The sequence below is a fragment of the Paramacrobiotus metropolitanus genome, unplaced genomic scaffold (assembly GCF_019649055.1).
Source record: "Paramacrobiotus metropolitanus isolate TYO unplaced genomic scaffold, Prichtersi_v1.0 Parri_scaffold0000151, whole genome shotgun sequence".
In the NCBI taxonomy this organism is placed as follows: Eukaryota; Metazoa; Tardigrada; class Eutardigrada; order Parachela; family Macrobiotidae; genus Paramacrobiotus; species Paramacrobiotus metropolitanus.
The window spans coordinates 83,745-210,377 of NW_026570371.1; the positions used below are offsets into that span (position 1 = coordinate 83,745).

The window sequence follows — 126,633 nt, forward strand, 5'->3', positions numbered from 1 at the left end:
ACTCTACTGGACCCCTGTGGACATCTCTGGGAACCGTCGCCCCGGATCTACAGGACCAGACCAATCCTAACGGATCAAGCGGACCGTTGACTAGGACCCGTGTGGACAAGATTGGCCCTGTGGTAACCCTAGTCGGAATGAGCTATTTTACGTCTAGTTTTTTAACCATACCTGGTTTTTCTAGACTTATTAACCAAAGAATTGATGTTTTATTTAGCCATTAACCAAAGGAATTGGCTTTGGGATCTCTAACTATGATCTTACTTTCTTAAATTCTCACCGAAATTGTGATTTTTCTATTTCGATGTTTAACCCATGAGCCTTATAAACTTTATTTTTTTTACCTGTTCGACCAACCAAGCCTTCAAACCACACTGGAACCCCCAGCAACCAGAGTGCACTCCAGATTTCGGCCGTTCGGTGCACTGCACCGCGGGTCTGGAGGAACCGACCCTACCGGGTTTAGAGACAAAGTGGCATCCGGCCCTACCGGGTATCGGATCCTGACACCCTACCGGGTTGGTCAGGGACAGAGTCGGAAGGTGCTCGCAGGAGCTCCCACTCCCGCCCAGAGGCATGTCAGAGACCGCACACTCGAGGCGGTAGACACCTCTTGTGGCTTTGCTCTGTCGCCCGCCCGCACATGGCTACTCCATTCGTGCCGCGCTATTACGCTGCTCACTCAGCGTATACTTTGTCTACGCTGACCAATCAGCGCATTTCTGCACTCTTGGGGGCGTAGCCCAGCGCCTACGAGCGATTCCATGCTTTACGGCATCAGCTGTTGCATACCTGCAGCACGCTGTATCATTACCATTTTACGGACTTGCGCGCTTGCAGCTACTTTTCCACAGTGATACCGCATTGGTTTTCTGTGTTTGTTTGTGGTTGCTTTATTGTTACCAATAAAGGCGATATTTGCCCCATTTTCCCATCTGCTTCTGTGTCATATCTGACAAGGGGGAAGTTCTCACGACACTCCGAGCTTTACCGCGTTGAATCTCCAGACTTCAGCGCTGGAAGCGCAAACAGATGGAGCGTACCAACATTTGACAGATGGGTTACTTGAGCTTAGCAGGTCAAGCTGTAGTGCCGACAGGGCACTCTTTCAATGTTTTGTAATTGCTTTAGTCGGTTTACATTGTGTTCTAGGCTGAACTTATCCCAATGTAGAACGTCAAATTTACCGTAACCCATATGGCATATCGCTTTTACGGCAGCGGAAGGGCAGCCTACAAGCTACTTGTATATCTAATTATATATATGTATACATGAATGGCGGATGACGCTGCAAACTTTAGGAAGCGCACTGCGGAAGTGAAGTACAAAAGACGCTCTTGACAGCATTCCTGCCATGTGCGTTAACGGATATCACGATTAACAGAAAATCCTGGTAGAAAATACAGCGAAGCTTCTTTTAGCAAATTGATTCTCAGTTCTCAATTTAGCTGTAAAGCGCAAATGACGGGAGCATGTTTGTCCCCTAACCGCCATCAATCCGTGGGTGCTTTCAGCACGAGTAAACATATTTACGCTGCTACAGTATGCTGCTACTGTTTACAGTTTCCAGTCAAATCGTTGTTATGAAAAATTACTTGGGCTTGTTTAAGTGGCAGTAGCCGATTCGGTAGCAAGATGTTAATTTTCATCGAACACGGATAAATTAATAATCTCAAAAACATCAGATTATCATGAATGCTTATGGAGCTTATTCCATACTTTCTGAGTGCAGTCTGGTGGATGACATTAAGTACTAAATGCGACAAAAGTACGCGCATAAAAGGGTGAGTCTATAAGCACTCCCTTTTGCACCCTGTTTTGCTCTAGGACATCGAAAAGGGGTGCCTATACATGTAGTCCAAGCGGGTGCGAAAGGTGGTGCCTAGAGATAACGGAGGTGAAACTAACGGAGGTGCCTATAGCCATTTCCTATCTAAAAAGCCATCAAATAGCCAGTATTGTGGAAAACTCTGTATCACAACTGACGGAAACGTTATTATGATATTGTCGAAATATGTACAGGGTAACCCGATCAGCTCCTGGAAGAGGTATAACTCAAACTTTAAAGTGTTATTGAACCAAAAAGCAGAAGGGGTGCTAAACGCTCCGATGTCGAGCTTCGTACTGCTGGATCAACGTTCAACAATATCGATTTCTAATGAGGCCTAGATTGCCGAATATCAACAAACGGCTGCCAAGTTTCATCGGTGCCTGGCAAGTTTCCCATGAAACGCAGTTGGCTAAGAGAGACAAGAACAGTAAATTTATTTAAAAGTCTGTAAATTACTTTATACATTAATTACACGTGTCCTTCCATTACACTTGATGCTGGTAAATGATTAATTACCCGGCACTTGCAGTACGAGCACTTTCGTTACTGGATACGCCCAGAGTCTTCAGACGCTTCTTCGTACTTCTCTGGAACTTCTTCGTACTTCTTCTCTCTCTCGTAGTTCTTTAAAACCGGGTATACGATTTGCTCCTACTCTGTTTGAGATGCCACTTGCCATTTTACGAATACGAAGTGCTACCGGTACAGTGCTGACTAAATTACAGATACTAAATCCGGAATGTTACAAATTTCCTAGATAATCACATTGTGTTTGCTTCTTACGACTGCTACAGGATTGATGTTTTTCGTTCGTAGTAATTCGTACGAACAGAAGACGTACTATCTAAAGTATCTTTCCCAACAAACGCTGCTGAAGCGGACTATTCTTGCGCATACGTACTTCTGATCAAATCCAGGAAAACTCGATTGGCAAACGTGCAGGACAGACCAAAGATAGCAGCCAAGGGATGCGATCCATCATGCAGCTCATAATACAACTTTCCAGCATAACTCATAACAAAATCTTGAATATGCTCACAACCACTTAACCATTTCTCTTTGGGCTTGTACGTTCTGACATTGCATTTTCTTAGAAATGTCCTTTGAATTTTGTCTAAAGCAAGATCCACCGCCGGCCCAACGATACGCTGATCCGTGTATGTTGTTGACTGATATGGCAACAGTGCCACCAATGAGATCTTACACGCTGAAAGGGCACTGCAGTGCACAATTCCGAAAACTATCACATACCGCCACATTCTTTTAGCTTAAGTGCTTACGATAAAACTAATGCGGAGTTGAAAAACGTACGGACTACGGAAATATGCGACGCATCGGTATTGAGAATGCATTGACTGTTCATTTACTTTTTGTTAGGTTAGGTATTGCATATGATGCACCGTACATTTACGGGCATATGCATGTGCGAATTATCAACACCAGGCAGCGGAGCATCTGCTACGAGACCTAGCTAATTTCCGTTTTGACCGATTGTCAATACAATCAACTATTTGCGCGTATAAAACCTGCCAGCTGCGGCTTGATACCTTTCTGTATTGACTTACAAAGCAAATAAGAAAATGAAGGTAAAAAATTTGTAAGTAGTCGCAATTCGAGCTTTCGAACAGGTGTTCAACCACAGGCACTTCCGTATCGTATCCAAGCGTCGGTAAACCGCTTAATGTTTACTGATTACATAGAGTAGAAGTAGTGTTTAGCAGACTGTAAAACCAGCCTGGAATTAATAACACCTAGACATGCTAGCCGGTCTCATGTACGAACATAAAGCCTAAGCGCCAAAACTCAGGCGGTAACAAAACAAAGTACAAAAATAATTTAAAGTACGCTGTCAGCCTGCTCTGTACGGTAAGAGTATAGAATACGCGTGGCTTACTGTTGATGCTCTCCATGAAGACCTTATTGGCAAATGTGCAAGCCAATCCGAACACTGCACCTAATGGATGCGGTCCATGCCGGCGTTCATAAAATATTTGAGCTGTATAACTATTAACATAGTCCTCGAGGTCTTCACAGGAATTTTGCCAGGGTTCTTTGACAAGATGCACGTTAACACTGCAGCCGGACAGAGAGGTCCTTTGAATTTTATCAAATGCGATGCTCATTGCGGGACCGACAACACGCAGATCGGTATATATTGCGGAGTTATAAGGAACAATCGCAAGTAAAGTAACTCCACATTCTTTGGCGCTCGCAGTAGTAACTGTTAAAATCAGAACGTACCCCAGCAAGCCATTGCAGTACATTCTCACTTTCGCGGGAACCACGTACTGTGACTCTCAAAAATTTACAGGACTAACGAACAAAAGCTGCATTCTGTGCCCAGAAAACAATTATTTCTGGCTTGGGCAAAGCGAGATAAAAATAACTGACAAATACAAACAGCCTTATTGATGCTCGCTCTTGCCGGTGGAAAGATGCCCTTTTGCTTCATCAAAGACAATTAAGCACCTGAATTCGCCGCAATGACACCGCAGAAAACAACGCTGTACTTGTATTTTCGAAAAGCAGTTGTGTTCACGTAGTAAACACTGCAATTAACGCTTGCCATTAACAACAACATTTACTCTGGATTTTGCCGTCCAATCGGCAATCAATACCGATATCGCCCTAAATGCGAGGTACTCTCAATGTTATATACACTGTATTATTGTATTACTGGTACTAGTCTACTAGATAATCGACATCGTTTGAAAAGGGTGTTGTGAAATAAATCATAAAGACTGTACACCGTCAAATAAAAATAAAATTACATATTTGAACTTTCACTTGAGGAACTTCTTTCCGGTCTGTTGTCTGCATTTCGTCTGATCGCGAAGGATAAACAATTACATAAAGTGTTCCAGTCGTGCGCTGTAAGCGCTAGCATACACTGTATTGCTCCTCGATCGTGCGGTGTTCTTAGAAAGATGCGTACTTGACAAACAATTTCCATCGCTGTTTTCGGAAAAGCTTTCTTCGGTTCACACGACCTTCAGTTTATGGGAAGAAACCGCTTACTGTTCAATATATCCAAGTAGACTTTATTGCCGAATGTGCAGGTTAATCCAAACACTACACCGAGTGGATGCGGACCATGCCGGCGGCGGTAGTACAGCTCGGCGGAGTATTTATTAACATTGGCTTCAATATTATCGCACGAATCCTGCCAGCGTTCTGTCGGTATCTCCACACGTACACTACATCCACGTAACGACGTCTTCTTGATTTTATCCGTAGCAATCGTAATTGCCGGACCCACAATGTGCATATCAGTATAAACCAAGGATTTATACGGAACGATTACCAATAACGTAAAGCCACAGCATCTCACGCAAATGACTTGGATAAACAAAAAAATAACACTGGCGAATGTTCGGTAGAATTCCATTGATCTGCATCTAGACCATAGTGATCAAAAATTCACGCAGGGATACGGAAAGCGTCGGGAAAACTGTCATCGGTACAGCACACTTCATATGATTTATATCCGTCTCGCACAGCTGTGTACATGTTGCATAAATCAAGAGATACAATTAAATTTGTAATAATGCTTTTATTGAATCCCATCCACCACTTAAACGGCAGCTTAATGTATTTCCCGGAAACCGCGCTGTAGTGCGGTCGGTGTTCGATCGATGATCGGTTTTTTATTTCCCATAAGAACACTTGTCGGTTGTTGTAGTGGTACTCGTATATTTAATTTCTGTCATCATGGGAGAATCATGTTTTGTTACGCTTATACGCGCGAGTAAACGGGTAAAGTATGTAATCGCCCGCTTTTGACAAGGGCGCTTTGTTGACTTTCCATTATGGTTTATTACGGTTGCTGTTCCTGGGCACATGCATCCTGTGTTCCCCGTCAAAACAAAAGGACAGTGACATGTTTTGAAGAACTAACAAAGCATGAACCGGTGTGACGTAAAGGGAAGATCCACCGATGATCACGTGTCAAGCGAGCGGAAAACGAGCGCGCATTCTTTTACGTAATAAAGCCGTAAGCGAATTATGTTTGATAATTATTTTCTCATCTAACAATTGTAAGGAAAAAGTACTTCGCTACGATGCATGTACCTGTCATACGGAAATCGTCAAAAATTACTCAACGTAATAAAGAATAATATGTAATCATAAAGTTCTTAGTTAGATAAATAAATTAAGATGAATACGGGTCTTTGTGCGCAATTTGCGGCATTGCTAAATCATCGGGCGTAAATCCAAAGGGTAGCAGTTCTTTGATGGTGGTCAAATGCAGTCCTTCGCCGTTGATATACTGCTCATCGCTAAATCCCGGTTTCATCAGGATGACCGCACTGTTAGGAGCGAATTCAATGATGACCTGCCGGCACGCTCCACACGGAGCGCAGAATCGTCCGTCGATATCGCTGAAAAATTAGTACTGTTATGTTGGGATAATGACCAATGGAAGTATGTGGCTCGTACGAGGTGACGGCAATGCAATGGAAAGTCCGATGACCTTGGGCGACGGCGTAGCAGATGGCGGTGCGCTCAGCACACACGGTCATCCCAGAAGAAGCGTTCTCGATATTGCATCCTAAAGAACAAATTAAAGCTACAGTTAGCACTTCCATATCGAGATGCAGCGTGCCCTGTACTGCTCTTTTAAGTTATACCAAAGAAATGTCTTAACAGCGTTTATACTGATACTTAGACGACATCGTAGAGTGATGGCTTTGGTAGCGCGTGTATGCCAACGTTGTGATTTACGGTAGCGAAGACAAAAAACCCGAACACATTTGTACTGATTATGATGGTACAAATTCTGTATTTTTCCCCTCTTATACGCTTAACCATATTGAGTATTAATTTGAGGTTATACAATATACACTGAGCATGGAATACAATATACACTGAGCAGGCTGCCGCGATGGTCTGCACTAAGCAAGCTGCCGCGATGTTGTGAATTTTTATGGTAGTACTAGTACTACTCGTTCAACTCGTGTACTGATTGTGAGCATGTCCGAGATGGAACTGCATCTTCTTACTAAATTAATAATTACATGAATAAGGAGAATTAATTTTCGATATAGCGTTATTTATTAAATATGTAAAAAGCAGTAACTTTCGATAAAAGAGGTTTTGTAATGGAACATTATTAATTGTGTATAGCGTGACATATATCAAGCGATAAACAATTACTCTTGCGTTCCGTGAGTTTTGTCTCAAGTGTTTATGAGTTTGTGCGATCTAATTTTAATACCTAATAACCCCGGTAATAAAATACGGATACACAATAATTATTATTGTACAGTACTTGCCTAAAGGCTGCGATTATTCTCGTATTATTTAAAGCCACAACCACACTTGTATTCTCAATGCGCTAATGATTCCGGAACAACCGATCCGTGTGTGTAATAATTTAATTCTCAAACGCCATTCAACATTGTGACGTTATTCCGTCAAATTAATGTGTACCTATGAAGTATAATACAGATGCAGGTGCACTACAAAACTGAACAAGACTCGCTTATATTATTGATAAATCTGCCAAAAATTTACCGGTTATGATAATTCCTTTGTCGTCAGGGGTCGTCAAGAGTGCTGCTCCCACACGGAAGTGACTGTATCGGCTGTATGCGTTGCATTTCACTTTTTCACAGGACTTCAGAAGCTCTATCAGCTTTGCATCTGCAATAAAATAAATTGGATCTACAACTGAAACTTTAAGTTACCAACATACAGAGTATAAATGACGCAGAACTAGAAAAATTAATTTAGAAAGGAGAATTAAGTGGAAACTTGCAGCACTTGGGTTCATATACTTATGCATAAATCTTATGGAAAAGAACATCCATGTTAAATGCGTTACGTTTACATCTATGTGACGGTAGTTTTCGTTTTGAGTATTCTTTAAAGTCATGTGTATTCCAGAATTTCCACGGCGGCAAAACATTTCTTTATACTTAGTGTTATAAGAAAGAGGTGTTAAAATTCGAATTTTGTGAATTTCACTTACCGGTTATTCCTAACGCAGCCGCGGTTTTGCCCACTCCACCACTTTTGCTCATCTTCGATAAATTATCTGTATGCTTTCCCAAAATGCGAAAACAAACCACCGAAGTCGCTAGAAATGTTCACCCGCCGATTATAACAAAGGATTATCTGTCACGGTAGAATGCTAGGAAAACCGTGTGCCTTAAAATTCTGTACCAAAATTAAAAAGCGAAAAAAAGCAGATTTCTTTCCGCAACCCAGAGCAACGAAATGTTATGCGCATTTACGTACGCCACTCCACGTGAATACGGTGGCAACTTGGCAGCATTGCTACACTAGTATAATCGGCTCAGCCGATCGGCACTTGGCGTTCATTTATCAGCCACATCTCCTGTGATTCAGTGATAATGATCTTCCTGATGAAAATAAAAATCGATTTCTGTTATCTGACCACTTATCGGTACCTGCTACTAGCAGGCACGTGTGGAAAAACTGGACGCATGATTTTAATCAATTCATAATTATACATTATCCGACAATATGTTGCAGTAAGCTGCATTCACGGTACTAACCAGTAAATCTACTGTATAGTTTTCGAATTTTAGTTTTTGAATTGATTGCTGCATCTTGCCCTTGTCAGCTTGTGTATGCTGTTGATATTCGTATATTTATCTACCTTCTCATAACTCAGCTTTTGTTTTTAACTTGAATTCTTCAGTTCCAAAGAACGAATAACCACCACGAATAACCGAACGAATAACCATACATTTTTTCTGAATTTGCATTGTCAAAATTCGGCAGAAAAGATATCACCACATTTGTCGAAAAGCACTGGGATAAGCTAAGGCATCTATGCAAAGCCACAAAGAAAATCGGCGTACAAAGACCAGTACAAAAAATTATCACGCTTAAAATGGCTGCTGCTTCGTCATGCCGGTCAACCAGCAGGTACGGAAAACCGCTTTCTCCTAAACAAACAAACGGGTGAGATTAAAATAGTTATCACAGTTGTGCGAAGACATAACAAGTAAATAAAGCTATAAAAATATTCCTAAAAGATTCTAAAAACAGTACCCGGTAACCCTTTTTAACAAATCTCTAAAATAATCGCACCACTATCCGGAATTTCGTTTACACCACCACCACCACCATCTGTAACTAAACAGCTCGCAGAAGACCTGCAGTCAGTGCCACTGCACGTTTTTTAATTTATCCAAGCGGCTGTTGGGCACTTTAGGGTTTAGACTGGTTCTTGAAGATTTCAACTATATCTCTGAAGGGATGGCCCGATAATTAACGGCGGTTTGACGGCAGGTGTTGACACTTAACAATACTGACCCCGGCCCGTGAATAAATCGCACAAAATGCAAATCGCGCAAATTTTAAATGAATCGTAGCACAGAGTACATTGGCAGTTACTTCAAACCCGCAAAACGTTACTCTGCTTCCTGTTCCAACTAGATCGATGATTACTACCGCGTACGCACTTTGGTGTACAAATTCAGTTTTATGTCTTAATTCGTGGAACTACGAGTAGTTTCTCCACTTACCAGAAAACATTATTTAATTATTTCATGCATTTGTCGTTTTGTATATCTTTTTTTCCAAAATTTCATATAAGGGTGCTCACATGTAAAGCCGTTTTCTGCCGCGGTTCGCAGAAAAACTGGCGTGTTTCCCCGAGGAGTGTAGCGGTGTGCTGACTGATGTGTATTTTTCCCGCTAAATTTAAAACAGCAACGGTTAAGTAATACCACTTTTCAGCATTGTATAAAACTGCATGATTTATTTTTAACGACAGAAAAGAGTTGCTTGTTATATAATACCTTCGCATGTGCATTGAAGTATGCGCGATATGATGGGCGTATCCCCGATGCTGCAATTATTACCGGAAGCTTTGCAAATGCGGCATATTAATCACATCACGCAATAACTAATCAATCCCTTACATGACGTAAAACGGCATCCGTTTCCCCACTAAACACGTCATGGCTGGCCCTGATAAAATTAATAAGCAATTAAGCAGAACAGAAATCTTTATATGCTCTGTATACGTATATTGATTCAATAAACAAAATTATCATACATAATACGGATTAATTCCATAATGTTTTGTATCTCTGTTTTTATCGGACGTTAGAAATTAAAATATTTTCCACAATATCCTGTCAAGGCAATTTGATAACATTTAAATCCTCGAATATTTAAATTATTATCGAGAACGAAGGTGGATCTCCTTGTTTATGCTGTGTTCTCCGTTAATTTGGATTAAAAATAAATGAAACCAGGCTTACCGGTATGGAAGCCGATTAAAGCTTTCGGTTTCTCCTCTGTCATATTGGGAACTTCTAACTGCGACACCGTCTCACGAAGATACAAGGCACACTGAGCTGTGTGGGCCACATGCCGGAAGCCGATTTTCTGGGGAAATCCACCCACGGCCTTCAAGAAAAATCAACCCTTTGACCTTGTTGTGCATTGCAGAACAATGGCAAATATAAAAATTAATATTTTGCGATATGACGAATAGATTGAATTGCTAATGGCATCCATATTAAAATATATATCAATGTAATGTATATATTAATGTAGTTGATGCGCGTAACGTTAGATGTAATAGATGATGAACCGTAATTCTGTGGCTTTATCGTTCAGTACCCAAGTTCCCTTTGCGTCGTTTAAAAGCCGCCACACGTTTATGTTCTTACGATTAATTGTTAGGGGAATATATCAGTTTAATCTTGTCCTAATCGTTTTTAAATGTTTAAATAATGCAAAACTAGTTTTTCCATTTTTCCGTCTTCATGATTTGGTGCATTAATACTATGTGCTATTTGACAAAAAGCTATTAATTGCATAAATAATTACAGGTCACTTGCATTCTTAGGATGAATAATTACAGGAAGACAGATTCCAGGGCGGTATTCCAGGGTGTATTAGGGACGTTACAATGTGCGTAACTACAATATCTGTATGGTATGTGCCACTTTTAACTGGTAAGTGGCAGAAAGTTTTACTAACCATCCACGTATCGTTGAGGGATCGCACACGCGTCAGACCGAAATGTACGGTTCCGTAAGTTAACACGCGAATCCACGCATTCAGCACGTCTATAAATTGGTCTAACTGGCATTTCTCGATGATCGCCGGGATGTTAGCTAACGATGCCACTAGAATAGTTATTGCATCGTACGTTTCCGGAACAATCTTTTCCTGTGCGATCACTCTTAAGGCTACGGCCCTGTGGAGAAGCACATGCATTAAATGCAGCAGTATGTAATTATATATCAAGCGAGTGGCGTATATATCAAAACTTGGCATAGATAAATTATTTTTAATTAATTAGTATCATACGTATAATACGTTTGCCAACGTACTGTATCTGTAACTGATTTCATTAATATGCTGGCTAATCATGCCAATTTTTTCACCGACTGATGTCCAATAAATGCGTATAATGAAAATTCCATTATGAAAGCCGACACTGACCTGGGAAGAATATTGGTGATGATTTCTTTATAATTGGCGCGCTGCTGTATGAGATCTTTGGTCATCTGGATGGTCTTCTTCTCCAGATCCTCGGCGTGCTTCGTCATGCGGTCCAGTAGATCTTGCAGCATGTGCGTCCCTTGCTCGCCGGCCAGGGTGCGCAATTCCACCAGCAGGGGCTTGATGGCCATCCGTTGCGCCGGATCTTCTTTCCAGCAGTTCTCAATTAGCTCCTTCAAAATCACCGCCTGCTGTCCGAGACCGGTCAGCCGCAGTTTGGGGCGAAACGGTGGCTGACGACCTTTCTCCAGGGAATCCAGAATTTCTGCAAAAATCCATACGATTAGCTTAATAATATTTTAACAAATTATAACAATTGGAGTACATAGTAATAATTTTATCATATTTTTCAAAGCCGGTCTTTGTTCCAAAATTATTTGAATTATTACATATATGTATATAGTCACACCGTACATACGCGATGGAGTCAAACTGGCATTTGTGTGCATAAACGGATCGCACATCATCGACACCTCCGTCATAATAATGGATAAACTGTAAAGGTCACCGAGCTGCTTCTGCTCCACAGTGGGCTCCTGTCCTTTCAGTCGAAGGATTTCCGGCGCCGTCCAGAGTTTCTTATCCGGTTCGAGGGTATCCTCCGGTAACAAATCATGCAGAGCATAGTCGCCAATTTTCGCAGTGTACCGTGCATTTAGCATGCATTTATCGCTGCGCAACCTGCCATGACACTTCATCCAGGAAGTATGAATAAATAAAAGCCCCTAAAAATATCAGTTAAATTGTCAGTTCTGAATTCGTGTACAAAACGTTTAGTTTCTTTTCGGAAACCGTTAAACATGAAAATTATGAATATTTATTAAGCAATTATAAAGCAGTTAATAGTAAATAGTAAATTATTACACCTCGCCTTGTATGTTACTCCAGCCGTTATGCCAAAATATCAGTGTCCAAAATGCGAATTAACTATCGAAAACATTTGATATAGCACAATATAATAACTGTGTAACTTCAGACAACTTTATTAGCAGATTCCATCTGGAATTATATTATTACGAATATAATAACGTGCTAAGCAGAAAAAAGGCTTATTATAAAATAATTAAGCGATAAGCAGGAGAAAGTAAAGCTGATTAGCCAGATAGTGCTTGGGGCAGGATAAACGATTATACCCCACCTCGGCGACGTCCTTCATGACGGAAAATTTGAAATTCCAGTCACACAGGAAGGGATCAGAATGTCTGGATAAATAGTGCAAATTCCCCCGTGAGCAGTATTCCATGACGATAACATGAAGATCCGCGCTGGTACACAGACCATAAAACCGCACCAGCTTGTCGTGCTTGGTCATGCGCAACTACATAGAAAAAAATTCCGGGATTATGCGCCCTAATCCGATAATACTTGATCCAGCAAATTCAAATATTAGGAGCTTTATTGACGCACGCTCGCAAAAAAGGAGAAAGTTAATGCCGACCTTTTCACGTGCTGCTGACTTGTGAAACCGTACAACCGTATATATTTTTCATTAACGCATGCCATTTAACCGGCACTTGAAATCATAAATAATCAGTGGTCTGATTATGAATGTCACTACTATTATGGTCACGTACAAATACATATAAACATTAAAATTCATTATGATTATCACAATTTTGATGCACTTATTACTACTGTATATTCATTTCAAGCTGGTTAATATTTTGTACTTGCTGTTGGTATAATATAAGCTAACAGCAATTGTTATTTACTGGCAACAAACAGTACCTTTCGTAATTCTCTCTCCGTCTTTTTGGTCATTATTGTTTGAATAAACGGAATCAAATGAACGGTTTCAAAGCGAAACATGGCGTGACTGCCAGCAGCCCCGCGTTCCGACTAGAAAAGATATTAATATTAATTAGGCAGATTCTTGATTATTAATTTAACTAGCACAGTATGTAACATGAATACCTTTGATAACTCCTCCGGAGCGATGCGCCACCAAGTCGCATTCGCTAGAGCGCGCTGCCGTTTCACCAGTCTAATCAATTCATAATAACAGCCTTGTTTGAATGAAATATTTGCTGCAGTATGCCGAAATCCGGTGGGTATTACGTGCTGTTGGATTACATCATTTATTACGTTTTTCTTTGATTAGTCACAAAAAATTCTTAGAGAAAACAGCCACCATAAAGTAACCCGATGTCCAGAGAGTTTTTAACAAAGTAGCTCATTTAATGAGACTTAGTAGTCTTGCTGTAAGAGCTGTTGCTATATAAAAAACATTTCGTTGTAACCGAAACTGAATAATTATTAAAAATTACAGCAATTTCCGCTGAAATTCTACGCGTACTGTACCTGTAAATAATCACAACAGCCAAAACGGCAATCACCACCGACACGACGCTCGCCAAAACGGCAATGAAAGCGGTTCGGTTTTCTGCAGAATTTTTACTCAGATTGTCAATTCGATAGATATGTACAGAGTCTGTAATATAAATAATGTACAACAATAATAAAAAATGTACCATAAAGGAAGCAAATGGATTTGGTCCCATCGAATCCACACACCGGTTCATTAGGTGGAGGCCAGTAGCTGACCCACTGAACTGACCCCACAACGCGCGGTATCCGGTCCGTTTCGTAAAACTCCAGTACTTTCTGTACAAATAACGTGCAAATTTGAGGTTTCGAAACTGCACTTTAATACATGATATAAGTAGTGTACATAGCAGTGTCTTGAACACCTACCCAAAATGTCCTGTTCGTTGGGACAAAGTTCAGTAATTCAAATCGTCCCCGTAGCTCATTGTCTTCGGAAAAGGTCAAATTTTTTGTGGGGAAACTAAAGGTACGGTTAACAAACCGTTGGGCCATGGCCTTTCCGTTAAAGATCTCCTGGGGCCAGTCCGTTTCGTTGATATCGCTTAATACAGCATCGTACGACCGTATCGCTTTGTCAAAAGTAGAAAAGTACTCATTTTCCTATAACGGTCAAATAACCGGTAACCATAAAAATGTTATTTATAGATATTCGAACGTCAAAGTACGAATACGACCATTATGTACCCATATTACCATTTTTATTTGTGTTTCTTTATTAAATTTTGGATTTATATAAGAAGCTAAGATACCTCTTCAACAACCAGGGTACCGTTGATGGAGTCGTCGACCTTTCCAGAGAAGTCAGTCCCAAAAATCGGATCGGTGTGCGGTTTAAGACGTATTAAAAAAAGGCTTCTAAATGCTTGCATTAGACTCTGCAAATAAAGATGATTTTATGTGCAGTAATTAGGATCCACCGTCGCATCGCCGGAATTATTATTCTGAACGCCCTAGCACTACATCGCTTTCTGCAGTCGAGTGTTACGCCGCTACATGCGCTGTAAATTTTATTACTATGTGTGCGTATGTGTGCAGGCCAATTTTACTACATAAAATAATTAAGATACTAGCACATTATCTTTTACACCAACTTTTCAATGTTTAATTTGGACTAGCTATAGGTACCTCTTCTTCAGGGTTAACGGTGTGATGCATTGTGAAATTGGCATCCGGCACTTCGAAGTACATATTGGTCACCGAGTAGGACAAGGAAATAAAGACCTAAATATAAGTATGAAGACTTAGCATGATCTCCTGCTGCGCAGGTAACAGCATTCACACAAATTTCGTCATGATCATCTAGGTCAGGGATTATTTTGTGGGAGCACGAAATTAATACAGTGACTCACATATTCCCCGGAAATGTATGCACGCTGGCCAGGGCTATGGAAGGCAAGCAGCTACCTTCGAAGACCATTGATTAGGTATGGCTCAAACTCAGAATTCCTTATCAACTCAGCATAGGTAATTACGCAGTAGGGATACTGACCATGATTTGGCGGACGTCGATCGGATCCATGAGTAATAAAATTACTAAAAAAGTCATAATTTCAGTAAGTATTGTAGTTGGATCATTGTGTGCGTGCTAAAAATACTGACTCTTAACGCCCGGCCCCATTGCTTCTTATTGCTACTTAGGTATATAACTATCGCTAAACAAAAGCTGTAATATTTTTAGAGTAACATTCAAAAGCGTTGCCATTCATCGTTGGTGTAATTGTTAGTGAGTCGATTAAACCGAGAGCCAGGTAGTCATACAAAAATGTTTGCAATATCTTTATTTATTTAAAGAGTAAAATTTGTATATTATTTTACGCAAATACTGTATTTGAAGTATTTGAATAGAGTCACTAGAGGACATTTTACGCATGCAGTTATCGTTAAGCATCAGAAGGGCTTACTTCGACAGAATTTGTAAATTTCGCTTAGCGTTTTCGTAAAAGAGTCGGGATGCTCATCTGGTTTCACCGCAAAATCTGTAATCCGGATGTCACCCTTCCGTTTCATGACTTCGGTTAGCGACTGAAAACTAGATTCCCAATGTTGGTTGTCGGCATTGTAAACCACACCGATATCCGTCCAGTTGTACAGTTTCATTATTTCGTAAACAAAATGACCAGCCCTTTCATGGGTGTGGGAAAAGCCGATCACGGTAGGGTATTTGTGTGCGTCCGCCAACGTGGGCGTTAGACTTGATCCAGCCAACACCAGGATATTCAATTCTGAAAATTCAGCTCAGATGATCATTTCAATGGGATTTTCAGCTTAACTTCGAGTACTTATAGGAACCAGATTCAAAAACTAATCAATGCAAAACAATAAATAATACGTACAGTGCATGAATTACTTGACATTTATGAACTTGGATGACGCATGCACGCCCCACACAAACCCAAAAAATTAATATACTCGTATTTGCAAATTTGGTTACAGATTTGATTTAAGACTTAAGTGCATTGGTTTTGCTTACGCTGTGATAATTGCCATTGCCGTATTATTACAAGAGGTTTTGAAGTATGCACTGTATTGAAAAGAAATTACGATGATATATTGCAAACAACAGATAATTATAACACGTTTTTGCAATTGCAGTTCTGCAGACTGTGTGATTTATACAGAGGAGCTCTATGTGAAAAAAAGCCGGCTGCGATGCCGGCAAAACCGGTTTGTCTAATTGTCTAACTACAGTACGCATATGATTTTATCACGTTCAACATCGAGAGCGTTGTTGGTTCAGTGGTAGAATGCTCGCCTGCCACGCGGGCGACCCGGGTTCGATTCCCGGACAACGCATTTTTCCATTTTTTTTTAAATGTTCCCAATTTAAGAAATATAAAATGATAAGCAACCACTGATTAAAGCGGATATCAGTAGCAACAGTTGCAGTTTTAATACAAATATTTGTAATCAAAAGATCTCAGGTACGTTGTTCTGATTTAGCATACTTTATTATTCATAGGTACGTTTTGTATAACCAGGCGCAAACTGCTAAACCATTAATTTTACTCTCCTTGTTAATGCGTTGTAAATTGTAGGCAATCAGATTTTTTGCAGCTGCCTGTAATTGCCTCCGCTGAATCCGCAGTATCCCGCGGCCATGTAATCTGTCTCGGGTCTCCCTTCTCCCTCCCGGGTGAATAATTCATACTGTTTACCAGAATGGTAATTTGTCAGAGTACCATGCACGCGGGACAAAAGCCCACAGATGTCAATGCATTATGCATCAAGTCAAGTAATCAAAATGCCTGTATCATGTCGAGCGCGATCCAGCGCAAACACCGAAAGAGATTAGAGAGGAAGGTAACATCTCCATAGTCTGTACGATAAACCTACCTCTCGCCAGTGCAAACAACTCCGCATCCGCCTGCTCACAACCGCTGCCCATAACCGCTGCCAGCTTGTCATCCGAGTCCAATCTCGTGAAATACGACTCCGCAACCATTTTCGCGATGCCATCTACCATGATATCTGCCGACCACGAGCAGGAATCTTGGAAGTGCTCCGCGTTTATTACATCAAATTTCAGATCACACGGCAAACTGGATGTATTTTGCACACGACCGGTAATGTTTAGGAGAATATTGTGTTGGGTGAAATTCGTGGAAATATGGGAAGAAGGAAGTGTCAAGGGAAGAATAACGAGAATGGTAAAGTTGCAAGGATACTGATAGGCCAGTCCAACATCGGCGACAAGCAAGACGATAAAGTGGACAAAAATGACCATGTCGCTGACTGGACCGCACGTCGTTATATCACGTCAGGCCAAATCATTTTTTATTGATCAGGCGAAAAAAACGGTGGCAACAAATGCCGCCTGTTTTAGTAAATTATTTCTTATTGGTCCGGCATAGAACAACGGTGACAAAATGCCGCCAGCTTTACGTTATCTCGGACAAAGTCATTTTGAATTAACTGTCCGATTTTTACTCACTGAGAACGTTTTCATCGATCTGCACCGGACAGACGAGAGAAAATCATGGAAAATTCTCCTCCGCATGATTTGAGTCAAAACGGTATTCATACCACTATACGCAACACTTCAGGCACATTAATAACAGTCGCGCTATGCCGTCAGCAAGGACGGCATAAGTGAATGATTTACTCGAGCAGTTGACATTCAAAGATCCCGTTATCCGGCACCGGAAATGCATTAAACACGGAGGGCATTTAAATGGTTTGAGCCAGGCAGATTTTTCATGATTCAAGCACGACAGTGTGCAATCAATCCGCTAATACGTAGAACAGCCAACCGGCGGCAGAGCCTTCATGTGTTTCTAACAACATTTACCCAAAAAGTAGCCATATCACACAACACTGGCATCGCCTCGCGCACAGAGCGGATCTCAATAACCCAATCGATAAATCCGTCAAACAAGAGGCCCGGTTTTAACTATACGGACAGGTACAAATGATTCTACTCAAGTGCGTATTGTGAGAAATATGCTGTCTCGCAGATTCGGCACCGCGTGAGTACTTTCTGTATCCGCGCTGACAAAAACCATCTCCAGCCGTTCAGCCGGAAGGAAGTACAGTGCGGGCGCCGGCAACAACGATGAACACAAATACACGACGGGTAACATTTCGTAATCAGATCATATTATGTGGTCTATTCGACGCGTAACGCGCAGCACTCATTGTTCACGCCGGGATAAGCATGCATAACATAATCCCCGGTATCCTGGTGCGGAAATAATATGATCTGGCGAGCTGTACATGAAAAGGAAAAGTCGCGCGCTAGCTGATAGTAGAATCTTATGGCCTGCAGGGATCTGCCGGCCGCACATTTTGCAGTGCGAAAGCGGATTTCATGGCCAAGGTGTGTCTTTTGTGCCGCGGAGTTTTTATGTCTGAGAACGCGGTAGCAACTACCATCAGCTAGGCACAGAACCACACCGCCGTGCTGCCGTCTCCCAGCCAATCGATATCACACGACCTACTCAGGATGAATTAGCTGCGTTACCGCGGCTGGGGGCTTTGTGTGTTGGTGTTTTGAACCGTAATCAGCTGGAAACCATTGCATGCTCGGCTTCACTGGCTGCCTTGGAATAGCTGGGTGCCGCGTCTTTAGAAATTGTTGCACGTATCGCTCTGATTTAATCTATGGATGCTGTCATGGTGTAATGGAAAATAAGACTGTGTCGGTAAACATAACACCCGAGCAACAAATACAACGTTCCAGCTATCGCGGTAAAAACTTGTAGCACTCGAAAGCTTTGAAATACACATTAATAAGCAAAAAACACAAACAATGGCTGTGAAATGTTTATTGTCAAATGTGCATCGCTAAAAAATCTGTGGCCGATCCAGGCTGTTAAAAGGTCACTGTAATCTGGAAGCTGTTCGAGTGAGTCTATATGTTGCATAATGTCAGATACCGCATATAACGTACAAATATTGTTATTACATGTAATTCTATGTCATCAGCTGCGCGTTTCAGTCGACCTGTCTTTAGAAAAGGCGGCTTGATTATTTCAGATAGGTAAATCTACTTCCGCGTGCAGTAATTTGTTGTGACGGATGAGCATGGCGTATCACGGATACGTCTGGGTGAAACTATGGACGACAAGGAGGAATTTCCGGAAAAAAGCGCGGATATTCCCGGCTAGGAAGTACTAAATTAATACTGTAGTTAAGAATTATAATTGTCACTTCTTAACTAACGTTTGATGGTACTCGTAGTCATGGTACTGATACAGTAGCGATATGATAACGCACCAATGGCACGGGTGCTGGCAAATATCAGCGGTAATATTAGATACAAGAAACGGCTTCGGCTTTGCCTCCGCGTTTCTTGTGGTCTGCTGTCGGTTTTTCGAATGATTTGATTAATTTAGTATTACTGCGTGCACTATTTGCGATGACTATAGTCTATATGCACTAAACAGTGGTCTTACTTCAGTTCTTCACCACCTATCACGATTTGCGCTCAGAAAAATAAAGGAAATTTGGTTACTCAAACTCTCAGTCGGCTCTGCATTGGACAGTAATGAAACTGGTCACTCACTATGCAGTAAACAGTAGTGGTACTTCAGTTACTCACCACCACTCGATCCGTTACGTACCGACCTAGCGAGCAATGGCTGTTTTCAGTAGGTCACCACTCTCCCTACCGGTTTCTGCACACGAGAATAGTGGTACTGCCACTGTTATGTGCGGTTCCAGTAATGGTAGCTCAGTTACTGGTTCGTTACCACTCGTTTGGTTACTCAATCACCTAGCGAGCTCTGTGCACTGGAGAGTAGCGGTGCGGTAACTGCGGTTACTCACCCAGTCACCCATCTATCGAATAGTAATTTGATCACTCAATTTGTACACTAAATAGTAGAAATAGTTCGCTAATTCGTGTATGCGAACCCCTGGGACCGTAGTTCCAAATTAATACCCGTTTTCTTAGGAATGATAGATGTTTATGAAGCAATGTATTTTTCTAAACTGTTCTTTGAGTCGATGTACTGCAGCGGTAATACTTTGTAATTTATGTAATTGATAAATTTTTTCTATGTATGGTTGTTTCAATGTGCACACTGCACAGCCCTTTTTGCACTGATTATGATAATCAATATCATAAAATTAGCCTTTATAATTCATTGCCGACGAGGATGCCGTTTATTTTATAGTGTTTGTGTAGGGAATATAAATTTTCCGATTCGAGCAGTGCAGTCGGTTGGCATTTTCTGATCTGAAGAAACTAATTTATTCCGTATTATACGGAATGATTAATTTAATGGACCGTACATGCTGATTAATCACTGTCTTAAGTTTTGCTCGACTGTAATGAAAGGTCAGCCCGTTTGACGATTACTGTTTTCAGTTTCTTTTACAGCTGCTTTGAACGAGCGTTCTTATTCCTAACAAATCCTAAGTCATATTTTTTTGCGCTTTAAATTGTTAACGACTTACTGAAATGAAGCCATCCACTAGCAGCATCTTTGTCTTACTGCTAACAGGCTAGTGAGAGGCTGTTTTGTCTGCAGGAGTAAAAGTTCAAACCCTTTTTTTAATTTGCTGATCTAAAAGGTGCCAGTTTAAATTTACTGAGTTTTTTGTTCTATGCAACCGGACTCTGAAATTATTTTCAAGGTCACCTTGATCTTTCAGTTTTACCGGCACCGGCGTCTGTGAACGGGATGATGAATACATAATTACCAAACCAAATGCATGCGACACAGTTTCAGACATGCTGAATCGAATGACGCCAGTTTTCGATTAATTTTTTGGTTTGTTCTGACCAGATCGTACGGGGTTTTCCGTTGTAATATAGATCTTTTCCTTGATTAGTACAGTACTGGTTTTGATTTTGAACTGTATCAGTTCTGGACTTTGGAAATCTACGTTGCGTTCGTTCCACTTACGCTGCTTTAAAAGTGAACCGAAGGTGATTGTTAAACTGCGCTCTGTACAACTGCAATCATAAACTGTTTTTTGTGCTTTCTACTTTGTATATCAAGTGTCTGTCCTGTACTCTCCTTTTATAGTGAATTTATTTTCTGGCTACTGTTGCCTTATTTTTTGTCTGTAATCTACTGGGGGCAGTCACCCCGCGGCGATGGACAGTAATTATTATCACGACATTTATTGCCGGACCGGTTTGCAGTTCAACCTAATTCAAGCTTGTGTCGGTTGTACAAGAAATTATTGTCTTTTGTTTGTCTAAAAACTGTCTGAAATCGCTGCTCACGAATCGGATAGTAGTTACCGACTTCGTCAACTTGCACAGGACTAGTGGTACACTGGTACTGTAAATTCTAGTGTTCTTTACAAAACTGGCGGTATACTGCTGTGCTGGTTTGCAGCTCAACCTCGTTATGTATGCGTCGGACCGTCGGTTGTCCAGGCAATTATATTGGTTACTTATTCGCCTGGTTCCTTAAAAAATGTCCAAAATCGGTTTTGGATTCAATCCAAAACTGGTATTGGATTGAATAGTCGTTATCGATCTCTTTACTTGCACTTGCAGCGTTCTAGTGTACTGCACAATACATAGCCCGTATCAACACAATTAATTTTGGTCACCAACAGTATCATTGTTGCGTCTGTCACCGTTACCGGATACGGAATTACAGTACGAGGACATTTGGGTGCTGTGAACATACCCTGCACGATTAGGCTGCGATGAACAGCCGGCTAAATTTATAGCCGTTTGCATTCAGACTGTGATATCAGTAGCGTTGCGAGCTACGGCTAACCAGCTGTTCATCGCAGCCTAATCGTGCAGGGTATGTTCACAGCACCCAAATGTCCTCGTAGCTATTGCCGCTCTATAGTAGTGCAGTCTACTGGCGGCTACGCCAGTAGACTCCACTAGTGAAGAGCGGCAGTGAATTGCCGGCATTCGTAAACCAATTAAGTAAAAGGCGGTTGTTGTCATTATTTTAGAAAAGCGGAATCATTGTCGGATTGTATACTAATGAGCAACTAAATAATAAAGACATTTTTTACCTAGCCACAGGGATAAAGACTTCTTCGAACAACTTGAAGGCACATTTCTTGCAACCACAGCCAGGCTGTAGTCTACAGCCACTAGCTATACGCGGCTGACTTGACATTTTGTAGTATTTAACGTAAGCGTTCAGTAAGCCTTCGCTTAAATGACTATGCATATCACGGTTTTGGCTCCGGACCTTGCGAAAACGATTGTCAAATTGCTGCATCAAATATAGCAATGTTTATGCTGCCGGTCATACGATGGACAATGCTACCGCAATGCTTTTTTCGACCGCATCAGTCTTTGGTGGAAACGTTTCCAACTGGTATGCAAATACGAGCGCAAACGATATCGGTCCCAGTATGCATAGCGGAGGTCAGGCAGACAGACAATCATCCAATGGGCCCTCCACCAATACGGACACTGCGTTATTCCGACAGTCAACGGCAAGATGGGTTTGTTGTCTGTCAGTCAATATACTTCTGCCTGCTGATCCTGTGTACGTCAGTGGGCAACGCCCTGAACCTGGTGGTCCTCATACGCAGTGCGCCAAAATGGAGGACATCGGCATGCCACTACCTGATTGGCACAGCCGTTGCTGATTTGGTAGCAGTGTGAGTAAAATTAATATGAGCAGTGAGTAAAGAAAACACAGCATTTTGTCAGCCCACAATAAAATTAACAATGTGTTTATATCATAATCTTTCGCGAAGCCGCAAACGAAGAAACTTTGGTCGTTTTGTAACTCTGCTTGAACCACTTCCCTTACTATTGGTATGCGGTATTGAGAGGTGAAGCACTGCTCTTTTTGTAGATGGCTAGGGTTACCCGATTTTTTATCGCAACCGGAGATGAGTTCGGATTTTCGTTTAACCAGCACAAAACTGTTGCGTCCGTGGTTTTCGGATACTGCGATGAGTGTCTCCGATTGGTTAGAATTAGATCTCTGCTGTTTAACAGATAACGATGTAACTATGTGCGTGCGCCATTATCCTTTCAGGATTCTGGTTGTGTTCTCTTGGGAACTTCTACTTATAATGTCACGTCCTTTGCGATTCGGATTCCTGCAACGACTTTTAACAGCTCGCATTATCACTGTCGTTCTCGTTGCTTTACCGCTGGCATGTTATGCTTTCGATGTCTTAAGGCCCTACTGCTTCTCCTTCTCCGGGTACATGGATCCTGTGGAGTTTTTTTTCGCACCTCCAGGATGGTTCTGGCAATGGGAAGCCTTGCACAATAAAGCAATAGTAAGTTCGTGGTTGACCAAGCGACACTGACAGAGACTCAGAGAGCGACGTCTTGAGAGACCGTCACTTTTGCTGTCGAACCGGTATATGGTTACAGTGGGCTTCATAAAGATGTCACACCCGCTGGCCGATATAAAAAGGGCTGACCGTTGCTTGGACAAGCACTCCCAGTACCTGCTGCCGTCACCCGGCTGGAGTTTTACGTTGTGACTAGGTGCCTATGTACCGCGCCTGATTTAGCCATATGTACTGCCGCAACATCACGCTCCAACCGATTGACGACAGCAAGTACAGGAAGAGCTTGACTGCGCAGTCCCTTTTATAACACTGGTCACTGTGCATAGAAGTATGGGTAGATGTGCTGTAACTCCATTTTGAAGATCATTAGATTCATCAATACATCAATACATAGCCCGCCCATCATTTGGTATGGGCGGTTACCTTCATTTCAAGATTTTCCTAATACTTTCCATGCTTCATGACAATTTGTAACCAAAAGAGGAGTTATATTTGAAATTCATTTTAAAATTTGAAAAAAACTGTGGAAATTTATTTTGGTGTAAAAAGAATCTCCATATCTGCGAGTACGTTCATTCACTCGAATTTAAGCAAGATGGGCCTGTTACGAAATTTTGGCGCTCGTCTGTTGGCCTTAGAACTTTCAGTACAGTACAGTATTCTTTTTTTACCTATAACTCCCAGCCGGATGTTGCACTGATGAAAGGTGTTCAAGAAGATGTATATAAAGTACTTGGTTACATAAAAACCATGTGAAAAGTGCTTGGGAGTGCGCGAAAGTGAAGATCCCTGTGCATGTACGTACAGGCTACCGTAGCCATATATACGACATAATATTATACTGTAGGTACGAATTACTGTATTTCTCTTATCACTGGAAACACCGTTGAACTGCTCCTCCGCCCGATCAAACCATAATATCATTGTGCACGGACACACAGAATTTCACTATCAGACGTTCCGTATACAAAACCAATGGCTTGATACCATATAACTGGGGGAAGGGAGTGTTTCTAATCATAAAGCAGTATCGGTCAAAGCCGTAAATTGCCCGTAATCATTTCAAGTTTAGTTAGGTTTGAGAATGTTGATAACAAAATAAACAAAATGAAATTTTTGTGTTGTTGGCTTGATGTTACCTGTATTATTGGCAGCCTGCGGTTCGCATCCTGACATTTTTGCTGATCCTGCTTCCCAATGTGATCCTGATTGTATTCCAGGTGTGCCAACAACGGTCCAAATTTGGAAAGATGCGCCGCTTACAGAAAGTTAACAGGGCAGCATCCGGGACCACTTCGGACAACAAATCGCAGCACGCAGTCAACATCATCCTGCTGAGCAGTGCCCTATTGTATCTTATCACGCACACCTCTGCGACGAGTTTTAACAGCGCGAATTATTATTATTATTCTCGTCACTGCATCGCTAGCATGCTATGCGTTCGATGTCGTAGAGCCCTACGGCATGTCCACGTACATGGACCATAGTGATGGTATGCCATTGTTCAAACCTCCAGAATGGTTTATACCATGGAGCAATGTGCACAAACAGACAATAGTAAGTATGTGGTTGAGAAAAACAGAGAGCAACGTCTAGAGCAGAGAGCCTAGAGTCACTTTTGCTGCACGACCCGGTACATGGTGGCATCATGATACGGAATATGTGTAACTGTACCTGCACGGATACTTTCCCTTCGAGTGCTCCCTAGCTCCTTATGACGCTTCAGCGTTTTGCGTTACTGGTGACAGTCTTTTACCAAAAGAGCTGCATTTTAAATTCGTTGCAAAATTTGAAAGAAACTGTGCAAATCAGGTTGGGGTCATATCCACAGATTTTAAGAATCTCTACAGTTACGAGTCTTACGACTGCTTACTAGCAAAACTGCATGAAGAACATCGGCCTTCAGATAATTTTTATAACGAGATTTTGGTGCACATGTTTGTGTTTAAACAATTTATCAGCGGTAACTGTTATCAACATGATGTTACACTAGTGCGATTTATTACGCACCAGTCGACGTAAGGTCATTAAAAACGTGCGTACTCAAGTCAGTTGTTGTACAAAAAACGCACACAGTTAAGAAGCCCACATACAGATACGTATGCTCGTGCATCGGCTGGGACCTCGTGCTACATGTGATACACGAATCGTGATGCATCAACGAATCCAGTTTTAAACGTTTTTGCAAATTTTGGTTTTTGTTATAGGTCAACCGAATTACAGATGTCCGTTGACGGCGGATTAATCGCTGATCTGCTTGGGTTAGTCTTAGTAATAATCGCTGATTTCCACAAAGAAGCGGTGTGGTTCCCTGAGGTAAGTGAAAAAAAGTGCAACTGGCGGCAGCGGTTATCTGTGTTTCGGGCGCGATTCCGCATCAAGAAAACATTGAGGAAGTGTTTTAATTGTAATTTAGTGTTTTTACCGCTAGTTTGAGTGAACTTACTTACCATTAGTTTCACCTCACCACCACATGACGTACCGAAACGGTTTTTTTTGAAGTACGTAAGAACGTACTTTCTTCGGTTGCCTGCACTATAAACAGACGGCGCTGTACGCGTGACCATTGTTTAATGGCCCGCTGTAATATACTAGTAGTAGTTGATTGGTGAGATTGCCCAGAAAGGAAGTAAATCTTACCGGAGAACTGGGGATTCTTCGCTTGAACACTCAGACTGGTACACACATACAGAGGGTAACTGTTAGCTTAATGATAATACTCGTATAATATTACACGCGCGTATTGCTTTCTCAACAACGGCGGCTGTATAGAATTGAGTGTGCTACCGTCACACCGTGCATGCAGCATGGTGTAAGAATTAAAGATTGGCAAACTATACCAAAACCATTACATGTAATTTCAAATACTTTAATCTGCTAAACTACATGGTACTAAAGGCCACTAAAGATTTTACTTATTAAAGGTTTTCCCAGAAAAACTTTAAAATTAAGACGGTACTCATTGCTTTCCCCTTACGTTCTAATCGATGCAAAATAAGGTCATAAAAATTTAAAAATCTTTCGAAAATTCAGCAACTGGTTTGGAAAACGACGTTCCGGGTGGTTCTGCATTCGTGAAAACGATTGCCGCTCTGACCGCTTGGATTCTGCTGGCTGGCATTATTGGGCTAGCCGCGGCTATGCCGCAGCATGGAAAGGGGGGGCGACACAAGATACCTTGTTCACCAAACAATCACAACACTGGAGGGGTTATTTCCACCGCTACATTGTCGTGCTCGCCATTGCCATGATCGCCGGCGTAGGGAATATCTGTACGTTCAACGGAGGCATCGCCTACGAAAACACCGTCAGCCTACAAAGATATCCATACGACTCACTGGCCGCTGTAATCGCAATCGGATGCGGGATTGTATTCATCTTTATAGAGGGTGGCATAGTTGTTTTACATATCCGTGTGATCACAAAAATGCCACGACGGCCTACGGATCCTGTGTTGTGGCGTCAAGTGGTCAACCACAGCGCGTGTTGGTGGACATGAAATTGCCACTTCCATACCGGCTAAAAGGGTGATAAGGATTTCCCGTCCCCACCGCATTATCCATAAGCAACAGGGCCGTCCCGTTTTTCGACTTGTGAGCAACGGAATGTGCTAGCAACTGTGGCGGAAAAAGAGAGCACGATTTACCAGCGTTTTATGCGGATATATATTCGCCCTAGTAGAAGATATTTGTAACAGCCGAAAAGTTCACCTCTCAATCTTTGATCTCTTACAGACATATTGGTGGTTGTTTGTTTGTAAAGAAGGTTAGACAACCCTCTATTCCAAAATCAATTTAGTTTCGGGTAAATTTACAACGTTAACCGGCTCTGCCAGATATGTACTCGTACAAGTACAACCTGACTCATAACTATTACCTTGGAGTCTAGGAGTGATCCTGTTTTGCATGCCATGTCTTTTAAAGCTGTACATCTTGTAATAACTGTGTAAAAAAGCATGTATTTATAGACAGCTTCTTTGCACCTTTAAGTACTCGCACAATCTTGTGCATCAGACCAAAGATATTTCCTTGACAAATTATGCGCAAATAAATCTAGATATTCAATGCTGAGGTGAGTTAAAACATTTTAATGGTCCCTAGAACACGGATGGACACAGATGCCTGAAAAACACACTTTTCTTGAAACAGTTGCGTCCCGTGACTCCTGTCCCAATGACACTCTAATAATTTTGGCAGTTAATTTCCGTTACGCCACCTGCGCACTTGAGATTTGGCAGGTGGCGGCAGAATACACACAACCGGTCCACGATTTCAATCTTTACTGTATTCTTAATCATTCCGCGTCTGTAATAAAATCGAACAACAATGACTGCCAGCAGCCGTACGAAACATTATGTTTTTATTGCATATTACATTAAAGAGCAACTAATTATATATAATGTGTATAAAACTGATTAGTCGGTCGCTTACTGATTACTCACTCGCTTGCTAGCGCATTTGTAGAAGGTATGTACTGTACTGACCATGAGCAAGCATAAATAAAATCAATGATCAGCTTATCGCGATAAGCTACGTATTTTAACAGCGCCGTGAGTTGATGTATACTGCGTCAATACAATTGCACGGTAACACTATCAAATCTTGAATATGTACTCGTATGTCACTACAAACTTGACTTCTCAAGTCAGTGCGCTAAGAGCAAACACCAAACCGTAGTGTCTGGACTCTGGAGTCTAGGCTCTTTACCTGTGACTTAAAAAATCTGTAAATACCGTGCTCCCTACAGAAAATGTGGATGGATTGTAGCTGTACCTTTTACTTTTAACACCTTCAATTTACATAATATAAGCAAGCAATATTTTTCTGTATACAGCAGCACAGTAGCAAAACACAAATCCTTACGTTGTGCGATATCCGTGCTTGTACGAGTAAGTATAGCCCTCTGTCCAGTTACTGCACGGCATGGCCAGTGGATGCGTTTGGTTCCCGGTTACGAACGAGCCAACGTACAACCGGCGATTAGCTGGATTTATTGCCCTGTCACAATTAACTCTGGGACTCGCCATTCTTGTTGTTATGGTTGCTACAGCAGGTAGCTACCACATTTTTAAGTGGTCATTTTTAAAGTGGAGATATTTGAATATTGCAGTCGCAGTAACCATAAGACTTGATTGCGATTGTCGTGTTTGTAGCGTAACAGTTTCCTGGTCAACTACAAATTAGAGGCTAGTTTTGAAAAATAATTTAAATCGTTGTCGTTTTTTAAATTTAAGACAGCGAACAAAGAATTGAGTCAAGAAATTCAAAATGGTAAAATTGTGATATTAATATTGCCTTTTCAACGCTGCAGGAATTAACGAAGATTATGGAACTCCGGAAGGAGGTGAGATTGTTGATGCGTTTGCCGTGCTGACCGTGTGGACGTTGTTGATGGGAATTGTCGGAATCGTTGGCTATGGCAAATCGTGCTATGTACAGATGGCGCATAGCCGTTTAGACGCAGGCCAGTCAGAGCGCTGGAAGAAGTACTTTCGCGGCTGGACCTGGCTGCTGATCATCACATTGTTTATCAGCATAGGCAGTGTCATTCATAGCGGCATGGCCACGGAAGGCAGCGCACCTGGATACGGTCCACTCGCTGGTCCAGCGGGCATGGGCTGCGGATTGCTGGTGGCGATTACGGAAGTCGTCGTACTGATTACAGAACTCGTTGTGGCTGGGGACGGATCTGCGGCGTTTGCCAACCAGGAGCACGAGGCGCCAGTTCAACCCGGCGTAACACCGGATGGTTATAGAGTACCCGCGGCTGCCCCGGAACACGGGACGACCGCTTTCACGCCGATCAATCGCTTGCCGCAGTTGACTTATCCTCCCGCTACTTTGCCGTATCCACGAGAAGCCGCTTCGTTCACAGCCTGCATGGTTTATGAACCGAGAAATATGCTAACCACTGTGACTGAAAAAAACAATTCAGATTTACCGCCAACTTACGAGGAAGTCATTAAAAAATAATAATTACTGATGTTTTTATGTGTAAGGCTGGATCTCTTTGTCGAAGTGTGATTTTTTCCTTTGAAGTTACGTACACGAGATTTTGCTGGAAAGGCTTCTTTTCGCGCATGCTTTGGATAATATATTGGTAGATAACGAAACCCCAATTAAGAACGCTAAACAAAAATTATATTCTTGCTGTTTTACTCAGTTACAACTTGCACTTTTCGCCATGCTCGAATCCGTGGAATGTATTGCACGTTAGTGCACTGTACAGATATCTTCCGTCAAACAATTAAGTGGCCCGGTTTAATTAAAACATAAATGTAAAAAGTTATTGCATAATCATCGTGATTCATCACCAGTAACTGTTATCACTTATCAGCATGATACTGCACAATGCACATTGCACAATTGCGGTTAACTACCGAGTACGTACTACGTATCAGCTCTGAAGTCAGAATTTAATAACGCTGCGGATGCTCAAGGCAGCTGCTGTATAAAAGAAATCTACTTGTGCACCCAGCTGCGACCTGGTACTGAAGTACAGTACAGTACACGAATCTGTTTTTTAAGCATTGTGATTTTAGTTTTTCTAGCTCAAAAGTATTGTAGATGGACGGTAAAAAAACTGTTTGTTTCCCAGATGAAAGCGAACCAAAGTCCATCCGGCGTTTAGCTGGATTTCTGGCCTGGACGCAGTCCTTTCTCGGAATATGTTTACTTGTTATAATGTGCACAGTAATAGTAAGACCGTTGACTTGATGACAATAATATACTCGTATCCGTATGACTGTATTCACCCAACGGCCGGCTGTTCAGAAATGGGCGTACCATGTTGTTCGAGAAACAATAAGCAAAATGTACGAAAAACCGCCTCCTTTTGCTTACAACATCTTACTGAAGGAGATTACTATCTGTACACCCTAGATTTTACTTATTAACGGTCTTAAATACAAAAAAACTTAAAAATCAAAGCGGTCATACTTTTTTCCTATTACGTGCGTAACGACAAAGGTCATAAAATATTCTTTTAAAACTGCAGGAGTTGGTACGCAAAACGGCGTTCCGAGTGGCTCTGAAATCGTGGAAACTTTTGCCGCTCTGACCGCTTGGGTTCTGCTGGCTGGCATTATCGGGCTAACCGGATATGTCGCAGCACGACAAGAGGCACAAGATACCCTTTCCCCCAAACAATTACAGCGCTGGAGGGCTTTTTTCCACAGTTACATTGTCTTGCTCGTAACTGCCGTTGTCGCCAGCGCAGGGAGTACGTTCCACGGAGGCATGGGCTATGAAGGCACTGTCAGTCTGCGAGGATATCCATATGGCCCACTGGCCTCTGTTTCCGCAATCGGATGCGGAATTATACTCTTTTTTGCAGAGCTTATCTTACTTGTTGTACATATCTGTGTGATCACAAAACTGCTGCCACAATGGACTGCAGATCCTGACCTTGTGGAGCCCATAGGTGGCTCTAACAAATCGCGTGTTGGAGGATATGAAATGACACCCTCTCCAACGACTAAGGACGACAAGAATTTCCCGACACAACCGAACTATCCTGAAGCTACCGATCCGCCCAAAGTTTTGGCTTTTAAGCAACAAAGTGTGCTAGCGACTGTGATGGAAAAAAGAAAGCCCGATTCGCCGCCGTTTTATGCAGATATTTGCTAGAGAATAGATTTAACAGCGGCCGAAACGTTGACCTCAGGTTTATGATCTCTTATGGAAATATAGGTTTTTCTTTGTTTGAAAAGAATAGTAGACAACCCTCTGCTCAAAGCGGGTTTGCTTTTGCTTAAATCTTATTTGTTAAGCTGCCAATCCAGAAATGTGTAATGTGGCGCATAATTAGAAACTGGATTAAATCGCATTTCTCACGTCTTTTATAGCGGAACTACTTGAAATAAACTGTGGAAAAATATTTCGAACACATCTTTTATACCCTTAAGAACTTGAATCTTGTTCATCAGAGCAAAGATCCTTCCTTGATAAATCGTATGCGCAGTGTAAACTCAGCTGTTAATACTGAAGTGGTTAAAAGATTTTAAAATTATTGTAGAACATGGATGCAGCAGTTACCGGAAATATACACTGTTCTTGGAAACAGCCGCGTCATGCCACGATTCCCATGACGATAATGATACTGACAGTTAATTAATCTCTAATGCGCCATCAGCGAACGTCAGGTTGGACAGGTGACGGTGTAATGTGCGTCACCACGGTTTTTACATTTGATCGCATGACGGTATAATGCACGTCACCACGGTTTTACACATTTCTACATTTGCTGTTAGCCGAACGTCTGTCGAGCCGTTTTATACATCCATTTCGTGGCTCGTCCAGCGTGTGGTCCATGCTTCCTCGCAATATTTGCTAGCGAAAGCAGTGACAGCCGGTGAACCGAAGAAGTGCAATGGACAGTGATTGGACACAAGACGGGCAATGGATACCAAACGGCCCTGAATGTGCCTTTGTGCATTACCTGCAACAATTTCTGAGTTTCCTTTTTATTTAAGAACCACGCAAGGACAAATACCTTTTGGGAAAAAAGGAAGCGTTTTGTGTGTATATTAGTGTATAGTATCCAATATTTGTAATCCAGATAATATTATAACGTCCAAAGTGGTTCCTCTAGAGAACGAAATTAACGTCATTCTGTCACTGTAGGTTCCGTGATTCACATTTCCTTTATTAACTCTGAGAAAATACAAACAATCATATCACCTGAGTAAACCTAAGTTACAAATTGTACAAACATACCGCGGTTTGCTAAAACTGCACGATCATTGCAATATTAGCAAAGCACGATATTAGCAGTAAGTGTTATCAGCATGATGCTGTACTAGTGTGATTATTAAACAGCGTGTCAGACCTCAGGTCATTATAACATGCGTATTCAAGTCAGTTGCATAAAAAGCATGAACAAGAAAAGGATAATACTCGTCTACATAAGCTCCTGCACTTGGTTCGGATCTTGTACATTCTGTAGTACCGATACACGAATCCAGTTTCACGCCGGCTGATTTTGGTTTTAATTATAGATAAACTAAATTCCAGATGTCCGCTAACGGCGCATTATTCGCTGATTTGCTTGGTTTAATCCTAGTAACAATCGCTGACTGCTGCAAAAATGCGGTTTGGTTCCCGGAGGAAAGTGAACCGAAGTACAACCGTCGCTTGGCTGGATTTTTGGCCTGGACACAGTCCTGTCTGGGAATCTGTTTACTTGTTCTAATGTGCTCAATAATAGGTAAGACTGCTGCAGCACATAACTTTAACTTGACGACAATATATTGTATGCGCTGACAGCTTTCTCCCAGCGGACGGCTCTGTAGAATTACGTGTATGACGTGCATGGTGAAAGAATGCTTGGCAAACTACCCCAGAGTGCATCAAAACCATGTATAATTTCAATTATTTCTATCTATTCCATGGTACTAAAGGCTACTAAAGGTTTTACTGGTTAATTACAGGCTTTCCGTAAATTTAAGAAATTTGAAAATTGAAACGGTCGTACCAAATGCTTTCCCCTTACGTCTTGACCGAAGCAGAATAGGGTTATAAAAATTAAATAATCTTTAAATATTGCAGTAACTGGGTCGCAAAACGGCGTTCCTAGTGGCTTTGAAATCGTGGAAACCTTTGCCGCTCTGACCGCTTGGATTCTGCTGGCTGGCATTATCGGGCTAACCGGTTATGTCAAACAGCACGACAAGTGGCGGCGACACAAGATATCCTGTCCCCCAAACAATCACAGCGCTGGAGGGCTTATTTCCATAACTACACTGTCGTGCTCGTAACTGCCATTATCGCCGGCGCAGGGAGTACGTTCCACGGAGGCATGGCCGACGAAGACACCGTCAGCCTGCGAGGATTTCCATACGGCCCACTGGCCGGTGTAACCGCAATCGCATGCGGTATTGCTTTGTTCTTTATAGAGGGTTGCATACTTGTTGTACATATCAGATTCTGTGCGATCACAGCACGACGGGCTGCAGATCTTGACACTGTGGGCCCAGGTGGTTCTAACAAAGCGCGTGTTGGAGGAAATGAAAGGACCATTTCTGTAACGGCTAAGGAAGACCTGAATGTCCCGCCCCAACCGAATCGTCCACAAGCTGCAGAGCCGCCCAGGGTTTTGGCTTCTGAGCAACAAAATGCGCTATCGACTGTGACGGAAAAAAGAGAACCCGATTTGTCGTCGTTTTATGCAGATATTTGCTAGAAGGTAAAAATGTAATAGCCGTTTATGTAATAACCGTTTACCGTTTATGTAATAATGTAATAGCCGTTTACCTCTCAATCTTTGATCTCCTATGGAAATATTGGCTTTTCTTAGTTCGAAAAGAAGAGTCGATAACCTTCTTTTCGTAATTACATGGTAGTTCGCTTCTGCGTAAATTTGCAATTTAAAGTTGACCTTTCGTGATCCAGATATGTATAACGTGGTTCATAGCCAAGAAAGTATGTTTTTTACGCCAATTGAAGATGTACGACTTGTCATAGATTGCGTGCTAACTCCTTTAAACCGTTAACTGTTACAATGGACTTCAAAATTTTGTTACACTCACAAAACGCGCGCAACCAGCTATTTATCTGTACTCAATCAGCCAAGTTCCGGGCTGGCCATCGGCCTTCGGCCATCGGCCATCGGCCTGTTGAGTTCAAACACTTGCACCTCACGCATTTCCCAACGAAAACCATCCACCGATATCTCAAACGAAAGAGAAAAAAATTTTATGAATTTTGATACCGAACACGTTAGCTTTTATGGGATCTGACAGAAAATCGACGCATCTAAAGTTTCTCGTAGACAAAGCATAGCATTTGAATCCACGGTTTGGTTTCAGTTTTCACACAGAAAACGTATGCTCTGTCTACGAGAAACTTTAGATGCGTCGGTTTTCTGTCAGATCCCATAAAAACTAACTTGTTTCGTATCAAAATTCATAAAATTTTTTCTTCGTTTGAGATATCGGTGGATGGTTTTGTTGAAAATGCGCAAACAGCAAGTGTTCAAATACTGCGCGTTTCCAGTTTATTGGTCATTTGGTCTTGGCCATTTATTTCTATTGGTCATTCGGTCCCGGACCGAATGTAACAAAATTTTGAAGTCCATTGTAAGTACTTCTACAATGTTGTTCATCAGACCAAAGATCCTTCCTTCAAAAATTATGTGCCGCATAACGTCAGCTATTAATTCTGACGTGAGTTTAAGCACTTTAAAGGTCGAACGTAAACTCAGTTCCCGGAAAAATAAGCTGCTTTTGGAAACAGGTGCGTCCTGCCATGATGATAATGATACTGACAGCTAATTTCCGTTACGCGCTACCCCATATCAGCGAGCTTCAAGTTGGACAGGTGATGATAAAATGCGCGCATCTACTGTTTCCATTTTTCTTGTTCTACCAAATTATTCTGCAAGTGTAACCTAGTCGAGCCATAATGGCTGCCAACAGCCGAAAAACGTTCTACAATCTGTGTGCAATCGAGCTGTCTTAACATGTATATTTTTAACGCGTAAAGAATACATATTAGAGAACTTTAGTGTTTACTTTGCTAATGTTGCAATTATTAACAAATGCGTATGGAAATGATTACTCACGTGCTTGTTAAGTAACAATGTTAACGCATTTGTACTGACCATTCTATTGGACACCAATAATCAGAAATGAATTATCAGCTTATCGCGTTAAGCCATTTTAACAGCACCATGAGCTGTATTGCGCGAATACAATTGTACGGTAAAACCATCGAATCTTGAGAAAGTCACTACAAACATGAGTCCTCAAGACAAAAGCAAAAACCAAAACGTCATTGTGCCTCTAGAGTCTACTCTAGACTCTTCATCCACGTTTTAACGATCTGTAAGCGCAAAGTATTCGTAATCGTAAAGAAGATTCCAGTTTCACCAAAATCCTTTAGTACTTGTGCAAAAGCAGTATTCCTTTTGTGAAGAAGGGGGTTAGCAGGTTGCGGTGTGCGATATCAGTGCAAGCGCTTGTCTGTACAAGAGGCTATCCAATTACTACACGACATGGGCAGTGGATAGGTACGTTTGGTTTCCAGTTACAAATGAGCCAATGTACAACCGGCACTTGGCGACAAGGAAATTTATGGAACGAGCATCGATATTCCTGGCCGGAAAAGTGTTGCATTAGTAGTTACGGATTGGTAACTTCATTTATCCGTTAACGGTACTGGTACCGGTACCGATAGGATAATGGCTTCAGTTGCATTGGTGCTGGTAACGAAATTTAACGGTAATGTTAGCGATAGCGGTACTAATTTTGAATTATAATAGTTCTGGTTGTTATTTTCATAACACCTTTGTTACATGATTGGTATAAGTACATTCTTTGTATGTTTTGGATGCGAACCGATGGTTGTTGGTAATCTCTTATCAATAATTAAGACAGCTCAATCATTTGCTCTGCTTAATCTTCCTCAGAAAATTAAAGTGCCTGTGCTTATTTCTTTCGGTTGTTGTAAATCTGTTTTCTTGCTAGCAGCTACTAGCTAGCTACCTATCTGTACGAGTAGTAGCCTCTAATTTCTACCACTCTGCCTTTTTTCTTTTCTGTGACTGTAACCTAGTAAACCTAAGTACTCGCAGAGGGCACAGCCGCCCCGCTTTAGGGGACAATAAACCATAATAAGCTAGAGTGGACCCTGCAAGATTAACGGCACATTGCAGGGCTGGTTTGTACCGCACCTAATGTTTATGTGTCGGAACAATTTGTCGCTTATTTTGCCTAGTTTAATGAAAATTTCCAAAACCAGCTTAGGAATTTGATCGTCGTTAGCGATCTCGTTACTTGCAGGTTGCTTTAAGCATTGTACATAACCGTACCACAGACCACCACCATTAATTTTACGCTCTCATACTTGCCTTTTGCCCTTAGCCGATAATCGTACTAGTACGGATACAAGTTCTGTAATGATACGAGTTCTCGTGTCATTGATGTGTCATCATTAAAAAATCTCTAGATCATTAATAAGCAGGTGGCAGTGCAAGTACAGTATTAGTACTTGGTAGCTGGTACCCAATAACAGGCATGAACAAAACTGATTAACAGGCGGTTGTTGTATTGTTTTTGACAAAGCGGAATCACAGGCGGATTGCATATTAATGAGCAATTAATTAATAAAGACATTAATTACCTAGCCACAGGGATAAAACTTCTCCGAAGCATTCAAAGGCAAATTTCTTGCAAACTGCAGCCACTAGCTATAGACACCTGGAGAAATTTCAGAGTTTTGTATGTAAAATGAAGTTGCCTGACTAATCATCTCACTTTTGGCCACGAACTTTGGGAAAATGTTTGGCTAATTGTTGCATCGAAACTTGTGATATTATACGCTGCCGGTTTTACGATGGACAATGCTACCGTACCGCAATGCAAAATTAATACGAGTATCAACGATAGCAGCCGTGGTATGTTCAGCGGAGGCCATGAAGGCAACTCTACAGCTGGCTTTCCACTACCATTCATGGAAGGTCGTTATAGTGACAGTCAAAGGCAAAATGGTTTTGTGGCTTGTCAAGCAATCTATTGTACTTCTGCCTGCTGATCCTGTGTACAGTGGGCAACGCCCTAAATCTGATGGTCCTCATGCGGAGTGTGCCAGAATGGAAGACATCGGCATGCCACTATCTGGTTGGAACTGCCATTTCTGATTTGATAGCAGTGTGAGTTATTAAAACCCAGCAGCAAATAAATCAAACTATATATCTTTAAAACAATTTATATGATTAAAAATGTGTATTATCGTCAGCAGAGCGTTTATTATTTATCTTAATTGTTCGTACGCAGAGTTGAAGCATTGTTCCTTGCAGATGGCTCAGTTTGCCAGATTTTTTGTCGAAACCAGAAATGAGTATTGATTTTCGGTTAACCAGCACAGAGCTGTTGCGTCCATGCATGGTTTACGGATACTTCGATGAGTGTTTCCGACTGGTGAGATCCTGGCTGTTTAGCAATTTAACAATGCACCTATTTCTGTCCACTAGCACCATTAAAATTTCAGGATTCTTGTTGTGTTCTCATGGGAACGCCTGCTTGTCATTTTGAGTCCTTTCCGGTTCCGATTTCTGCAACGAGTATCGGCAGCGCGCGTTACCATTGTCGTTCTGCTCGTTTTATCGCTATCATGTTATGCGTTCGATGTCGTAAAGGCATACTGCTGCTCTTTCTCCGGGTACATGGATCCTGTAGAGTTTGTTTTGAAACCTCCAGGATGGATTCTGCCATGGGACGCAGTGCATAATAAGGCAATAGTAGGTACGTGGCTAGCTAAAGCAGAAAAGAACGGCGACTAGAACAACCGCCCACTTTTGCCGCATGACCCGGTACATTATCAATCGTTTAGCAAATTCGTGTTTATCAACAAATTCAGCATGCACGGTTACTTCCATTTCCGAATGCTTCCTAATAACACTTTTGGCATTCTCTACTCTGTATTTACGAGTGCAAGCTTATGTACATAAACTTTTGACTATGTATTATCACAAGAAACTGCGAAAACGCGTTTGTAAGGTACAGGTCGCATCTACAGAATACCAAGGCCACCCTTTATACCACTGCAAACACTTCTGAACTGTTCCTCGGCTAGATCAAATTCGGTCATTATTGTTTCCGGACATGTGGAATGACACTTATTGTTAATCAGGCGTATGTACACGTACGAAACCTGTGACCGCGCCTACTGCAATCTTAGAGTCATGATCAATTTATACTAGGTTTGAGACTATTGATTACAAAACTTAAGTCAAAACGAAACTGTGTTTTTTGCTGAACAATATTACCTAATTTTTCATATTATCTGTATTATTGGCAGCCTGCGGTTCGCACCCTGACTTTTTTGCTGATCCTGGTTCCCAGTGTGATCCTGATTGTATTCCAGGTGTGCCAACAACGGTCCAAATTTGGAAAGATGCGCCGCTTACAGAAAGTTAACAGGGCAGCATCCGGGACCACTTCGGACAACAAGTCACAGCACACAATCAACATCATCCTGCTGAGCAACTACTGTATCTCGTCACGCATACCCTAAAATTTTTTGACCTGTGTGCAAAAGCCTACGCGAATAACCGTGATTACACAGTGGCCCACACTAGCTTTCCTTACATTGACGACGAAAGTGTGAATTGATTTGCGCATCCAATTATCGATGTGGTTACTTACATGGGTTATTCGTTGAATTTCTATATTTACCTGTTCACCGAACGCCAGTATCGACGCCGTCTTATCGAGGGAGTTGCTCGTCCATTGTGCGGTCCTTCCTTCTCCGCAGTGATCACTAGCATTAGTGAAAGCAGTGACAGCCGGCGAACTGAGGAAGTGCAGATGGACACAAGACGACCAATGGACATTACGTTATCCTAACATTTCTGTGCGAAACAAACATGACTGCAACAATTTTTGAGTTTGCCGTTGCATTTGAAAACCACTCAAGGACAAATTTTTCTTTTGAAAGAAAAGATGGTATAGCATCTTGTACACACAAAACGCTATACAGACTAGCTAGCATAGCGTTTTATGTGTACACTGTACAAGTACTGTACTATCAAATCATTTTGGGAGTAAACAATTCCAATAAGCCTTTATTGTAGTTAATATTTTAAATAATTATAATTTAATGAATGCTTTTTAATTTATAAAGAGTGCCAGTGATAAACAGGGTGAAAAGGGGTGCATGTACTATGTAGTACATATATGGGGTGGGAACGAGTGCCTATGAGGGTACCTCTTATAACAGCGTGGTCCTTCAAGGGACAAAATTATCGTCATTCTGTCACTGCCAGTCCCGTGATTGACATTTCTTTTATTAACTTTGAGATACAGAAATACATAATAATATCAGCTGAGTTACAAATTGTACAAACGTACCGCGCTTTGCTAATACTGCACATTGATGCTGCCCAAGTGCGGGTAACTAGGTATCAGACCTCAGGTCATTATAAGCATGCATACCTCTACTCAAGTCAATTGTTATTAAAAAGCACACAGTTAAGAAGTCTACAACATATGCTCGTGCACCGAGCTGAGACCTCGCACTTCCTGTAATACTGGTGCACGAATCGAGTTTTGCACGCGCAGATTTTAGTTTCTGTTACCGTTCAACTACGATTCCCACATGTCCGCTGACCGCGGCGCATTATTCGTTGACCTGTTTGGGCTAATCCTAGTAATAATCGCAGTTTCCTGCAAAGAAGCGGATTGGTTCCCGGTGGAAACTGAATAGAACGTAAACTTATTAACCGGAAAAAATGATTTTTCTGGAAACAGGCGAGTCCTCCTACCACGATAATAATCATACTGAAAGTTAATTTCCGTTTGCGCTATCATCGAAATTTAGGATGAAGTCTCATGAAGAGTTGATAGTATAACGCGCGCAGTCAACCACATACGGTTTCAATGGCTGCAATCAAATCGTCTTGACGTGTATGTTTTTAACGAATACACAAAACTAATATTATAGAAGTACTCGTGTATATAAAATAATTATATGCTGATACTGTAACAATTAACAATTGGGTATAGAAATGATTACTTGCTCGCTTGTTAATGCAACTGCTAACTGTATTGACCATTACATTAGCAAACAAAAACAAATTATCAGCTTATCGCGTACATAAGGGGTTTATGTATATTGTATTTTAACAGCACCTTGAACTGTACTGCGTGAATACAAAGTAGCAGTGCTACTGTAGCACCAATGTAGACGTGACTATTCAAGTCAAGCGTCGAAAGCAGGAATCAAAACGTACATAGTCGTACATTGTGGTATTGAGTCTAGACTCTTTCCACACTTTAACAAATCTGCAAATGCAGACGAGTATTTGGTAGCAATTCGGATTTACGAAAATTCCTTAGGCCCTTTGTAAAAGTAGCATTTCCTTGTAAAGTTACAACAGTACTGTAGCAAGAACCGATTGCTTACGCTCAGTTTTGAGATATCAGATCTAACTTACAAGCGGCTATCCGGTTACTACACGACATGGGCAGTGGATACGTTTGGTTTCCGGTTACGAATGAGCCAATGTACAACCGGCGCTTGGCTGGATTTATGGCATTGTCACAGTTAACCCTGGGGCTATCCATCCTTGTTGTTTTGATTATCACAGCAGGTAAGTACGTACCGCAATTCTCAAATTCCGTCGTTATAGTATTTTGTAGTACAGTAGTTGTGTACTGACCATAAAGGCACGTCCCGTTTGTCCTAATGCTGAAGTAAACATAGAGCCAGTAACAGCTAGTCAGGTACATATTGGAGGCTTTCCGGACAACTTAGAAATGACTATTATCAACTCGGTTTTTTACCTTTTTTCATTTGCTTTATTCGGCACCACTCAGTATACACCAGATAAGCCTGCGCTTATAAATTTCAAGAAAAGCGGACAAAGAATCGAGTCATAGTAAGTCGAAATTGATGAATTGACCATCTTTTTTATGTACTGCAGCAATGGGTGAAGATAATGAATCGAACGTTCTGGAAGGGTTTGCCCTGTTAACCGGTTGGACGCTGTTTCTTGCTCTCGTCGGAATCGTTGGCTACATCCGATCGTGCATTGTACAGATGGCGCATAGCCGTCTGGACACCGTCCAATCAGAGCGCTGGAAGAAGTACTTTCGCGGCTGGACATGGGCGTTGATAATCACTTTGTTTGTCAGCATCGGCAGTGTCATTCACAGCGGTATGGCTATGGAGGGCAGCGTAGACGGATACGGTTCCCTCGCTGGTCCAGCGGGTATGGGCTGTGGAATGCTGATGGCGATTATGGATGTCGTCGTGCTGATTACACAGCTCTTTGTGCATGAGAAAGGATCTGGGGCGTTTGCCAAACAAGAGCGTGAGCCGCCTGTACAACCCGGGGTGACACCGGGTGGTTACAGCGCACCCGCGTCTGCCCCGGAACACGAGATGACCGCTTTCACGCCAAGCAATCGCTTGCCACAATTGCCGTATCCTGCCGCTTCACTGCCGTATCCCCGAGAAGCCGCACCGTCCACTACCTTTATGGTTTATGAACCGAGAAATATGCTAACGACTGTGACCGAAAAAAGCGATTCTGATTTTCCGCCAACTTATGAAGAAGTCAATAAAAAATATTAATTACCGATATTTTTACGTGTAAAGCGCTGGATCTCTTTGTCAAAGTGTATTTTCTCCTCTGATGTCACTCAAACGCGATTTCCTGAAAAAGGTTTCCTTTTGCGCCTGCTTTCAGTAATATGTTAGTAGATGCATAACGGGACCCCCAAAAAACGATGCACAAAAATTTTGTTCTTATGTATTTTATGGCTGTTTTATTCAGTTGCAACTTGCAGTTGTCGCCATTTGCTCAAATCACCGTATTGCACGTTAGTGTTTGTACGGTACTGTCTGTCGGTACATATCTGAATTCTTAAACAAGTGGTGCAGTTTAACGCTGCTTATCAAACCGCTGATATTTTATTGTTAATTACAAATGTCATCGCGATAAGATAATAAGAACAAAAGGCGTACACTAAATAATTTTCCCATAACAAATAGTACTCTTACTCTGTCGGGAAACTGCGCCTGTTGAACGGTAGTTGATTGGAGTCGCTGTTGAGTGACGGGTAAGAACGCACGCGGAGCGATCACGAGTACAGAACTGCTGCCTTACTATTTTGCATAAGACACGTTTTTGGAAAATCAACTATCGTTTTTCAACCCGGAATACGAGTACAGACATTAAGTTTGAGATTACAGGCGACCCGCAGTGAAAATGCAATTGTACTGGGTGCTTCTACTTGGTGCGATCGTTCCGTGGAGTGGAAACCATGCACTGGTATGCTCTATCGTAAAATTAAACAAACCAAACAACCATATTTTTAAAAGTTTGTTTACGTTTCCTTCATTATTAGCCGGTCCGCGAACAGGAAGGCAGTGGAAGCGAATACAACGACGGTAGATATTAGCGATAATGCCTCCATGGTTGATGTAAAGTTTCTATTACCCGTTAAAGAACGAATAACAGTGCAACAACTTTTGTAGCTAATTAATAATAAATTACTATGGTCGTGCGTTTATTTTGTACTTCGGATTCTTTGACTGACGATGCGGCTAGATGTTATGAACGTCCATTTGTGATTTGTTTTCAGATTTGCTTGAAGGGGACATTAAAGGATTCGCCAACAGTTTCGATGTAGAGAATTTTTTCTGAATGGCGGAACGCTAGCCGCACTTTAACCAAAGAATTTTGCGGTGCATGCCGGGTAATAAAAAAAATTATTCGATACAGGTAGCGCGCAATGGACGAGTCGACGATAACTATTTATGGAAATACCGCACCATCCCTTATGTAATCAGTGATGATTTCGATTTAGAAGAGCGGTATAAGATTGAAGAGGTAATTAATGCATTACTAGGCCGCACACTGAATTTAAAACCCCACTGGGTAATACAGAGTACAAGCAGGAATTACCATGACCATTAGTTGATACGTTAACGAACTCCCTAATGGTAAAATTAATAATTTTGAATGGAAAACCTGTACTGTGCTTCATGTTTGCGCTGCACTGACTGCAGTATTTCTACGCTATTAATTTTAAAACGAAGGAAGGATTAATTAATATAAATAAATACTTACTTGCAGGGAATTGCCGAATATCACAGGAAGACCTGCATTCGGCTTGTTCCCTTGCCCGATTTGCCTGATCGACCTGCATGGATGGATGATTACATTTACATTACGCGGGAAAATTCCGGGCAAGTTCTGCAGAACAGTAATGTCTGTTGCAATATACGTTCTTCCATTTTGTCATTGATTATTTTATGTACATCCGCAATAGCTGCTTCTTTCTCTATCTATACTTATTTTGTGACATTTCAAATCTATTAAAATTATAATGCTGAATGAGCAAGTGACGTTTGATCGGTTGACCGGAGGTTACTCATTTGACCCTTACTCATCATCCGTAGATGCTGGTCATACGTTGGCCGCCTTGGACGAGGAGCACAGCAACTCAATCTTCAATCACCAGGGTGTATGTCACGCGGTACCATTCTTCACGAGATTTTGCATGCCGTTGGGTACGTTCGCATCTAATAGAACTATTATAGAAGTACAGCTTTACTTTCATAATGACCTTTACTCGTTACGTAAAAATTTATATATGCAGTTTTTATTACATTAGTTTTGTTATGTATGCATGACGCACGTAATTTGCATCATCACAAATTTGTTCGTTCCTAAGCCTGAAGATTTGCAGATTCTGGCACGAGCAAAGCCGACCAGATCGTGATCGCTTCGTAACAATCAACGAAGACAACGTTGAAGACGGTAAAATGAACAATTTTGTCGTTCATGGGTGGGAAGATGCAACTATTCTGGACCAACCGTATGATGTGGAATCAGTTATGCATTACAGTAAGCTTTTATTTCACTACAAGAAACTGAAAAACCAAGTACTTTGGTATCGATGAAAAGCTTGCAGTTCTTATTGAGAGAAAGGTTTTACAAGGTACGTGTACTGCTTGCTTTTTAGGTGCCTATGCATTCGCTAAGGACAAAAACGTCATGACCATTATTCCGAAAGGAGGACCGAAAGTAGTCTTGGGACAGCGCATCGATTTCTCCAAGATTGACATTACTAAGATTAATCGCCTGTACGGTTGCACTTGATAGAGGAACGTATAATTACGTTGGTACACAAAAACAAAGAGAAACCAACGATGTTTTAACAAGTGAATAAGTAAAATGTAATGGTTCCGAAAAATGTTGCAGTATTACGGTATAATTACTGTATCGAATACCGGCAAACAATGAATACAGAACGGAGATTATTAAACTGGCTGCATTGAAAACTTACAAGCATAATTATAATGAATACTCCTATTATCATCTCATACTGAACGCTTACCGGATAAGCAATCTAAGAAATCTTCAATGTAACGAGCTACACAAATTCATACCGCGACTTTATCGTATTAACAACAAAATTTCCTGAATTCTCAAAACATTTATTTCTTAAAGATCTACACTGTAGGGTAGCGGAATCGGCTCCCGGAAATCCTTCTACTAGCTGTAGTTGTACCCTTACAATTATATGAGAGTCCTGCATGCTTAAATCTTCATGTGCTTCAGTACTTATTCTTTCAAGACTCGCTCCAGCTTGTGTTCGCATTTTGCTTCACAAATAATGACCGCTTACTTTAATTTATTTGCATCGAGCGCAGCGAAATGCTGCAGTTAAGCCTTCGTTAAGAGCATAAAATGTGTCTGACCATTTTCCAGTGGTTTTGGAGCTCGCGTCCGTTCAATGATGTGTTCCCTGCTGAGCAACCAACACTTGCAAACATTTCTTGTAGGCTTCTCAATCCAAAACACCTAACGGGCGGCCACCTCGGGGGAGGCGGCCAAGTGGCAGGCGGTTTAAGAGTTAGAAGCGCCACCTGGTGTTTGTATAATTGATTGGATGTTGGTTAATGAAGAAGAATGGTTAATGAAGTTGGAAGTATGGTTGTGCGTAGGACTCTGATAGAGACGCAGCTCAGTTAGTTTATAACATACATAAACTAACTGAGCATATTTATAACGTACACCGGACTCTAAATCCCACCTCCTACGAGCTGGCAGTAAGTGTTGGTTGGGCGCAGTTGGGCGCATACTTATAACACACACCTGACTCTAACTGCTACCTCCTACGAGCTGGCAGTAACTGTTGGTTGGGCGCAATTGGGCGCATATTTATAACACACACCTGACTCTAAATACTACGTCCTACCAGCTGGCAGTAAATGCTGGTTGGCCGCAGTTGGACGCATATTTTAAATTTACACATCTTAATTTTTAATTTTATTTTCACTTATTGTTACCACACATCAGCTGACTTTCGGTTTGTGTAATCGGTATGATTCCCGATCAGGATAGCATAATACAACTGTTCTTTTCGTTAAGGCCGTTTTGTTCTGATGCATATTTTGTACTCGTACCATGATAATTATTAAAGGTTCTCAGCTACCAGTAAGTTGTTACTTGGACTCAGTAGGTCGCATATTTATAAAATATTATGATCTACTCAAACTTGAAAACAAAGAAATTGCCTTATTTATTTCGTCCTTTATTTATTGGTGACTTTAAAAGTTAATTACTACAAAACCAATACAAAATAACAAAATACTAAGATACAAACTTTTCAAGTATTAAACGAGTAATTCAACATAACTACATCACATAGATAATAATACCGCACCACCACTGTCAGATAATAATACCACAGATAACTATAATGCACTTAGAAAAAATGGTATAATAGCGGTAATAAATTGATGAATCGCTCAAATAACAACAATAAAAATGGAAACGATTGGTCCATCTCAAAGTAAAAGCAACGGTTCATGCTATTCCATTCATTTATTTCGTTTCTTCGGAGTTCCTGTATAAGCAAATAAATGGTAAATAAATAAATTTAGAAAAATAAATTTTAAATTAATAATTATATTTAGATTCTTACCAAAAGATCGTTTGCTGGATTCAAGCTGCAGTACGGTTGTATTGTCGTCAGTGACAACAATATCCATAGCACTTCCTGGAATTTCGTCTATCAAAATAAAAATTCATTATTAATTTGGAATATTAATAATTAATTTATTCTCGTAAAAAAGGTTATACCTGGCTTTTTTTCTTCCATATACGTTATGCTGATTGTTTCTTTGCTCCGACCCTATATGAATATTTTATAAAAATTAAAAATTATAACTTTTGTTATTCATAGCTGAGAAATCGTGAATCCCAATCAATCCGCTTTGATGCGCAGCAGCTGAATGTCCAAATAATTGCTGTTGAATTTGATTATATCCCACAACATCCACAACACCACTGTCGTCAACGATTTGCAACTATAATAACAAAAGAACTTATAATATAAATTATGACCTTATGCTTCATGACTATCGTAATTACAGTTATTGGCTTGTAGACAAATGTAACTTCCGATGGTTTCGGCTCAGTCAAGAATAATAATTAACCATAATTTTATTAAGATATTAACTGTCACATATTTGTTCTTTTATCTGTTTCTAAGGTTTCTTAGGTTTCTTACTCTTTTCACACTTTCGCTTAACACCTCTTTTTTCCATCATTGTATAACTTACCCAAATTCTTGTCCCCCACTTTCCTTTCAATACCATAAAAAACCAGCAAATAAAAATTTTTGCACAATCAAATTAAAATAAAACTCTTACCAATAATGACCATACACCTGAAATGGCATGTATACAAAAACAACTCCAACATACAACCAAACAACCTGAACAAAAATCGGAATGAAAATCATGTTCTCCAAATTTTTCCGATTTTAATCTACAATAAAAAACATTTGTAAACCTCTAAACGGAACATTGCACCCACCTGTCTCTCATAACTCCAGCTTCACTTGCCAATCTCAAAACGGATCAAAATACCCTAAAATACTGAATGATACGGAACATTACACCCACCTGATTCTTCAAAATATTTACCAGCTTTAGTAAAATAAAAATCCCTAAATACAACAGACTTCACATCATACGGATCGTTACACCCACCTGTTTCTTCAAAATATCTTATTCCCACACAAATAATCATTCATCCGTAACTATATTTACTCCATAATATACCCAGATTCAAACCATAAAACCAGTCAACTTTACAGCACATTATACGCACCATATACTATACAATAAACCATACGGAACACTACATCCACCTGTTTCTTCAATTTGATTTTATCAACTACAATATCTGCACAACATAGCTCCATAATGCCAAATAAATTTCCAATAATGCCACTTATTCTTTCTATATTTAACCACAATATCCTTTTCCATATTTTCCGTAATATATTTTATATTTTCCTTCATATATTCCTTATTTTCCTTTTCTTACATAATATCTTTCATCATTTATTAACATAAATATTATTTCTACCACCCTATTAATCAACTCACTATACCTTAAGATAATTTCATTTTAACTTCCGCCTATCCAAATCACTCATTTCCAACTTTTTTTGACAGTCTGAAACTGAATGATGATATAACATTTAAAAAAATCTTTCGTAAAATCAAATCAATTTCCTTTCTGAAATCGTACCGAAAGTCTTCTAAGTTCAGCGCCAATGCAAAAATGTATCTGTGTTCGTTACGAAAGGTTGTTACCAAAGGTCATTACGAAAATGTTCCTAGCTCGTTATATTTGTAGGTTAAATTATTGATAATGTTAAGTACTAAAAGTGCTACTGGTAGCACGTTAAAAATTATTTATCTTTCACACAAGCGAAAAGCTGCTGCGCTCCGGTCTGCCAATGCACACCTAGTTTTCCTACTTTATAAACGTACTCTCAACAGCATCTAGTGCCATCTACACACCAAACATCTGAATATACAGATATACTGAATAAAATTGCAAGAAAATATTGACTAACCTCCTTAAAACTTTCCTTTTAAACCACACTGCCATAAAGTCAAAAGCCAACCAATACTCTATTTATTCCTTAATATCTCTTAATCTATTTAACTTAAGAAACAAAATACATTAAAAAATTAACAATAATTAAAAAAAATTTCACTATAAACAAATATTCCTTACTTGTCACAGATCTGCCAAATTCCCTTCAAACACCTCTTCCCAGGCACTCCAAATCACTCTCCACCTTACTACAACAACCTTTACTATCAAACTATCAAATAAGATCTTACAACACAATCCAGACAACAAACTTCTCACAACTTCCCTTAACCAACTAAATTTCCACCGCACTCCGATTTCCTTTTATATACCCACATTACACTATACTTCACAAAACCACCGATCACCAGCAAATACCTACCTCCCCATCCGATAACTTCCAATCCAAAATCATTTCGTCAGAGAACTTTAAAAGCGGCCTCATTTATATCGAAACACCCAACCCGAAAATCGTCCTTGACAGGACACATATGGCTAAACTACTGCTTCTACAAAAAAGACTACCCTTACAAATTCTACACAACAGAGCCATATGGTCTCGGGTGCTAAACACTCTCTGTCGCAGTGGCAACCCCACCGCCTGCCGGAAAATTCTTAAACGAATGATCCGAAAAGGAAGTCTGAAAGAAGATTTTTAAACGTAGCGGTACAGCAATGCGGCACACGAGGCCAAGCATTAGCCTCGTAGGACACCATCGCCTCGCGCTGTGCGTTACTTGGCTTTTCCCTGGCCACATTGTCAATGTCAACTGCCAGGCAACCCTAGATTTCAGCCAGCGTAAGCTGTAAAGTGTAAACAGTGCAACGTGCAACGAGCAAGCTTTTGCAGCTGCTTTCCAAAATACTTTTTCCACTTCTTGTCAGCTGTTTTTCCATGACTTATTACACTTATCTTATGCATTTTTTCTATGTTATAAATTAATAATTTAAACCATAAATTATGCTACTATTAGCTTGATGGGCGCGAGGGCCGTGAAGCGCTGGTGCGCGATCGACGTGTTCGACGACGAAGAGCACGGCCGCATCCGTCGCGGTATCGTGCGCGATCTGCTACCCTACCAGGGCTTCATCGTCGATTTCCACTACCCCGGCCACGATGCGGAATTCATCCCCTTCACCGCCCATATCATCTTCTCGCATACCATCTTCGCCGCCTTCCTGGGGCAGGTGCAGCGCACGGGATCCTACCACACGGGACTCCCCGTGGAATCTTTGATGCGCCTGTCCCCGACGGATCCCTGGTGCTGGTACCCCTCCACCCTGCTGGCCGGGGGGTCCCTGGCGACGTACGCCGTCGTGGACATTGAGTGTGAAGGGAAGAGCATTCGCCGCGTGCTGGAAGTGGGACGGGTGCGACGGCGCTCGCAGAAGCCTAGTCCCCCGCGGGTGACCAACAAGGGCTGTGTGGCGGAAATCCAGAAATATCGGGTGAGGCTGCCCATTAAGAGTCCCCGTGACGTGGGGGTGGCGGGGGTGGAGGAGTTTGTGGAGCTGTGGGAAGAGATGACGGATACGCGGGTGGTGACGTTGGATACGGAGAAGTGGACGCTGGAGTATCTGTCGGAAAGCTGGGATGAACTGCGGACCTCACAGATTGTAAGTGTGGCGAACTGGTGGCTGTGTTTATGTAATGCTGTTGCATGAATGTTGTAATCTGCTGTATTGTGCCTGTATAAATATTATCGGTTGTTCATATGTGTACGTATGGCTTGTATTCAGGCTGTTAATTTTATCCATTACGTAAACCGTTAAACGCACGCCTTTGTCAATTTATCGGTTTCCGAATTTTGCGGAATAATTTTATGGAATTATTTCAAAACATTATTCCGTAAAATGCGTCGTAAAACCTAAGCGGATTCGTTTATTGGAATATCCAGTGAATATTTTGAATCATTACGATAAATAGTTTGAAACATACACATTCTAATATTACTAAGTATTTTAGAGATAGATTTGTCCTTAACTATAGGAGTCAAGACAACTAAATTCAGTTAAATATCATTTTTTTTAAAACAGTGTCTGTAAATTCCGCTGTGTCGTTCCGCACAAAGCACATGCACAGTGTTTTTAATATGCGCAACCATTTACTAAAATACGTGATGTTCTCTCTGATGTAATACGTAATCTCTTTAATCATTTGTTGATTCGAATAACCCAATAAGTAGCCTTACTAAAATAACAGCAAAACTTCATAGTGTAGGAACAGTTTTGTTCTGCTGTTACTATTTTCCCGTTACATGCTTCTAAAGTTTTCACAATCGGTCTCAACTTCATTTGTGATTTCATTTTTGTGAACCTCTGTATTAATCAGTTAATCCTTGCAACTTTTATCAGAACATACAGTAAGCGCACTGTGTAGACGAAAGAGGGTAACCGAAGATGTTACTTTAAAAATTTTAGTATTGTACTGCTGAAGTCCTGGTTATTAGAGGTCTCTGTTTTACAGTTTACGCCGTAATCCGTATATTCATTCGACTCTGTATTTGTGCTTCTATTTTCTATTCTGTTTAGACGGATACTCTCCGTCGTATGAAGGCGAAATGTGCAGCCGCGGAGAATCGTTCTTCTCCACATGGATATCAGCAATCTCCCGAAGATCAACAAATGATAAGCCGGCCTCCGTCTTCTTTATCTCTCATCAGCGAAGACGACGATATCGATCCGCCCATCACGATGCTTGACATGATGAGCATGAGCGAGATCTTCTCCCATCTCAACGTCGACGAGCAGATGACCTGCCGTCGCGTCTGCCACGCCTGGAACGACCTCCTCACCTCCCCCCATCTCTACGTCCACATCGATTTGGGAGACCCTCGGCTACACAGCCGCGCTCGGCTACCGTCCCTTAGCCACGGCCATCTTCCGGATGGTGTCGGCTTTTACGAAGTGCCTGGTGATCACCGGAGGGCGGGCGGTGCAGCGGCCCGCGTTGGATCGCGTCCTAACCGATTCCCTGTCGACCATCATTGATCTGCTGACAATGCAGGGACTGCGTGTGCCGCTCGTGGTCCTGTCCGGGGGGCTGATGTGCGGGGCGGATCTGTTCGGGAACTGGGGGAATATCTCGTGGGATGAGACGGCGGAGGTGGAGTTGACGAGTCGGTGGGCGGAGGTGTGTCAGAAGGTGGTGCTGAATGACATGGAGATGTGGTATTCCGAGTCGACAGCGCTGCAGGTGCCCCGGGTAATTCTGCAGCCGAAAAATAAGGTGGCCATGTTGTTGGGTTTGGATCAATGGTGTCCCGCGATGGAGGAGGCGATTGTGGGACAGTTGGAGCTGCGCCTGCAGATGGACTGGAACTCGGAAATGTATCGGGAAGCGGTTCTGCAGGTAAAAAATTATTTTTTCCTATTATTTTTTATGGGTTGTTTGTCCGCTTATCGCAATTCAGCTTTTTATTAGGTGTAAGTACTATTAATCAGTATCATACTTACTTTTTTGCTTTTTATTTCTGGACGTTTTTAAATTCAGTGTGCTTGGGTTTTTTATTTTATCTTATTGTTTATAATTTGAATACGTAATGAGCATTTGTGTAACGCTTGACTTTCTGATATTACTTTTTTGATGCGGTTGCTAATGCATTTGTTTGTTTTCTCTCTTACAACGTAATGCAGTTATGTTATTAGAAATTGTGATGTTTTCAGTTTGTGCATAAAAACTTGTGCCACAGGTCAATAAAATACACTTACCTAATTATATTATGAGTAATGATTTTAAAATATTTACCTTTCCATGTTGGGCTGTGTGTTGCAGATAATGAGGAAAGTTCAGTTTGGAGAAACGCGATTCAGTGACGAAAACATTGCGCAACTGAGGGAGCTATCCAGCATACCTAAATTGGGATCGTTGAGGAAGATCACGATGTGGGCACTATTATCGCGCTTCTTTTCGGCACAGTTTTTTCGAGCTGGTTTCGGATGGCTTTAGTTGCGTGATGGGCGCTTCGGAATGAGTGTATTACCGTAAGTAATTGCTGTTTTTATTAGCCGATCCGTTTTGAATTCGTAATTCAGGAATTTTTTATTAATAGTTTAATGGTGTGATTTGTTTGTACGTATTTTTTTATTTCAGGGTCGATGCTTAGCCCCATTTGCTCTTGTGTTTCCTCGTTGATACACAGACAGTTCAGAGTGGATAATTTAGTGATAGTATTACTAACTGTATTTATGGGTTTCACATTTCAGTGCTGACTACAGCTTATTGTTTTGAAGAGATTTACGTATAAGAATGATTTGTCAATTTCAGTGTCTGGTCGTTTATTCCGAGTGTTGTGATGCGAGTCTTTTGTTAGCTACTTGTAATTGTAGTCCTGGATTTTCATGTTTGTTTAATTTATGTGCAAATATAACTAACACAATACAGACTGGAATTTCTTCTGTTTATTATTGGAATATTAGAACTGTGATGATTTTTTATGCACGTTCTTGTCTAACCCTGAATACCTTTATGTTGTACGAGTATACGGTCACTGTCCATTCTCGATGAAACGACACGACACGAGGAAACATAACTGCTACTCTATCGTTTCTGTTAGACTTCAGTCTCAAAAATTAAATTATCCTTATGAATGTTTCTGATATTATTATGCAGTATAAACCTGAAAGTGAAAGCTGAAAGTAAAACAAGCGGCTGTTTAATATGATGAATCGGATTTGAGATACTGAAATGGCTACGCGACAGGTCGTCGCGGGACATTTGGTTTTTGTTTTTGTGGCAAATAGTCATATGACAGTTCGTTGCCATATACCAGTCGATAATTTTTCGACACCCCAAGAGTCGCGCGATCAAATGTGCCACAACAAAACGGCCACAAAACGAGTTGTCTCAAAACACATTGGCCGCTGCGACGAAAAACGTGTGGCGAAATGTCCCACGACGAAATGTCCCGCGACCACTTGGGCTGTCACGACTGAAATCTAGCGGTTTACACGCACGACAACCGGTGCAAATGCAGCTTTTCAAATGCAGCTCCCGCTTTTCAAATGCAGAAACGGTTCGCCGGCGGTTGTAGTTAATTAATAGTGTACTTGAGACCTCCTAAGAAGTATCGATGACGATAAGGGATCATTCTTGAATGTTATTATTTTACCGAGTTTTCTGCTTAGTTTATATTGCTCGTTATTCAGGCCATTATTCCTGTCGGTACGACACGTCGAAAGCAGATAGGTAAGTATTAACTATCACAAAATGTATCGCGTTTTTTACAGACATGTTATGCGTGTTATTTTTTGTCGCCAAACGATCATCGTACGTGACCTGGATTTACAAATTCTCCATGTTTAGAGCGGTAAACGTGTCGGTCAGGTAATTAACAAACTACAATTACTGCCCGAAAGTTAATAATAAAAAGAAATCGGTTGCCGAAATTGCACTTTTTCCTCCGTGCTCGACGTGTCTCCAGGAAATACGTTCCTATTTCCTTGTCTAATAATATTATCAACACACTGGAGAAATTCTTATGCGATGTCATATTTACCAGCTCAAGATCGTATTTCTGATTTGCGTTATTATTACCGGTAACCCGTGCACTTTTTAACCCCACTTCCTCGTACAGGCTAATCATGCGCATTTTAATTGCAGCACCTGTGACCCCAGGTACGCATCGTCAAGGTAGATTATTCCCACTTTTCCTGCTAAACATTTCATTCGCTTTTGGTAAACGTGTGCTTGTGTTGATTTTGCGTTACATGATTACTTATATACGGGCGCATAATAAATTTTGCTTTGAAAGGTCAACTCGTCCAAGTAGTCGATGTGGCTGATTATGTACATAAAACGCGGAAGCAGAATTGTTTATATGATTAGGAGGTATTTACTTGTGGCTGCAGACAAGTGATCAGTATTTTAGCAACTGGATGGAGGTGTACATTGCCAGCAATCGCGTTGTCGCTCTGTGCTTTCCTTATAAGTACCGGATGTTTTCCCGGGAGAAATTAGAGTACGCCACGATTGCGGTGCTATGGACGGGTGCGCTCGGTCTTGGGTCCTTCGGTTACTTCGATTTAGGTAAACGCGTTAACGCTGCTGTGCGCGTCAGTAAACAGCTGACCTTTTATGCATTATCTGGTCGTGGTCATATCAATCATGGTGCCGCTTCTATGTTTTATTTTTGAGATGCGCGCTTTAGTTTGCTCACTGAGAAATACGTTCATAATTGTACACCAACTTCGTATAGCACACACCGCATAGAAATAATTACATAATTTTTAAAAATAGGGAAAAAAAACTGTAAAAGCCAATATTTTGTTAATTTAAGTATTTATCCGACAAAAACTGAGCAATGTTTACCATCTATTCAGTTAAGGAAGAACACAAAATTTGTTTGCAACTGCTAACGTGAAATGTCGTGCAGGATAAAACAGATACACCAACCGGCAACCACACTTTACTCTTCCTGTTTCTGTTTACGACGAAGCGTCCTTTTGGCGCACTCTCTTTCTCGGAAGCAACTTAATGACCACTGTTAGCTATAGTTTGTCCTAGCAGCCGCAAGGAGAAATATAAATATTTTAAATTACAGTATTCTTTCTCCACATTAACTTTTCGACGGCGATAACGATTTTGGCTGTTTTTTTAACGTTTGAATTTGTATCATTTTGAGTAGTGTTACGCGAATGCACTTTTTGTTATATTGATGGCCTTTGCCCAATAAATAGATACTTTACGAATTGCAGCATGTCTTTATATAGCTAGGCAATGTACATTGTAACTATTTATTAATTTAGGTGTGCAGCATTTCGTGCTACCGATCGGAGCCTGTAGCATTAGACAAAAGGACATCATTGGTCTCTTGGCGTTCGTTGCGGGATACTGCATGCCTCTAGCTACAGCCGGTGCTTGCTACGCCGCCATTTATGTGCGGATGTTGATGATGCAACGTATGCGCATGCGACCACGGACCATTAGCGATGTCAGTAATATTGTTCAGACAGTTGCTGAAATTTCGGAAGAGTACAACCGACGCCGATCGAGAATCTTCGAGGTCCGACGCGTAAGCAAAGCCAACATGATGTTTGCTTCGTTCTCCTGGAATCTGATTTGCTACTCGATTCTGCCGGTGACCTTAACCGTGGCACCGTACCTCGTCAGAACGCCCGTCATATTGCTGCTGGGAATTGTACAACTATTGGGATACGTTGTAAATCCGGTACGTTCGCTCATTTTATTTGTACTTGTTCGGCAGTTTGTGGCAAATTGATATATGCCGTCAACTGAAATTTTTCCCAAAAATGGATCAGTATTGCAGGTGGTTCTCTTTGCTATGAGCAAGGAATACCGGTCAGAATTTTGTCGATTCTGCAGTGCGATCTGGCACTGGGTTGTGCCAGGTTCAATGCCACACGGATCGAAAACTCCAAACAAAACGTTGGGTACCAACCGTACGATGTAATGGGACATTTCTTAATCTATGCTTAAGGACTGAACGAGACTACGAGTACTATTATCATAGGGAATGGTGCGATTGTACATGTCTCAAGATCTACTCGTACATTGCAGCCCAGACAACGACTAAAGGCCCCCACAGACTTCGGTTTGTCGCACGTTTGAAGCGAGTGTCAAGCAATGTTTGACGCAAGTATGTGTAGAAACCGTAATTCAATGAGTGTAACTCATGTCAAACAATGTATGTGGGGAATCGAAAACTGTGTGACAAACAGGCGTTTGTCACACAAAAAATCGGTGTTTGAAGGGGGAGGGGAAATCGTTCCTCTTCAAGCATGTTTGAAGGCCACTAGCCAATGCGGGCGTGCTGACCACAGTGACGCAATCCTTGTCTTTGGTGCCGGACTGATGACACATATAAAAAGCTACCGATGAAGCGGAACGCGTGGAAAGCGATTGGCCTTGAAATCAACTTTCCGGCGGAAACGTGCAAAAAGAAATGGAATACCTTATATACATCATTCCGCCGTGCATCTAAGCCCAAACCAACTGGTTCTGGTGCTCCAGTTAACCCGAAATGGAAATACTTCGACGCAATGCAGTTTGTGGCTCCCTTTTTAGCATCACGCAAAGGTTTTCCAACAGCTTTTTAGTACGCAGGTAATTGTGAAGTACAATACAGGCGAGAGTTATTGTAGTCATCATAACAGGGCCGTAATGAGATGTCCGATGAAAAATTTGCCAGCGGTTAGCCATAATGCCGAAAGTGTTTTCAACAACCCGCCTAGCGCGGCACTGACGATAGTCGTAAATTCTTCGTTCGAGTGGAACGTTTTCTCCGCCGAATGGTTTGACGATATGCTCGCCAAGGGGAAATGCATCGTCGGCCACAAAAACATACGGTGCCACAAGCGAACTTCCGGGAAGTTTCTCCGGACCCGGAAGCGCAACAGTGCCGTCGATGATATACTGTCCTAACTTCCGTTTTGCAAACGTACCGCCATCGCTTTGTCGCCCAAAGCCACCAACATCCACCGCTATGAATCGATAGTCTGCATCCGCAACAGCCATCAGCACAATAGAGAAAGTGGATTTATAATTGCGATATTCACTTCCAGAATTTGGTGGCGCTGTGATAACTACGTGCTTCCCGTCAATAGCTCCGCAACAGTGAGGGAAGTTCCATTTAAAGGCAAAATTTTTGGCGTGTTCTTTCCACATGGCTTCCGTCGGGACAGGTAAATATATGCGATGTAACTCTTCCCAGATTACCGTGCAAACTTCCTTCACGATATCTGCGACAGTACTGGAGCCCATATAAAACCTGGTGGCCAAATCAATTTGTGAAGCGCCAGTAGCCAGCAGTTTTAGCGTTATCGCAAGCCGCTCTTCCGGTGGAATTGGGAAACGATGCCGGCGAAGATAATACAATTTCGGCCCAACCATCTTCAGCAGCTTGTCAAACTGAGCAGGTGACATGCGAAAGTATGAAAAAAATCGCTCCAGATCTTTTTCCCGCAAATCACTAACGGTGCGATAAAACTCGCTGGAACGTGGCCTGTCCAAATTCATTGGGCGCATATACAGTGCACGATTTATAAAAACGCGATTCAAATATGCTGAGCACTGCACCAATGCCAAACCACACAGGCAATGCGCTTTTTACTGTTTTTTTTACGCACACCTTCCATATTTTATGCACAATTAAGTTTATTAAAAAGGAATGTAAATTTTAGTGTTGTGCGGACTTTTGTGAAATGCGAACACACACACAATATAATACAATAATAATAGAATTATACGTCCAGCGCCCTTTGTGCCGGTCTTGGACTGCAGTACCAGCCCATGGACCGCCTACTTTTAGGGCTTGCTTCATGTTTGCCATGAAGTATATGGGATTGAGTAGTTTCAAACAAATCGTCTCACATTCATTTGTCTCACAATCATTTGCTTGAAACGCTTCACCTTGCAGCAAGCAGTTTTGTTCTACACTCACGGCAATCATTTCAAACGTGTGACAAACCGAAGTCTGTGGGGGCCTTAAGTTACGACTTCACCACTTTTCACTTACGATTCGCATTCAAACACGCATTCATTTTTCGCAATCGCAGTTATCGTATTGCTGCACACACAAATGTTGTAAATTCAATTTTCTGGACACGGTTTTTTAAGTAAAGGACAGTAGAGCCCGGCAAACAGTCCGGAAAACGGAAAGACAAATGCCTCGTATTTGATTGATAGAATTCTCTGACACTGCTGCACTCTGTAGCTACCACAAGTACTGTACCTAGAAAATTTTTTGTACACTGTTAACTGCAAAACGGACGGTTGTAGCTTTACTATCGAAATGGGACAAATAAAAATAACTTGTTATTAATTTTAGTATCCAGTTTCACGCCCATCTAGTAAGTGCCTGACCGCTGAATAAGCAGTACATTTGAAAGTTGTAGGTACCAGATACCAAGGAGCCGAAAAAGCGCTTCAGGCAGCTAGACTCCGTAGCGTCGAACTAAAATCCACCGATGCTGTATCCCAGTAGACACCGCGAAAGGTAATGGATTTACTAGGGTTCTCACGTTGATCGTTACGTAGTCTAACAATGATTCTTACGTACTCCGCTCGCCGATATCGCATTCTCTTGGTTTCGGCATCAACACGGCGTTCAGTTAAGTATTCAAAGCAAACCGCGCTGCCGGTTTATACTGAGGAGAAACCGCGCGGGATCCGCGTGATACTGTCCAAACTATGATGTCCTTTTTTTTATACTGCGCGAAATATTTGTGCACAAGCACTGTATTTGCCTATTTCATAAGACTAGTCAGTTTTGTACATGTAATCGGACGACCTTACGAACTCATGATCACCATCAGGCGTTGTACAAGTATAACACGCTGCTAACTTTAAAATGCAATTTTTTTATTTAACTCCATTCTTATAAAATGTCACGGCGTTAGCAAACGAGGAGTGACCTTCCAGAACGAGATTATGTGTTACATCTCTCAAGTACATAAACTAACACGTGTATAAATAATCAGAAAGCACACGTATACTATTGTATTGTATATCATTATCCTCCACAGCAGTGCAGATATTCGCTATTATGGTCCGCGTGGATTTCTTCCGCGACCGCCAGCGCGATTCGACGTGCGGCTGGCACTAGGCGGCAGCGGTGGATACAGCAACCGCCCGTTCTTCGGACACGACGCCGTTTCTCGTCGCATAATATCTTGCGGGCAGTCCATCAGCGTCAGATCCTTCGTCAAACAAAGCCGGATTTCTGCCAAATAATGCTGCTGGGTATCCTTGCGGTACGCGCAATGCACGCCCACTTGCTTATTAAATCCTTTGCGCAGCGCCGCCATCACGGCGTCCTGGGTGTAGGTCTTGCTGACGCTGGGCACAATGTTGGCCGCCTGCAGGGCGTTGTACAGGTTGTACTGTTTGTAGAACTGCAGCAGTTTGTTGAAGTAGTTGAACTCGCCGGCCAGGGCGGGTACGCTAGCGGCACAAGTGCCGTGCTTGGTCCATTCGTGGGCCCAGAAGCTGTCATCTGGTTTGCTGGTGATCAGGTTGGGCCACACGGTCTGCAGGTCCTGCATGAGCGGTTTCAGGATGTCCGCTTTGAATGCCGTTCGGCTGCATGTGTCCGGACCCATCGATTTGATTTTGGACGGCCATAAACCGTGAACGGTCCAACCCTGAATTATTATATTACAATTATTAAAAAGTATTATCACAATATTTTAGTAATATTAATAACCGCAGCAATGTTTACTGTTTATCTCCACATTGCATAACAAAAAATCAAAATGACAGTGTTAGAATAAACTGGGTGTGCAAAACTTAATAAAAGGTGAATAATATAATATTATTAGTATGAAATAAATCAAATAATTGTCTCATGGCAGACCACACAAAGAGCGAAAGGTCAACTATACTGCGTACAGCGTACTGATTGAAACTGCGCATTACCGGCGATTCTTTATGCACTGCAAAGGTGTTTTCAAGAGCATGTTTATAATAAAAATAAAAATATTCCCGTAAATTTCCAAACTTAATCTGTATAAGTCACGGAATGCTAAATTTTCTTGCTATCCTCGTCACATTGAGACCTTACCGTCTGCGATAATCCAGGCGGGAAACCACATGTCGCACTCGCGGTAAAATGTCCATCCACACAAGCTGACGCCGGCCATTGTTGCGCAAACAACAGGAAATCAAAGTCATCGTTCTGCGCGTTTTTCGCGCGATCATTGGATGCGATTTTTCTGGACTGGAATCCATCCATGGAACACATTGCAATAAACGTCAAAAAGTAAACCGCAATGGTCCGCATGGTGAATGGTATCTCTAGTCACGACTCACTAGGAGCAAAATTTCACATGCAAACACTATTCTAGAACACGTGCCCAACTGACAAAATAAAATCTGCTAATTATTAGTTCAATGTGCAGAGAGTCAGAGACTACGCGCAAATAAGGTACGTATGGACCACATGTACCAATTACAAACCGTGGACCGCTACTTTATGCATTGTCTTCACAATCATCGGCTCCGGTCAAGAGCAACGTCTGAAGGATTTCATAAAGGATGCGACTGACCTTTTCCACGTATAGAATAACCCTCCAAACAAATGCTATCGGATCTGTCACTAACAAAGTTCCGTGCAGTTTCTACTTAATTTTAGTCATTGCTTACAAATTTTATTTCACCCGTTCAGTTTTAAAGCGAGAGATTAGACAATTTTACGGCTGCAGTGAGCCATGTTTCACAATCCTCACGTTCTGGCAGCTTATGGCACACTGATTTGCCTGAGGTTACACGCAGTGCCACAGTGGCTGCCAACTTATGTTTGTGTGCTTAGCTTCCATAATGTTTTCGTCGGTTTGTGTAATATTCATTTATAGAGTTTGATTCTACTGCAAAATATGAAACTCGTAGGATCTAAGTAATGAAACCATAAAATTACCAACCGGCTTTACAATTAATTTATGTTTTATTCTAAAGCGAATTGGACACTGGACAGACACTGTTTCGAAAGAATCACTCGGATTCCCGGCTTAATTCACTTTAAACCGCAATATCAATTACTCTCGAATCCGGATTACTTATTATTCAACGCAGTCAGTAAAAAAAGTAAAAGTACGCTAATTCTGGAAATAATATGACAGGCGATCCTCAGCTAATTTTTTGCTTTAACGACTGACCGACATCACACGATTCCTTTGTTTTAGTTTTGACCCACTTGTGCTCTCTCGTCGCACACTACCAAAATATTAAATTTCCGTTGACTATTTCGCATTGATTTGCTCTGATACTGCTTTCCAGAGATTTACAAGACGAATGTAACGCGAAATCCGCTTTTCAGAATTTCATTCAAATTAAAAACAGGCAGCAGAGGTACGTATAAAAGAAGTCAGGAACAAAAACCTCCGATGAGTGAAAAAGACAATTAAAAATACGTAATTAACAGAATCAGAGTAGGTTGCAAATTTGCATTGCTGAGGAAACACAAATGACACAGAAAACTGTTACATTCGAGGCGAGATAGACCAAGGTTGCAGATCCAAGTTTTAAAAAATACAATCTCTTTCAAAAAGAAAAGCTGCCGAAAATTCCAGGTTACATTTTGTCACAAGCGTGAAAAATTCCACATGCAATAAAAAAAATTTTTAAAAAAAATGAAAACATTTTCCGCTCCGCATATCCTCTCGAACACGCATAAAAATGTTAAAAACCTTTCCGATGATAAAAAATCCGGGTTGAACAGGGCATCCTGAGTGAGTGTGCTGTCATCCTGAACTATGAGTTTCCGGCATCCGGTGTGAAAAATTACAAATCATCAAAACGGCGACTCAGCTGATTTTTATGCAGCATCTCAATGCGCTCGCGAATGGTCGACGCGGAGCGCTCCAATCCATACGCATCCTTCCCGCAGTACGCTGTGCGCCACAAGTGGAACGATAAATAAATAATCGGTGATGCCAGTGAGTATCCTAAACCTGCCGAGAAATAACGCCCGGAGTTAATAAATGTGGGAGTATTAAGCGGTGTAGTATATACACTCAAATCATCATGAAAATCGATCTTGAAATACCGATTCCCATTTCCCGACTCGTATCCGTGACGCAATAAAATTACCAATACTTTCAGTTTTCATTATTTACTCTGAAATCTCCAACAGGTCTTCTGTATTTCTCTTACCAATCATATACAAGATGGATGTGATAGCCAAGCTCACATCAATCCAGCCAACAACTTTGATGATCAGGACCGTGTAATATGAACCTAGAAACATGCAGGTTTATAACCACCTCGCCGCAGTCAAAAACAGTCTTGACCGGTAAAACAAATATAAAATTAATAATTAAATTTCTTTCTTACCCCAAAATACGATAAACGCCAGAGCCAGTGCCACGGTCAACCGCACAATGTGCCTATTGTCCAGAACGGCTTCATCATCGAAGCTACTGTGGAAACGTCGCACACCCAATTTCGTACGCGGACGCTCTAAAAGAGAAATTTTTTTCTTTATGAGTTTTGAAAGATAAAATATCAAAAATTCTCAACAATCCTTTATTTCAATCACTTGTCCTATTTTAAAACTGCCGAAAGAATGAAATCTTGCTATGTCACTGATAGCCGTCGTTCTACGAATTCATACTTCGAATCTTATATTAAAGCCCGTCAGCTGTCAGCATAACACGGTAATTATCAAAATTAATGTAACAGTGCTGTATGCAGACAAATTAGGTGGAGAAACAATGCTTCAAAATGATTTTAACCAGGGAGAAATTCATGATTCAAAAACTAATCCCTCTACGAAAACTAAACAGAACACCCGTGTTGAGCGTTAATTAAGCATACTTTTTAACTACTAAACTGTAATCGGGAAGGAAAATGTTAATCCTTAAAGACAATTTATTACGTTACGACTGTGTAGGACGCCTCACCTGTCTTATTTCGCTTCAACCGAATGTAATGAACCAACAATGCAACAAGACAGCAAACAATAAAAAAGACTGGAATCAAAAACGTGGTGGAAATGGACACCATATCAACAACAATCTGCTTCCATGGAGGATAGTAATGCCCTCGCGAAACACAGTCCATTGTAGCCGGGACACGCACGGGTACCGTGTGATTCACATCCACCTGGCTAACTTCACTCGGCACTACCACCAACTGCAAGGAAATCATAATACTGTTTATTGACTTAATAAATACCACTGTTTATGAACTGATTTTTAAATCCTACACATGCTTCTTAATCCTACTCATGCAGACATGCTAATCATCTTACGTCAGATTTAGTAAATGTGCAAACAGCGTTCTTAATATTTACTGGCACTTAACAGAATCACTTGCGTAGTTATTTAATTAATTTAAGTTTGCCGTTGATGCGTTTTATTCGCGCGTTTTCATGTATTCTCTATGTGCGGTTTATAAATTTACTTGATGTAATTACATAGCTACGTAAATGGTTCTAGTAAATGCCATGTCGTAACTGTAAGCGAAAGTGTCAAATTTCTTGACCTGACGAGCAATTCTGTCTCATCAATCACGAGAAATCTGCATGGCGCATGCCATCACAAGCTGTGCATAATTATGACAAAAATATTGTCTATTTCTTAACAAATTAATTATCATTACATTTTTACGATGAACTCTTTAATTACTATTTGCATTACTGCTTTTCCGTACATAACAGAGCAACGGGGGAACTCGTATTACAGTAATTTTAAGGCTTAACCTCAATATTCTCAGGGTATTATTAGTCCCGCGGCAGATGTTTATTGTTCTCCACAGAATCCCCAAATTCCCACTTGTTTTCTGTTTTCTGACGATATAATTATACTCCAGATGCTGAAAGCAGCAACATATATAGATCCTAAACCTGCAATTTTTCCCACCCATATTTACTTGGAAGATCCTTTTATTTTCAAAACAGCCAGCCCCAAGTCGATCCCCATACGAACGATTACCGAAAAATCAATAGCAGGAATTTTAAGCTGACATGACGTAACGCATAATTACAGGGAGATGGAGAACTGCAGGTACAGCCTGATCACTGATCACGACCATGATGCCCTGTTATTAATAATCACTTGTAAACTCACCGTCAGAAATATGAGTACCACTCGGTACAGTAGGAAGACTGTGACTACCGCTTGACGAATGCAATGCTGAATGTATCGGCCGGATCAGCAATTTTGAAGCAGTTAATTAATGACAACAACTCGCCAAATTTATATTCTCATAAATTACAAGACATGGTTTATTTCAACAAGTTCACTCGCTTCAAGCTAAAATTACGGGAAATTCTTGACAACATTACAATACAGGGGGAAAGGCCTTTTGCGGCAGTCACATTTTCAAGTTGTTAAAAAATTAACAAAAGCTTTCCAGAAAACGAACAGTAGTAAGAAGCCTGTCGAATATAAGTACAGTAACATCATAAAAAAACAAGAAGTACAGATTCAATACAATGGTATGTAAAGGTTATTGCGTGAAAACAATTTTTATTGCAAATTTATCCATTTTATGTAAACGGTTCGATCATAACACTGAAACAATTTACTTAAAAATTTACTTTAACCACCACAATTATTAATTTTTAGATTCGATGCTTTCGATCAATCCACAAGCTTTCAGATAAGCGGCACTGCGCAACAGGACTGCACTTTAGCTCCAAGGTTATGAACTGAACTTAAAGTGTATACTGTCCAGACAAGCCTCGGATTAGTGAGAACTGCCGATGGCACCTTTTTAAAGTTGTATAAAAAGCTGAATCATCAGTCTTAAAGGTAAGTTTAACCAAACTGCAAGAAAAAGCGACTTCGGGTGTCAGGCTTTCCAAACAATATTTAAATTCCAAATAAAACACACTAATGCTGAAATTAAGGCGACTACTGCATTCGAAGTACTTGTAAATAAGAAAAACTTCAAAGTCAATACCGCACAGATTTTGTTGCCATCTGTATCAGCATTCCAAAATTCATTTTCGCGTTTGCTTTGTGACTTTTTGCCGATCACTTTATTCGCTCCAGACAGCATTCTATTATTAGTATATTTAATACTAATGAAATGGAGGACTAGCGAAAGACAAAATATTCACAAAACCCAGCGACCGGAAAAGAAACTTTAAAAACCAAGAAAATTTTGAACAAATCAATTAAACCAATGTGAGGAATTTCGGTTCCATAGTTTATTTAGAAAACCTATCGGCTGGCAATATTTCAATTCGAAAATGGCAGCAAAATTGCTAAATTTGTAGCCACAATTCCACAATCTATCCCGTTAGGATATTTTGAAATCTAGTAAATGGAATTTTCCCAACGTACGTGCTGCAGCGCCAAGAGGACCGCCAGCGCCCAAGCGGCAATCACCAGCTTCGTCAGATGTCGGGGCTTCTTGACAGGTGTGCCCAGCGCGTTCTTCTCCGGTTTCTGCACCACACACGACCGACACCGATCCACCGCCCACGCCACGGCAATATAGGCCCCCGCATTGATGCTGAAGGCCTCCACGGTGCGGTAGAAACGGCAGTCCCCATCGAACCACCCCCCGATACTGTGCCAGGCCGCGTTGATGAACATACAGAAGAAGATGACGTACAGATTGGCGCTGCCCAGACTGATCACCAACGACCGCACAGGCACCTGCGTGAAGGCGGGCCGTCGACTGGCCAGCGAGATGATGGTGATGTTAAGGATGAAGCCGACGGAACCCAGCGCCAGGAGCGCCAGGATTTCGGGGTCGGCATAGCTGACACCCGTGCCCGGGATGAGGGAGTGATTGGAGGGGTCGGTGGTGTCCCAGTCAGTGGTTGTGTTGCTGCTGGTGTAGTATAGAGCGTCCATTGGATGGATGCACGTCGGCTATCGATCGCCAAAGAATGATAGATGGATGAATAAATATTGATAAATACATAGATCAGTCGTGGAGAAACATTTGTGGTGGCGGTAAGAAACCCGAGTGAAAAGTGAGATCAAGAGAGAGTTCGCCTGCAGCGTGATGTGGGGTGCGAACTGTTAAGTAAAGTGCTCGTTAAAACATCACGACTGACGGTGAAGAGCGATATAAAGACGCGAGCATAGCGCACGTCGTCAAAACAGATCACGGCTGTCATTCATAAAAAAGGCTAAAGGGTACAGGGAAGTTGCTGTTCCATTAGAGATTTTGCTCGCAGTACTTAGCCAACGTGCCGCAGCTAACGGACCGCAGGAAACGTAATCCCTGTAATCTAGCTTGCCTTGTGTCGTTTGTTTTGGCCTTTTTTGGAGTCATCACAGTTCGCAAATGCCGCAGTATTGTTGTTTTTAGAATCTTGTTTTTTCGTATGTTCTTGTTTTTCCTTTCTTCGAGATTAATTTTTATAGTAGGCGCCAGGGAGTTAAAATGCATGTGTAACTTTTACTGCAGCCGGAACACTTGTCTTTCATTGCACCGTAATTTTTTGAAGAGCAGTCATTACTCTGATTGCGCTTACAGCTTGCGTCTGCTTTTATCACGGATCGGGTTGTTGATGCTAAACTGCAATGGAATAGCCGAAAACTTATCCAGAGTACTTATCCAGCTTTATTTTTGCAATCACCACTGATACAATGTCTGCTGGCCCGTATAGCACAGGAGCCCTGATCTTGCGAAACCATCCGCTGGCATATGTCGTGGAGAATAACAGAAGAGCGGAAGTCTGCGAGTACTGCTTCCGATCGTAAGTACCCCAGCTTGCATTTCTGTGGGCAATTCCAGCGACGATTGCATATTATTGTGTTTTGGCTTATTTTGCAGGGACCTTAAGGTTCTTCGCTGCTCCAAATGCAAACTATCTTCGTATTGCAGTCCGGATTGCCAGGTTTAAGAATTTAACAAGAATTAAAAATTTTTGAATTAATCATAAAAAATATACTGTAAACAGTAAATACTATAGAAGTATACTGTATTAACGTATACTTATCTGTATCACAGTATCACTAAAAAATCAAACATTAAAAGAGTAAATCTCGTATAAATTTCTTTTTTATCATAAATTAATTTTAATTTTTGTTATTTAATTTGAGTTAATTTGGTCAAAGTAATCGATTATATTTCAAACGGTTTGCTGAATTACTGGGCCAAAATTAATTGCTGATTTTCGCTGAGTAGAAAAAATCATGGAAGGAAAGCCACAAGCACGAATGCGATGGATTAAAGCGTACCGAGGGAAAATTATCCAGCTTTATGCAGCTGCTTGCTCAAACCGTGCTGAAATTGAAGGTGAGAATAGATTGGGGACATTACGAAGCGAACACTATAAGAACGCGATTTGTCTTTACTGTTAGCTGGGAATCGATGGCGAAGATCCGAAGCGAAATATCACACCTTTCCAGCGTCGATTTCATGATTTGGCATCGCGTAAGAGGTGTTATCGTGTTACGTATAATTTTATGCCGTCTGAAAACTATAATTAAATTTGCCGGTTCACTGCTCAGAAACAAAAATTTGGTTTTATCATTTTGTTTTCCTTATTTCCGGAGCATTTTATAGATGTCTGATTTTGTAAGTGAGTTGTTACTGTTGTTGCTGTAGCTACACCGCTCTACGCCACTGCCACAATTTTAATGACAGTTGAAATTTCCATAAGGCTAAAATGCTCTAATTGTTACGGTATGTATAGCAGTGTGCGGCTTCAACATTTTACAATTTTGAAATGTCTTTTACTCTACAGTTGACGTTTTTGCTCATTATCATTTAGTGGGTGAGTGATTACTGTGTTGGTGCTTGAATGTTACCCAAAATCTCCGGAAATCATTTTAATAGAGTCGAAATTTTGGGATATTGTACTCGTGCTTCTCGTTGACTGAGATTCATGTCTTCCTGCAGATTGGACGGAAGCAAAATGTGATAAAGAAATCGCCGATTACATTACACAAGCAGGGAAAACCCTTGCGGACTACTTTGCAGATCCGGCATTTGAAGAATTTCTTCGGTTTGATTCTCTTGGCGAGATTTACAGTCGCATTAAGAGCAACGCCTACGCCATACAGGGGCCCATGAATGAGCCTGTCGGACATGGGGTGTTTTTGTCCGCGGCGAAATTCGATCACTCTTGCAAACCCAACTCTAGCCAGTCGTACGATGGACCGGATATGATCGTGCGAGCCATTACAGAAATACCAGCTGTTGAAGACGTAGGTGTTATGGAGACAAATTCATCCAGAAGGATGAAGTGGATTTAAAATGTCGTTGTTACGATTTCTCGGGGTTGTTGCGAGAACAGTGCAAGGGTTGTTGAAAATTTTGTTACGACGCTTTTTATTTCAAAATTTTGATACGGAATTGTCAATTTCCACCACGCCATCAAATTACAATGTTACCTATACGCACTGCTTGCGTAATGTTATTTTTGCAGTGGTTGTACCGCACTGAAAAATTTTCACTGTTCGGTGAGTTTTTTTTAATCATGTACAAAAGTTTCTGCGAACTTTTTGTTAAGAAAAACTTTCAACAGATTTATCGTATTTTCCGACATCTCATTTACTGCAAGATAGGCCGATCGTATTCCTCTACAAAAAGTGAAGAGAAGGTAGTGCAGTGGGATAGTTAATTCAACACCTCTGATAATCGTGACCGATCTTTATGCAGAAAATTTGCAGATTCTGTATGAAGATGATATAAACTCTCTAAAGGTGTACGTTTACTAACTTTTTATTAACTTTTTATCACAATTTTGGTGTTCTTGTTGGATTTAGGTGCGCGTAACGTACACGGCTCTTCATCAACCTGCACGATTGCGGAGGAAATTCCTCAAGGAGCATTACTTTTTCGACTGTGAATGTGAACGTTGTAACGATGTTTTACACGTAAGGATAGAATCATACTGCTCGCTTCATCAGTAACTATCGGAGTACTCTAGATACTTCTACTGTACTGTAAGGCCTCGTCCCGAATTTGAAGCGAATCTGGCTTTGGTATGGTTGCTCAACCGCACGAGGTGGCTGTATGCAGTGGCCACGCCTACAGATACGGTACGCGAAGCCACTTCGCGAGGTGGAGTTGCTGTATCGCAACAAGATTCGCTTCGAATTCGGGACAAGGCCTAAGTTACGTTAGCACATCCGTGCACTCACGTAGTTACGTGTTGTACGATTGAAATCGTAGTTTGCTGTCACAGAATTTGGATCTCTTGGAACATTTAGTTGAGCCTGCCGTGAAAATAAAATCATTGATTTATGACGTTTAAATGTCAAGGGTGTGTTTATAGTTTGCGTTCGCGGAAAAGAAGGGCAAATTATGTACTATTATATAAAGAGTTGGTGTTGTTGAGTTTGCTGTAATAATGAATGCGTGTTTTGCTCCCTGTCAGCCAGATGTATTTCTCTGCAAATAGTGTGACCATTTCCTAATTCCATGTTATTTTCAGGATGCAATGCTGCAGAGTATCATGTGCCAAAAGAAAACATGCGGCGAGGCCGTGCCCTACCGCAGTCAACCCAGTGGAGCGGTCAAATGTCCCCACTGTAAATCCAAAGTCGCTGCCAAACCGTTGGCTGATGCGGATCAGTTGATGACCGACGGAGAACTGGTGATCAGTAGAATGGAAGCCCAGATGAGCCGTGGAGAATTCGCATCCGTTGTCCAGCTGGCGGATCCCATTTTGCGGCGCGCAGCCGGTCTGCTGCATCCAAAACATTTTGTGATCTGCACGATGTCGTTGCTCTGCTCGTCGGCCTACACTTCACTGGGTATGTACTGTTACTACGTAGCATCTTTTGGATGCAACTGAAACCGACAAATTATTCAGTTAGCGGAGATCATACAAAGATCTGATTAAAAATGATAATGCGATTGTTGTGTAAGTAATTTTTATAGGGTGACTTTTCTTATCGGTGTATGAGCGTTGTAGTGAAATGGCTTCAGTGGTTGTCTGTTCTGCCTATTAGTGGCTCGTGCTTGATATTATACTTCTGTAGATATTTCGGATAAATTGGTGATTTTTCTTCGATAGTCAGTGACTCAGTATTTTTGCTTTTTTTGATAAATAAGATTGACGACTATGATATTAGACTTTGCACATGTAGCCTGCATTTATTGGCGTTATTCGATTTACACCGCGACGTCAATTTAGTTGTTTTTGTAGGTGATTTTAATATGGCATTTACGTTCAGTCAGAACGCTCTGGAAGGTACGACTTTCGCTTATCCCGAGAAGCACATTGCCGTCGGATCGCATTTACTGCAGTTGATCCGTGTCGGACTACAGACCAACATCCGGGCTAAATCTCTGTATGATGATCTGGAATTATTGGGACGGAATGCCCTGAGCATAACGCGTATTGCAGCCGGTGGAGATTCAGCAGTGCATAAGAAAGCCATTGAATTGTACGAAGCTGTGATGGCGGAAGGACGAGCGATGCAGCATCTGGGTGGTGGATGTGATGGCTGTGGGAATCACCACCATCATTAGAATGTTAACTTGTCTGAGTATTTTTGGCAGTTGTTGTGGTGCTTGTGTGTTTTTATTGATTGATAATTTGGTTAATGAATTTTTTGATTTAGTTCACTTTGTAGTTTGTAACTTTGTACCATGTTGTCTTTACTGATTGTAAATGGTTTTAACTTTTACCAGCACAGAGCATAAATTATTATATTAAATTAAAGATAAAATAATTGTTGTTAGGGAGGCAGTGTGTGGTAACTTGCGATAAAGCGATACTTATAAAGAAAATCGGAATTGTGGAAAATTCTTAGTTATTGAATATTATCTGGAAAAAAGCTACCAATATAGTAGCATACGCCAATTACGGTCAATTTCATACACGATGAAATTCGAACAAATGGACGACCCAAAACATCTTTCGCCGATTTTGCAACCCACGTACTACGATACATGTCCCACCGTTAATTATCACTCGTACTGACTGAAGAACTTCGCTTCTTTTTTAAACCAGTGAATCGCGTCAGGCTGTCAGCTATCGCAATTTCGGAATTACTAACAATATGTTTTCAATAAAAAAAAGGACGACTAAAAAACACAATTGACATTCTTTAAAACTTCATTTCCCGACTAAACTGGGAGGTATTAATACAAGAGCTACCGAAAACAGAAACGATGTTTTCAACATTTTGCAAAATACAGCAAAAAAGCAAAAAAACTACCCGATACTGCAATCGGCAAAAACACAAACAATTGGTGCCTGGCACTGCCTGCACTACATCCACGTTAAGTGCGTCCATACTGTGCACAGAAACGCCGAACAAAAAATTCCCAAACAGCGTCGTCCATTAAAACTTCTTGAGATGCTTTTTAATTATCGCCTGCCGATTTTTATGGGCTTCCGTCTCCGGAATTTTCCGTTTGGCTTTCACCGGATCCGCTCCAAACCCGGGAATGAAGATATTCCAGTTGTGCTCCAGATAGAAGCGCACATCCTGCACCTCCAGGACTTTACTCTTTCGCGCCTGCGCCAGTCGCGCCGACATCCCGGCCAACTCATCCACCAGCTCCCCGGCGTACTGCTGCAGGAACTCCTGTACGTCGGGGTCCAGTTTGAGATGCGGGTCGACGGTGTGGGCGATCTGTTCGATCTTCTCCTTGGAGAGCAGGGGCAGGGATTCGCTCCGCTCGCCTTTGCTGCTGCTGGAGGAGGATGCAGCGCTGGCAGCAGCGGCGGCCTTGCGACTGGAGGGTGGTGGGGCGGAAGGCGGTGGGGGTGTCGGTTGGGGAGGCGGGGGAGTGGGGGTGGGGGCACTGGTGGGGGCCGAAGGAGGAGAGGAGAGGGGGGCGCTGGGGGTGGGAGAAGAGGGCGGAAGACCTGCGAAGTGAATCATACACTTCATAATTATTTTCATAATATTACTAAACTAGTAGTAATATTATGTTATTTTTTAATTTATATATTTTATTTAGTTTTCTTTATCAGACTTTATTTGTATTTATTTACAATATTTTTATTACATTTGATTTATTTCCATGTAACAATCGACGGATTTGCTGCCCACATGCGGATGCCACACATTCACAAAGTGAAAAGGCTCCCAATCAATTTTACCAATAAGTTCTGCAGATTTCGAAAGCTCGTTCATCCCGGCGAAAATCACACTGACTGTTCGTACACGCCATTAAAGAAAACATTTCCACTTGTGATTTTAGTTCTTATAACGAAACATGTTAGTCCGACGATTCGCAGCTAAAAAGCTGTTCACATATCCAAGGTAAAATATAAGTTATAAAACTCAGAAGTAACTCTACATCAACCGTTTCTGGAAAGTTTGAAGTCTGATAGAGTCATATAGACTGCTACAACCGTACATAACATACAGACTACAGTATGCTGTACCTGAATGGGTTTTCACATCAGCTCCTTTATTCCACGGAGGATATCCAGGAAGCTCATCCATTTCAGCAATTAACAGTGCCACCAATAAAGGTACGGGTTCCTTATTATAGCCAAAGCATTCAAATATCGAAGGGATACGTCAAGACGATATCCACGGATTTGTCGTCAACCACAAACCTTAAAAACGCTGAGAAAAACCGAACAACAAGCTGACAAGCACCAAAATAACGACAGCGTGAGATTTCATCATTTCAGAGAGAAGGATTGAAGTCCAAGGTGTTCAAGGTAATAAGGACTTCCGATGTCTCATAAAAGTAGAGGGGCGTAGTGAGCATCGCAGTGAGATTGATTGAGAACTGAAAGAAAAATAGTCAAAAAGTCAAAACTACGAGTACATGCTTTATAAAATTCAGGCAAAAATAAGCTGCAAAAAGTAGTACTTAAATTTTTTGCCTGTCGTAGCAGCAGCACCGCGCTCCCCTCGCGTTGCAGCCGCATTAGCAAACAGCAGCGTGTTGGCCGCTGGCCAGTGGCCAGTGTGTGGAAAATACAAACGTGTATGTATTGTAATTAAGTTCACTTTTTTTGATTTCCCGCTTTAATATGAATTTCCCGGTAAATTAATACAGCGGTACAAAAACATTTACTTAATTACTGAATTTGCTTTACGGCTTCCGCTTCTGCAACTGCAATGACTGCATAGGTATATGCCCGAGTACTCAAGGTTTTATTTCGGACCTGGCCAAACGTACATATTCGGGAGCAGACTGGAGAAATCCGTGCGAAACAGTTTTTATTGCAGCGTTGCAGTTTAGAAATTCAGCGGGGCAATGCTGCCTGTGTTCTTGGTACAGTTGAGTATAGTCGCTCCCTTGATGAACTGTTTTTGGTTTTCTAGATGATGTGCATTTAACATACTTGTCTAAGTGTGGACAGTATGTAGCAGAGCGTATTTTTCAATTTATGTATATTTGTCGAAATTCTTTGCACGAGTGATATATATGGGGAACGATACTTCTATACATACGTCATACAAAATTAATGCCCCTATATAAGTTTACGCGAATAATTGAAGATGCATTTTTGCATGTAACGGTCAGTTTATTACGTACATAAAAGGTATATGACCACTATATGTGCAGTATACAATACAGTAACAAGTACTCGTACAACCAACACACGTAATAATTTTATGACATCAGTTTTCGGTTAATTACTGTAGCCGCTAGATGAAGTGGCTCCACTTTTAGATCCGGCCGCTGCCTGGCCCTGGCCGGGCACTGAGCACGAGACGTTCTCCCACCGGGAGGCGCGCACTTTGTTTTTTAATATTAGTACTATTTTATCAATCAAACTCGTCTCGCAGATAATCATATCATCACTTTCTAAATGCTAATTCTCGTTTCAAGATAATTTTTGTTCAAAAATATTCTCCTTCCCTTCGTGAGAGCTCTGATTATCATAAAGTATGGCCAGAATGCCCATTCAGATGGAATATCACACCCCCTGCCAGGGGCACCCCCAAAAACCACAACAAACCTGATTTATAAACATCAGAGCTCTGGCATTATGCTCTTACTATAATTATCGTACGTCCCTAACAAATGCAGTAATAAGAGAAAGCAAAAGAAAAGTAAAACATGTAGAATGTCGGTAGCGTCAGAGTGAAAATGTTTGGAATCAGAAATAATTCTGCACAAGCAAAGTGTGTATATTAAGCTTGCATTTTCCCGTATACCAGACTCTGTGGAGCCACTTCATCTAGCGGCTACAGTAATGTTTCGGGTTACAAGGACTTCGCTCTCTTTTTGAATTTGCACACAATTTTTGAATTTCATGTGTAGCGGAATATGTAGTGCGAAAAGTGCACTGCTCAAGATACTCTGTGTAACGTTACGCACTGGAAGCATTGGTTAAATTTTAACAATGTAAGTTGCTGTACTCGTACCTGCACAAAGCTTGTAGGAGAAAATTAGTATTAATTTGTATCATTTGCATCATTATGAAGCAGTGATCGACGCCTCAGGTAGTAAACAGCCAGTGCCGGCACAATGGGATCCAAGCAGAGATTGCCCCAATCCACCGAGACCGCGGCGTGCACTCCAGCGTTTTACTCACAAACATACTCGTATTAAAACGTAAATTCATCAAGATTTTCACGGGATAAAATTGCGCTTGCATCCAGATGCAAACAGCAAGCTGTAACCCTAACTAAACGCGTCATTACACATATTCGCATATGCCTTCTGTACAGATACATGTATATAAGTGCGACATAAATAAAAAACGGCATCGGTGGACGGTGATCAATAATCAGATGTTATGTTCTCGTTTACCTGTTGCAGTCATAAGTTTTGGCCGATGGTTTCTTTTACAATTTGCACCTTCCTTCCGGCAAAAGCATTAGTTTGCAGGTGATTGCATGACGTTCGTCGAGCAGCTATGCGCGGCATACTCGCACAACACTGCTCACTTGTTCATGCACCAATAATTTGGCAAATATAGTTTCTTGCAAATATATTTATCCATAGTTTTCAAGAACCCTGCTCACGCATTGCAAATATTGCCGTATACCAAATCATCCTGATCTTATGTTAACTTTCATATAAAGGATTGTACTGAGAATTTCTGAGGCTGTGGACAGCTTGCATTTGCGCTTTTTCGCCGATTTATTTTGCCACATTTAGCTTAATGCGGCGCTTAAAGATTTTTTACGGTGTTTTAATAATTTTTTCTGCTTTTGATTTGCATTATGTTACAGCCGAGGTATTTGCTTCTATGGCGGATGTCGAAACGCTCATCAACACTGAGAAATTAGTCTTGGGCACGCTGCAGAATCTTCTGCAGCAGGAGCGCCAAAAGTTAGCCGAAGCTCTGCGGTACGAATTACTTTAAACAGTTTAAAGTATGCACTGTAAAATTTTACCATGAATAACTATTATCAATATCCTCTAAATGTATGACAAAAATTAATTACGGCTACAGCAATGTCGAGTGACATGCGCGCGCGTTGATGAAATTCGAAAAACAAACGCTTTAAAAGTATTAAGATCCTTCTAAATCAGAATTACGAAGCTGCCCAGCTAGTTAAAAATTACGTGGTCCATCCATTACGCATTCTACGCAAGAAAGTTTTCGTTGCAGCTACACAAAACAGATTCGAAATGGAACGTCAAATGGCAGTGCTACAGCTATCGCAAGCGATGAACTTGAAAATCCCGTCAAAATGTTTCAGACACTGAAACAGCACTCTTCAGATTTCAGTAACGTCATAGATTCCGCTTCCGCTGACACCTTCACTGGTACGTTTTAAATCAGTATTTAAATTCCCGAGCATTTCTGCATATTTAATATTCCTGATAATTAAGCCAATGAATAATTCTGTTATATATCAGCTCACCGTGAACGGGTATATCACAAAACGTTTTACAGAAAATGTGACTGTTTTCGAAAAAATTGAAATTTGTTAAATGTACGGTAGACCGCAATCGTTCCATCCAAAAGTTGCGCATGTCTCGAGCCTTTCCGGATAAAGAGGACATCGAAGGAAATGCTGACGCCTTTGCCCGACTGCAGTTAACATACCGCATCCACCCCCAGGATATCGCCCGGGGCCGCATTCCCGGCACCCGTCCAACAATGCCCTTTACATCGCGCGAAGCCTTCATTATCGGACACAACCAAGCGGGAAACAAATACTTCAACTCGGCTGCAGCGTGGTTGCAAGTAGCACTGGAGATCTACCATGAAGAGGTGGAGAAAACCGGCGATCTTCCGGAAATCCTAGATTGGCTACAGTACGCCATCTATCAAGACACTGGAAACGCGGTACGAGCGTTGGAAATAACGCGACAAGTACAGGAACTCGATCCGACGTACCCCAGTCTGCAGACCAATATCAATTTCTATGAAGAAGCGATTCCGAAGCTGACGGATGAGGAACTGGCAGTATTCCGCAATGCACCCGATGCAACGGAAGCGTTCGATACCAACTCGCTGGATTACGTGAATGAGACGAATGCAGCATACGAGGCGTTGTGTCGTGGTGAAGAACGCTTGGTGCGCAATTCAAATCTTTGAGGCTATAATTGCGACGTATGTCAAAAGGTCTCTTTGTTACAGACTCCCGCCCAGACTCGGGAACTAAAATGTTACTACGAGACTCACGGAAATCCATATTTGTTAATTCAACCTGTCAAGGTGGAAATGTTGAGCAAAGATCCGGAAATATTCGTCCTCCACAATGTTATTTTTGATTCCCAAGCTGACCGCATTCGCAAAGTGGGCTATGATCACTTGATGCGGGGCCGTGTTATGGACGGAAAAGAGGCCAGAGGAAGTGTCTCCAAAGTCAGGATAGCAAAAATGTTAGTGCATTGATATATTCTATACTAAACGATTTTCAATCAGTACTTTCTCAAGACCAGTGCTAAACACGCACTAATTCAACTGCAGTCAAAAACTTACCAGTAAACACATTAAAGCTCAACCAGCTTTTGGCTGGCAAATTTATTGTTAGGACTAGCGGCAGTATTATACTTTACTTTCAGAGCGTTTCTGACGGAAGCGGTCGATCCGGTAATTGCTGAGGTTAACCGTTACATCGGTCATGCTACCAATCTGGATATCAACATAGCGGAAGATTTGCAGATCAATAACTATGGCATTGGGGGTCATTATTCCGTGCATTACGATTTCTTTACCAATTTGCATGATTTATCAACAACCAACGGACCGGTGGTCAACTTCACCAATTGGGGCGACCGCATTGCGACTTTCCTAGCTTACATGACCGATGTGGAGGCCGGGGGCGCCACCGTCTTCCCCCGGATAAACTTGACCTTGTTTCCAGAAAAGGGTTCCGCAGCGTTTTGGTACAACAAGTTTAAGGACGGTCAACCGGACCCGCGGACACTGCATGCCGGGTGCCCGGTGTTATCCGGCATCAAATGGGTATCTAACAAGTGGATCAGGGAGCACGGTCAAGACCGGCAACGACCGTGTGGACTGGCGCCTGACGGGTTTGAAGATTTAATTGGTGTTTTGGATGGATATGGCGATGGTTATTAGAATTTTTAGCTGATCGGAACAGCTGAAATATGTTTAACATTTTATGATGGCAGGGTTGCATCATACAGTTTCGAAATGTAAGAATGCAATGCAGGTGTTAGTAAATGGTTAGCACACAATTATAATTTAACCGTTATCATCTGATGCCTTTTTACATTTAAATGCTGTGTGCAAATGGCCGGTTTTGTCTTTCTAAAGAATTAACCGCAAGTTGTATGTACAATTCTTAACGCGTCGAGCGTCATACATTTTGTCCCGGCTCGGCTAAAACAACAAAAAACTTTATAAAAATAAAAAGGGTATGTAGTACGCTGTACGAGTTGTGTTTGGTACGATTACAAGTGCGTGCACAAATGTCCGCCATTGTATCCTTTTTTCTGAAAAAGCAGCAAAATTTTGTAATGTACCAGGATAATTTAGGTGCATCGTTTGGATATTTGTTTGTTCAAGCTACAATAACCACAAGACAGTATCGAAAATACTAAAGTCCCATTGAATTCCCGTTTTGCAGTTGTTTTGTGTGCCTTGCTTTATAGTTTTTCAAATACCTCTAATTAGAACCGTAAGCAAGAAAAGCGGCCCGACAAACAGAATTCAAACGAGATACCGTGTTGCGTAAATTATTCAAGTGAGTAGCCGATTCATAACGGAATAAACAACCAAAATCGTCCGACGTTTCAGGAAGACTGTTTACTGTACCCAGCACAGCATTCCTTTAACGACAGCAAATTTAAATTCGGCTTCAGAAATGTAGTTACTTCATTTTGTTTTCCACCGAAAAAAACAAATGTGCTCCCCAAAAGGCGAGCTAAACGTATCTAGCTAATGTCTTAACTGCTAACGTACAAAACAGGCAGTCTTATTCTCTAGGAATACATATTTATGATGTTTATTGTCCTACACCAGATTTGCTCTCGGTCGCTTGCTAGAACGTGGGAGATGGCTAGGCCACTTGCTATCATATCCCCTTGCGTGCACTGCACTGACTATATATATCTTCCCAGTCTCCAGACATTCGCTTAATTATCGCGTACGGTGAGTCGGCGACTGCAGGGTCATTCCGTCTGGCCGCTTGTTCACTCGGATCGACAGCATCGCTCACCATCGCGGTTTAACAAATGACTATCCCGGAAGTTTAGATGCCCGCTGTCTTTCGGTGTTTAGTTCGATGTGGCCGAGCCACCTGTCTTTTCTGCTTGGATAAAAATGGCGCGGTGACCAGTCTCTTCCACATGGTTTCCGCAGTTGCGTACCAGTCGCGTTTTTGTAGCAATGGAAGACCGAAGCAACATGCACCACCGATTCTCATTTCTTTATATCGCAGGTATCTATGTAGATTTGGTGCGGGAAGTGCAGTTAATCATGCACCAAGTGGCAATACACTTCTAACAACCCCCGGCCATAGCCAGTCCCATGCAGAGCCTGCAATGCAGACTGGAACTCTTTGTTATTGTTACATGTAGTTCGGTAGCAGAGAGCTGACACTTTGCGATTAGAATCTGCGTGGACACTGGACATGTTCCGCTAAACCTACGTATTGTTGTATGTACATGTATTACGCACATGTTAAGCTAGATACTCGTACAACAACCACAAACAGACACAAACCATGGTAAACCGATTAGACAACGTTACAACCGCTTTAGTAATTAGTATCCGCCATGCCACAATTACGTAATCCGTACCTCCAGGCGATGCCGCTAACATGGTAAAATAGTCAATGTAAAATCAACGCTCAGTGGTATGAACAAAGTCTAGCAGCCAATGTGCAAGTATTTCGCGCTGGTCTAGAGACAAAATAGTCCATGTAATGCATTTCAGAGCTTATGAATTTTTCGTAAGTACTATTTTATATTATTTAGATCGCGGTATATATATGAATAATTCTTTGTGTCGCGCTTTTTGTACGCCGTCTCAGTTCGACTGCGGCTTTGGGGTTTTTTCGTCAATATTATGCCACAATTGGCTCAATGCGGTGCTTGAGGATTCTTTGCGGCATTGCTGTCACAATTTTCTGTATGTTGGATTTGCATCATGTCATGGCCGAGGTATTTGTTTCCATGGCGGACGTGGAAACGCTCATCACCACCGAAAAATTTGTCTTGGATGCACTGCAGACTCTTTTGCGACAGGAACAACAAAAATTGACGAAAGCTTTGCGGTATTGCGAATACTGTATTCTCAGCTGTTGTAATGGCGCGTTTCATAATAATTACACCTTGGATAGCAAAACATAACTAATTGTTACACTCGTCCAGTACCTATAATCAGAGAATTTTTGTCGCAGCTTCACGAATCGAATCCGAATTCGAGTGGGAGATATCAGTGCTAACGCGACCGATGAACTTCGGGATTCCGTCACAACGTTTCAGATACTGAAGCAGTACTCATCCGATTTCAGCCCCTTCATAGACTCCGTTTCTGTTGATACTTTTACCGGTACGTCTCGAAATATTAGCATGCAGTACTATTCAGTTTACCGGACCTTATTCATAATAACTGTGCGAAACAACAAGGTGTAATATCATTATTATTTAATACGGCCAATGAAATTATCATCATGCTTTAAATGCCGGAAGATATCGGAACGAGTAAACTCATGGCACATTGCGGTTTACTGTACGCAGAATGCAAATGGTCCATCGAGAGGCTGCGCTCATCCCATGCATTCCCGGATCAAGAGGACATTGGAGGTAACGCTGACGCCTTTGCTCGACTGCAGCTGGCGTACCGCATCCACCCCCAGGATATCGCCCGGGGCCGCATTCCCGGCACCCGTCCAACCATGCCCTTTAATTCACGGGAAGCCTTCATTATCGGACACAACCAAGTCTTGAATAAATACTTCAACTCGGCGGCAGCCTGGTTGCAAGCGGCACTGGAGATCTACCATGAAGAGGTGGAGAAAACCGGTGACCTTCCGGAAATCTTGGACTGGCTGCAGTACGCCATCTATCAAGATACGGGAAATGCGGTGCGCGCGCTGGAAATAACCCGACAAGTGCAAAAAATCGACCCGACGTATCTTAATTTACAAATCAATATTGACCACTACGAAAACGTGATTCGGGATCTGACGGATGGGGAACTGGCAGTATTCCGCAGTGCACCCAATGCGACGGAAGCATTTGATACTGACTCATCGGATTACGTGAACGAGAGGCATGCAGCCTACGAAGCGTTGTGTCGAGGGGAAGAGCGTTTGGTGCGAAATCTTTTCTGAGGTTGTGATTGTGGCGTATGTCGAAAAGGTTACTCTTTTGCAGACTCCCGCCCAGACTCGAGAACTGAAATGTTACTACGAGACACATGGAAATCCATATTTATTAATCCAACCTGTCAAGGTGGAGATGGTGAACAAAGACCCGGAGATATTCGTCCTCCACAATGTTCTCTTTGACTCCCAAGCAGCCCGCATTCGCGACGTGGGCTACGAGCATTTGAAGCGTGGTCGTATTATGGATAAGAAAGAAGGCACCGGAGTCGTTTCCAAAGTCAGGATAGCAAAAATGTTAGTTAATAATACTATGAAACAAGGATTTTGACTGTAATTTATAAGATCCAGGAAATCATTTGTGAGTGACGAGGAAAAACTGTCCAGCGATCTAGCACAACGTCGTTGACTTTGTCCAACGGCCATCCAGTGTTTTCGCAGTTTTTGATACTGTGAACTAAGTTCCTTGGCCCTGTGGTTCGACGGCACTTCAACCGAACAGTTTTGCCGGGTTATGTTTCGGTATCCGGACGGTTTTGCTAAAGCGCACAGTCATAACCGACGATTTTGGCTGATAAGCGTGTGTTCGCCATTAGTACTTCGAAAGTATAGTCTGCAAAAATCGTCCGGCTGCGAATGCGCATCCCGGTAAAACCGTCTGCATGATTTTGGGATCGGGTCGCTTGACAAACCGAAAAGAGCTGGGCGGGGAAAATAAGGCACAAGCTTGTGATTTTTGGCAGTACTGGTTGAAACGGAATCAAAAATTACCAGAATTTTTAAATGGGCCGACATGTCTTCAACCTACAAACTCGGTGTCATGACATTATGCTATGCTTTCAGAGCATTTCTGCCGGAATCAGTGGATCCGGTAGTTGCCGAGGTCAACCGTTACATCGGTCACGCTACTAACCTGGATATCAGCATAGCGGAGAATTTACAGATCAATAACTATGGTATCGGTGGCCATTATTCCGCGCATTATGATTTCTTCGCCAATGTGTGGGATCCATCCGCACCGCCCAAGGGACCCATACTCAACTTCACCATATGGGGCGACCGTATTGCGACTTTTCTAGCGTACATGACCAATGTGGAGGCCGGCGGCGCCACCGTGTTCCCGCGTCTGAATTTAACGCTCTTCCCGGAAAAGGGTTCCGCAGCGTTTTGGTACAACAAGTTTAAGGACGGCCAACCGGATCCGCGCACACTGCATGCCGGGTGCCCGGTGTTGTCCGGCATCAAATGGGTATCCAACAAGTGGATCAGGGAGAAAGGTCAAGACCGGCAACGACCGTGTGGACTGGCACCTGATGGGTTTGCAGACATAGCAGATGTTCTGGATGAGTTCGGTGATGGCGTTTAGTGTGTTACGCTAAGCGGAAAATCGTGATAGTATTGCACACATTTCTGTGATGATAACATTAAGATGCATTAAGATGTAAATTTTAAAAATAACCGACAATTTTTGATCGAAGTGAGTAGCGCTCACGAACACGGTTTTCACTGGTAGTGAAAGAAACACAAACGAAAAAAATAAGTCAAGTAACTGAAGCAGGTGGGTAAACTTGGATTCGGTTGCAAGTGCGTGCCGCGTGAAAGATATTAGAAACAAGTTCATAAAATTACGTTCACGTTACTGCTTTAAATTTCCTTCTGGTTGTGCGCCTTTTTCTTGCTGAAATTATTAGTCTACGAATTGGGTTTGAATGTTTGATCATAAGGCCGACAACAGTAATGAATATACAGATACAAGGACGTCTTGTGCGAAATACTGTAAATTTACAACTCTCTGAACTCTTCGAATGGAAGATGCTCTGTAGTCTGTATAATGTACATGTATTGTACCGTACGTAGTGCTTAAATGCGTCTTTCTGTAAATAATGTAGGGTCGGTAAGCGGTAAAACATAATTACAGAGGAGCAGCATTGCAGGTAAATTGATAAAATTTTAAGTATTTGCAGAAGGTGAAATTATTCATTAAAATTTTGTATTGCAACACAAGTTTTACGTTCGCATGACACTGGAATTGACTACCGGAAAAATTCGTTATTTTAAAGGCCGGTGAAATACTTCTGCAGTCTTGACTGCCGCAACATGATGTAACAATCAATCTCGTACCTGCGGCAGATTTCAATTTTTACGCAACAACCAGCGAAGGGTTGCATGTTGCATTATTAACACGTATGCGTTCGTTGTGCTGGGCCATTGCTGGCTACAGTGAACTGTAAATACAGGTACAAGTACTGGCAGCTGCATACACGGTAACAAACTTTGTGATTTAGCCAAGATTTAATTTAATTAAAGGCTGATCTTGCCTTCATACCAAGATCAGCCAGCCATACAGTTACAGAATGGTGCCTTTCCATGAGTTGTGTCTGGATTTCTAAGCGTAACCGACTATCCCTGCGTTTATCATCCGATTATCATGCAGTCAATACGTATCATACAATTACATACGAATGATTCCTGATAAATTTGAAAGCTAAAATCTGCGTTAGCTCTAATTACAATCTGTTACCAGTCAATCTAATTATTACTATTCCATGTCATACACATATCAGCTGCTAGCGCTTGTATATGCGGTTGGAGGCGTACTATACCTGTGTTCGAACGGGAAAAATGTATCGGCCGAGGTGTTTTCCTCGATGGCGGATGTGGAGACGTTAATCACAACAGAGAAGCTGCTCTTGGACGTTTTGCAGAATTTTCTAAGAGAGGAGCGACTGGCTCTTGCCGAAACCAAGCGGTACGCAACCGTGCTAAGGAAGTGCTAATGGTATACAAGAACAGAACTTTAACACACTTTTAATAACACAAAAATTTTCAGATACATACGCCGAATAAAACGTGCCAAGGAAGATGAGCTAGATGTAGAGGCAGTGACGATGTTCCAAAGGACAAAGCTACTTCTGGAAGATATTAGTCCCATAAAAATGTCCACATTTACCGGTAAGGCATTGAGGCATTGTGCCCATCTGCACTTGTTATTGACACTGCAGTTCTGAGGAAATTTTTTTGTCATTTTCTTCATTCTTATGAATAGAGCATCATCAAACTATTTCTTCCCTGCGCGTCAACCGAACGTTCCCTGAAGAAGCGGACATGGAAGGTAGCGCAGACGCCTTCGCCCGGCTGCAATTGATATACCGGCTGCATCCTCGCGATATTGCTCGCGGACGCATTCCCGGCACGCGAGCCACGATGCCCTTTACGTCGCAAGAGGCATTTATTATCGGGCACAACCAGGCTGTTAATGGGTTTTTTAATTCTGCTGCCGCGTGGCTGGAAATTGCTTTAGAGCTTTACCGCGAAGAGACCAAGCACACCGGAAATCTTGCGGAGATCCTCGATTGGTTGCAATATGCAGTGTATCGTGATACTAAGAACGCCATTCGAGCACTTGATTTTCTTCGCGAAATTGTGGGAATCGAGTCAAGATACCCCAATTTGGCGGCAAAAAGGAGAAGATATGAAGAAGACATTCGGGATTTTACACGTGAACAAATAGCCGAATTTCGTGGAGCGCCTAACGCGACACAAGTGTATAACAGTGACTCCGCCGCAATGGAAGGGTTTGTTGAGCCTGCTGAAAGGAGTTACCAAGAATTATGCCGCGGAGAACAACGCACGGCAAGCGAAAATACCAGTAATCGTGCCAGTGATTTTTCACGACCTTCTGTTCATGTATTAATCACTGATCGGTATGGTTTTCATGTAGATTACAACAGAGAAATGCAACTTAAAGTGTCATTACCGAACGTACGGTAATCCCTACCTGATTATCCAACCAGTGAAAGTGGAAATTGTGCACAGTGATCCGGAAATTGTTGTGATACGCAACGCTATCTTAGATTTCCAGGCTGTGCGAGTTAGGCAAGTTGGCTATCAACATCTACTGCGAAGTCAAGTTATGGAACCCGACGGAAAGAACAAAACGTCTTCGAAGCATAGGATAGCAAAAATGTAAGACTGCTCCGTTAATACTCGTTCACATTTGATGCAGACCGTCTTAACCATTTTACTGGTATAAACGCTCGTGTTTTTGGGTAAATTTTGTCGCAGTATTGCGGTTTAACTGAATCCGAAGTGAAGCGATTTTTCTTTAGCGCTTTCTTGCCTGAAGACCTCGATCCGGTAATTGGTCAAATAAATCGCTACATCGGCCATGCGACTAATTTGGATCCCAGCACAGCTGAAGAACTGCAGGTCAATAATTACGGTATCGGGGGTCATTACTCGCCACATTTCGACTTCTTTGAGAATATCTACAATGTCGAAGACTACGCAGTCGATGAAAAAGACGGCGATCGAGTGGCCACGTGTTTGATTTATATGACCAATGTCGAAGCAGGAGGTGCGACTGTGTTCCCCCGTCTAAACCTGACTCTAGTCCCGGAAAAAGGGTCAGCGGCGTTTTGGTATAACAAGTTTCGCGATGGTTCGGCGGATGTACGCACGCTGCATGCTGGATGTCCGGTGCTGTCGGGAATGAAGTGGGTGTCGAATAAATGGTTTCGTGAAAGAGGCCAAGAGTGGAGAAGACCGTGCGGCATACGTCCAGATGGATATGCCAATATTACTGAGATTTCCGAGATGTATAACGATGGTTACTAATCTCTCTGTGTCGATATTTTTCTTTTTGTATTGAAAAGATTTATTGCTGATACTGCTGTTTTATCAGGATGTTATGCAGCTTCAGGCTGCGTTATGTAGAGTTGGAAAGTTCCAAATAAAGCGCGGCGGTTATTTTTTAATGTTTTATTCCGTGTGTCTTTATGACAGTTGAGCTTTTCATGCCGCACTAAGCACATAAGACATCTGTTTAGTGCTGTTGGTGGTGCATGCGCAATTTACTAAAGCCTAACAGGAATCGTTCTGATTGCAGTATTTACAAGTGTAAACAGGTATTTACTGCCCGCCAGACATGCTCGTGATAAAGCGGTTCCTGCCGACTGCAGCATTGTATGTTCGGTTTCAATCTACAGTACTAAGGTGCCGATGTACAGTGCGGATTGGAGCTTACCATGTTGCCGATGCTCGATGGGTATACAATCCATAAAAATTGTTTATTAGTATGTTGTTGGTGACAGACGAAATCCATTACACACAGTGACACAGCCGAAACTTACAGGTACATACAGTACAATATATGAACTCTATCCTGGTTCTATGATGGTGCTCCAAAAATCACATGACTGATTTGCATGGTTGTGGCCTCTAAAGAAAATCAACGAAAATGTCAACACCCTCAGGCCTTTACATCATGCTAAGTTTTGTCTTCCTAACATTTTGGCATAGTAGCTCTGCCGAGTTATTTAGTTCCATGGCGCATATGGAGACCCTGCTTGCAACGGAGAAGTTGTTGCTGGAAATATTGGGTAGCCTTATGCGCCAAGAAAGACTACGACTGACGGAAGCAAAAGCGTAAGTCATCATTCTGTTTACAGAATAATTGTGGACTTCTTGTCAAAAATGTGCTAAAATAGTGCAAAACTGACAGCAAACGACGTTTCCAGGTTTAAGTACTACGACAGAAGCACGACTGTCTTTTCAGGTACAACAATGTGTTAAAAAGCGAGACAGAAGACAATTTCAACAGTACAGAAGATAATCCAACAAAAATGTTCCGCAGGATAAAACACTTGACACGAGATTTCGGCTACATCAGTGATCTTATTGCGAAAGATGTCTTTTTAGGTAATCGGGATGCTATACAAGTAATACAACTACTGAAACTCCGTATTAAAATTACTTGTTTTCTGTGTGCACAGAACACAAGAAACGAATCAAAAATCTCCGGGATTCCGAAGTGTTTCCTGACGAGAAGGATCTGGAAGGCAGCGCAGAGGCTTTTGCCCGCCTGCAGCTAGTATACAAACTGGATCCCCCACATATAGCCAGAGGTCACATTCCAGGAACCCGCACTACAATGCCGTTCACATCTCAAGAGGCATTCATCATCGGACAGTACCAAGCAAAAATTAACCTTTTCGATTCGGCCGCGGCGTGGCTGGAAGTTGCGCTTGAGCTGCATCATGAGGAAGAACCAAAAACCAGTGATCTGGCAGAAGTGCTTGACTGGTTACAGTATGCGATGTACGAAGATACAGGAAATGCCGTGAGAGCGCTGGAAATCATTCAACACATCAGAATTATCCAGCCTAGCTACCCGAACTTGGAGTTGAAAGCCAAGCTGTATGAAGCAAAAGTTTGGGAATTAAGCCACGAACAAATCAGACAGCTTCGCAATGCTCCCAGCGCAATCGAAGAATACAGCAGTGCGGCCTCGGATCGCAAATCTGACGCTTATGAATCGCTCTGCAGGGGCAAAGACAGAATTGTGAGTGAACTGGAATATGCGTCTTCATCCTAAGCTTACAGTATGGGCGAAATATCATCGATATATTTCTTTTGTTGAACCACAACCAAGGTTTACTTCTTTTGCTTTCATACACAGATGCCGGAAATAAAAAAGAGATTAACGTGCTATTTCAAAACCTATGGAAATCCATACTTACTGCTTCAGCCAATCAGAATCGAGATGGCTTATGACGACCCCGAAGTGCTGATAATACATAACGCTTTTTCTGCGTCTCAGGCACAACGGATTCGTGAACTTGGAAAAGAACATCTATCCCGCGGTCTTGTCATGGCCGATGGAAATACGAATCGAGTTGTATCACAGCACAGAATTGCAAAAGTGTAACTGTCTCATTCACAAAAGAGCAGAAACCGAATACTGCAAAGTCTAGCGTCTCAAATTGCGCTCTTTATAGGGCTTTTCTTGAGAACCTACTTGATCCGGTTATTGCCGAAGTGAACCGTTACATTGGCCATGCCACCAACCTGGATCTTACTACCGCTGAAGATTTACAGGTCAACAACTATGGTATCGGCGGCCATTACGTGCCGCACTATGACTTCTTTGAAAATCCCTGGGATCCCGGAAAGTATTTTTTTGAGCATGGAGACCGGATCGCAACGTGCCTCCTGTATATGACCGATGTGGACGCCGGCGGGGCAACAGTATTTCCGCGACTGAATCTAACGCTCGTTCCGGAAAAGGGCACCGCGGCCTTCTGGTATAACAAATTTAAGGATGGTTCTCCAGATGTACGGACCCTGCATTCAGGATGCCCTGTATTGTCGGGAATGAAATGGGTGTCAAATAAGTGGTTTAAAGAAAGAGGGCAGGAGTGGCGGAGGCCGTGTGGATTGCAGCGTGACGGAGTTGTGAATGTGACCAAAGCTGTTGAGGAGTACAATGATGGTTATTGAACCCGGTTGTCCTAATAAATTGGACTATACCATGGCATACAATAAATTTACTGACCGCACCTTAAACTACGTCAACTCGGTGCGGACCGAAAACGTACGCTGACTTTCGCACAAAATAAGTTTCGGTTTTTTGGTTATGCAGTTTGTGCCCCCATTTAAAAACTGTGTACCCCAATTTGCGGCTTAGCCCAGATTGTGTGCGGACGCTAAATAATTAAACCTAAATTCAGACTTCAAAGATGGGTTGCAATGTGTCATACAACGCAACACTGTTCAGTAGATGCGCAGAATTGACATCACAGAGCGCCGGCACTGAGTCAGAATAGTCCTTTTATTTGTATGTACCTTCACAAGCGAGTGAGGCGATGGCGTAATTATCTGTTGTACACGATATGAGTTGGACGGCTGGTGAAGTTAAACCACCGCTTTCCCGATTTGCTGGAACACTAATGTTGATCATTCCAAGGCCGCTGCACGGGAAGCCGGCGTTGCGAAGTCTGGTTTTCTCTTCGCACGTGGTATATGTACTCATGATTCACGAATCGGCGCAAACTTGTATTATTAACACCTTACCTCGGGCGGCATGGATATAGCGGCAGAACTAACGTTCTATGAGTCAGGTAAACAAAGCTTGGTAACAGTCTGGTATTTGCCGCTTGTTGGCTGAGACATGAAACTATGATCAAAATATTTTTTTGTATCATAATGGTACACAGTGCGCACTTATTTATAAGAAACGGCAGGATACTGGTAGAAATGGTGTAGAGTTTAGACATACCGCTCCTTGTGTTTACCTTTGTAAGACAGTATCAATCTGTATAGAAGCATATTTCTAACCAGGAAATACTACGACAATTTAATAAATTATTATTGGTAACCCGGCTCATAAAAATTTTGAGAAGACTCAAAACCTTTATTTATTACGGTGCTCAACTGCTCATAGACCTTTGAAGCGTTTGTGCAATGCTAGTATCCAGTATTCTCTGGGGATTTTTTGCACTGTCCAGTTACAATGTTCTGGCCGAGGTTTTTCTTTCCATGGCGGAAGTGGAAACACTTATAACAACGGAGAAAATGCTTCTAGATGTCCTCAAAAACCATTTACACCAAGAGAAATTGCGGCTGACCAAAGCCCAAGGGTAAGCACTTTAGGATAGCTAACTAAGGTAAAGATTATTATCCGAAATCCAAACCAGGCGAATTCCGGATCGTATTTCGGAATTTTAACGTGTGCTTCAACTACATAGTTATCGTGAACTTGTGCGAGACTTGGCCCAGGCAAAATCAGAGGAGTCGCACTTGCATCGGATAAAGATAGACCAATGCCTGAAACACCGTGTGGACATTTTCAACAACATTACTGATGTGCTTTCACAGGAGACATTCGCTGGTGGGTGTAAGTTACATAGGTACGCCGTAATAAAGCACGAATGTACCAAAATGAATGTTGAGTAGTACTTTTATTCTGGGAGGTGATCCGGTGCATAAAACGGTATAACCAATCATGCGTGCAGCCGTATAGACGCCCTGATGCACAGGGTCTTTCCTTTCGCGCACTTTAAAACATGTTTGCAGATTTTGCTTACCTTTTTTCACATTCGTTTTGAAATTCGAAAAAAATGACTGGGTATGTGTCAAAACGATCTTCATCAAAGTGCGTTTTCAGTAACATCAGTCTTCTGGTACTCGCAGACCTGTTTGCGTTTAAACCTTTTGGAATCTGATTTCACACATACTAACGCGCTATGCATAGATTGCGCGTATTACGTACGTACGTGTTACGACGTACGTGTTGTCTGTTCCGTTTCGTACGATGTGCTGTTCTTATCTAACGCATTTGATCGCTAATTCCATCCACGATTCTGGTTTAATGAATCAGTCTGAAGTTTCTAACTTCAACTAAATCTGTGAGCTTGTTTCTAGCTGAAAGGTCGTGTGACTCTAGGCTAGAAGGAAGTTCATATCTCGTTCTGTTCTGTTCTGTTCGTTCGTTTGGTTTGGTGATTAAACATTTGGGAAGTTCCTGAGTGTTTTGGTTTCGGTAACTTTCGTTAGGCACAGCAATCCGCTCGTACCTAGCGGAAGTAGGCAGTAGTACCACTTACGGAGTCCAGAGCATATTCCCACTCTACCGATTGAGTAGGTTTGGTCATCTAGTGCGGTTGTCGCGGTGCGACTTCCGCATAGCATGTCAATACTGTAAGTCTCAACGCCCGGATGTCGCGCGCATAAGCGGTTTTCATGCGAATGTATAAGAAGCTTTTGGCTACATACAATATTCTCCTATCACAAATCACTGGAAAAAGGGGTTTTGAGTGCCGGAAACGAGAGTTCCTGCACATCTAAACGAAGAAGGTATCCAGTACCGGCCGGGTTGCTTCTTTTAAAGGAAATGCCCTGGCACATGGTACCAGTGTTGTGTACATCCAGTAAAACCTTTACTTTCACGCAGTTCAAGACATCTTTTGCTATTGCTTCGTGCCATACTTAAGCCAAAGTACAGTACTTACAAAATACATTAGCCTAAAAACCGTTTGTATGCACGACATCCGGTTACTGACGTATAGCAATACAAAACTGATATAAATGTTTTAACCCAGCGTTTAAGCGATGCTGGCAGTATGTTCGCGACTCGGAAAAACTTTACTATAGCATCTATTAGTTTTGCTTATTCCAGAACAAAATCGCTCCATTCTCGGCTTGCGAATATCGCGTGCATTTCCCGATAAGACCGATATGGAAGGCATAGCGGATGCTTTTGCCATGCTGCAGATGATATACAAACTGCATCCACGTGATATTGCCAAAGGTCGAATTCCCGAGACGCGGCGCACGATGCCGTTCACATCGGAGGAAGCGGCGATCATTGGCTACAATCAAATCAAGAATAAATTGTTCAACTCAGGCTCAGCATGGCTGGAAATGGCTTTAGAAATTCATCGGAACGAAAAGACCAAAACTGCCCAAATTTCTGATGTGCTCCACTGGTTGCAGTATGCTGTTTACCATGAGACCAACAATGTCGTCAGGGCACGGGAGATTCTACAGAAGATCCATGAGATTCAGCCAGATTATCCCGGGCTGGAGAAAAAATTCACGCATTATTTCGAGCACATTCGAAGGTTAAAAAGCGGACAGATATTCCAGATGTACATTGCGCCAACTGCTACGCAAGCGTATAACAGCGACATCGCCGCAGTTATCGAAGATCCTGAATTTCCTGACACACAAGCATACGGTGCGTTATGTCGGGGTGAAAAGCGCATGGTAAGCAAAATTGTTCGTGCAGTGGGCAATTTGTGTACATATTCCAACCTTCAGCGGTTTGCATTAATTGATACGAGATTTCGGAGATGTCGGAGATTTAAGTACGCACTGCAAGCTTTTGCGGAAGTTCTATTAATTTGTTATCGGGGTTAGTTTCCCATCAAGTTTTCCTTTCCTTAATGTAAAATTGCTATGCTCATAGCATGCGCTGGATAAGAGGAAATTAAACTGTTTTTATCAAACACACGGAGATCCCTATCTACTTATTCAGCCAATCAAAGTCGAGAAGGTCTATATTGATCCGGAAATTCTAATTCTGCACGATATCATTTTGGATTCGCAAATAATACGCCTTCGAGAAATCGGATATCACCATTTGGTTCGTGGCCGAATTGTGGATGAGAACAATCCAAACGGAACGGAATTCGAGAATGCTCTTGTTACTAAAGACAGGATCGCCAAAATGTGAGCGCAGTTTGTTAATATGTATACGATCAAGAACTTACTATAGCTAGAACTTACAGTTTGTTAATATGTATGCGATCAAGAACTTACTATATCTCACACTATAGTAAGTACTTGATACGATACATGCACAACATTGTACGATTCAGATTTCACAGTTTCCGTCGGTCATGTACAATGGAATTATTCTTAGAGCATTTCTGGATCCGGCGCTCGATCCGGTTATTCCGACCGTTAACCGCTACATCGGTTACGCAACGAATCTCGATCACGCTGTAGCCGAAGACCTACAGGTCAACAATTACGGTATTGGGGGTCACTTTGCGCCCCATCACGATTATTTCGGGAATATTAAGAATCCAGATGCGGTAACAGACGAGGAATGGGGTGACCGGATAGCGACACTGTTAATCTACATGACCAATGTAGAAGCTGGTGGGGCGACGGTATTCCCACTGCTAAATCTAACGCTATTTCCGGAGAAGGGTTCAGCGGCATTTTGGTACAATAAATTCAAGGATGGTTTTCCCGACTGGCGAACGCTGCATGCCGGCTGTCCGGTGTTATCCGGTAACAAGTGGGTGTCTAATAAGTGGTTTCGGGAAAGAGGCCAGGATCGTAGGCGGCCGTGTGGACTGCAACGAGATGGGTTCGGCGATCTTGATGGTGTGTTGACACTTCAAGAGCCACTGCAGGTACTCTAGGCATTTTAATTTGAAACTTTTCTGTCCTAATTTTTGTTTTATAAAAAAATATTGTTGTCTTCGTCGGTTTTGTAAACTCTACTGCGTTTGGATCCGCTGGCATGAAAGCACACGGAGCATTCCCAGGGTAAACAAAGCTATTAAAATGGAACTGTATCCCACAGTGTTTATACAGATACAGATATATCCTGCATAAAGCATTCTGTATATGCGCCAACCAACAACTACGAATTTGCTTAAGTTTCTTTAATTCCGTTAGGCAGTTAATTATTAATGTCCTGCTTGGCATTACAATAGTTAACAATTTAACTGTACGTTTTTTGAAGGTCATAGAAATCTTTTCGAAATGCAGCGTCCCAGTAATGGCACAGAGTCATCGTATCGGTGCACTGTGCAGTTCAAAATCATAGAGCCTACGTACGTACATACAGTTCACAATGTATTTGGCTCACCGTAAAAAATATGAACGGCTACAAATTAATCTAAATCAAAACCTTTTTGCACATCCGCCATTTACGGAAAGCTGTCTGCACGAAATCAGCCAGTCCTTGACGAAGCTCCGGTAGGGTTACAGCAAAAAATATCGGGTCCAGTGCCGGTTGCAATATAAAAAGTCCTTGCGTTATCTCGAACGTCAACCACAGTTGGCTGACATCCATAAAACATCCCATCCCGTAATACGCATTCAGCGGCGTCCAAGACACCGTCACACTCGCCGTCATCACCGTCAGCACGATAAACGCGCGGCTTTCCTTGGTGCTCTTGCTCACCGCGGTGGTAGTCGACGGCTGGAGAATACTCACGTGGCGATTAGTGATCCGCACTAACCGGCGCCTCCGACGCATCCACAGGATATAGGGATATGCCAGCATAACAAAGATATTCGGTACAATGAACACACCAAACTGGACGACAGTATTCCATACCGGCATAGCATTGGTATTAATCACACATCCGGCGGTCTCAATGGGTAGCCGGTAAACGCGGGCGTTCAAAATCACCCCGGGGAGGATTATGGCATGCACGGCGATCCATACCAGTCCGCAAAGGAACGCCGCTGAGCGGCTGGAATGGTACTGCTTGTAGAAGTGTGGAAAGGTCATGGCCCATAAGCGGTTGATAGTGATCAGGGCGTGCGAGTTGACCGTCAAGCCGCTCATAACATACAGCGCGTATAGATAGACATCACATGCGATTTGTCCGAGCCACCATGTTGGAAAAATGAAATTCACAATATCCAAGGGATTACCGAGTATTGCCAAGCAGATATTAGCGATTAATAAACTAAATAAATACACGTTGAAGGGGACATGCATGCGGCGGTTTTTAATGAATACCGATAAAACCACTGTGTTTGAGACGATGACCCAAGGACATACGACAACTTCGACGGCGGGAATAAGGTCCCATTCCGCAACGGTGGTATTATTTGGCATTTAAGCAGGTTTTCAGTTTAAATACGGTTTTACTTTTGGGTGTTCTACCAAAATAATATCAGTTCATATCGGCACACAGCTACCTGCAGCTACGACCACTACCACCTTATGGCAACCAGCAGTTTAGGGACATCGAAAACAAAACCAATACTGCCTTGATAAAAAACCGTGATTCGTCAAAAGGAAGCAAAATTCATAACTTTATACAGATTTGCAAGAGAACTCCAAAAAACGCGATTTGTTATGCAGGTTTTGCAATAGATAGGACGCCGGCAAGCAGATGGATGAAAATAAAAGCAGAACTGTTTGCAGAGATCGATGCTAAGTGGCATCTCGTGGTCGGCCGTAACCGGTATAAAAGCTTATGTATACGTATATATAGTTTCAAAATAAAATAAACAACACAAGCCGAATAACGGATCAAAGCATGAATACGTACGCGGTGGAGGTAACAATACAGAGCATTTCGATCGCTCAAAAAAGACAATGTACTCGTATTTACGGTGACCGGAAATGAATCAAACGGTTGCAGACATGTGACGCCGTTTAATTGTGGGATTATTACAATTACGTACTTTTATCAGGACACTGGTGGATCAATATCTCCAGCAAGTTTAAACATCACGACACCGCGTATGGAGAACATTTTTATCCCGACGGTAATATGGCAGGCACTCGCTGTTAAAACGGCGGGGATCTAACCAAAATTAAATTAATATCATCCTACCCACATACAGTTTTCAATTAAGGGAAAAGCCGGTTATGAATATTTGACTGTTTTGGATGTTAATACGTCATGATTAGGTGATTGTGATTTGCCGGACTCACTTCCCACGATTAATTTGTTCAAGCGGAGCCCTGGAAAGTATTATCATGCGTATTAAACTCTGCAAGATTTTAAGCGGCAGAATTCTGGATTTGTGCAACTAAGGGCAAATATGCTCCAAGCATACGTCTATATAATAGACTTTAAATTTGTATGGGTATTACGCGCAATATAATTATACTGTTTAGTATCTACGGGTATTAGCGGGAATATATAAATGGAAGCGCCGAGATACATACAACAGAGTATTTCTGTCCAGGAAGTGTGCAGCAGGACGTTAATGCAAAGGAAAACCAAGCGAAAAGCGCTTATTTTACGCTTTATAAAAATTATTATGCGGCAAAAAATTATTGTTATAATGGTTGATTTGATAATTTTGATAAATTTATCTATAATATGTATAAGTATCACAACTTTTGTCACAAAATTATTTAATATGCGGGTTACAAAGCAAAAAGTGTCTATGCGTGCATGGCCATGCTCATTTGGAAGCGGAATATGGTGGTATAATTACAGTAGCACCAGGAAGTAGGAACCGCTTAGGTATCTTGCTGTAACTACCATTTTATTAATGCTCGTTATTGAGTGCGGGGTTTGTTCTTGCTTTTACAATGATTTGTTAATTCATAAATACAACAGACTCTAACTGCATCTAGATCTAGCCAGGCACCGCGGGCGCTTTGTGTGGACGCACAACATATTAGTATGGTCGAATCATACGCGGTTAACGAGCTGCTTGTGAAACATTTTTGTGCGGTACCTCTATAATACTCGTACATATATTGTGTAAACAAAACCAAGCAAACAACCACAGTTAATGATGCAGTCCTCCGTGCTTTTACAACAGTATTAATTTTCTGCTTACATGCTTGTACAAGTATGAGTAAATTGTACTTTGACGATTGTACAATATTCTAAATTAGATTTTGACTAAAATGTTGATATTAATCTCGATACAGCAACAATACTGCTAGTGCGCGATATTACTACTGGCAGTGCAAAACAACAAAAGCCATGTTGATGTTTCCATTATTCTACAGCGCTACAGCTGTTCTATATGGTACTTTATGGCCGCAAGTTTCAGCCGAAGTGTTTGCTTCTATGGCTGACGTGGAAACATTAATTACCACGGAAAAGCTGGTATTGGATATTCTGCAGCAGTTATTGCGACTGGAACGATTGAAACTTACCGAAGCCAACCGGTGAGAAAATTTATCGGTTGTAGAAGTACGTAATCGAATTTTAAATTGGACACATATACATATATAAAACTAGATATGATCAAGTAGTATGTTGCACCTTGTATTTATACACTGCGTTGTTATAACCTTGCGCTAAGTAGGCTTGTTTTTGAAGCGTAACAAAACACCTAAAAAATTTCGGGAAAGATGGTTTGAGCACGCGAGGTGACGATGAATCAGCGTTTAATCCGGTGAGAATGTTCCAGCGCTTAAAGAACCACTGGACCGACTTGAATTTCGCCCTTGATCTGACTTCGGCTGATGTGTTTACCGGTATGCTCATGCAATATGAATAAACGACATACAACAGTTAACGTTGTTTTCGAAATGCCTATTCCCGTTTTGCAGAACGCAATCAGTCTATCAACAAATTGCGTTTAACCCGGATCTTCCCGGATAAATCAGACATTGAGGGCAACGCGGATGCTTTTGCTCGCTTACAACTAGTCTACAAAATCCACCCTCAGGATATTGCCCGGGGACGTATTCCCGGCACCCGCCGCACGATGCCCTTTACATCCGAAGAAGCCTTCATGATCGGGCATAATCAGGCGACCAATGAGTATTATAATTCAGCTGCCGCCTGGTTGGAGGCAGCGTTAGAAATTTACAGTGAGGAAGCGGAGGATGAGAAAACCGCGGATCTGGCGGAGATCCTAGATTGGCTGCAGCATTCCATGTACCATGATACCGGCAACGCAGTGCGTGCGTTGGAGTTGGTCCACATGATAAAGGATATTGAACCAACGTATCCTACGGTGGATGTCAACATTGGCGTTTATGAAGGGGTGATTGCGAACTTGACGGATAAAGAAATCACGGATTTTCAAAATGCGCCAAATTCGACGGTGGCGTTTAGTACGGAATCGTTGGACTATATCAATGTCACCGACGAAGCATACGAAGCGTTGTGTCGCGGAGAGCAGCGAATGGTAAGAAAAACATAAGACACTTTAGTGCGACTGATGTACCAGTACATGTGTTAACATTTCTGTTTGATTTTGTGACCAGGATCCATCAGTAAATCACAGACTAAAATGCTACTATCAGACGCATGGGAACCCCTATTTGCTGATTCAGCCGGTTAAGGTGGAGAAGGTGTACGACGATCCGGAAATCTTGGTGTTGCATAACGTTTTCTAAAATCCCAGGCTGATCGACTGCGCGAAATCGGCCACAAGCATTTGGTTCGCGGTCGAGTTATGGACCAAGGAGCCGATTCAAATGGGATCGTTTCAAAATACAGAACCGCAAAAATGTGCGTAGATCTGAATTTATTGTGTGTTATTATTGTCTCATATTATTTTATCAACGTTAATTATTATTTATTTATACGTTTTGGATATATAAAAATTACTTTAACAATCTTGCACTCCTAAAATTAGACTATTCTGATTTGACACGAGATAGAAAATGAAAAAAATGATGACACTTTTGCTTTTTATAGCGCTTTTTTGAATGAAAACGTGGACCCGGTCATTCCTCAAATCAACCGGTACATCGGCCACGCTACCAACCTAGACATGAATATCGCTGAAGAATTGCAGATAAACAATTATGGCATTGGCGGTCATTATTCTCCGCACTATGATTTCTTCACCAATCCGCACGATATGCCCAATTTAGTGGGGCCTATGAATAATCACTCGATATGGGGCGATCGCATTGCCACATTCCTGGCCTACATGACCGATGTAGAAGCCGGTGGCGCCACCGTTTTCCCCGGATAAACTTGACCCTGTTTCCGGAAAAGGGCACCGCGGCGTTTTGGTTTAATAAGTTTAAAGATGTCTCGCCGGATGTGCGGACACTGCATGCTGGATGCCCGGTTTTGTCTGGTATCAAATGGGTGTCCAACAAGTGGATTAGGGAGAAAGGTCAAGACACACACCGGCCATGTGGGCTGAGGATGGATGGCTTTACTAATCTGACGGAAGTTCTGGAAAGCTTTAATGACGGATACTGACACATCCTCGAAGAAGAGCTGAAAAGCTCTCATTAACTGCGACGTTTAAACCAAATAGAAAAATCCAAATAACCGGTTTCTTTTAGAACTTTCTTGTTACTTAAAACATAATACTTTTTTAACAGTAGATGAGGTTAATTAAAGACATCTCCGACCTTTATGTTCATCGTGGACATAGTATGTATAATGCATACGGTATACGATGCGATAAAGCTCGCAAAAAAATCGGCAAATGCAGAAAACTGTCACACCAGGCTTGACATCAGTATTTACGGGCTTGCGATAAATGCACTGCCTCTCAAATTAAACTCGGTGGCCCCTTTCATCCGTTGACGCTTTTTACTTCCAAGCTTCTCAGTTGTTCCGCCGTTTAAAAATTATCTTGTACGGAACCGGTGCATTAACGATGCCAAAGATGGACTTCCGACTGGAAATAGTTTCTCCTGGTGCCAGTTCGAAGTTGAAATGTTTCAGCAGACTTGCGAAGAAGATGTACAGCTCCATTTTGGCCAATGATTCACCCAGGCAGAAGCGTTTACCTGGATGCACATTTACAATATTATAGTCTATACAAACGTACTGTAATTAAACAAAATGCGAAGCATTTAGTATCGTCAACGGGAAATAATTATTCGCTCCAAAATTAATGATACTGTTGATAATTAAACTGTTTGTGTAAACTGCATACTACTTATTTAACTCCGACTTGTAAACAGCACTAACCAATAGAAAATGGGAAGAATCCGTCGACTTTCTTGATCTGTCCTTTCTCGTCCAAGAAGCGTTGAGGATCGAATTTCTCCGGATTAGGAAAATATTTGGGATCTTTGTGTACGGCATACAGATTAGGAGAAACCATGGTGCCGGCTGGCAAATGATAATTGCCTAACTGGGCTTCCTCGGTGGTTGTGCGTATTGGGAATGGAACGAGATTAGCCAACCGCTGAACTTCCTGGATAACTGCTTGCAAATACGGCATACTTTCTGCAAACCATAATCAGGATTGGTATTACAGTAATTAATAACACACAGTTAATAATTACGTTAGTTAAGACTATAAACAAAATTAACATGTTTACGCTTGTTAACCTTTCTCTTCCAAATTGGGAAATCCACCATCTGGTACGACCTTATCGACTTCCGCTTGAACCTTTTTGTACACTTCCGGGTTCTCAAGAAGAAAAATGATGGCCCATGTTAAAGTAGTGGAAGTTGTTTCCGTACCAGCGCCGAATAAATTAAATACTGCTTTTTCCAGCTGCTCATCTGAAGAAGATGCGAAAGAGTTAAAGCTGAAAAATACGCCGAAAAAATCGGTTGACGTCCACACGGAACTACCCCAGCCGAAAGGTTCAATAAAGATGTATTAATATGACATTTTCGGTTACATTATTTACCGGTAAACGTTGTTGTGGGTTTTGTTTTTTGTCGGTCTGCTTCCAACAGAAAAGCGTGAATATAATCTCTTGGTTCCCCTTCCAGATTGTTCTTATGTTCGGTAATCAGCCTTCTCAGGAACACTCCGACATCCTTTAGATTTTTTTGTAGTGCCAAATAGTTCTGGCGGAGCCGAGTGAAGGGAATCCAGCGGAGCCACGGGTACACCTGCATGGCCTGCATTTTGGCGGCCAGCGTCACATTCTGGCCAATCAGCGTGGTCAGGCGGCGAAAGTTCTCATCCTTATGACTGAAGCGCTCGCCGTAGGAAATGGCACAGATGACGTTGGCGACACTGGGCGTCAGGTAGTTATTGGGATTAACGGGACGTTCTCTAACGGCTTCCAAATCATTAATCAGTTCTTGGGCTTCTTCGATGATGAGATCCTGCAGCCAGGTTTTGCCCATCCCGAAGTCGCGGAGGGTGGTTAATGCGAAGCGACGTTGTTCTTTCCAGAGTTCGCCTTCCGTAAACAGTAACCCTAAAAATCATAAGCATTTAAGGCATTTTTTTTAGATTTGTTTGTAGTGCCAAATAGTTCTGGCGGAGTAGGGTGAAGGGAACCATAGCATATTTTTCGATACGGTCACAATTAAAGATATGATTCCAAAGTTTATAACAATTTGTCCGTTATTAATACCGTCATCTTATTCAAAACAGAAAATTAATTAGTTTAGAACTTTAGAGAGGGAGGATTATGGAAGTTACAGTACATAATTTTGTATGTAATCTCTGTTTAAACAGTCGCAGAACGTTCGCTTTTAGAAAATTTCCTTAGTATTTCCTGTAAATTTTCGTTGACGTTTTTCGCGCCCTCAAGCTGGGATATAACAATAATTTATTTTTAAAATGTCCATAATAATGCTTACCTTTGCGTCGAAAATGGATGTCTTGCATGCCACGTGGGCGACCGGTGAATTTCTCATCATTGGTCAATTTTTTTATCAGTTCATAATCGCTGACCATAACATTCGGTCTATGGCCGACGTAAAGCGTGCACATCCCATCTTTGCCATATTCTTCCGTTACTTTCTTTATACTTTCCAGTCTTTGAAAGCCGTCGCCCTTGAGAAATATGTCCATGTTGCCAATAAGAGGTTTTGCTAAAATTACAAAAATTATCACACAAGAATTAAATTTGTGCTGCAGGTTATTCACATGCGTCGAAATTAAACGCATCCGGCGATTAAGCAACTGCATGTCAAGAGAATTTATTAAAATTAAGCCACTGTGTATTTATAATTAAGTGCAAGCTAATTAACATTCACTAACTTGGTGGTCCCGGTGGAAGGGTTTTCGAGCGTTTAGGACGAATGAAAATCCATAACGTTATTAACAATGCAGCAACCGATGCTAGTATCACACCGACTGAGCATGAGCATCCTTCGGACGCGTCGGCCATTTCACTGAAAACGACTACAGTAGTCAACCGCTTTAAAATAACACGCAAGTAGAAAGTAATTAAACGTTTCGGAAGCACACACAGCTGTTGATGGGGTGTATTCCGCCGTCAGGTTATATACTAACGAGTAACGGCTGTGGTTGTGCAGCTACCATACACCGGTAAATTTGCATTAAGCAAGTGGCAGCAATATAAAGGAAGGAATACATATGATAAGAGCCCGATATCATTTCACTGTAACATTACAGAAAGTTGGAAGGTAGATGATCGCAACTTTCTTGTATAGAGGCTTATCAGTCCGCTTTATAGAGCAATGTTACGATTTCACCTCGAAAATTTAAAGTTTTGCAGTCATGTCAAAGTACACATTTTGTGTACACAAGCTGGATGAGTTTGTAGTTAACGGCGATAGCAAAGTACAGCCTGCTTGTCGAATCAAATAAAAATGTTTATGGTCAGCAGTTTTGTAAAATGTGCAAAGTCATATAGTGGACAGATTTAATAGATCATCAGATGTCTGCGGTAAATGTGTAATTGTGGTAGATGTGCGAGATGTCGGTCTTTATTTAGAAAATAATACACGGAGCGAATCAAACAAATTAAATCAAATAAACTTAACGGGAATCCGTTGATGAAAACAATAAATAAGCTGTTACCGATTTTTCCTCAACACAAATATTTTGAGTTTTATTCGGCAACAGCCAGTACTCAATGACAACAAGCCTGCGCAAATTTAAACTAAATAAAATGATTGAATTTTAACAGTTGAATTTTAACACAAATACTGTTTAGGCTGATTATAAATACCATAGTACAGCGGTGAGATTTTCTCAACCCTTTACCTGTCGTCAGGAAATTTATGTCTACTCGGTTTTGTGTGCCGAATTCTCGCATAGACTGATGTTCGTGCATCGTTATATTATAGTTTTAATAAATTTTCCGACAGCGACTGTCCATACAGATTCAAAGAGGAAACGCTCTTCGCGTTATGGGCACCTTACCGGACACCGACGGCTTATCTGAAGTGTTTTTGTTGTAATTTTGCTGTTGTGTTTTCGTTGTGATTGCATATTTATTGACTTACGAATTTGCAGTTACAGGGTCACTATACTAGAATGTTTAACATGCGATTAGTGAATGCTTAAATGATATATTGTTAAGTGACTAGTACAATGTAATGTTCATTGGAATTCATACGCAGTATGGTTTGCATACGTTTGCATACGCAGTATGGTTTGCATATATGGTTTGCATATGGTTAGCAACTTCGAATGGCTGCTCTAGCAGTGCAATACGAATGTGTGAGTAAACGCCGGCTCCGCTTTTCATTCCATAGCAGAATTGTTAGCGCGTCCTTATACACAATAATGCGTTGTTTCCCATGTACGAATCAATCGGTTTTGAATTGTTGTTACGTGTAAAACATTCATATTGTCCGCAACACATGTTGAATATACTGTACAGTAAATTCGACGCATCTCATCCTAACTATTAGATAGTACGTACTACTTAATTGGCTGTAGTGGCGTAGTTTGGTCCTCCATAACTTTTGCGACGCGTATGCTGCTGCCACACAGTATCGGACTGTGGATATTCCTACATTCGTAGCGCCGAACTGGACAAGGCGGGAAAAACTGTAACCACTTCAGCAGCATTATCGGAGTGTGCAGCATGTCTCTCTATAAGGCCTTGATAACGTTCTTGTTGTGGATGCATTGTAACGTGACCTTTTGTACCGCATGCCAGTATGCCAATGGCGAAATGGTCTGTTATGTTAACTACGATGGGAATAGGACCACAGAGCGCTGGGAATCCATAATCGAATTCTCCGAGCTGGGATGGAGTGGCCCCTCCGCATCCGGCCGGCCAGATGTGTATCACTGGTTTGCAAATGCAAGTCTTGCCAATGTGACCTCCTTGCGCATCATCAACAATATCACGGACGCCCAGCGTCACCGCGATTACCTTATGTTGTTGCCGCATGAAGCTTTCGATGGACTGACCAATCTGCGGGAGCTGCATATCGCTGATTTTGGAGAATTAGGATTACAGCAGCGCACGCTCCTCCCCATTGCTAACAGCCTGCTCCTGTTAAATCTTACACGCGTTTACAATATTGAACGGATGATGCATCGCATTCCTACGTTTCGTTTGCTCCCAAAACTGCAAGAAGCATACCTTCACAGAAATAACCTGACGGGTATGAATTATACGCAGTGGGCGGAAATGAGTCCACAACTGAAAAAGCTGTCCTTACGTCATAACCGCATTTGTCAGCATTTCGTGAGCGAGTTACTGGAGCACGTGGAGATTCTTGACTTGCACGACAACCGTTGCAACGGTAAGATATTATGTAATGTGCAGCCTGTAGAACGCATTTTCAAGCGGTTTTGTTAAGGTTACATTTTGACGGAATAATGTGTACATCTGCTTCTATTAATTTTGTAAAAGAATTCATATTCAAACATGCTGTGCATATACAGTACATATGAAGACTAATAAGGACCTACTTTCTGTTTCTAAATTTACAGCGACAGCCATCCCCTTTCATTTCTGGAAATTTTTTCCCAAGCTTCAATACCTTGACATGTCGGGGAACAATCTAACAAAGTGGAATTTGTGGACAGACTTTTGGAATCTTTTGATTGGTGACACCAGTTACGACATGCCATTTCGCAACATCCATACTATTATTTGGGCCGATTGCAATATTTCACGCTTACGGCCCTACCACTTCTCCATGTTCACTAATTTAAAGCACTTGGATTTATCCCGAAACCGATTTCTGAACATCTCCAACCATGCGTTTGCTTTTGTAGAACACTTGCATACACTTAATTTATCCGGCAACAGTCAAATGGACTTTCTCGGTGCGGACGTGTTTGCCAACCTGACGGTGCGAAATCTGGACATGTCGCTCTCGGTGCCGGCGACCATTCCATCGTTGTGGACGCGCAATGTCATCGCGCGTCTCCAACCCGGAGTGGTTTCCCTTAACCTCAGTGGGCAGGTCATCCCTGATGGAAAGGTCATTGAACTACACAAATTTCCGCAGTTGGAAGTCGCCAATCTCTCTCGAATGAATTTGAAATCCGAATCGCTGAAGATCTTCTCCAGCAGCCTGAACGTTTCCAGAAAACTTAAGATTGTGGACCTTTCCAACAATGACCTGACGGTCTTCCCCAACGACACCGGTGCAGCATTTCAACGGTCGTTGGGCATGAAAACGCTGGAGAAACTGCTGCTGCATAACAATCCACGTTTACAATGTCGGTCGTGTGGCAATGCGTTTTTGGTGAAGTGGGTGAGCAACGGCAGCGATATTCACCAAGCGGCTAAGAATGTTCTCTGCCAGCCGACAACCGAAAGGTCAGAATGCCCTGTGTGCACGGATGACAAGCAGTTGATCAAACCAATTGACCAGGTCAGTGCGGTGACGGTTTCGCACTGCGGACGTGTCACCACAGATACCACCATCACAAACACCACCGCCGATACCACAACCGGTAAAGTCACTGGCACCACCGCCACCGGTATCACCATTAGTAATACTACCGGTACCACACCCGGTACCATCTCTGGTGCCACTAGCGGTGCCACTACTATTACTACCACTGGTATTACTACAAACAAGCCAAACTACCGCTCTCCGCCGCCACTGACGACAACAAATCGCGGCTCCTTTGGGTTGAGGACTTGTGAATTATGCTAATATCTCTCATATGACTTTCATAATCCGTACTTGCTGCAACAATGACACAAAAGGTCTGTAAATTGCGACTGTGTTACAATTTTATGGATGGACTTCGATAACTGACTTGCAACATATCCCAAGTTCCCTAATGCTTTTAGGCAACGTTTTAAAAAAATTTATTTATTCTATATGGTTACCAACTGCAGTTTTTAGGTACGCGCAGAATTTTCATGATTATTCGCTCTGCTCATGTGGTTGATAATATGCCGCTATATGAAACTAGTCCGATAGACTCTTCTGACAGCGATGCAAATAAAATAAATAATTATTTGTTTTCTAATCTAAACGATATGAATGTAAGCGAAAAGTGGCAATAACACTCGGTTTTCACCGACTTCGGTTGTTGTAGCGATTACTTTGCGTGCCGGCATATTACGGCATATGTGTGCAACGTACGCACCGAAATACATAGGTACGCATAGAAACACCAACATTTTCAGGGTCAAAGTCATACTCGTTTGCACGTATTACTCGTTTGTACGAGTATTAATTTTAATTACACGACGCGCGAGTTACGGGTTTCCGCTTAAAAATCATTCATGCTCGTACTGTAGTGCTGTCTAGGGTCGAATGATTACGATAGGTAGCGGCAGTGATCTGGACCATAGAAATTTTGCCAACTCAGATTGCAGATCCATATTCACGCGCACAACTGAAAATTTTTTGACAGTATTTATACCAGTAGACGATACTAGTACAGTACACAGCATTTTTTTATGTGCAGTGTTGGTAAGTGATCCGTGATCACCGGTTTTTGAATAAGAACTTATTTTAATCTCAACAACATGTTACAGCTTCTGTCTCCTGTAACTGTTGTTCTCGGTTTATTATTAATTGTCTTGGCATGGATCTTCAGACCGAAAAAGTTGGCTAAGCTTCCGCCCAGTCCACCATGTACGCATAATTACTGTATTTATAAATTCAATCAAACATTATTTCTAAATTCAGTCAATCATCGTCGTTGTTTATCAATGTATCGTGCTATTAGATGTACTCGTAGTATTGGGATACAGCTACGTAGCATTATAATTTTTGTTTCTGTTACAAATTTGCATAAAGATTTATTTGAACCTTTTTCAAAATTCTATTTAAATTACAGTAATTCACTAATGTTAATTTAACTGCACGTTTGTTATCCCTGCAGGCACACCAGTAATCGGCAATTTAGATCGCGTCAAGGGCGAAGGGAACGATATGCTGGAACATTTAACTCAGCTGACCGATAAATACGGCGACAATGGCATGTGCACACTGTATTTTGGTCCCCGGGCAAATGTATTTGTCAGCAACTACGAAATCATCAAACAAATGCTCAACGATGATAAATACGCCGGGCGGCCGGCTGGATTGTTCGATACCGTTTTCAAGCGCAAAGGTGAACCAGAAGAAAACTGCATGAATTTACTTATCTTATTTCGCAGATTATGAACAAAAAGGTATACCGACTGTTATCGCTAGTTTAAGGTAACTCCAGACCGGAATTTATTTCTTAGTTAATAACATCACAAATGAACGCAATATTGCCGACTCCAGTAAGAAATGTAGCCGAAACATGGCGAAAACAAAAGCACTTTAATTCCAGTTTAAATTTTAGAAAAAGCGCTTATTTAAGCGCTGTGTAAGTTTTGTGAACGCACAAGTATGCTCAATTTTGTATTACAAATACTATTACATATAAGTATTAGACCCAGTACTGCATTCATTTAGCGCAAGTAATAAAAGGAAATGATAATAGAAGTGATTTTTTAGATGAATTTTTTTAGATGAAATGAACTGCTATTATTTTATAAAACTGCTATTATAATTATTATTACTGCTATTTGGTTCGCAATTACTGTAAATTTACCTTGCACATAATATTATGTTCTGTTCAAAATAGCCTAGATATTTACAAAGTTTGAATCTGATTAACCTTGCTGTTGCAGGCATATTATTCACGGATGGCGAAATATGGAAAGAACATCGCCGCTTTGCCTTATCCACCCTTCGCGATTTCGGACTGGGGAAGACTTGGTTACAAGACCTGATCATTGACGAAGCTCGCGAGTTGGTCGGCGACTTGGAGGGTGTAAACGGGCAGCCGATCAATCCCACCGATTACCTGTCGCCCAGCATTGCCAATGTCGTCTGCGCTATTTCCTATGGACAGCGGTTTAGCCATAAAGACACCCGGTTTCGCCGGTTGGCCAATTTGGTCGCGGAGAATTTCCGGCTAATCGCCAAATTGCGCCTAGTGCAAATCTTTCCTATTATGCGTTTTATACCCTTTACCAGCTGGAGAAGAAATTTTCTAGAGCTAACGGCTAATCAAGCTCAGGAAATCGCCTTTTTTCGTGAATTGATTGAAGACCATAAGAAACACCTGGACGGTGAACTGCGGGATTACATTCATGCGTTTCTAGTGGAGAAAGACAAGCAGTCAAGCAATCCACTAAGCACATATACAGGTAACTCCCGCTTGGCGGTAGGTCGCATAATGTTCTACCGTACGGATATGCATTATAACGTTATAAAAGCGAGCTGCAGTTTTGTTCACTGCGGTATACAGAAGGGTTTCTTCAGGTGTTAGCATGACCTTTGATCTATTAATGTATAACTTGGTGTATACGTTTTGCAGAAGAACAGTTGGAAGTTGTAATGCTCAATTTATTTGGAGCCGGAACGGAAACCACATCGACAACGCTAACATGGGCGATCATGTATCTTTTGGAGAATCCTAACGTGTACGCTAAGGTTCAAGCGGAAGTCGACGAATACATACCGGCTGGACAATACGCTACCCTGGATTTACGCGGTACTAATAAAACACTTCACTCCGTTAACCGAATGTCTTTTGAGGGGTTTGTAAGAGTGTTCTTGAGTCGGTGTTAGTTTACAATTCTCTCAATCGAGTCTGATATGCTACTTTATATATCGTATAGATAAATTACCGTATACGCAAGCGGTAATCCATGAGGTACAGAGGATGGCTAATCTGGTCCCGTTCGCCATTCGCTGCCCCACCGAAGATGTGAAAATCAACGGCTATGAAATTCCTGCCGGAACAATTATCACACCCAGCCTTTACGCTTGCCACATGGATCCAAAGTATTTTCCCGAGCCTCACAAATTCAATCCCGAACGATTCTTGGATGACAACGGACATCTACGATCTAAAGTGGAAGGTTTCATACCCTTCTCAATTGGTTAGTATACGCAGCTTGATTCAATATTCCAGATCTATTCGACCGGATGTGCTATTGCTATTCGACCGGATGTTTCGCTTAATCAAAATTTAGCGTATGTCGCAGCAAATCACATCTTTTAGCGGATGCAGTTTCAACATCCAGCTTACCGACTAATTTAATTTGCACGCAGTTAATTAGTTAAATGTTGTGTGGACAGTGGACTTAATCTTTTTTTTTATTTAGGTAAGCGCTTTTGTCTGGGAGAGTCCTTAGCCCGGATGGAATTGTTCATTTTCTTTCCCAGTCTCATCCGACATTTCACCTTCAAACGTGTATCCGGAAAACCCTTCGACACTGCAAAATCGATTTACGGAAACGTTGTTAATACCCCGCTTTACTTTGAAATTATTTTCGAAAAACGCCAAAATTAATTGTTATCACCGGCATAAGATGATCACAAGGATGATTTAGTCGAAGCCTGAAACACAACATTACGGTATGAGTAGCCATTGGTCATAATTAACCATTTTGAAGCCTTGTTTGTAGCTTGGGCCTTGGTGCAATCCGCACTAACATTAGTGTTATAAGTGGCATTTCGAATGCACAAACGCCAAAAACAGTACTCGTATTAGTACTTAAAACAGGCAGGTCCGACATTTGGTGAGATCCAGTAAATTCATCGTGTATGTTTTGACATCGGAAATTCACAATTGTTTTAAACTAGAGTAGTATTTCGGTTTTATGTCTTGATTATGTTTATAATACAAACTCCAAACACGCAGGACCACATGCCGGTAGATCACGAGGGCTACAAAAAAGTGCCGGTAAATTAATAGTTGTGACATTCATAAGCAACAAAACGGAACATCGTTTTACAAGTAAGTACGAGTGCTACCCTTCGTGAATGTATTGATTAGTCATCTCAATCTTATCCCCAGCTAACCGTTTTGCCACACCGTCGGCTGAATGGCAATACAAACAAAGTGCTACACATGCATCCACAATTTTTATAAATTCTATGTTTTGGTTCTCTATCCAGGCAGAATATACTCAGCATTAGCGTAGTTCCAACAATGGCGATGCCAATGCAATCATTCGGCCGATAACCATTGCCTATACCTTAATTTGTGACAGTTCTGTGATAGCTTCCGTAGTCCTCAAAATCTGACTTGGATGCCGCCATGGCGTTATCTGACGTTTTTTCGACGATGCTTTCGGCTTTCTGCTTATTTCTTGCTCTTTGTTCATCAAACTCTCATTGCTTGGATGTCCTTAACAACTCATCATCCAGAGGTAAACGTTTAACCTGTTGCAACAAACAAACGAAAATCTGAAAGCCAGTTGATTTATACGCGAGTTTTCCGAAGCCACTGCCAAACCTGACAGCATGTCAACCGAGAGCGCACCTACGGATGCGGGAATTTTGGTGTACAGTAGGGGAAACTCAGTGATGAAACTTCCCCTGGATAATATCTCATCCGGCCCGGAAGAGATGGTATCCCTGATCTACCAAATAGCCCTTGGTATGGCCGTCGACTGCCAAGAACGATTTATTTACTGGTCGGATCTCGAAGGACCCACCATCAACCGAGTGCGCTTCGATGGGACGGATCGCAAAGTGGTTCTTGATCGCGATAGCGGTAATGGAAACCGTGGTCACTATAGTGTAACTGTGGTGTTATAGTGTGTCCTCCCGCTGCGGTTTAAGTACACGTTTACAAGCCCGTCGCTATGAATTTCCGATCACCGTATACGCGAGAAGCATAAGCCGAGTTAACATGTGCACGCGATCGTAGCGTAATGGCAGCAATATGTCCCACGAAAGCAATGATACAGACTCGTTGCTACATTATTGCACAGTTGAAGTTTAAAACTTTAAAAAAAAGGTTTTTTAAATCTATGTTCAGAGAAATCGGCGGTCAGAAATTCAACGGACTGCATTGAATCCGCATTGATAACTATGCGTTTCGAAACTGTTACATGAAATTGTGTGCTCTTGCTTTTTTGCAGTGTATTCGGGCGATGGACTGGCCATCGATCCCATAAGCCGCACACTGTTCTGGACGGATGCCACGCATGGTCATATCGCCTGCGCCCGGTTAAACGATACGGAAATGCAGGCAAAAATCCTTATTGCGGATAATCTCTCGAGTCCGGGGTCAATCGCCGTACATCCAAGTAAAGGGTATGTTTTCGGTGTTTGTGGACTGTGATCTCAGTCCTAGGCACCGATTTTTTTGCAACAAAAATGCCGGTTTGTTGGTTCATTTTTTTGCATTGTAGATTAATTTTCTGGGCCGACTGGGATTCGAGTCAGTCGTCTGCTCCCAAGATTGAAGTCGCCCGCATGGATGGCAGCGAGCGACGGACCATTGTCAGCAGTAATTTGATGCTGCCGCATGCACTGACGGTTGATCTCGACACCGATGAAATTTGTTGGGCGGATGCCGGTAAAACTGTCTGATTTCGCCAATATGGCGATGTCAGAATCTAATAAAAAGTTTCTTTTTTTCCTGGGAAGGGACGCATAATGTGGAGTGCGCATCGCTGGACGGCAGTAATCGCAGCATCGTAGTTGCCGCAGATTCATCCATTTCTCCCTTTAGGATGACAGTCTACCGCGGTGTGCTCTATTGGACTGATTGGGCCCGGTGAGAGCTTTTGGCGTTGCGTTGCTGCCTTATTATCATACAATTCCGGCCAATTTAAAAAGCCAGTAATTGCTATGTGCATTTTTCAGTGACAACATTTTGAGTGTGCACAAAGACGGTGCGGGAGAATCGACAATTACCAGTCTCTTACCAAGTGGATCACCCGGAACATTACACGCTGTAACTGCCGTATCCCGGGAATGTTTTGGCTTTGGTGCATTTGTTTGAGATTTTTGCTCACAATTTTTTTACTAGTGACATAGTTTTGACCGTAAATGTATGAGACTGTAACGCGAAAAGATAAAATTATTATTACTTATTATGTGTGAAGGGATCGGTATTACATACCCGATATTCCTACTCTACAGATGCTGTTCGTATGTACAAATTAAAGCTACAAATGTAGTAAGTACCGTACTTTCGTATTAATACTACAGAAGATATGCCGCTAGTCTACCGTCAACTCGGTTTCGGTCCGGTTCGGCTCGGTTTCGGTCCGGTTTTCAGTCGAACCGGTTTGGAGCCGATTGAACCGGTTTGGAGCCGAACTGAATTCCCCTTTCTTTTGTTTATTTTTCCCCACCCTCTTTTTTTTTGTATGAACATGAATGAACATGAAATACCACACAATCTAACAGAAGAAAGCCCAACACTTATTGAAAATAACACCCCGACAAATCGGACACAGTAGCAGCTTGCTTGAACATTTTGCGCAGCAAACTAAATGACCGCAGGGTCTAAACATGATTTCAGAATCATTCTCGTAGCAAACTTTACAGCTCAACTTCTCTTTGGGATTTTCGGTCAGCGTAGCTGGCGGTGCTTTTCGCAATAGCACACAACACGTTGTTTCGGCTTCTTTGCGTTTTTTCCGAATGTCACTGATGAATGCTAAGCCTTTTGTCTGTATAAGATACGGACACTTTGGGTAAGTCCAAGCGTGCTCCTCCCACGGGACATCGTCTTTCTCCCAAGCATGTAGTGCACCTCCACAGTGAAAACAGCGTACACGATCATCCTTGCCCTCATAATAAAAACCGGCCGCAGCCATATCCCTGGGATGCTGTTGTTTGTTTGCTGGCCATTCAGCGTAAGTAGCGAAGCGTGCCTTGTAGTCTTTCATTGCCGGTGAAAACGGAAGTAGTATTCTCTCATCTTCGCCCCTCACACAGTCTGGACGGGCTAAGCGGTGTCGGTAGTATGGTTTATACCGTGAGTTCACCCAGTCACCCATAATATAGCCACAGTATGCACAGTGAATTTCGTCATGCACCCCTTGATAATAAAACCCCTGGCTTGCCAATTCTCTAGGGGCGAGCGACTGGTCCGGCCAGTTTTCAAAACTGTTAAAGCGATTGCTGATCAGTGTCATATCCATTTTGATAATCAACTGAGCACCTGCAATGGGTAGTTGGGGTTTATATAGTGTCTTGGGACTGCGGCGATTCAAGACCACACCTCCAAAACAGTATGGTTACCAGCTATTGGGTCATTAGTACGAAGTCCAACCCCTTGTTGTACCGTAAGGGTAGAGTATTGGCCGGTTATGGTGTTACTGCGCACAAGATCGTTTGCATGGTATAGTATGTACTTTGACACTGGGGCTCTCTGTTTAGTGTCTTTATCGTACAGGTTTAGCCTGAAACTGTATAAATGAACCGTGTTTGCTTTGTACTAGTACGAATGTTGTGTGTAATCAACTATGCATGCTTGAGTGTATTGGGATTAGCATTAAACTGTGTTTGTCATCAGTTCTGAGTAAGTTCTGTCTAATTTGTGTCTAGCACAATAGTCTAGCCTGTTTTCAGTGTATGAGCTTATTCAGTGATAGAGCCCGAAACAATTAGGCAAAGTTATTATTCCCTAGAAATTATTCTGCATTAAGTAAAGGTAGAATGTCGTTGAGTGTTTCAACCATCTTTTGTTATCCACTGGGTACAAAAGAAGAGCCAGATATTAATCCTGGTTTACTAGGTCAAACATTCTTTGGATTTTTGTTTCGTATATAATGTCATCCTGGTTCGTCGCGACAGTGTTAGCCCGGGTTTTTGTTTACGTCTAGACACATTAGTCTGGGTTCTATTGTCTGTCGAGAAATACAATACTTGTTTTTCTAGGTCAACATATAATAAGGTATTATATCAACAAAACTTTCAATTGTTAGAACAATCACTACTATGCAATTCAGTTAGCTAACTAAACAAGGCAGCGGTCCGAGCGTAGCGAGGACTATGTCACTGTTCTCTCGGCGTGTGCGCGGGAGGTCTCCTGCCGTGGCCGAGCGGAGTGAGGCCAGGCTGAGTAAGTATAGTTAGGGCGTATGTGGGAGGGAGTTAGGTACACTCGCTTAGGGAAGGGGAGGTATCTAGTAACGCCCATTTGGTTTCTGTCTGATATTAGCTCGTTTCAGTCTTTCATTGTTTTCGGCTTGATTTTTATTGGTAGTTTGGATTTCTGTCTGATATTAGCGCGTTTCGGTCAATCATTGTTTTCGGGACGATTTTTATTGGTAGTTGCTTGGCAAGATACGCCTACCTCGGTTTCTGTCTGATATTAGCGCGTTTCAGTCTTTCATTGTTTTCGAGATGGTTTTTGGTTGGTTCTTGGTCTGTACGCTAAAAGTTAGTCTAGTTAACTGTATTCAGCTAACATAACGTCATCATACAACGATATCAGACAATAGATAGTACGATTTTCTGGATATCGAAAGTTGAAACTTCGTTTGGTTTCGGGTTATATAAACGCCGCGACCGGGCATTTTTACTTCATTCCAACAGTTTACTTTTCTCCATTGGATTACCTCCATTACCTGCTTTTTTCAGTTAGTTTTTAGTTGTTTAGCAGTTCCTCGGACCCTTAACCATGCCTCGTCTTAGTTATGCCAAGCGTGCAGCCATTTTGGCCCACCCCATGCCTCCTCACATGTTCCTATTTGTCAACCGGCAGCACTACGTCTTGTGGTCCATCAAGCAAGCTGGTAAGTTGACCTTTAATCTAGTTTTTCTTTTGAAATAAATTTAAAAAATAAAAATTAAAAATATTAATTTTCTATAGATGAAATTATGGAATACCTTAAGATATGGAAGTCGAGATCTGATGAAGAGAATGTTAAACAAGCTCAGCATTTCAAGGGTATGTTTTAATTACTGTTTTTTCTAGTTTGATCATATTTCTAATTTTTATTTTATTTTCATTAGATATTGTAAGCACTGTACTTCGTGTGGCGTTGAAGGCTGATTACACGTGGGTTAAGGGCATTGGTCAGGATCACCGTGATCTGATGGATTGGTTGCACGAGCTAGAGGTATTATTTAATCAATTAGATAAACATTTTTTGAAACCCTATTATAGATTTTTTATCTTTAGAAACTGATTGACGCTTTGTGCCCTGGTTTGTTTGTTAACGTGCGTGCCTGGAATTACGTTGCTGAGCTGCCAGAACCGCCCCTGTCGTATCGTAAGGCTAAACCAAAGGCTCAGCGTAAGGCTCAACCAAAGGCCAAGCCTCAGGTGAAGCGCGTGGTTAAGCCGAAGGCTAAACCCGTGTCTAAGCCAAAGGCTAAGTCGTTGGTGAAGCCGAAGGCTAAGCCTTTGGTGAAGCCGAAGGCTAAGCCTGTGATTCCACCCATGCCTCGCCTCACTTTCCCCAGCTGCTCCGAAGTCATCACCATTGATCCGCCTACGCCTCGCCTCGTCTTCCCTAGCTGCTCCGAGGTCATCACACTGGACGACTCTATTGCGGAGGGTGAGCGCACCATGGACTTCAGCAGCATTTGGGGTGAGCATACGCCTGTTCAACAGTTGACTGTGGAGTTGGAGGAGATGGTACTGGATGACGGACCTGTCTCACTGCATTCTTTTGATTTCAATGACACTTGGATGCCATCTGTTAACTTTAAGTTCAATTAGAATGTGTGTGTGTGTGTGGTTATTGCGAATGTTTTTCTGCTTCTTTAAGCTGAGTTCAACAATAAAACTGTGTTTTCGTTTTGTGTGATGGACTTTTTCAGAACATTGTATAATAAAAAACTGTTTGTTTTTTGTGATGGACTTTTCTGTGTTCTTATGGGATTTTACATGGGAATAAATGTCGTTTGAGAAAATACGTATTATGTCTTTGATATAGTAGTTAGATTAGAGAGAAAAGTTAGAGAAAAAGAGAGAGAGAGAGAGCAAAAAAAAAAAAAAAAAAAAAAAAGAAGAAAGAAAGGAAAGCCAGACGATAGCGAGCTGAGGCCACGCCGACTCGCTACGCTCGGACCGCTGCCTTGTTTAGTTAGCTAACTGAATTGCATAGTAGTGATTGTTCTAACAATTGAAAGTTTTGTTGATATAATACCTTATTATATGTTGACCTAGAAAAACAAGTATTGTATTTCTCGACAGACAATAGAACCCAGACTAATGTGTCTAGACGTAAACAAAAACCCGGGCTAACACTGTCGCGACGAACCAGGATGACATTATATACGAAACAAAAATCCAAAGAATGTTTGACCTAGTAAACCAGGATTAATATCTGGCTCTTCTTTTGTACCCAGTGGATAACAAAAGATGGTTGAAACACTCAACGACATTCTACCTTTACTTAATGCAGAATAATTTCTAGGGAATAATAACTTTGCCTAATTGTTTCGGGCTCTATCACTGAATAAGCTCATACACTGAAAACAGGCTAGACTATTGTGCTAGACACAAATTAGACAGAACTTACTCAGAACTGATGACAAACACAGTTTAATGCTAATCCCAATACACTCAAGCATGCATAGTTGATTACACACAACATTCGTACTAGTACAAAGCAAACACGGTTCATTTATACAGTTTCAGGCTAAACCTGTACGATAAAGACACTAAACAGAGAGCCCCTATTAACTGACAAAACATTGCGGCGAACTTACAAAAAAAAATAATAAAAAAACAATGCGGCGAATTTTTTAAAAAAGTGAAATGACCCGACAAGGTTTAGTGGCGGCGGAAGCGGCGAGGAGCCGAATCGTTACCTGGATCAGCCGAACGCTTCGGAGCGTAGACTTCTTCGTAGAAGTGGTCGGTTGGCGAGTCCTGGATGCGCTGGATTCGATCGAAAACAGTTGGCGAATCGGGGTCAAGGATGTAGCGACACAGACTGATGTCGTCGACAACCAGCCGCGAAATGGTCACAGGCGAGACAGCGTGCGTCGAATGGTGGGGAGTTGATGGGCGGCGGCGTCGACGATTTGGAGCATTCATAATGTGGGAGTGGAATGGGTCGGCCCTAGGCATTGGGGTTGGCGTAATCAGCGAGAGCGTATTGGAATTGGAAGGCTGACGTGGAGTTGGTGGAGTTGACGAACGGCGTCGGGGGCGTGGATGACGGGCTACCGACGGACGGCTGCGAAGTGGAGACAGGTCAGGAGTAGTCAGGCGAATCAGGTTGGAAGTGGAAGGCTGTCGCGGTGATGGTGGAGGCACACGCATTCTGACCACACGATCCACAGCCCAACGATTTTGAGGCGCTGGGCTAGCAAGGCGTCGCTCCAAATTCATCGACACAGGTGACAGCGATGGAGAAGGGGAGCGAGGACTGTACTCCACGAGTTGTGGCAGCGATGGGGCTGGGGATGGAGAGCGTGGGTTGTACACCATGGGAGCTACCTCCGGCAGTGGGGTAGCAGGTCCCCGTGACACGGAAAAGGCTAGTTCCTCCTCCACATCGTCATCCATGTTAGTGAATATGACGTCACCTGGGGAAGGTAGTCTCTTGTTTTTTGAAACTTTTTTAAATATTTCTTTATTCAACATTTTACAAATCCTGCTTACCAGCAGCTTGATCAGCATACGCAACCCGCTCTTCATAAGTCCCTTGGTTCCACAACCAGATGAACCTATCCACCTCCACGGCCTCTTCAGCAAACTGACTCAATGGATCCTCCAACTCCAACCCGGAATAATCCTCCATAACATCAACAACATCAGCAACATCAGCAATGGCAACATCATCAACGGACACGGACTCCCAGGAGGAATTGGAAGAAGCGGATTCGGATCGGGTAGACATCGTGAAAGGTCACAGAACTAACTGAAAGCTAGTAAAACTAAACTGGTAAAGAAGGTACGGTAAAAGTAACTGTGAACAATCTAACAAACTAACGAGTCCAACTGATCCATGCGGTAATAATCCAGAAGGAATAAGAAAACTGTTGGAATGAAGGAAAAGCGCTTGGTCGCGCTGCTTATATAACTCGAAATAACATGGAGTTTCAACTTTTGATTTTAACGATCTGTACGACCAATTGTTTGAATTCGTTGTACGCTGACGTAATGTTAACAGAGCGCCGTTGACTAGACTGATTTTTAGTGTTTAGACCAAGAACCAACCAAATCCATCCCTAGAACAATGAGTGACCGGAATATGCTAATATCAGACCGAAACCAGGTGTGGGTATGGTCTAACTTACTCAACCAATAAGATACCACTTGGAAAACAAAGAATGACTGGAACGCACTAATATCAGAGAGAAACCAAGTAGGCGTTACTCGGGTCCTGCCTTGCTCCTAACCAACGTTGCAAACTCACGCCTCCTGTTTATGATGTCGGGAGATTCCACAAGATGAATAAGGTACGAGAGGCTTTGTCAGAACAATTGAGTTCTGAGGCAAAACATCCATTGTGTCTTGTTTTTCTGGGTCAAGCGACTTGTTGATTCACCGTTAATCCCGGATCCTGTCGCGACAGCAGACTAGATTCTATTATTCAAAACTGCCTCGTCTTTGTTTTAAGCGCCTTATTGAGGTACCCTGTTACGTATCATGTATCCGAGATTAGTCGCGACAGTGTCTAGATTCTTTTGTGAGTAAAACTAATTAGAACTTGTTTTTCTGGGTCAAACTACCTTTCATTTGGTCCTTTCTCAGTCTCTGGAATCCGGACTTTGTCGCGACATTAGTCTAGTTTCCATTGTCCAAGAAAACCTAATGGAGCACGGTTTTTCCGGGTTCTAACAATGGTTCTGCCTTAGCTCTTTGATTAGTAAGAATTTTCCATCGCACTCTCCGCCCACCGTATGTTTCCACCTCCTACTAAAGGGGATGGCTGCCCATAAGACCGAGCAACCCCTTTAATGGTATTTCTTGGTCTAGTAAAGGACTGGGGTTGTCTTTATTCATACAACCTTCAGGGAGACACAACTGCACTAGAGAAAAACGACACATGGAACGTTCTAGCCAATAGGAGTCATTCGAAAAAATCTTCCAAGTTGCGCGCGGTGAATATAAACCCATGTTTCTCAAGCAAATCCATCATTTTCTGCCGTTACATCATTTGGTCAGAATAGTTTGTGCTTGATTATCGTGTGATTGTGAGTGTACTCATGGCTTTGCCGGATCCTATGCCCACAACTTCAGAAGAGCTTCCGGGATTGATTGGTAAGTCAATGATAATTTTTGGATCATGATTATTTTTTATTCTACTTTCGTACCTTTAAATACTACTACTTTTCAATTTGGTCGTACCGTAGCGTTTTTTATTCGGTAGTGTAATGCATGTGATAGCATAACCTATTATTCTGTATTTCGATAAAATTCTGTAAGATTTTTTAACAATTTATCGAGACTAGAAAAGGTTTTTCTGTAGAGAAAGCGGATAATCTGATTGCGGAATGGAAGGGTTATACTCTTGCCGAGAAAATCCTAACGTACTTCCACTCATACATTCAAGCTGTGCTTCTGTGGAATGAACTTTCGTGGTTAGTCTGTTGTGAAGGAGGACTTGCTGCGTTTTATCGGGTGTCTTGGTTCAAGGTAAACGTCTTTGGTTTTTTAGCAGTTAGTAACTAAATCGAAAATATGATTGTTTTTAATAAGCAATTAAAGTTTTTAAATATCAAAGGTTCTGAACCGTTGGAAAAGTTTCATTGCAATTGTCACTAGTGTAATGGTTTTCTCTTCAGTAAATGGTACAGCGAAAATACGTTTGGTTTTTTTGGATATTAGTTCTCGCACATCGTTTATTTGAATATTTTTTTGGTAGATTGACCTTGTCGACTTCTACAATAATCGTATAAAGACTGATCCTGACAACTCTATGGATTCTGGCTTCTTGGAGCACGATTCGGACGAAGCTGACAGTGACGTTGGCGACGAGAACGACGAAGGAGGCGTGGCCGTCCTAGCTGACGACACTTTTGACGAACCACCATCAGAAGTGGAGAGCGAATTCGTGCCGGAAACTGAGGACGAGCTGGAGGCTACTTTGCTGCTGGAGGAACTTGACTTGGCTGAACGAGAGGAGCTGATTGCGTACGTCAGTGGCGAGAAGCGTGGTCATTCGGAGGTGGACAACGACGGCGACGACGACAACAACGAACCGCCAGCCAAGAAGCAGGAGATCGAGGTGATTACTATTGATTAAAACTGGTTCCATCAGTGCATTTTTTTCAACCCGTATTGTTTTTTTGAATGCTGTTTGTAACAATTGTTTTTTATGACCCATATTTGCTGGTTGAATTTAGCTTATTGTTATTACAAAACGTGTTTTTTTTTTCGATAATGCAATCTCATTTCTTTGCTGTATCCGTTGTCAGCATTCCATTCAACTGTGTCTTGTGATATGTATTATTATGATGGGGTGACGGAATCATATTACCCGGGCCGTAATGATGTAGCTGAATAATACAATGCTGCGCTTTTTCGGTGTTTTTAATAGGTAACTTATCAGAAACATACAATTATCGTCATACATTTTTCACGTTTAAACATGAAAGGGGGAGTGGTTACTTACCGGCGCTGCTAGCGCCGGTAAGTATCCACTCGCGCCCACTGGAACGCCCAAAGGTGGGGCCTAGAAACACTGCTGACCAATTACGTCACGTTGCAGAAAACGACAAACCAATGAGCACAATCTACGCTTTCGCATCTCGTCTATAAAAGCCACGCGGCACGCGTTTTTCTCTTTATTCTTTCGAAAATGGCTTACCAGTTGTCTGCTTCTGATCGTGAGGCTATCGCGGCCATGCTTAACGATCCGTGGATGGATGTTGATGATGATCATGCTAATACGTATCGCTTAACCACTGAGGATCAGGACGCCATTAACCATATGCTAGCTAATCCCAATGAATTCAATGAACACGATGAGCAGACTCTCGTAACCGCCTTACTACATCACGACGAAGTTAATCAGTTAAGTCCAGATTCTCTAGCTGCCGCCCTTGCTCTTGCACACATGGATGACTGGCAATATGAGGATCCACCGCAAGCCGGCGGAAGTGTAGCCAGGGGTGAGTCGATCCCGGATTTCACAGGCCTCTTCCAGCTTGTCAAAGAATCGGAGCGCGTTTTCAAAACTTTCAACAGCACCGAACAGAAGTACCGCGTTGAAATTGCCCCCCTACCCCGAATTTTCCAAAAGGAAGAGACCATGCTCATTATGCCAGAAATCTTACGCGTCATAATGGATATGTGTTTTAAAGAGTTCGCTCCTACGGACCGTGTTGTTGTGGCTCTGAAATCCGACGGTCTCGAAAGAGCGTTCTACTTAACCATGCGGAAGCTTTCTGACTTCAGCATACCCGCGTTTTTGCATCGTATTGAGCTGTTGAACTCTGGGCAGAAGTTAGTCATTGACGATTCATTCACCATACGTATCTGGCGCTCTATTATGCCTGCTGGTGGATCCTGGTTTCTCAGACATCAGTACGTTAAGCATGACAAGAATCGTTTCAAGACGTCCATTGTATCCGTCCGTGTAAACAATAACCTATGCTTACCCGCCGCTCTGTTTCTGGGAAAATTTCGCCTGACGCATGATTTACAAGTGCCGCAGCATAAAAATAAATGGAACAACTATATACGCTCGGACCGCACAGCCAATCTGGAAGACCAAGCTGTGAAGATAATGGAAGAGTGTCTTCTACCCCCTGGCCGTTACTGTGACCTTGATGACCTGGAAGTGTTGCAGAAGGAAGCCTTCCCAGAGTTCCAAATCAAAATCATTTCAGCCAACCAGGGTGATATGATTATTGCACGGGTACCAGAGCGTAAAACCCATGATATGCAGGAAATCTTTCTGTTGCTGGACAATGAGCATTTTAACCTTGTCACCACGGCTACTGGGTTCTACTGCTCCCCCTACTTCTGCAATGATTGCGATCGACCGTACCATCATAAAGAACGTCACCGCTGCGGAGGCAAGTGCAGATTGTGCTACCGTGCCAAGAGCAATTGTCTGGTGGATAATCCCGTCAACTGCACTGACTGTCACCGCCGCTTTCTCAACCAGCAGTGTTTCGACATTCATAAAAGAACAAGGAAAAACGGGAAAACCTACTGCCAGACCATGTTCATCTGCCAGAAATGCGGAGTGTTTGTGAATCTTTCCACTCGGGGAAAGGATGCAAAGCATCAGTGCGGTGAATTTTACTGCAACACATGCTACGGCTATTTCCTCCAAGCCAACCATTGTTGCTATATAAAGCCTCTGAAGGCGCCAGCAACACCCTGGCTTGGCGATGAAGATATGAAATATATTTTCTTCGACTACGAAACCTACAATGATCCTGTGAACGGACACGTACCCTCGTGTATTGTGGCGCAGTACGCCGACGGTTCCGAAGTCCGCTTTCCAGAAGACGGTCAGCCGATGAATACGGAAGTTGGTGATGCTTTTGGTCGTTGGTTGCTTCAAGAGAAGCATCGTGGGTTTACCATTATCGCGCATAATTTTCGGGGCTACGATGGGCATTTTGTCCTGAAGTATATGTTGGATAATGGATTGAAAGGGGTGGAGGTCATCAAACGGGGTACGCAACTGCTGGAATTGAAGTACCGCAAACTGGGCATCCAATCCCGAGATACACTCAACTTCCTGGCACTGCGGTTGAGTCAACTACCGAAGGCTGTTGGTTTGGAGCTTGAAGTGCAGAAAGGTGATTTCCCTCATCGGTTTAATAAGCCTGAGAATTGGGATAAAGTCGATTTGCCTTGGCCCGATCCGGATCAGTATATGATTGATGGGATGCGGAAGCAGCAGAAAGCTGAATTCCTCAAGTGGCACGCTGAAGCAAAAGCCGCCGCTAATGGAGTATTCAACTTTCGCGAGCAGATGATGACGTATTGCTCGAACGATGTTACGGTCTTGCGGCTCTGTGCGTTGAAGTTTATCAACGACTACCGTACACTCACTTCGTTGAATCCCATGGAGAGCATAACCATGCCCGCCGCCTGCTATCGCTACTGGAAAACCTTTCACCTTCCTGAAAACAAAGTCGCTGCCTTAGCCAGCCATGGTCCTCACAGAAACCGACGCACCAGTATCCAGGCCGCGCAATGGCTGGAATGGGAGAATATGAGTGCTAATGGGCGCATACGCCATGGTCGAAACGGAAAAGAAGTCAAAATTGGTCGATACTTTGTAGACGGCCTCGACGAGGAAACCCAAACCGTTTACGAGTACAATGGCTGTGTTTTCCATGGGCATCCCGCTTGCACCGACGAAAACGATGTGGTCCCGTACTCCAAGAAGAAAATGCGAGAAGTCTACGAAGAATACCTAGAACGTGAGCGTTTTCTCGAAAGCCAGGGGTACACTGTGGAAGTGAAATGGGGTTGTGAGTGGCTCAGAGAGCGGGAGGATCCATTTATTGCCGGATTTTTGCAGCACACGAACATACGAGAGCCAATGAATCCACGTGATGCCTTCAAGGGCGGGAGGACAAACGCCAGTCGTCTATTTTACGAAGTAAAGCATGGGGAAGAAATTAGACACTTTGACGTTGTCAGCCTCTATCCCTTTGTGAACAAAACGAAGGCGTATCCAGTTGGTCAACCTGAAATAATCATATCCAATTTCAAGGATGTCAAAGATTATTTCGGGTTTGTTTACTGTAAAGTCGCTGCACCGGATGAATGCCTGTATCCAGTCTTACCGTTGACGATCAACGACAAACTGATGTTTGTTCTATGCAAAAAATGCGCAATGGAGAAAGTGACCAGCCGCTGTGTCCATTCCGATGAAGAACTGTCTTTCGAAGGGATCTGGTGCACACCAGAGCTACATCATGCGGTGGATGTGGGGTACCGGGTTGTCGAAATGTACGAAGTCTGGCACTGGGCGCAGACGGACACCAAACTCTTTGCGGCGTATATGAATAAGTTTCTGAAAGTGAAAATGGAAGCAAGCGGTTGGCCTGCGTGGTGCGATACGGATGAGAAGAAGGCAAATTTCATTCAGATGGTCAAAGACCGTGAAGGTATTATCCTGGACCCTGACGCCATGGTTTTTGATGCCGGAAGGCGCTCGCCAAAGTCGCGCTGAATAGTCTTTGGGGTAAGACTGGCCAGAGCTGCGATATGAATTCCACGGAATTCGTGTACGATCCCAAACGATATTCTGATCTGTGTCGTTCAAAAGCTATTGAGATTCATGATGTGTATGGTGTGAGTCCAACGTGTCTGATGGTAACACATTCGAAAGTGGATGACTACAACGAAGGTGGCAATGGAACGAATGTTGTTGTTGCCGCTTTCACCACAAGCCACGCACGTCTCATCCTGTTGGACCTCATGGAAAAGTTAGGTGAGCGACTTCTCTACTACGATACGGACTCTGTGATTTTCGTTCACCGCCCTAACGACTGGCTTCCTGAAACTGGTAGTATCCTTGGTGACTGGGATAACCAGCTAGAAGCTGGCGAAAACCATATTGTCAAATTCGTCTCCTGCGGTCCGAAAGTCTACAGCTACGAAACAGATACGGGACGCATTGAAATGAAAGTGAAGGGAATGACGCAGAACGGGTTCACGGAAGATATTCTGGATTGGGACTCGGTTACGAAGGAGCTGACAAGGACCGGCAAGGCGTTGGATTTCAACCAGCTGAAGCGACTGCTGGAGGGTGTGGATGAACATGTGCAGGTCGTGTATCCGGAATACATCAAGCGGAATGGAAAAACGCAAGAAATTAATACTGTTCAATTGGCTAAAAAGTTGAAGCTTGTGTACGATAAACGCATCATGTTAGATGATTTCACAACGCTGCCCTTTGGCACGCGATAGAAAAAAGAGGTGGTGGGGAAAAATGAATAAAAGAAAGGGGAAAAATCACTCGGTTTGTGTCGCTTCGTCACTCACCATCACATCCAACACTTCTTTCGTAATTTTTTTAGATTCCTCCAACTGTGTACGGTTGGAGGACTTTACAAAATAGGAAACAATTTCTAAAGTATTGAAAACTAATAGCAGCATGGTCACCAGTACTGCAAAGAATACTGATGCTGCTTTTTTAGCTATCGGCTTAACCATTTCTTATAAGGTCGCGTATAAATGTTGCGTCGCGGACTACCGTCCTTAGTCGGAAGAACTTGTTGATGAATTTGCATACAAATTTATCGTTCACCCCTTTATGCTTAGTGAGAGCTGACATGACATCTTTATATGAAAACCCGTAGCAACGAAGTAAAACAAAAAACATGCAATATTGACCGCATACAGTACTGTCAGTGTTTTGGCGTTCAGTGTTTGACATTATGACAAAGTCATCATTTATCCATTTTTTAATGTCATCTGAATAGTCTCCGGGATTTTTCCCGTATGAATCAAAAACTTCTATCGTACCGGGTTTTGTACAATAAAATGCTACCCAGTGTTCACCCGCCGCGCCTGACGGTTGAGTATTTGATATGTATGCACCTGGAAATTCTTTTACTGGTAATGTATCGCTGGCAAATACCCCAACAAAAATATTGCGAACGTTGGGATCTTGCTTCAGCGCTGTTTCTATTTGTAGGCTGTTCATGGTGCGAAGTCAAAAAGTACTTGGCGATTGTTGTTAATTTCGATAATATTATCGAAGACCATCATAGCTACACAGACTATACCTTCTGGTAGTGGTTTTGCAAATTTAACATTGATGTTTAAATTACCCTGCCTTATCAACGACAATGCTCCTCTACCCGTGTGGCCGCGAGTGAAGTCAAACCCGAAGATATTAAAACCACCCTTGTTAAATACCGTCCTATCAAAAGGTAGCTCCCCATGGCCTTCATGCAGCCGCTCCAGAGTATCTAACAATCCTTCGTATCCCTCAATTGACGCGCCGTTCTGGAAATCTAGGTTATACCCACGCGTAGGAAAAAGCTGTCCATCAATTTCCGCACTTAAATTAGATATGTTGAAATGATGGAAATTGAATGGTGTCGATTTAAATTCGCCAACGAATGAACGATTGGGCGACATCGCGAAGAACATAACTTTGGGTAACTGTCCAATAACAATATTTGCCCAAGATAGCTGCTGCTGGCCAGATTGCATTGTTGTCTGTCTCAAAGCGACCCGTTCAATATGATATTTTGCATTAGTTGTGACCAGTTGTTTTGTCATGGCTGCTAAAAAGTCTGGAGAAGGCTCATACTTTCGAACTTTCAGCTTGGGGTTTCGAATAGCAAAATTTTTTGGAGCCGCTAGATCACTATCAGCAAGAAAACAAAGATTAGCTCTGTTTCGTATCAGTTTAATGCTCAACTCTACACCTGGAATTAGCGGTCGGTCTTGCTGAAACAGATCGCAATGTAGTTTACCAGACAACTGCAACGGACGAAAAGTCTGCAACCATGTTCTGCGCGTTTCAGCTCCCTCACTATGAAACGTTGCTGACCCATTTATTTCATTTGTGTATAACGGGTCTTTGTCAAGGTCAGTATCTAACGCAAATCCGCACAGGGTCAACTGACTGTTCTGAGCCTGAACAGTGAAACCCAAGAGGGATTCAATGTACGCTCGAATGTGGTACAAAGGGCTGTTATCGGTTATATTGCGACCACCCAGTGAAACCGTAACTGACTGGAATAAACTATGTAAAATATTGTTAATCGGGGCAAGACAGTCTTTGTCTGTTGGAACAGCACCAGAAGAGTTAGTAACGTGTAAATCACATGAAAACCTAATGTCAGCTAAACTGATAAGCTCGGTTTGACAAGGTGAAATTGTAAATACAATATCGTTTGAATCGTCGGTCACGGCTTGAGACGGCCCCAAGTCATAGTCATGTGTATTCCACCTTTCCGTAAGCGTCGCTGGAAGATAGAACAAATGACTTTCCAACAGCATGGAGGGTTCTGAGCCAGCTTCAATAAGAGCCATCGTTACAGTTTGTCTTTTATAGCGTCTATCGCGCGTTGACGTTTCGTGGTTTTGATCATTCTCTTTCGACGACGACCCTTAATACCCGACCCCTGTTGTTGGGTTGTGTTGCGTAATTTCTCGCTAACACGCTCAACAGCTTTATCGATTACAGATTCCACAGCCTTGCTGGCCATTGTTTTCATGTGAGGTTGTGCAGTGGCAATTAAATTGTTTATATGCGGTGCAGCTTTGCTGAACAAACCCTTTGCAAAGCCAATTACACGACCCCAGAAACTACCACCTTTCATGGGTGCGCCACGATAATATGGCATACCGTACCCATGCTGCTTGGTAAAGATCTGGGTGTAGCGGTGCTCGTCAAATTTTAACTCTTGTAGAACCATTTTTAATGCTTCTTTGGTCGAAAGTGAAGTTTAATTACTGATGTACCGGGATGAAAGAGTACTTCTTTCCCTAAATCATCGCGCAACGCTATTTCTACGGTTTGAAATGTATGGTAGGCTAACGGCATATAATGCGGATTCTCGAAACGAATTACTGTCTCTCGAAATGAATTCGCTTGAGTTGATAAGGTGCGTAGTAAAGGTACCATTGAATCACCTACCAACCCATGTGTAATCACGTCACAATACACGTGCACGAGACGATTATGCTGTCCCGGATATAACATATGAGTCAGGGCATCTCTGCTGTTATAAGTGTACTGGTGTAGTATGCCTAATGCGCGCGCATATTCAGAGCCCGTAAAAGTCAAAGCGAGGCCTGGTGCGATGTTTAACTGAGCTGCTTGACCACTGACCATTATTTGACCAAAGGTTTTCGAGTCCCTATCCTCTACGTCTTCCCTCAACAGTTTGTTAACCGTATGAAGTAAATGATTTTCATCCTCAAAAGCATGTACATCGACAAATCTAGTAAATCTAGACGGTAGACCGTCACGCGAGACAGTAATGGCTAATCCGGTATTAAACTTTATCCGCATAGGGGGTAGAATAATTTCTGAAAGACCAACTTCCCACGCACCGTCTAAATCTATGGGTCTAGCGAGAAGCGTTGTAAATTTACCAGGGCAGTTTTCAGAGTATAAGCCCTCTGACGCCGAAGACGGCAAAGTCATGTAAAAACTCATTTCAAATCTTCTTTGTTTTCCCAAGAGTCATAAGCTGGACCGTATCCATACCAACGTACTAAGTATTGTACTTTTCCTTTATGTCTCCTTTCCCTTAATATCCTGGAGATCCTATGATATGGCTTTTCTTCCATTGTGACTTTAGATAACTCTTCCGGATAAAACTTACCATCCACGGGTTCGCCAGCTAAATCTTCGACAGTGTAAAGGTAATGGCTTCCACTCCGTGTAGTGTGAGTTATTTTAAAGATTTCTTCTGTGAAACGAGTCTCGTAACCTTTCTCAAAAGTCTGTTTCTTTTTTGCCAAACGTACATGATCGCCAACAGCAAATGTTGGTTTTGAATTTTTCCTATCTTTCTGTTGATCAATCATCTTCTGGAGAATTTGCTCAGCTTCCTCAGGCCCTACATCTTTAGGGGCTATACCTGTAGCAGAGTGTTTTGTGGAGTTGTAAGCGGATAAAACCTTAGGAAGGACATCTATGAACCGATACGTGTTGTTTTCGGTCATGAACACATATAACCGCTCTTCGATTGTGCGATTTAGACGTTCAACCATCGCACATTTTACGTCATCGTTTTTCGTTGTAAAAAATGTAACGTTACACTCTTCAAAAAACTTACGCATGTCTTTACTAACAAATTCCTTACCATTATCGCTTTGAACACGTAATGGAGGACAGTCACTCTTGTATATTTTTAAAAGCGCTTCGCGAATATCAGCTGGTCGTTTTGATTTAACCGGCTCAGCCCATGCATAACGAGAAAAGCAGTCGATGCACATAAGAATATACTTAAAGCCATCGTTATAACTTGCAAATTTCTGAAAGTCCACAAGATCAATTTGATGTTGGTCGCCCACATTAACAGAAATAATCTTTCGACGCTTAAACTTAGAGCGAAAGGGTTTGTGTTGTGTATATGCATCTTTGGTTTCTAAGTAAGCTTTAACTTGCTTTCGTGTATATCCATGTTTTCTAGCTTCTTTGTACAAGCGATCTA

The 126,633-nt window shown here is 42.1% G+C and overlaps 21 protein-coding genes, 1 long non-coding RNA gene, 1 other non-coding gene and 1 pseudogene across 33 annotated transcripts; 15 read left to right on the forward strand and 9 right to left on the reverse strand.

The window, feature by feature from the left end:
• Positions 1 to 5,632: 5,632 nt before the first annotated feature.
• LOC129599637 (cytidine deaminase-like) lies at positions 5,633 to 8,078 on the reverse strand. The gene is made up of 4 exons (XM_055497928.1): positions 7,806 to 8,078; positions 7,349 to 7,477; positions 6,272 to 6,383; positions 5,633 to 6,213 (listed from the first exon to the last, which is right to left on the reverse strand). Exons 1-4 carry the CDS (start codon positions 7,855 to 7,857, stop codon positions 5,985 to 5,987), a joined length of 522 nt encoding a protein of 173 aa, XP_055353903.1. The 5' UTR covers positions 7,858 to 8,078; the 3' UTR covers positions 5,633 to 5,984.
• Positions 8,079 to 8,500: 422 nt separating this feature from the next.
• LOC129599622 (atrial natriuretic peptide receptor 1-like) lies at positions 8,501 to 25,191 on the reverse strand. 5 transcript variants are annotated; one of them, XM_055497905.1, is made up of 21 exons: positions 25,028 to 25,191; positions 24,493 to 24,646; positions 15,562 to 15,882; positions 15,150 to 15,193; positions 15,010 to 15,060; positions 14,786 to 14,881; positions 14,410 to 14,535; positions 14,027 to 14,260; positions 13,804 to 13,936; positions 13,634 to 13,715; positions 13,247 to 13,316; positions 13,061 to 13,171; positions 12,471 to 12,650; positions 11,751 to 12,057; positions 11,273 to 11,597; positions 10,805 to 11,024; positions 10,078 to 10,225; positions 9,733 to 9,781; positions 9,610 to 9,659; positions 9,414 to 9,505; positions 8,502 to 8,751 (listed from the first exon to the last, which is right to left on the reverse strand). In XM_055497905.1, exons 2-21 carry the CDS (start codon positions 24,527 to 24,529, stop codon positions 8,692 to 8,694), a joined length of 2,736 nt encoding a protein of 911 aa, XP_055353880.1. In that variant the 5' UTR covers positions 24,530 to 24,646; positions 25,028 to 25,191; the 3' UTR covers positions 8,502 to 8,691. The 5 variants fall into 5 exon arrangements, with proteins under 5 accessions (XP_055353877.1, XP_055353878.1, XP_055353880.1 ...); XM_055497902.1 differs by lacking the exons at positions 24,493 to 24,646; positions 25,028 to 25,191 and adding an exon at positions 16,994 to 18,475 and having other exon boundaries at positions 8,501 to 8,751; XM_055497904.1 differs by lacking the exon at positions 25,028 to 25,191 and having other exon boundaries at positions 24,493 to 24,988.
• Positions 16,383 to 16,453, forward strand: Trnag-gcc (transfer RNA glycine (anticodon GCC)). The gene has a single exon. It is a non-coding gene; the product is annotated as a tRNA-Gly (tRNA).
• Positions 23,175 to 29,473, forward strand: LOC129599623 (uncharacterized). 2 transcript variants are annotated; one of them, XR_008691942.1, is made up of 4 exons: positions 23,175 to 23,335; positions 24,574 to 24,910; positions 25,561 to 28,405; positions 28,664 to 29,473. XR_008691942.1 is itself a non-coding variant. In XM_055497907.1 (3 exons), the coding sequence occupies exons 2-3, from the start codon at positions 28,276 to 28,278 to the stop codon at positions 29,323 to 29,325; spliced, it is 792 nt and encodes a 263-aa protein (XP_055353882.1). In that variant the 5' UTR covers positions 24,328 to 24,910; positions 25,561 to 28,275; the 3' UTR covers positions 29,326 to 29,473. The 2 variants fall into 2 exon arrangements, 1 of the variants encoding a protein (XP_055353882.1); XM_055497907.1 differs by lacking the exon at positions 23,175 to 23,335 and having other exon boundaries at positions 24,328 to 24,910.
• A 10,560-nt stretch (positions 29,474 to 40,033) lies between these two features.
• LOC129599644 (uncharacterized) lies at positions 40,034 to 41,662 on the forward strand. Its single transcript, XM_055497934.1, has 2 exons — positions 40,034 to 40,444; positions 40,778 to 41,662. The coding sequence occupies exons 1-2, from the start codon at positions 40,315 to 40,317 to the stop codon at positions 41,428 to 41,430; spliced, it is 783 nt and encodes a 260-aa protein (XP_055353909.1). The 5' UTR covers positions 40,034 to 40,314; the 3' UTR covers positions 41,431 to 41,662.
• A 217-nt stretch (positions 41,663 to 41,879) lies between these two features.
• On the forward strand, positions 41,880 to 44,148 carry LOC129599639 (zinc metalloproteinase nas-4-like). Its single transcript, XM_055497930.1, has 8 exons — positions 41,880 to 42,130; positions 42,207 to 42,249; positions 42,444 to 42,487; positions 42,584 to 42,691; positions 42,938 to 43,050; positions 43,264 to 43,374; positions 43,554 to 43,711; positions 43,830 to 44,148. The coding sequence occupies exons 1-8, from the start codon at positions 42,068 to 42,070 to the stop codon at positions 43,964 to 43,966; spliced, it is 777 nt and encodes a 258-aa protein (XP_055353905.1). The 5' UTR covers positions 41,880 to 42,067; the 3' UTR covers positions 43,967 to 44,148.
• A 1,235-nt stretch (positions 44,149 to 45,383) lies between these two features.
• On the reverse strand, positions 45,384 to 49,444 carry LOC129599619 (uncharacterized). Of its 4 annotated transcripts, XR_008691940.1 has the most exons (6): positions 47,912 to 49,444; positions 47,277 to 47,341; positions 46,438 to 46,755; positions 45,956 to 46,182; positions 45,798 to 45,884; positions 45,384 to 45,719 (listed from the first exon to the last, which is right to left on the reverse strand). It is a non-coding gene; the product is annotated as an uncharacterized LOC129599619 (long non-coding RNA). The 4 variants fall into 4 exon arrangements; XR_008691941.1 differs by lacking the exon at positions 47,277 to 47,341 and having other exon boundaries at positions 46,438 to 46,747; XR_008691939.1 differs by lacking the exon at positions 47,277 to 47,341.
• On the forward strand, positions 48,578 to 52,203 carry LOC129599618 (uncharacterized). The gene is made up of 4 exons (XM_055497898.1): positions 48,578 to 49,387; positions 50,303 to 51,122; positions 51,546 to 51,754; positions 51,864 to 52,203. The coding sequence occupies exons 1-2, from the start codon at positions 48,749 to 48,751 to the stop codon at positions 50,759 to 50,761; spliced, it is 1,098 nt and encodes a 365-aa protein (XP_055353873.1). The 5' UTR covers positions 48,578 to 48,748; the 3' UTR covers positions 50,762 to 51,122; positions 51,546 to 51,754; positions 51,864 to 52,203.
• Positions 52,204 to 58,124: 5,921 nt separating this feature from the next.
• On the reverse strand, positions 58,125 to 59,916 carry LOC129599640 (ribonuclease Oy-like). The gene is made up of 3 exons (XM_055497931.1): positions 59,777 to 59,916; positions 59,293 to 59,539; positions 58,125 to 58,873 (listed from the first exon to the last, which is right to left on the reverse strand). Exons 2-3 carry the CDS (start codon positions 59,509 to 59,511, stop codon positions 58,274 to 58,276), a joined length of 819 nt encoding a protein of 272 aa, XP_055353906.1. The 5' UTR covers positions 59,512 to 59,539; positions 59,777 to 59,916; the 3' UTR covers positions 58,125 to 58,273.
• A 615-nt stretch (positions 59,917 to 60,531) lies between these two features.
• Positions 60,532 to 65,280, reverse strand: LOC129599627 (gonadotropin-releasing hormone II receptor-like). Its single transcript, XM_055497911.1, has 5 exons — positions 64,520 to 65,280; positions 62,129 to 62,360; positions 61,560 to 61,685; positions 61,380 to 61,463; positions 60,532 to 61,177 (listed from the first exon to the last, which is right to left on the reverse strand). Exons 1-5 carry the CDS (start codon positions 65,036 to 65,038, stop codon positions 61,008 to 61,010), a joined length of 1,131 nt encoding a protein of 376 aa, XP_055353886.1. The 5' UTR covers positions 65,039 to 65,280; the 3' UTR covers positions 60,532 to 61,007.
• A 194-nt stretch (positions 65,281 to 65,474) lies between these two features.
• On the forward strand, positions 65,475 to 69,835 carry LOC129599628 (histone-lysine N-methyltransferase SMYD3-like). The gene is made up of 8 exons (XM_055497912.1): positions 65,475 to 65,892; positions 65,970 to 66,033; positions 66,324 to 66,434; positions 66,500 to 66,572; positions 67,041 to 67,348; positions 67,910 to 68,020; positions 68,581 to 68,902; positions 69,298 to 69,835. Exons 1-8 carry the CDS (start codon positions 65,783 to 65,785, stop codon positions 69,621 to 69,623), a joined length of 1,425 nt encoding a protein of 474 aa, XP_055353887.1. The 5' UTR covers positions 65,475 to 65,782; the 3' UTR covers positions 69,624 to 69,835.
• Positions 69,836 to 70,084: 249 nt separating this feature from the next.
• On the reverse strand, positions 70,085 to 73,786 carry LOC129599635 (transcription initiation factor TFIID subunit 12-like). 2 transcript variants are annotated; one of them, XM_055497926.1, is made up of 3 exons: positions 73,445 to 73,786; positions 71,497 to 71,852; positions 70,085 to 70,971 (listed from the first exon to the last, which is right to left on the reverse strand). In XM_055497926.1, exons 2-3 carry the CDS (start codon positions 71,555 to 71,557, stop codon positions 70,442 to 70,444), a joined length of 591 nt encoding a protein of 196 aa, XP_055353901.1. In that variant the 5' UTR covers positions 71,558 to 71,852; positions 73,445 to 73,786; the 3' UTR covers positions 70,085 to 70,441. The 2 variants fall into 2 exon arrangements, with proteins under 2 accessions (XP_055353901.1, XP_055353900.1); XM_055497925.1 differs by lacking the exon at positions 73,445 to 73,786 and having other exon boundaries at positions 71,497 to 72,050.
• Positions 73,787 to 73,966: 180 nt separating this feature from the next.
• LOC129599620 (prolyl 4-hydroxylase subunit alpha-2-like) lies at positions 73,967 to 76,875 on the forward strand. The gene is made up of 5 exons (XM_055497900.1): positions 73,967 to 74,375; positions 74,641 to 74,798; positions 74,978 to 75,555; positions 75,619 to 75,863; positions 76,047 to 76,875. Exons 1-5 carry the CDS (start codon positions 74,188 to 74,190, stop codon positions 76,564 to 76,566), a joined length of 1,689 nt encoding a protein of 562 aa, XP_055353875.1. The 5' UTR covers positions 73,967 to 74,187; the 3' UTR covers positions 76,567 to 76,875.
• Positions 76,876 to 78,364: 1,489 nt separating this feature from the next.
• LOC129599621 (prolyl 4-hydroxylase subunit alpha-2-like) lies at positions 78,365 to 81,264 on the forward strand. Its single transcript, XM_055497901.1, has 5 exons — positions 78,365 to 78,727; positions 78,854 to 79,005; positions 79,194 to 79,771; positions 79,833 to 80,077; positions 80,624 to 81,264. The coding sequence occupies exons 1-5, from the start codon at positions 78,537 to 78,539 to the stop codon at positions 81,144 to 81,146; spliced, it is 1,689 nt and encodes a 562-aa protein (XP_055353876.1). The 5' UTR covers positions 78,365 to 78,536; the 3' UTR covers positions 81,147 to 81,264.
• A 787-nt stretch (positions 81,265 to 82,051) lies between these two features.
• On the forward strand, positions 82,052 to 87,292 carry LOC129599652 (uncharacterized). Its single transcript, XM_055497948.1, has 11 exons — positions 82,052 to 82,529; positions 82,611 to 82,732; positions 82,827 to 83,413; positions 83,502 to 83,746; positions 83,890 to 84,389; positions 84,669 to 84,687; positions 85,007 to 85,207; positions 85,338 to 85,480; positions 85,555 to 86,123; positions 86,241 to 86,485; positions 86,560 to 87,292. The coding sequence occupies exons 1-11, from the start codon at positions 82,327 to 82,329 to the stop codon at positions 87,059 to 87,061; spliced, it is 3,336 nt and encodes a 1,111-aa protein (XP_055353923.1). The 5' UTR covers positions 82,052 to 82,326; the 3' UTR covers positions 87,062 to 87,292.
• A 489-nt stretch (positions 87,293 to 87,781) lies between these two features.
• On the forward strand, positions 87,782 to 91,629 carry LOC129599634 (prolyl 4-hydroxylase subunit alpha-2-like). Its single transcript, XM_055497924.1, has 5 exons — positions 87,782 to 88,200; positions 88,309 to 88,451; positions 89,739 to 90,328; positions 90,531 to 90,793; positions 90,987 to 91,629. The coding sequence occupies exons 1-5, from the start codon at positions 88,025 to 88,027 to the stop codon at positions 91,495 to 91,497; spliced, it is 1,683 nt and encodes a 560-aa protein (XP_055353899.1). The 5' UTR covers positions 87,782 to 88,024; the 3' UTR covers positions 91,498 to 91,629.
• A 350-nt stretch (positions 91,630 to 91,979) lies between these two features.
• On the reverse strand, positions 91,980 to 92,933 carry LOC129599653 (5-hydroxytryptamine receptor 1D-like). Its single transcript, XM_055497949.1, has one exon. The coding sequence runs from the start codon at positions 92,931 to 92,933 to the stop codon at positions 91,980 to 91,982; it is 954 nt and encodes a 317-aa protein (XP_055353924.1).
• A 1,634-nt stretch (positions 92,934 to 94,567) lies between these two features.
• LOC129599654 (prolyl 4-hydroxylase subunit alpha-2-like) lies at positions 94,568 to 97,121 on the forward strand (annotated as a pseudogene).
• LOC129599617 (cytochrome P450 2C15-like) lies at positions 96,946 to 100,054 on the reverse strand. Its single transcript, XM_055497897.1, has 6 exons — positions 99,677 to 100,054; positions 99,274 to 99,507; positions 98,364 to 98,885; positions 98,056 to 98,232; positions 97,690 to 97,950; positions 96,946 to 97,505 (listed from the first exon to the last, which is right to left on the reverse strand). The coding sequence occupies exons 1-6, from the start codon at positions 99,804 to 99,806 to the stop codon at positions 97,321 to 97,323; spliced, it is 1,509 nt and encodes a 502-aa protein (XP_055353872.1). The 5' UTR covers positions 99,807 to 100,054; the 3' UTR covers positions 96,946 to 97,320.
• Positions 100,055 to 101,220: 1,166 nt separating this feature from the next.
• Positions 101,221 to 103,754, forward strand: LOC129599647 (protein artichoke-like). The gene is made up of 2 exons (XM_055497941.1): positions 101,221 to 102,147; positions 102,338 to 103,754. Exons 1-2 carry the CDS (start codon positions 101,478 to 101,480, stop codon positions 103,516 to 103,518), a joined length of 1,851 nt encoding a protein of 616 aa, XP_055353916.1. The 5' UTR covers positions 101,221 to 101,477; the 3' UTR covers positions 103,519 to 103,754.
• A 350-nt stretch (positions 103,755 to 104,104) lies between these two features.
• On the forward strand, positions 104,105 to 107,426 carry LOC129599629 (cytochrome P450 2C15-like). Of its 2 annotated transcripts, XM_055497913.1 has the most exons (7): positions 104,105 to 104,289; positions 104,355 to 104,454; positions 104,705 to 104,935; positions 105,486 to 106,007; positions 106,178 to 106,354; positions 106,482 to 106,745; positions 106,971 to 107,426. In XM_055497913.1, the coding sequence occupies exons 1-7, from the start codon at positions 104,131 to 104,133 to the stop codon at positions 107,156 to 107,158; spliced, it is 1,641 nt and encodes a 546-aa protein (XP_055353888.1). In that variant the 5' UTR covers positions 104,105 to 104,130; the 3' UTR covers positions 107,159 to 107,426. The 2 variants fall into 2 exon arrangements, with proteins under 2 accessions (XP_055353888.1, XP_055353889.1); XM_055497914.1 differs by having other exon boundaries at positions 104,152 to 104,454; positions 106,971 to 107,425.
• A 248-nt stretch (positions 107,427 to 107,674) lies between these two features.
• On the forward strand, positions 107,675 to 109,766 carry LOC129599638 (nidogen-2-like). The gene is made up of 6 exons (XM_055497929.1): positions 107,675 to 108,020; positions 108,095 to 108,367; positions 108,738 to 108,912; positions 109,011 to 109,177; positions 109,249 to 109,378; positions 109,468 to 109,766. Exons 1-6 carry the CDS (start codon positions 107,909 to 107,911, stop codon positions 109,604 to 109,606), a joined length of 996 nt encoding a protein of 331 aa, XP_055353904.1. The 5' UTR covers positions 107,675 to 107,908; the 3' UTR covers positions 109,607 to 109,766.
• Positions 109,767 to 110,031: 265 nt separating this feature from the next.
• On the reverse strand, positions 110,032 to 110,756 carry LOC129599655 (E3 ubiquitin-protein ligase XIAP-like). The gene is made up of 2 exons (XM_055497950.1): positions 110,164 to 110,756; positions 110,032 to 110,098 (listed from the first exon to the last, which is right to left on the reverse strand). The coding sequence occupies exons 1-2, from the start codon at positions 110,754 to 110,756 to the stop codon at positions 110,032 to 110,034; spliced, it is 660 nt and encodes a 219-aa protein (XP_055353925.1).
• Positions 110,757 to 118,328: 7,572 nt separating this feature from the next.
• On the forward strand, positions 118,329 to 121,676 carry LOC129599656 (uncharacterized). The gene has a single exon (XM_055497952.1). The coding sequence runs from the start codon at positions 118,329 to 118,331 to the stop codon at positions 121,674 to 121,676; it is 3,348 nt and encodes a 1,115-aa protein (XP_055353927.1).
• The last annotated feature ends 4,957 nt before the right edge of the window (positions 121,677 to 126,633 follow it).

Bases quoted from the DNA above. Each gene is read 5' to 3' on its own strand.
- LOC129599637 (XM_055497928.1), bottom strand. From the start codon at position 7,857: ATGAGCAAAAGTGGTGGAGTGGGCAAAACCGCGGCTGCGTTAGGAATA. The intron at 7,478-7,805 runs GTAAGTGAAATT...ATTTTATTGCAG, and splicing joins GGCTGCGTTAGGAATAACCG to ATGCAAAGCTGATAGAGCTT. The intron at 6,384-7,348 runs GTAAATTTTTGG...TTTGTTCTTTAG, and splicing joins CAAAGGAATTATCATAACCG to GATGCAATATCGAGAACGCT.
- LOC129599622 (XM_055497902.1), bottom strand. From the start codon at position 17,384: ATGGTCATTTTTGTCCACTTTATCGTCTTGCTTGTCGCCGATGTTGGA. The intron at 15,061-15,149 runs GTCAGTATCCCT...CTTCGAAGGTAG, and splicing joins TCGACGTCCGCCAAATCATG to CTGCTTGCCTTCCATAGCCC. The intron at 14,261-14,409 runs GTATCTTAGCTT...TGACCGTTATAG, and splicing joins GTACCCTGGTTGTTGAAGAG to GAAAATGAGTACTTTTCTAC.
- LOC129599623 (XM_055497907.1), top strand. From the start codon at position 28,276: ATGGCCAGTGGATGCGTTTGGTTCCCGGTTACGAACGAGCCAACGTAC. The intron at 28,406-28,663 runs GTAGCTACCACA...TCAACGCTGCAG, and splicing joins TGTTATGGTTGCTACAGCAG to GAATTAACGAAGATTATGGA.
- LOC129599644 (XM_055497934.1), top strand. From the start codon at position 40,315: ATGGGCAGTGGATACGTTTGGTTTCCGGTTACGAATGAGCCAATGTAC. The intron at 40,445-40,777 runs GTAAGTACGTAC...TATGTACTGCAG, and splicing joins TGTTTTGATTATCACAGCAG to CAATGGGTGAAGATAATGAA.
- LOC129599639 (XM_055497930.1), top strand. From the start codon at position 42,068: ATGCAATTGTACTGGGTGCTTCTACTTGGTGCGATCGTTCCGTGGAGT. The intron at 43,375-43,553 runs GTACGTTCGCAT...GAAGATTTGCAG, and splicing joins GAGATTTTGCATGCCGTTGG to ATTCTGGCACGAGCAAAGCC. The intron at 43,712-43,829 runs GTAAGCTTTTAT...CTTGCTTTTTAG, and splicing joins GGAATCAGTTATGCATTACA to GTGCCTATGCATTCGCTAAG.
- LOC129599618 (XM_055497898.1), top strand. From the start codon at position 48,749: ATGGGCGCGAGGGCCGTGAAGCGCTGGTGCGCGATCGACGTGTTCGAC. The intron at 49,388-50,302 runs GTAAGTGTGGCG...TATTCTGTTTAG, and splicing joins AACTGCGGACCTCACAGATT to ACGGATACTCTCCGTCGTAT.
- LOC129599640 (XM_055497931.1), bottom strand. From the start codon at position 59,511: ATGCGGACCATTGCGGTTTACTTTTTGACGTTTATTGCAATGTGTTCC. The intron at 58,874-59,292 runs GTAAGGTCTCAA...ATAATAATTCAG, and splicing joins CGCCTGGATTATCGCAGACG to GGTTGGACCGTTCACGGTTT.
- LOC129599627 (XM_055497911.1), bottom strand. From the start codon at position 65,038: ATGGACGCTCTATACTACACCAGCAGCAACACAACCACTGACTGGGAC. The intron at 62,361-64,519 runs GTACGTTGGGAA...ATTTCCTTGCAG, and splicing joins TCCTCTTGGCGCTGCAGCAC to TTGGTGGTAGTGCCGAGTGA. The intron at 61,686-62,128 runs GTGAGGCGTCCT...TTTCTCTTTTAG, and splicing joins GTTGAAGCGAAATAAGACAG to AGCGTCCGCGTACGAAATTG.
- LOC129599628 (XM_055497912.1), top strand. From the start codon at position 65,783: ATGTCTGCTGGCCCGTATAGCACAGGAGCCCTGATCTTGCGAAACCAT. The intron at 67,349-67,909 runs GTAGGTGTTATG...TGTTGGATTTAG, and splicing joins AAATACCAGCTGTTGAAGAC to GTGCGCGTAACGTACACGGC. The intron at 68,903-69,297 runs GTATGTACTGTT...TTGTTTTTGTAG, and splicing joins GTCGGCCTACACTTCACTGG to GTGATTTTAATATGGCATTT.
- LOC129599635 (XM_055497926.1), bottom strand. From the start codon at position 71,557: ATGGATGAGCTTCCTGGATATCCTCCGTGGAATAAAGGAGCTGATGTG. The intron at 70,972-71,496 runs GTACAGCATACT...TTCACTTCGCAG, and splicing joins TGATGTGAAAACCCATTCAG to GTCTTCCGCCCTCTTCTCCC.
- LOC129599620 (XM_055497900.1), top strand. From the start codon at position 74,188: ATGCGGCGCTTAAAGATTTTTTACGGTGTTTTAATAATTTTTTCTGCT. The intron at 74,799-74,977 runs GTACGTTTTAAA...AATGTACGGTAG, and splicing joins TTCCGCTGACACCTTCACTG to ACCGCAATCGTTCCATCCAA. The intron at 75,864-76,046 runs GTTAGTGCATTG...CTTTACTTTCAG, and splicing joins AAAGTCAGGATAGCAAAAAT to AGCGTTTCTGACGGAAGCGG.
- LOC129599621 (XM_055497901.1), top strand. From the start codon at position 78,537: ATGCGGTGCTTGAGGATTCTTTGCGGCATTGCTGTCACAATTTTCTGT. The intron at 79,772-79,832 runs GTGCGAAATCTT...ACTCTTTTGCAG, and splicing joins GTCGAGGGGAAGAGCGTTTG to ACTCCCGCCCAGACTCGAGA. The intron at 80,078-80,623 runs GTTAGTTAATAA...CTATGCTTTCAG, and splicing joins AAAGTCAGGATAGCAAAAAT to AGCATTTCTGCCGGAATCAG.
- LOC129599652 (XM_055497948.1), top strand. From the start codon at position 82,327: ATGTCATACACATATCAGCTGCTAGCGCTTGTATATGCGGTTGGAGGC. The intron at 83,747-83,889 runs GTAAGACTGCTC...ATTTTTCTTTAG, and splicing joins AAGCATAGGATAGCAAAAAT to CGCTTTCTTGCCTGAAGACC. The intron at 86,124-86,240 runs GTGAGTGAACTG...TTTCATACACAG, and splicing joins GCAGGGGCAAAGACAGAATT to ATGCCGGAAATAAAAAAGAG.
- LOC129599634 (XM_055497924.1), top strand. From the start codon at position 88,025: ATGCTAGTATCCAGTATTCTCTGGGGATTTTTTGCACTGTCCAGTTAC. The intron at 88,201-88,308 runs GTAAGCACTTTA...TCAACTACATAG, and splicing joins CGGCTGACCAAAGCCCAAGG to TTATCGTGAACTTGTGCGAG. The intron at 88,452-89,738 runs GTGGGTGTAAGT...TGCTTATTCCAG, and splicing joins TTCACAGGAGACATTCGCTG to AACAAAATCGCTCCATTCTC.
- LOC129599653 (XM_055497949.1), bottom strand. From the start codon at position 92,933: ATGCCAAATAATACCACCGTTGCGGAATGGGACCTTATTCCCGCCGTC.
- LOC129599617 (XM_055497897.1), bottom strand. From the start codon at position 99,806: ATGGCCGACGCGTCCGAAGGATGCTCATGCTCAGTCGGTGTGATACTA. The intron at 98,233-98,363 runs GTAAATAATGTA...CATCTTCTTCAG, and splicing joins ACCCACAACAACGTTTACCG to ATGAGCAGCTGGAAAAAGCA. The intron at 97,506-97,689 runs GTTAGTGCTGTT...ATGTGCATCCAG, and splicing joins ATTCTTCCCATTTTCTATTG to GTAAACGCTTCTGCCTGGGT.
- LOC129599647 (XM_055497941.1), top strand. From the start codon at position 101,478: ATGTCTCTCTATAAGGCCTTGATAACGTTCTTGTTGTGGATGCATTGT. The intron at 102,148-102,337 runs GTAAGATATTAT...CTAAATTTACAG, and splicing joins GCACGACAACCGTTGCAACG to CGACAGCCATCCCCTTTCAT.
- LOC129599629 (XM_055497913.1), top strand. From the start codon at position 104,131: ATGATTACGATAGGTAGCGGCAGTGATCTGGACCATAGAAATTTTGCC. The intron at 104,936-105,485 runs GTGAACCAGAAG...TTGCTGTTGCAG, and splicing joins TACCGTTTTCAAGCGCAAAG to GCATATTATTCACGGATGGC. The intron at 106,008-106,177 runs GTAACTCCCGCT...TACGTTTTGCAG, and splicing joins TCCACTAAGCACATATACAG to AAGAACAGTTGGAAGTTGTA.
- LOC129599638 (XM_055497929.1), top strand. From the start codon at position 107,909: ATGGCGTTATCTGACGTTTTTTCGACGATGCTTTCGGCTTTCTGCTTA. The intron at 108,368-108,737 runs GTAATGGAAACC...GCTTTTTTGCAG, and splicing joins GGTTCTTGATCGCGATAGCG to TGTATTCGGGCGATGGACTG. The intron at 109,178-109,248 runs GTAAAACTGTCT...TTTCCTGGGAAG, and splicing joins AATTTGTTGGGCGGATGCCG to GGACGCATAATGTGGAGTGC.
- LOC129599655 (XM_055497950.1), bottom strand. From the start codon at position 110,756: ATGGATATGACACTGATCAGCAATCGCTTTAACAGTTTTGAAAACTGG. The intron at 110,099-110,163 runs GTTGAGCTGTAA...GCGGTCATTTAG, and splicing joins ACCGAAAATCCCAAAGAGAA to TTTGCTGCGCAAAATGTTCA.
- LOC129599656 (XM_055497952.1), top strand. From the start codon at position 118,329: ATGGCTTACCAGTTGTCTGCTTCTGATCGTGAGGCTATCGCGGCCATG.